The 144179-nt window shown below is 42.8% G+C and overlaps 4 protein-coding genes across 5 annotated transcripts in view; all 4 read right to left on the reverse strand.

Moving 5' to 3' along the window:
- LOC138783217 (meprin A subunit beta-like) overlaps positions 1-23831 on the reverse strand; it is a 32771-nt gene extending 8940 nt beyond the window's left edge. Inside the window, exons 1-12 of the mRNA XM_069957658.1 lie at positions 23742-23831; positions 19164-19182; positions 18995-19045; positions 18865-18905; positions 17114-17192; positions 15535-15652; positions 10439-10617; positions 9351-9569; positions 7487-7639; positions 6030-6245; positions 3270-3725; positions 2077-2253 (exon numbers count right to left, since the gene is read on the reverse strand). Of these exons, the coding sequence (XP_069813759.1) occupies positions 2077-2253; positions 3270-3725; positions 6030-6245; positions 7487-7639; positions 9351-9569; positions 10439-10617; positions 15535-15652; positions 17114-17192; positions 18865-18905; positions 18995-19045; positions 19164-19182; positions 23742-23798 (1765 nt within the window). The 5' untranslated portion in view covers positions 23799-23831. The remainder of the gene's footprint in view (positions 1-2076; positions 2254-3269; positions 3726-6029; positions 6246-7486; positions 7640-9350; positions 9570-10438; positions 10618-15534; positions 15653-17113; positions 17193-18864; positions 18906-18994; positions 19046-19163; positions 19183-23741) is intronic.
- Positions 23832-41169: 17338 nt separating this feature from the next.
- LOC138784480 (meprin A subunit beta-like) lies at positions 41170-93214 on the reverse strand. 2 transcript variants are annotated; one of them, XM_069960065.1, is made up of 14 exons: positions 93081-93213; positions 85042-85060; positions 79033-79083; positions 77553-77596; positions 71378-71456; positions 69747-69864; positions 68580-68758; positions 61703-61921; positions 60804-60956; positions 57917-58132; positions 53940-54392; positions 52666-52842; positions 41758-41893; positions 41170-41361 (listed from the first exon to the last, which is right to left on the reverse strand). In XM_069960065.1, exons 1-14 carry the CDS (start codon positions 93132-93134, stop codon positions 41220-41222), a joined length of 2040 nt encoding a protein of 679 aa, XP_069816166.1. In that variant the 5' UTR covers positions 93135-93213; the 3' UTR covers positions 41170-41219. The 2 variants fall into 2 exon arrangements, with proteins under 2 accessions (XP_069816166.1, XP_069816167.1); XM_069960066.1 differs by lacking the exon at positions 41758-41893 and having other exon boundaries at positions 41273-41361; positions 93081-93214.
- A 3858-nt stretch (positions 93215-97072) lies between these two features.
- RNF138 (ring finger protein 138) lies at positions 97073-109938 on the reverse strand. The gene is made up of 6 exons (XM_069959648.1): positions 109736-109938; positions 107681-107846; positions 105889-106001; positions 104874-104979; positions 103709-103816; positions 97073-97141 (listed from the first exon to the last, which is right to left on the reverse strand). The coding sequence occupies exons 1-6, from the start codon at positions 109936-109938 to the stop codon at positions 97073-97075; spliced, it is 765 nt and encodes a 254-aa protein (XP_069815749.1).
- A 10081-nt stretch (positions 109939-120019) lies between these two features.
- RNF125 (ring finger protein 125) lies at positions 120020-136551 on the reverse strand. Its single transcript, XM_069957659.1, has 6 exons — positions 136233-136551; positions 126886-127039; positions 126379-126473; positions 125732-125831; positions 125149-125253; positions 120020-123849 (listed from the first exon to the last, which is right to left on the reverse strand). Exons 1-6 carry the CDS (start codon positions 136358-136360, stop codon positions 123763-123765), a joined length of 669 nt encoding a protein of 222 aa, XP_069813760.1. The 5' UTR covers positions 136361-136551; the 3' UTR covers positions 120020-123762.
- Positions 136552-144179: the final 7628 nt, after the last annotated feature.

Raw genomic sequence — 144179 nt, forward strand, 5'->3', positions numbered from 1 at the left:
ATTACAATTCAAAATAACAAAAAACCCAACCCAGCTAAGGAACCCCACTCTCTTGAACAAATAGACAAACCCCTTTAGTGAGCATATGGTTGAATAGTTGAAAAGGATAAAGAATGTAAATATGTAATGCTTCGTGATTTTAGAGCAAGGGACAACACATATCCTGCTTAACAAAAAGGAAGATAATAAGAATAGTAAAGGTCAGTTAAGTTACTCATATTATGACTCCTCAATCAGTTTACTATTGTTCACTACTGTATAAGACAAAACACCCTGAAAATATTTAATTAAAAAAATCCAACATTTACACAAAGTTTATCAAAACTGGTGTAAAGAAGAATTGCCTTAGTTGCCCCTAGCAACCAATCAGATTCCACTTTTCATTCCTTACAGGCTCTTTGAAAGATGAAAAGTGGAATCTGATTGGTTGCTAGGGGCGACTAAGACAATTCTACTTTACGCCAGTTTGATAAATCTCCCCCCTAGTTTTAAAAGTATGTGCCATCCACAATTCCAAGGGGAAATGGACATTTGTCAATACTTTACTTTCATTGTAGTAGTTGTTACTCTCTAGTGTCAATATTCATTTAAAATCCAAAAAATTGAACAAAGATCAATTAAAAAACAAAAAGTAAAGTACAAACAAATACTGCTGCCTATTGAGTGTTTCTATTGTCAGCATAATCCTATCAAGTCCAATCCTTTATTGAGTAGATACAACCTGGCATAACCACCATAAGTTCCCACAATGTTTTTTTATGGCCATTTTGCAGAATTTGTTGTGCCGCATTTTGATGCCAAAATGAGCAGGTGTATAATTCTGTGCCTGCTGTATGGCCTGTTTCAGTGGGGCAATTCGGGGGAGGAGATTAATAAATGTCCCCCAAACTGACCAATTGCAACTAACATACCCATAATGCACACATTGCACAAAATCAGAAAGCAAATGTGGAAGCATACTTCATGGTTCTGTATATACATATCAATGTTAAAATCAATGTGCAATCCATTAGGCATGCATGTTGCACGTTTTAAAATCCAGAAGGCTTCTTTTACAAATCAAAAACATTACCAGTCGTCATCTAAAAAAAAAATCTCAATATTATAGAAGCAAAATCGATAACATCTCTATTAAAGAAGAAGTCCAGCGAAAAGTATTGTATTGCCCCCCAAAAGTTATATAAATCACCAATATACACTTATTATGGGAAATGGTTATAAAGTGCTTTTTTCCCTGGACTTAATATTGCATCATGGCTTCACTTCCTGGATAACATGGTGATGTCACTTCCTGGATAACATGGTGATGTCACAACCTGACTCAGAGCTGGACAGGCTGTGGCTGCTGGAGAGGATGATGGCAGAGGGACACTGAGGGACACAGGGCACTGGAGGGACACTGAGCATCCCTCTGCCATCATTCTCTCCAGCAGCCCGTACAGCTCTGGGAGTTGGGTCGTGACATCACCATGTTATCCAGGAAGTGAAGCCCTGATGTAGTAGTAGTGCAGGAAAAAAAACACTGTATAAGCATTTCCCATAATAAATGTATATTGGTGATTTGTATAGCTTTTGGGGGGCAATATAATACTTTAATAAAAATTTTGACTAGACTTCTCCTTTAAGGGGTGCTCACACAGTCTGGCTTTTTTGTATGATACATTGATCCTTCTTTTTAAATTGCAATTTATCTGTGATGCCTGTTGCAATTTTATGAAGGATTGAAGGATGAAGGACACTAAAGAACTGTTCTGGTCAGAAGAGTGGATGAGCTGTTCCTTTATGACTCTATGATTCATTAAAGGGTGTTACTAGTTGTGGATTGGATAGTGCCTGCTCTGGGTGCCTGGAAAAGCTGGATCCAGTTCTCGAAAACTTCTCCCAGGACTGTATCTAGCTTTTTAAGGCACCTGTAGCGTAGTGAATAATAATAATAATAATAATCAAAAGGAGCAGCCTGAATGTGATGTGTAAGAAAGCACATCACTTTGTTTCTGCTGTAGATTCGCTCTTCTGTAGTTGTGTGTGCATATATGGTAGGCAATACATTTAAATGTGCTGTCATGTCATACTCACCCTCCACTGATAACAACATAAAAGCATCTCCACCTTTAAGATAATCTCTGCTTAGAACTCTGTCATGTGTGATATATGCTGTGGTTCCAAGTCCTGGTCCACGGAAATACTGCGTTCCATTAGGAAAGGTAGCAGGAGAGCCCACAAGCTCAGGTTTATCCCAGAAATATTTATTACCTGCGATAAAAAAAGAAATACAATGTGAGTTCTTTGTTCCAGTGTTCCAATTAAATCATTATTTGAAATATATGTTTATTTGTTTTACTTTTTTTTTTAATTACTTTCTTAGGAAACTTGGCTTGTACAATATACTTTAACACTAATGTATTGCAGTGCAGTTTACTGTTCTCCTAGTAGAACCTTGGAGGTCTTCAGTATAACTTATCTGCCATGACAACCATGTGGCACCCTGCAGTCTTTGGAAAGTGAGGTAAACTTGATTGGAACATGGCTTCTAACCACCTAGATACTGTGGTCGCCTTTAACTGTGGCAATCTAGATGGCTGGGACTGGTTGGGACTGGCCACTGACAGCCGCTGGGGCTGCACAGAAAATAATAAACTGCCTATTCTTACCTACCATGGTCCCCTGGGTCCTTCTGTCATGTCTTCAGTCCCCCACTGCACGCTCTTGCCGCTACTTGCTTAACTAACTCGTCTTGACAGTGACAGCCCAGTCAGCTAATCACTGGCAGCGGTGCTGTCCCGCCCCAGATAGTAAGCAGGTTATCGCAAGTCTGTCTCAGAATTAGCGGTCACAGCGTTTAGTAGGACACTGGAAGATGTGGCAGGAGGACCCCCGAAGTAGAATGGTAGGTGAAAATAGACTGTTTTATTATGTTATGTACAGCCCTAGCAATATATTCAAAAATATGAATGGCTGGAGGACCCATTATGACTGTTGTTTGCAGTAATTCAAATGGAACCATTATTGCTTACTTCCTGGGGATCTTTGTTTGTTATATGGTTTACAATTTTAAGTAATATTTTATATAACATTTATCCTTAGATATAATAGTACATCAGTATTAGTCCAACATTATATGAGTATGAAATTACATTGATTCGCTTACGCTCTTGTTATAAAATAAAACAAAAACTGAGAATCCTAATCTCTGTAGTTATCATGTTCACATACATGTATACATTCGGATTCAGTTGTAAACCTGGAATATTTCTTGTAGTACAACTCACCTGTCATGCGATCGGGATCTGTTGTAATGCTCCTCAGGTTTGACATGCGCTTTCGGATATCTGGGTGTTGATCCATGAGAGTCATGGCTGCCTGTCTGAGAGAACATGGCCATTGTAGGCCGTCGTCATTCTCTCCAGAGATTAGATGGAAATAGATCCCTAGGTCATAAAGCTTTTCTCCTGAACTGTTGGCTTTAAGTTGTACTTGAAAAGCATAACCATCATTAGAATAGAAGCGGGGGCTGAAAAGACTTGTGTTTTCACTGTTCAGCTGGTTAGTGAAGTTTCTGATGTGCCAGATATGATGTGGGCACTTTGCCTCTGATACATTGATGTCATCAACTGAAATTCCTCCATTAGAGCTTCCATTGCCTTTGACTCCTTCGAAGACTATGCGGAACTTGTTATTCATGGATAAAGAGACGTGATACAGCTGCCAGTAATCTGCTGGCTGACCTGACCAAAAAAAAAAAAACAATCACTAAATAATTTTATTAATAGTTATTATCCTGTAGCCATTCTGGATCCAACTTGTATGTAAGTCATAATATACAGATGGAGGCTATACTGTACAAACAATTCCATTTTCGTATGGCGACATATGGAAGTTTTTACGCAAATGCAAAATCAGCAAGAAAAAAAACATTGGTAAGTATTTTCCTTACCACCACTTCTACTACTTAAAGTAAGTTATCACAAAATTACCATTTCAAATCAACATATTTTAACATTTTTTGAAAGTGGCCTTAAAGGGGTATTCTGGTTTTATAAAAAAAAAACACACTACTGCCTCCAAGGGCTTTAAAAAAAAATGTCAAAATCTTCACCTGCTCTAAGCTATGTAGGTTTTTTTTCCCCAGTGTTTTATTTCCATCAGTACACCATCAATATTAGATACCTGGGGAACATTTATTAAGACTGGCATATGGAGAAATAAAGCCCCACTCCATTTACTAATAGGCAGACGGCACTCTACCTTCTCTGGAGTAGGTGTAGATTCCTGCTGTGGTGTATACCTGTTTCATGCATAAACCATGACAAATTAGGTCCAGGCCACCGGGCCACACACCCTGCCTACTAATTAGGTGTATGGGACTTATGCCTGGCGTATGCCACAGAAAAGGAAAAGAATCTGTGCCTTTTCCATGATAAATACTAGGGACAAACATTGATAAATGTGCCCCTTGACCTTTATAAAAAGAATGTGGCTTTAGATGTGCCACCAGGCACCATAAAAATGCACCAAAAGACTTCCACAAAATGCTAGTGCGGTTAAAGGCATGTAATAGCTGGTCTAAACTAGGACTAGTCAGTCTATTGGTGTTCAAACTTGACAATTGCACTCTCTACAAACAGATCATTTGGTGGAGAGAATGTTGAATTTTTACCACCCAAGACATAAGCCGCCACCAGAGAAAACATGAACGTTTGGCCATGTTGGATGTTTATGTGTATGAGGAGGTTGGGAGAAATAACTGTCAGATGGACCATTTACAGCGGCAAAATGGAAAAATGCCTCATAGGAAATGTGGAGCAAGTCAGATATACGGTGTATATATATACTGTATATATATATATATATAGTTGACCTCCTCGTTTTTTAGTGTAGCATGCTATTAAAAATATTACTAAAAAAGTTCTTTCTTCTTTGCTGAAATACTTTGGCCAGATGTTTGTTGGAAATCAACAGCGAGCAAGGTAAAAACTTCCAGAACCAGTGTGAAGGAAGCCTACTGAATACAACAGCATTATATAAGAATATAACCTTTGTCATTTGCTCATAAAAATCACAGAGCACAGCTGGGTTACATATGTGTTCATGGAAGTCATATGTATCTGTAATAAACTGGTAAACAGTGATAACGTTTTGTGTCATTCAAGGACATGTGGGATTAAAGGACATTGTATATGGGATTATATATTATAGGAATTGGTTCTCTTGGGTATAGGCATGTTTTAATAGGTGTATTTTTTACATGGCTGTTGATGGCCTACATCCAATGTCTGATAAGAAGGGGAGCACAGTTAAGGCCCTATTCCACGGAACGATTATCGGCCGTATTCGGCCGATATCGGCCGCTATGGACGATAATCTTCCCGTGGAATAGAGTAAAATGATCAGCCGACATCGTTCATGTCGGCTGATCGTTGCAGTCGCTTGTTTTTCAACATGTTGAAAAACAAGCGACTGATATAGCAGCGATCTGCTGCCGTCGCTCCGTTGAATAGTAGCGTCGGCATAAGACGCTGCTATATCCTATGGGCTGCCCGGACGATCAGAGATCACCCGGGCAGCCAATCACACACCCCCCCCCCCCCCCCGCAGCTCCCCGCCGGCCCTCCCGCACTCACCCGCTCGCTGCTGCTGCGTTGAATAGCAGCGGCAGCGAGCGGGGAACGAGGAGCAAACGAGAGCTGACAGCGCTCGTTTGCTCCTCTATGATGACCCGTGGAATAGGGCCATTAGCACCCTTGCCCTGCAGCTGTTTAGCAGAGCAGTGAAGTCTCCATATGAATGGACCATTCACTGTATATTGATGGTAGCTATTCTGCAGTAACCTAGTGCCACCACTACACAATGGGCAGAGCCAAGGCTTTCACTTTGTTCATTGAATATATGCTAGAATCATGGCTCTGCTAAACAGCTGATCAGCAGGGGTGCCGGTCGTTGGTAACATGCTGATCAGACATTGATGGCCAACCTTATATTAGGAATATCACAACTGTTCTTGCTTGTTAACACTAAAAAAAATCACTTACCATGGACAGTGGTTATAAAGTTCAATGTGCCATTTGGAAAATCCTCTGTGTATTCTCTGACCCAGATGTTGAGTTGGTCGCTTTCATGTCCATTGTGGTAATAAAAGAATTCCAAGCACTGAAATCCTCGCTTTGGGTAATAAAGTCGGCTTTCGAGCAGTGCCATATCTCCAGCATTTAGTGTTTGTGTGTTAAAATGCATAAAATGACCGCTATCTGTAGGAAACGGATTGAAAACATTTATTTGTTGGAATTTTACATATCATAGCTTTTGGAAAAAGGGGGGGATTTATCAACCAAATACACTTTTTATGGTATTATGTGCAGTAAAGGTTCATCTTTGTAATACAGAACTTCACATCCCCTGCAGATGTGGACATAAAGGGGAACTTTCAGCAGGTTAGACAAATCTAAGCTGCTGATAGCCCCCTATTGTGCAGGAGGCACCGAGGATTATGGTATATCTCTTACATTCATCCTCGGCACCATTCCTGGGCAGTTAGTCTTTTACTTCTCGGTCCAGTAAGACTCTTTGGAGCAGTGGGGCACCATTGCGAGCACTGCCCAGCCCCTATAGCTCCAATCCTCCTTGGACGACCCTCCCTTCCCATGATTATCAATGGAGCAAGCCAGATCAGTGCTATTGGGGTGGGGCAGTGCTCCTAACAGTGCCCCAGTGCTCCAAGCAGTCTTACTGGACTAAGGAGTAAATGACTAACAGCATGGGAACAGCGCTGAGGATGAAGGTAAGACACATACCTTCATCCTTGGCGCCTCCTGCGCAATAGGGGGCTATCAATGATTTAGATTCATGATAGTTTCCCTTTAAGGTTATGTTCACACACAGTAAAATGATAGAAGGGCACATTCTATACAGAAAAAACTGTCAAATAATAAACATGCTTATTATTTACATCCTGGTTTTGTAAAAAATTTTTTAAAAAGCCAGTTTTTTTTCACCTATTCACATACCTGTTCACATGTTTTATTTTTACTCAATATTACAGCTGCATTTTAGTATTATTTTACTAAAAGCCTAAAATTTTTCCGACTGCCTACAGCATCCCTTACAGAGTTCTGAAAGCTTACTACATATTGTATGTACTGAACTATTGATGGAAAAATCCAAATGCAAATAGCTTTGGTTTTCTGCTCAACTTGGCTTTCGGCAACATGGAAATATATAACTAGTAATTGTATACATATAAGCAGTTCATCAATAGATTCATCAGCTTTTTTCTTACATGGTGTGGGATTTAATCTGGTGTATTTTGTGCTGAATGTAAAATGCTTTGGCAGCCCTTAAACCATTGACTTGACTGATCTTATGAGACCTGTGTGTGTATTTGTCTATATAGAGCACTGCTATATAACAAGAGTCTTGAGTTCATATTAAGTCAGTCATAAAGTCAAATACAGCCGCAATAACTCACATTATAAGATAAGAAGGTGCTTACCTTTACAATCTCCCATGTTACTGTGATCATTACTGGGACCATTAGGTGCTTGAAGAACATGGTGCCAATCGTCACTATCTCCTGTACCTTGTATCATTCCACAGATGTTGTTGTACTCAAAATCACATGTGTCCAAGAAAGTGATGGATGTAGCTATAGAGTAAAGGTGCAATAAAGTTAGTGCTGTGTCATATCACCCATAAAATGCGAGCACATGTTTGCCCCATAGTCATTACACTGTATAGTATACAGCTGTCATTTATAAAATGTAATCGCTTAAAGCGAATGTACCAGTTCAAGTAGTCAATTTTTTTTTCATCATCTGGTTGGCACAGAAGCGAAGATCCCAGTGGTGCAGTACACTTTTCAAAATGAAGAAACCAGTGACGATTTGGGGAAACTGGCAGTGTTTTGAAAAATGGACTGCCCCACTGAGATCTCCGTGCCAACACTGACCAGGTAGGGGGGAAAAATTCACTACCACTGGTACATTCACTATAAATTGAAAGATCTGGGCTCTTAAAACTAGAAGCCCATCCTCTTGATAGACATCAATATTAGATTGATAGGGGGGGGTTCTGTCGGAGCTGTTTGAAGAGAGTGTAATGCTTTAGTGAGCACTGCGGTCTCTTAATTTCATAGTAGCTGTGTGCTTTCGCTTTTAACCTGAAAACAAGGCCAAACCCTTCTATTTGGGATTTGGACGGAATTCCAGAGTCTTGTTGTGCTCACAAATGGCATTTTTGTTGTACTTTTTGCACTGATTTTTCCCATTGGAATTAATTTAGCATTTTCTGAAAAATAGAGACATTTTTGCAATGATTTTGGTGAAATCATGGTAAAATGTACCTATTTGCTCAATTTGTGGCAAACTCACTGTGAAACGCAAAAAAAATGCAACAAAAACTTGAGGTGTAAACATTATCTAAGCCTAAAGACCTGCTTAGATAATGAGGCAGGGTTGTAGGCTCAATTGCATCAGTCCTAAAAGCAGGGGGCCAATATTACGTCGGATATCAAAGTTGGGTCCCTGAGAATGCTTCTGGGTTGTGCAGTTCTCTGTAAATTACAGAATATTTGAATCTGTGCAAGTCTTTCCTGAATCACTTTGTTTTATGTTCTTGTCCTTGTTCCTCATTCCCTGTTTGGGTTATTCTGTTGATTGCTATTAGGTTGTTGCCATTTTGCTTGTTTTCCTTTATTGCAAGTTTTAATGTTATTGCTTTTGCTTAGTTTTGTTTCTCTAAGGAGCCTGTTTGTTGTTTCTGTAGACATACTTTATAGCCTAGGGCTATTGCAGAAATATTGCATTGGTAGTAGGTTTATTGATGTTTGGTGTTAGCATAGAGTGCAGGGAAAGATCTAGGGAAAGATTAGGAAGCATTATCTAGGGCAAATCCTGCTATTTTTCCCTGTTTGTCATCTTGTGATTCATTCCTGGCTGCCATCATTATCATTCTGTTACATGTTGTTTTGTTTTTTTTGAAAGATATTTTTGCCATTAACCTAGAGAATAGTGTATGCAAAGATCTCTCTCTACTCCTGTCTAGTTTGTATTGAGCTATAAACATTATGTTAATATAGTGTGGTTTATAGCTGCCCAAATATATCACTAATCAGAAACACCATCGAAAGACACTTATGCCAACTTTAATTATTCACATACTACCGGTATGTAGACATGATATGATAGGAGCTATGCCTGCTGTATGGTTGTTACAGAGAATGTGAAAAAAATAACAATAAAATGGACAGCGCAATGAACCTTCAAATGAGATGTTGTATTCCATATATTGTATAATTGTATATTTTATAATGGTTGAGAAGTTTTAGACCCATACTTATCCTATGGCTACAAACTTACCGCAGTTGTACAACCGATTGAGCTTTGATAGATCGTAGTCACTGAAATCTATTCTTTGTCCAATGACGTCACTGAAGGCTTCTATGCGGGTTACAATAGTTGGTTCGGTGCCAATCTGGAAGGCAGTCTTACTGTAGTGCATAACTGAAGTGTAGTCATATGGGACATTTAAGGAATTGGACCGTGTGTCATTGTATTTATTGAAATTTCCTTCTCTTCCTGTTAAAATAAAATAATATAATGGTCATTTAATAAACATATTACCATTGAGTTACCATCACCAGGTTACAAAGAGGTTTATGAATCTCCACTTGTACTGCTGAAGGATTTTGCCAGCACTCTGCAGTGGCTTTACGTTGGCGCTTACCACTGCGCAGTGCCAGATCAGTTCTTATGAGGAGGTGAGGCAGCCTGCCTCTTAAGGCCCTATTACAGGAAGCGATTATCGGTTTAATTCAGCCGATATCGGGCATTACAGCTGAGAATTGCCTTGTGTAATAAGGAGACAATGATCAGCTGACATTTGATTGTTGTCTTTCAACATGTTGCAAAATAAACTAGATAGCAGCCATCTGCCGCCATTGCTCCATGTAATAGGAGCAGTGGTAGCAGACCGCCGCTATCTTCTATGGACTTCTTGCCCATTCAGCTCCCCACCCCCACCCCCCGGCTCTTACCCGCTTGCTGGCGAAGCATGTAATAGCGCCGCCAGCAAGCGTGAAATAAGGGGTAAGCGAGCGCTGACCTCACAGGTCGGCACTCACTTGCTACCTCTCTTCGCCCCGTGTAATAGGGGATTTACAGGTGTACTTGTCATTCTAGTGGATGACAATGGAGATGTACGCATAGGGGCTTAGGGAGCCTTGCATCCTGCCGAAGAGGAAGACGTTTAGTGTGTGGGATTGCATACCCCAATTTACATATGTTTCAACCAAATATCTGAAAGTATGTCTCAGAAAAGTTGGAGGTTAGTCATAAACGTGTGCATGTAGTTATCTGCATTTGGAGGGCATAGGTGGAGAATTGTTTTATCACTGTATTACAAATGAGGAACCATAAATGGTGGAATGAGCAAGATGCATCCTTACCACTCAGAATCCTGTCCCACTCTATAATGACATAATCGTCCCTGTCACTACGTGATTGCTCATGCCAGAATCCCAGGGAATGGAGGAACTCATGCTGAATTGTAGCTAGTCTGTCACAGTTTGCTCCAAGAGAAAGTTGCTGCTTTCCTCTTCGTAAGTTTCCGATATATGACCAACATCTACACGGTGAGAAAACAATGTCTTTCAATGTCTGAGATGTTCAATTCGGCCAATACTGCAGTATTAGCTAGGTGAAAATCACTTCAGCTTAATTGGAATCCGGGCACATAAAGCAGCCAATGTTGAGACATAAAATTAAGAGTATAATAAAATTGCTTATCATTTTTATACTGACCACTGGAAGACAGTTTAGTTTTATTTAAATGTTTTGTTGTCGTCCTAATAGGACAGATGTTACAGGGGGGATTATTACTATATGGGGGCAGCACAGGGGAGATTATTTATATGGGGATAGAGCACAGGGGGGATTATTAATATGGGGTCATCATAGGGGGATTATTGATATGGGGTCAGCATAGGGGGGATTATTGCTATGGGGACAGCATAGGGGGATTATTGATATGGGGACAGCATGGGGGGATTTTTAATATGGGGCAGAGCACAGAGGGGATCATTACAATGTGGGTAGCACAGTGGTACAGCTGGAGGCATTATAACTATATGGGGGCACAGCAGTGCCCCCATATAGTAATAGGGGCAACCCACATAGCTACTGACTTTAATGCACATGACACAAAAAAAGTGGAAGTTGTAAAAGTACGGAGCCTAAGATGTTTGTCTGGCAGGTTCAGAAGAGATGAATTGTAGCTGCAAGAAATCATCATGGTGGTCTTGGCGAGATGGAGAGAGAAAGGAAAGTGACGCCTCAGAAGACAACGTCACCTGTGAGTCACTGAATGACTTTTTTTTACCCCAGCTGAAAAGGGTTGAATAACACTTCTACATGCCATAATACCCACACTGCTTCTCCCTAGTAACCCCCCCCCCCAACATCACTTGATGGGGGGGGCGCTTTTAGCAAGGTTCACCCTGTAGTTCAAATTAGCTAGAAACGGCCCTGATCCTGGCTGTGGTGTTACAGTATGTATACACTAAGGCCGTGGTACCATAAAGGTTAATGCGATCTGCCACTGTGATTAAAGAATGGCCGTTGTTGGAAACCTGCAACAATGGCCGTTATGTTTAATAAGAAAAATACATTGTGTGAACCTGGCCTAACTGTGTTTAGAATCATTGAATTAATGACTAGATTTTCTTTAAAGAAGCTTATGATTACAATTCCATCAATACAATAGTTTTTTTTTAAAACTTCAATCTTTATTTATAATTTTTTAAATAGAAAGGAAGATTCATGTTTAAAATCATATAGGATCGAGAACAGTACTTTTGAGTTATTTCAAACAGAGGGGTGTATCCAGGAAGACTACATCTATACCAAACTTCAAGAGGGGGTATCCCCGAGAATGCTTCTAGGTCATCTAATACTTCTTACACTGAGCCCGCTAAAATTTAGCCCCTTGCAAAAGATACTGCTTCTCTCTTGTCCATGATTATTTTTTGCGTCTTATGCATCCAAAACCTACCACTACAAAACGAATTTGTTCTCAACAATCTTTGATATTACCTACTAACACTCCTCAAGAGGAATGATTCAGGCCATTTATCTATTGTACTAGCTGGAGCAGTGCACCCAGCGGCCCCCAACACCTTACAATCCCTAACCACATTCATCCAACAAATTAAGCGGTCATGGTCTTATTTTTGTGGGTGCCCCTTTCACCCATCCACTGAAGTCCGACTTGGTACAGCGAATGTCCCTATATTAGGGACCTTATCCACTCCACCTGCCGAGTCTTCAAACTACCGGGGATTCCAACTTCCATACCCTCATGTGCCACCAGGGCTGAGAGTCAGATGCCCCGATTCTTGCACCCTTCTGCGGCAGCTGAGGACCCCTGCCAAGAGTCCCCACCACCAACCAGATTATACCACTCATTCTGTGGGGCGCCCACCTCTATTTTCATTTTATTTCAATTGACCTGCTTAGCCACAATTACTTTTACCCATTCACCCTAAGAGGCCACTGACCAACCAGCACCCTGCTGTCCATTATCTATTACTATATCTCCACCTAACTTTTACTACTTAATCTTCATTTCGCCATAAAATTCTCTTTACCGTAGTTAATATTCATTACTTCAATGAATGGACAGGGATTGGCAGTCTCTCAGCCCCAATTTTACAATCTTGGGCACCCTCAAGCAATCCCGGAGTATACCCCCCCCCCCATACACATCTCAATTTATGTACAATTTTACCACTCTTCATCCCCCATATCCTCCTTTTCTACCATCCCTGATCCTATCCTAATAACCAATCCTAACCTTATTACCCACCCATCCCCCCCCCCAGTTGCCCCTGGCGAGAAGAGAGAACTGACACACACAAAAAAAAAAAAAAAAAAAAGGCGCACTTACACAAGCAAAAATACACCTAGGTGCCTATGTTGCTCCAATATTGTACCCACCTATGATTATACTCCTTCAGGCTAGGTTCACACTACGTATATGTCCGGCCGCATATTTTTTGCGGCCGGACATATACGTATGAAACTCCGGCCGGGACTTTACGCAAGTTGCGGCCGGATACGTACGGACCGCGAACTTACGCCCGTAGCGTACTTACACTTCCCGAACGCTCTTCGTAGCGATCTAACAGCGGTCTTTTACTTGGAAATCTTCGCCTAGCCCCGGACACCCCACAGAACCTTTTGGATTGGAACAAAAAGCTGGCAAAATGAAGAAATCACCACTACGTACGGGACTGCATGCTACGCTATGGGCGTAAGTTACGGCATTTCCGTCCGGAAATAATGGTTTGGTTCATTTTTTACGGCGCCACATACGATCCGGGCGTAAGTTCGTACGTAGTGTGAACTGTGCGCCCGTAGATCGTATACTTTCCATTGTACGCAAACTACGTAAGTTTCCGGCCGCTTATTCACGGAACGCGCTACGGCCGGAAACTTACGTAGTGTGAACGTACCCACCATCTGGCGTAGTCTTTTTTATTCTTGTTTTTCCTGTCCTCACATCTCATTATATTTCTGACCACTTCTTTCCACTCTGCTATAGACGGAGCTTTTGGGGATATCCAATTCCTAATAACCACCAATCGTGCAGCAAAAAATATTTTATATATCACCCCCCTTTGCAATCTTGTTAACTGCAACCCTTCTATTTCCCCTAATAGTGCACACGTGTACTTATTTACTACTATTACTCCATATATTATATCCATGATGGCAAAAACCCTAATCCAAAACTCCTGAAGTACCTTACAGTCCCACCAATAATGCTCCAAATCTGCTCCTTGTGCTAAACACCTACCACATTTCCCTTTCTCTTTATTGCCCCATTTCAAAAAGTCTTTTGGACAATAATATACCTGTGAAAAATAAAAAAACTGTACCATTTTATGCTTTTTATCTGTGAGACACTCATTACTAAATTTGCATAACTCCTCCCAATATATGTGGTCCTTTGCTCCTATCACCTGTCCCCACTTAACTTGTGACCTAATTACTAGATTTTCCTGTTTCATCTGTCCTAAAATTCTATAAAGTTTCCCTATTTTACCTTTTGTGTGTCCTTTAATCTCCAAAAACTGCGTGATCCAACAAGAATTTTCAACCACTTTTATCCTACCTTCCCTACAAAACTGGGACACTTTCACCAACCGCCTTGAAGTCCAGTACCCCAAATCCTGAACTTTTCCTACTTCTCGGAAATCACTATTCCGCAGCAGTGGAGTGTGTTCCAGTGCCCCTGTAATCTTTGCTAAGTTTCTCACCTCCTTCCACACTCTCACTACTAACCCTCTCAAGCTGTTTTTTGAGTATACAGTCTTTAATTCCCCCTCTAATACCTCAAAAATATCCTCTGTCACTCCCCTCTTTTCTGTGACCCAGTTTTGCAGGGAATCCACCATCTTCCACTTTTTTAACCACGCCAAGTATGAAGCTAAGTAGTACCAAAACAAATAAGGTACATCCAGCCCACCACCCTTCTCAGGAAGGGTCAGTATATCCAACTTTAACCTTACTCTTTTCCGATTCCAGATAAGCTCATTTAATACTTGTTCCACTTTTTTAAATATGTTTTTGTTAATCCAAACATAAAGAAGCCAATGTTGAGACATAAAATTAAGAGTATAATAAAATTGCTTATCATTTTTATACTGACCACTGGAAGACAGTTTAGTTTTATTTAAATGTTTTGTTGTCATCCTAATAGGACAGATGTTACTTGTTGTATTTACCATACTATATATCCACCATCTTATGTAATGTTGATTCGTTCCTCACTATTGAATCCATAGTTGGATGCTTTTTGTATCATCCTTACGATGTTCACAACAAAAGAATTTTTTGTTATGTTTTGAAAAATATAAAAAAGTTTCAATAAAAACTTATTGAACAAGGAATCCGGGCACATTCTGGTGTGCCCACACTCCAATTAGCCATAGCACACAATGTAAAGTACAGCTGGGAGCCATACTTTAAATTGCGCGCATAGTCTATTTCGTGTGGCCGCTGTTCACTGAATAGCGTCAGCACAAAATAGACATGGCAATTTTCTGTGCAGCCGCATGGAATCCTGGCTGTGGTGTTACAGTATGTATACACTAAGGCCGTGGTACCATAGAAGTTAATGCGATCTGCCACTGTGATTAAAGAATGGCCGTTGTTGGAAACCTGCAACAATGGCCGTTATGTTTAATAAGAAAAATACATTGTGTGAACCTGGCCTAACTGTGTTTAGAATCATTGAATTAATGACTAGATTTTCCTTAAAGAAGCTTATGATTACAATTCCACCAATACAATTGTACATTATAATACGGTTCTCAGCTCTGTACAGGGATCACATAGAATTCTGACGCAAGAACCTATGACTAGAGGGGACACTCGGAAAATGGACAAACAGCCCAATGGACCATTATATTACCATATATTGTCTCAATGTCTAAATGTGATAATTCATATATTATAAAATAATCAAATATTTCCATACCCGCTTTCCTTGAACACAGAGATATAATTTGGTTCTCCCTCCCAAGGTTTGAAGTCAATACATGATTTTAATCGGTAACGCTCAAAGGCTTCCAGGACAAGTGCTTTAGCGTTTATTTCTGAAAAATAATTTTTAGATGTTTAAATGTGCTTTGTAATGACGGCAAATCAATGGTGCCCAGCAATCAGCTAATCCATGGGTTTCTGGTTGCAAGAATTCCTAAGGGTGAGCTGATATCTTTGTGTAAATCCTTGGGCAGCAACAAATAAGAGAAACCACAACCATTCACCCTTCACTATCCTGAACCATTTAATATTAACCTACTTCTGAAGGCTGAAAACATATGTCAATCCAGAACACCCAGTCCATTGAGTTCAGCATATTATCTTAAAGTGATGATACAGAGAAGGCAGAAACCCCCATGTGGTGGTGGTCAGCTCCAACCAGCGTCCTGCTACGCACCACTGCAGGCTCAAAGTCAATGTTTGGCTTAAAGAGGTTATCCACAGTTACTTTCTTGCAAAAACAGCACCACCACTGTCTCAACTCTATTCACTTCAATAGAACTGAGCTGCAGAGACCACACTAAAACTGGAGACAAGAAAGTCTATTTCTGGTTGAAAGTGGCCATGTTTTTGTAAGCCTTCATAACCTGTTTAATCCCTCCAGCTAGCACCAAGCTGCTTCCTTTCCTGTAGTTTTTGGTCTGATGCATAGGGTGTAGACAAACTCCCTTGCATTTTAAATTGTCAGCACACACTCCTAATCTGTCCTCCACCTATCCCTGTCTGGCACTACCTCTTTAAATATGCTCTACCTCTTTACCTATTCCTGAGCAATATGCTAGTTTAGGCCCTAGGAAAAGCGTTCTGTGACTTTTGATCTGAAATCCTGTTTTTTGACCTTTGACTGACCTCTTGACTCCTTCTCTGCCCCATTATCTTGTCCCTTTTTTACTCTCCTGTGCGTGATCCAAACTCTTCACTATTAAACCCATGCCTCCTGACGCAACCTTTTTGCCTGTTCCAGACTACATTATATTTCCTCATGTACATGACCTAGGCTTGGAGCCTGACCTACCCTTGCCCGACTCCTTGGTTTCTCACACCAGTGTCTTGCAGTGCCTGCCACCACTCACACCAGGACCACTCTTTGGAAGCAACCTAATACCTTCTAGCAGCTAAATTAAGCTTTCACATCCAGGAGTGGGATAAAAGGTTTTTAGCTTTATTTAAATTGTTTAAATTGTCAAAAATGATATTAGAGATGAGCAAACCGGGTTCGGATTCGAGTCGATCCAAACCCGAACATTCGGTATTTGATTAGCGGTGGCTGCTGAAGTTGGATAAAGCTCTAAGGTTGTCTGGAAAACATGGATACAGCCAATGACTATATCCATGTTTTCCACATAGCCTTAGGGCTTTATCCAACTTCAGCAGCCCCTGCTAATCAAATGCCGAACGTTCTGGTTCGGATCGACTCGAGCATGCTCCAGGTTCGCTCATCTCTAAATATTATTAATAGTTTATTATACTGTAAATATAAGTAGCTATCAGACAAAGCCAAGGTGTAAACCTACCTAAACTGTCCTCTAAGTAGTATGGAACTGGTATTGGCCAGCGGTACTGGTCCCCGATAATGGAGTTCCTTTCATTTGGCTGTACGAAAAAATTAAGGCAAATACACATTGTTTTAACAAAGCTGATTTAAATAAAGTTCTATGAATAGAGTACTATGTTATATAAGACCACTCTTTGCACCAAAACAGTGATTGGAATTTGTTTGGTTTATTTTGTTCACTGCATTCCATGCAGCTGCACTCAAAACTGCCATGTCCATTTATTCAATGACAAGCAGCCGCACAAAGTTGACAGTGCAGACAATATAAAGTACAGCTCTGGCCGCACTTTACATTGTCTTCAATGGTTAATTGGAATGCAGGCACACCCTAAGTTGCGGCTGTACCAGCTGGGGCAAACTTCACTGACAGCGGCAGTTCTATGACAGGGCCGTGTCACAGAACAGTCGCTGTCTTACAGCGTATAAACCCGGCCTAAGGGTGAATTAAAAAAAAAAAAAAACAATTTGGCTTTCCATGAGGTTAATGTTTTATTCCATGTACTACAGTTTGTTAGAGTTATTTGTATACTGTGTTTTAGTTTCTCAAGAAGGATATTGCAGTAAAACCTTCTTTTATTTAAAAATTAATGTTGAATTGCACAAATGGGTTACATTTTAGTTGACAATGAATTCTTGAAGTTATGGAGTCATGTTTCAATGTTTGTAGTATGTTATCAGATATAGAATATAACATTGCTGTAAAATAATTATGGGTCAGCTATAAACATAATTATTGGAGAATTAACCATAGTAAATGGTTTTAGGAATACTATGTGAGATCAAGGTATGTATTACTAAGGGGTTAGATGCTATATGTGCTAGATTCATTACATATAAAAATCCTTAAAGGAGACCTTCACACATAAAAGAACAAATGCTGATTGATTACAGTATTTTACCTTTTAAGGCTCAGGGTCTACAGCAGCTTCACTTACTGTATATTTTATATACCATTCTTCTGCTCTTTAGCTTCTTGTTAATGACCTGGCTATTTTGCCAGTTCTCTGTTGTGCTGGTTTGACTGTATAGTTTCTTATTCTATGCTAGCAATGTACATATTGTTTTGCTTTATTAAATATGTGCTTAACTAACAGGGAAACCACTTTGTACCACTTTTGATTATTTGAGTTTTTCCAAACACATAAAATATCTTTTAGTTACATATGTGGGCAGCCAAACTGCCTAAACTTTTTGAACAGAAATTAGAGATATGCTTTACAGCAATCCCTATAGACACTGGAAACAGTAGTTTGGAGAGTACCCTATTAACTTCTATTAAAGCATGCTGAGGTCATTGTATAGAGAGGGGGAGATGCTGAGCTTTGACCATACCATATTGTAAATGGCCTGATCCCATCTTATCTGTAAATTGATGTCACCTTTCAACGCAGTCTTTACTGTGATGTCAGAGAAGAGAGAGCTGAAAATTTTTTTGTACATAACAGAAAATGTCAGCTTATTATTAGGCTTAGTGGCCGGAATCAAAACTGCAAGATTTCATAATTATTTTAAAATATAAACAATTAAATCTTTTTATTTAACACATTCCCTTTAAATGCAACAACACTATTTTTACTACAGTGTTTTTTATGGAAGTTGCCATGTATTGCATAAGCCAGTAATCAGCTGGGTTCACCTGGGGGGGAGGGGAGCTGCACTCAGCCATTTATTTCCCCAGCATGGAAGGCAGTATATCATGTCAGGACTCACCTGAAGCTTAATGTCTCCCTCAAAAAGATCCAGATTTAATTCTTAAAGAACAAAAAAAAAGGCATAACTTAATTACTAAAGAAATTAATTAATGTATTTTACAGTGGAAAATAATGATAAAATGTTAAACCTTGGTTGATGTTAAATAAGTCGTTGTCTTTTCCACCATCCACATCGACTTCTGAAAGCAGAGGAATGCAGATTGCCAGATGTAAATTTTATTGCCGTTATTAACTATCTGTGTTACCTAACAGACATTCCTAGCTCATATACATGGAGAGGGGGCACATGGCACTTACCTATGGCTTCTTGAAGAAGCTGAAAAATAAGACACATTGAATCAGAAGTGCAACTCAAGAAAATCATATATTGAGTATAAACATAAGTTTAATTTATTACTAAGTCTTCAGTGTAACAATGTATGGAGATGCCTTACATGGGTAAGTTACTATACCAACATCTGGGATCACCCTCTCCCTGTTGTAGTTTCTTAAGATTCTGTGCTGGGACCCCAACTCTTCTCTCTAAATACTTATGACCTGGGACAGCTCATAGATTTCCATGGCTGCCAGTACCACTTTTACACTGATGACACTGGAATTCTGCATCACAGACAGGTAACATCTAGACCAGCACTGTAAAGCAACTATATTCTTCTTCTTCTCTCCCCACTTTCTAAAAGTCAATATAGGAAAAACTACTGATTTCATCATCATTCTCCCATCTGACTCAACTAAGTAACCAACTATACCTATCCATTACCTTTAATGGTTCCATATGTTCCCTAAGTCCATTGCTTTGGGCAGAGCTGTATTCATACCTCGTGCTGTTCTAGGTTCTCGGAGTTAATAAAACCTTTTAAAGTGATTTCACAAGCATCAGATCTGTCACAATAACCTCAATTTCCCAAATCCACATGGCCTCATGAAAGGTCTAGGACCACAGCCACCTTGTGAACCCACAACGGGGTGAGTAAGAAATAGAATCCACAAAGAGCAATGACAGGTTTTTTGGGCACTGATTGTCCTAAAAATGCAAGGACCAATGACTATATAAACATATATAAACTAGACTATCGCACAACATGTTTCAAGTCCAGACTGACCCCTTCCTCAGGTGCCTCTGCCATCTCATATAAGGTAGTGCAAATAGCACAAGGTTTTGCAGAAAGTGGACATGTTTAGTTGTGGCAGAATCACTGACAATCACAGAGTAGTTGTAGGAAGTGTACAGGTTTAGAGATGAGCTAACCTGCCGGATTTCTGGTTTGTACGAACCAGAAATCTCGGCATCTGACTCCCGCTGTCTGTCGGCTCCGTGCAGCGGGTGGATACAGCCTGAGGAACGCCTGGAAAACTGGGTCACAAGTGTGTTTAATGACCTCTGTAGTAAAGCGCATCACCAGTCATTACAGGGTTAATGCGGACAAAAATAGAAAGGAGCTACTGCACATGACCCCTATGGCTGACACTAATGCCTCTCGGCTGCATTTAAAAACCAACGCCAGGATGTTGGTATATAATTTGATCAAACCATATTGCCTCATGTACCACGTGCAGGTCTCCTGGTCCCCTTGTGGGGTTTGCGGTCGCTGACCGACACAGTGTTGAGTTAGTGAAGGGACTCGGCATGTGGTACATGGGGCAATATGGTTTGATCAAATTATATACCAACATCCTGGCGTTGGTTTTTAAATGTAGCCGAGAGGCATAAGTGTCAGCCATAGGTGTAAGGTGCAGCAGCTCCTTTCTCTTTTTGTCCGCATTAAAGGGTTAATGCTTCAGATCACTGTGGGCACCTGTAGTAACCATAGCAACTATTAACTATGAGGACAATCGCTTATATCATAAAAAGGTTCCATAAAATAAAGGCTCACTGCCTGGATCAGTGCCATACTGGATGCACCAGAGGACATTGAGCCTTACTACTTTACTCCCCCTGTCCTTGATGTAATTTGGAGGTTCTAGCAGAGGAAAAAGGATTTTTTTGCTTTAGACAACCCTTTTAACCGAGCCTCCATCTTCCTGAAAGGTGGACCTGGATCTGTAAGGGAGAAAAGATATTTCCACCCAGCCATTAATAAGGTGATAGATATGGCAGCCAGATCTCTCTCACATCCAGTGTATTTGTATTCTGTTTTTGTTATTGTCTGTAAATCAGATAAAATATACAAATCCTTAAATCGTGCTATATTGGTATTACCCTCTAAGCCCAAGGGAAGGGTAACTCTTGGTCATGGTTTCCTTGGAAGTTTCCTCCACAGGGGTTTTTTCCTTGCTGGATGGTGACTCTTTGTGGGTCTGAGGTCTACCCTTTTTCAGTGTCATGTGATTTTAAATAAAATTGTGATAATTTGACTCCTGATTACAATGTGTTGTGTCTTTACTTTGTGTTATTTGGTTTGGTTTGTGTATGTATGTGGGCATACATACACAAGCAGATACCATATTATTGCAACTGTTAATTTACACTTACACATTGTGGCATCCAGTGCAGGCCTATAAAAAGTGGAACCCTGCTTTTCCAGGTGCCTGAATGTAAATATTGTGTATTTAAGAAGGGGGATTTCGCTGATGGTCTAGGCAAAAGGGGCATACATGATGGATTCAAAGTCTTGTGGAGCTATACATATGCTCTCTATATATGTAGTGTTAGCCAGTGTGTGATTTACCTAGCTTTCCTTGGTTTCTGAAAGGTTAATCTGCTTGGAGAAAGGGGGATTATCTAGGTAGATTTAATGCTCAGCCTTCTTTATTACACCTCAATGTGGTTGTTACCCAGCTTTCTAGAGTCCCTGAAAGATAAATCTGCCTAACTAGGTAGATTTACAACTAGGTAGATGTGTTATTTACGGCTTTCCAGGGATTATTAACCAGCTTTTACTGGATCCGGGATTACGAATCTGGCTAGTTAGTCTATATTTTGTAATTAAAGCCCTAGGCAGATATGATGGACTGGGAAAGCTGGGTTACAACCTATGTGGGGCTGTGATAAAGTATAAATTATCATTTAAAACAGCTAAGATGGATCATAGCTACTGTATATTGTGTGTATCTATAATGCAATATCAGGTGTGTGGTCACCATTGTGGCTCCACAGTGTCGCCACCCAGCTTTCCCAGCATCCTGGACAACAAGTGTTGTTGTATATGGCAAACTTGGAATTCAGCAGTATGGTAATGGAGGGGGGGGGGTCTGGGGTGTGGCAGATTTGTTGCAGAAATTTCTGGGACTCAGGCACTTGCCTTAATCAGAAACAGACCAATTCAGATGCATGGAATAGATTGTCAGTTTCAGACATATTAGCAACAGATCTGTCATGTATGAACATTCCGTCATTACACTAATCAATAAAATATGCTCTGAACCTGTGTCGGACTGGGGTATCTGGGGCCCACCAGAGGAAATGATCCTGGGGCCCACCAATGAAGAACCAGTGAGAAACATGTCAGTCAGTGTTTTTGCAGGTTCTAAAGCTGGGGGCCCACTGGAGGATCCTCCTGTCCTCTGGTGGGCCAGTCCGACATTGCTCTGAACCAATACAAAATTAGAAAAACAATTGGGTAGTGATTTGACAGCAGTCTCTGAGATAACCACCCACATTTGCAGTAAAAAAAACATAATGGAAGGTTGGTCTGCAAAAAAGTGGGAATATTCACTGGATGGAAAGGAATTTTGTCTGATCTAAATGATTAAGTGTAGATTGGGGCAGTCTTTACAAATAGATGGTCTTTTGGAGAATATACAGGCCCCAAATCCTGGTATCAGATAGCTTCCTGTTTATTACTGCACTGGGAAATTGATTGTTGACAACTTTCTAATTTCCTTATAATTATCATGATTACTAGAATGCTTTAATAGTTATGTTATACCAACAAATTCACTCATAGGTTAATTGGACTCAATTCGTCAAATTGTCAGTAGCACTGTATATGTATGAGAGACTACAATTAGAAAAGATAGGAGATAATAATATTGTTAAAATAATAATAATAATAATGATAATAATAATAATAATAAGAAGAAGAACTGTGCAAAAAAGAATGAGCCCTGTTTCAGATATATAAATCCTTCTATTCGACTATAGAAACAAAGCTGAAGTGAAACTTTTGTTTGTAGTCACACTATACCGAGACTTAAAATAAGTTGCTTTCTTCCTCAATCAGTGCCACACCTGTCCTCAGGTTGTCTGTAATATTACACATCCTCTCCATTAACTTCAATGGAGCTATGCCACAAGACCACACTCGTTTGTGCTGTTTGTGAATAAAAGTGGCTACAATTATGAGAAAAGTACACCCTCTTTTAACTTCTAAGGTACTAAACACGTAAAAAAAAAGAATCCTGAAGATGAGCGTAACTCACCCCATCCGACAGAAGATGGGCTGCACTATAAAGCTATGTTCAAACACCATGAAATTAAAGAAAAGTATAGCTGTAACTTTAAAGTCAAAATATAAGGTTGTATTTTCAGTATAATAATGTGCTCCATTTAAGTCAATAGGAAATTGGATGAGAGTGTGCACAGCATATAGAATAACGGCCGTAACTGATTAATGGACAATTGGACAATCGCCAGTAACTGATTAATGGACAATTGACTGTCAGTGCACACACCATAATTGATTAAGACCATCCAAATAATGAACTGCTTGTTATTTACACTGCTTTTGGGAAAAATTTCATTTTTTCACCTGTTTACTCTTTGTTTTATTTTCACTTAAAATTACAGCTGTATTTTGCTTTTATAAATCTATTACACTGAATGCCTGAATAAGCTATATCATTGAACAGACTAGTGAAGAATTTATAAAACAATACTTTCCTATGTTTTTTCATTTCCAACCCTACACAAGGAGTAATACCTAATGAACTCACCTGTCCAAAGACTGTCGGGAATAGAAGGAAAACGAGAGAGAAAGCAGCTAGGTCCATTGTGGAGCTCTTATCACCTTACAAGAACTACAGTAGTGGTCAGGCTTTTCCTTTTTATTAACCATTTTTTTTACATTTTTGTACTTTGTCCTGGTATGTGACTTATCAGTTACAGTTTATCAAATGTGGAGGACCCTTGGACCTCAGCGTGCAATATACTTGTAGTACCTGTAATCTGTTTTGACCAGTGTTATCAAACCTCATTTTAAGGTATGATAAGTGAAAAGACTTGTTTTGCGGCAAGGACAGGTTGCACAGCAGTGGCGGTTATTCTGACATTTACTCAAGAATCTGTAATGCCCTTGCACTTATTACATCACAGCAAAGGTAATGAACACTAGAATAGCACCAATGCCCATGAGTATGGGCTTCTACTTTCGCTGTCAATGTAATAATATTAATAATTGAGGACAGTTGCGAAGGAGGAGACCCCCAACACGATATCTGGCTCCCATCGCGAAGAGTGATCAATGACCCTTCCCTACCCCCGACGCATATAGGAATGCTTCAGGTGTGGAAGAGCTTGGCGGACAAGCTCATCCTACTCCCCTCTAGAGTGATGCCTGTTCCCTGACTCCCTAGGGTGGTTCATGACCCTGTATTTGCCTACTTGGCAAGCTCTGCATGCTACCCCCTTTGCTGAATTGTTAGATGACAATTCGAAGGTGGACATGGAGAAGCTGAAAGAAAGGCTGAGTTTGTGCTCTCTGACCTTCTTGCACCAGTTGCACATGAATTAATGCGTCAAACAACTGTTAAGGGCTGGATCACTCCCCAGGGAGCCTACAGAATTTGAAAAACTCTGTAGCAAACCTTCTCGAAAGGCTTGATCAGTGTCCAGGCTGTACCGATTGCTTATCTCTTCCCAAGACTCCACTAAGCTGGGCTTTCTTCTTTCCTGGGAGAAGGAGCTTAACATCACACTCTCCGATGCAGAGGTGCAAGTGGTTTTGGCAAATTTGCATGGTCACTCCAGGTGCGTCCTTTTGCAAGAAAACCGATTTAAATTAATCTCCAGATGGTATAAAACACTGGAATGGCTCTATGCATATAAAGTATCTCTATCTGGCTCCTTGTCCCACATTTGGTAGAGCTGGCCAGGGTTGACCCATTTGTGGAACAAGGTGGAGGGCATAAACTTGGTTATGGGTCTATATCTGAAGTTAACACTACTGATGATCGCTCTTGGACTCCGCTCCAAGGACTACATCCCTTCTAAGCAGAATATGGTTGTGTACATGTTAGAATCAACAAAATGACTTTGTCCACCCCAGCAGACTGGGTAAATAAAGTAAACCAAATTAGTAGTTTCGAGGAATTGACAAGCTGGATTCATAGATCTCTCAACCAATTTTTAAAAGTCTGGCAGCCCTGGCTGAGCTCCAAATATTCTGCCTCTGTTAGCCTGCTAGTGTAGATGCCACCGTGCAGTCCTTCTGATAGCCCTCTGCAGCAGTAGTCTGAGAGACCCCCCCCCCCCCCCATTCTTATATACTTCTTCTTCCCTTTCCTCTTTATGGAACATCTTTAATCTTGCATAATGACTGTTTTGTTGTTTGCTTATTCTGACAATGCAAAACAAAAAAGATATTTGATGAAAAAAAAAATTTGAGGACCAAAACTACTTTATACTATATAGGGTCTCCATTGGGGTCATTTTTTAGACTAGACTTCTCCTGAGGAAGATAGTGTTTCTGCTATAGCTACACGTGGAGCAGGGCAGTGTGGTTGTCTGCATATTATGTCTTTAAAGGGGTTATCCAGCATTAGATAAACATGGCAACTTTCTTCCAGAGACAACACCACTCGCCAGTTCAGGTGTGGTTTGCAATTAAGTCAGGCGAAATTTTTTATTAAAGTATTGTATTGCCCCCCAAAAGTTATGTGAATCACCAATATACACTTATTACGGGAAATGCTTATAAAGTGCTTTTTTTTTCCCTGCACTTACTACTGCATCAAGGCTTCACTTCCTGGATAACATGGTGATGTCACGACCCGACTCCCAGAGCTATGCGGGCTGTGGCTGCTGGAGAGGATGATGGCAGAGGGATGCTCAGTGTCCCTCCAGTGCCCTGTATCCCTCAGTGTCCCCCTGCCATCATCCTCTCCAGCAGCCACAGCCCGCACAGCTCTGGGAGTCGGGTCATGACATCACCATTTTATCCTGGAAGTGAAGCCTTGATGCAGTAGTAAGTGCGAGTATGTATTGCAGCCGCCACCTTAACCCCTTCATCGGCTCCCGCGCTGTCTGTACATACATTACCTGTATCCTTGCTGCACAGGGTCCCGGCTTCCTGCTCTGCCACCCAGCCAATCAGTGAGTTGCCCAGCCTCAGCCACTGATTGGCTGGGCGGGAGAGCGGGAAGTCAGGACCCCGTGAAGCAAGGAAACAGGTAATATATACAGACAGCCGAGCAGGAGCCGATGAAGGGGTTAAGGGGGCAGCTGAATTACAGACCACAGCGAGTATGTAGTCACAGGGGCCTGCCAGGACCTTAGCTCGTAGTGGATCTCGCTCCAAAACTCGGTATGTGAAAAGCCACTCATACACTATGATGAAGCTGCAGTAAGGTTTCCTGTTTGTAGGCAGCCCCTAAAGTATTAAAGCCTCTGACTTCCTATCACTATGATACCCACAGGGGGCCCCTGCGGGGAGGGGGGCAAATTGCCCTGTTTCCTCCCCCCCCCTAACGCCGGCCCTGGAGACAGTACAATAAGTTTCCCTTAGCGTTCTTAGTAGTCCATAGCAACCAATCAGAGCTCCCCTTTCACTTTACTACGGCAAATAATATGTTGAAAGCTGAGCTTTGATTGGTTGCTATGGGTCTCTTACTATGGCAGCACAATACATTTCCTTTAGTAGCCCATAGCAACCAATCAAAGCTCCCCTTTACAAGACATCATTTTACAAGAGCAAATAATATGTGAAAGCTAAGCTGTGATTGGTTACTATCAGAAAACAAGGACACTGTGTGATAAATCTACCCAGACCCCATAGGGTGTTTTTGTCTGGGTAGCAAATAGTCCTACAGCCAATGGGAGAGAGAAAGAGAAAGAGCTGGAGAAAGAGAGTGACCAGCAGGGGGAGCTCCTGTGTGCCGTCCACCTTGGTTGTAGTTCCCCTTTCCTCCTCACCTCACACAATAAGGCTTTGTTCACACCTTGTAAGAGACCGGCCAGATGATCCGCGTGCCCCCGCATCAGAACTCCCCACTGCACACAATGGAGTGTGCGGCCTGAGCCGCATGCTCCTTTGTGTGAACTGAGTGTGAACTGACAGGAATTTCTGCGGCCGCAGAAAACTGACATGTCAGTTTCCTGCAGCGCCGCTAGGGATCCCGGCCGGAGTGTATACTATGTGTATACACTCCGTCCGGGATTCCCTCAGCCTTCAACACAACGTAAGTTACAACAACGGCCATGATTACTGCGGAACTTGCGCTGTGTGAAGATGGCCTAAAGGTGAGTACTGCAGAGCGGCCATCTTTGGGGGAGCAGAGCTGTCAGGTACAGTGTAAGAGAGGTGGTGTAAGGTGTTTATAGTGTCCCACATTATTATATTTACACACTTACACCCTTGGACACCTTACTCCAATGTATAGTGACATATAAAAATCTGGGGTGAGATTTATCAAACATGGTGTAAAGTGAAACTTTCTCAGTTGCCCCTAGCAACCAATCAGCTTCCACCTTTCATACCTCACAAACTCTTTTGAAAATGAAAGGTGGAATCTGATTGGTTGATAAACCATGTTTAACCATGTTTGATAAATCTCCTCCCTGGTCTTTAATAAATTCCCCCTATGTCTATTTTCTTATAACAAGAAGAACACATTTTTGGCAAAAAGAAAAACATTTAAGTTTTGCAATCATTTGCTGTTGGTGGTAGAGATGACCCTCGGAGCATGGGGTGGTGGTGTTGGCAGGGAAGCCACTGAGCACTTCCTTGGAGATGATGGTGATGCATTTCCTCAGCTCCTCGGTACTGGTGAAGCATCACAGGATCAGTCTGATGCTCTGTAGGAAGCCAATCTGCATCCTGCTGGTGGTGTTAGTCCAGGACAATGTCTCACTCGCAGTAATCAGCCATGAGAACCCGTTGCAGCGACTGGTCACCCAAGTGAGTAGCTGGAGGGTTGTGGCAATCCACACCAACTTCTCACTGATGCTGCTCAGTATGGCTTGCAGATCACTGATAGCGATGGTGGAAATCAATGTTATCAGCTCACCGGTGGTAGTGTTGGTGATCCAGGTGGCTGTGGTCATCCAGATCTGCAGGAAGCTGTTGCGGGTGAGGGTCCAGATGATCAGATCTCTTGTGCTGCAGATCCAGGTGATGAAATCACGAGTGGTGGTGATAACACTCAGCCGCTCTTCAGCAGCTGTGATCCAGGCTAGCTGGGCGCTATTAGTGAAAGTCCAGCTCTGCAGGCGGCTGGTGGTGGATATCCAGCTGACAATATCACTAATAGCAGTCAGTCAACTAAGCAGGCCAGGGAAGACAGTTACTGTGCTCTGGAGCTGGTCATGGAAATGAGGTCACAGGTGGTCATATTCCAGTTGGGCAGGTCTCCAATGGTGTTGTTTAGACTCTGCATTTTGATGGTGGTGTTATTGGGCCTCTGCAGGTTGGTGGTAGTCTTCCAGCTGGGCTGCTCTCTGATGGTACTGTTCAGCCACTGCAGGTCCCTGGTGATGTTGTCCCAGATGAGTGGGTCACTGATGGAATTGCCCCAGCTCAGCGGGTTGATGAAGGGTTCAATCTAGGTGAGCGGTTGTTTGGTTGACAGACAGACCACCAGGATTGGAACCAAATAGCACAGGAAGTTGCCAAAAATGGCAAGATCCCTGTCAATCCTCTCCTCTCCATGGAGTGACACTCCACTCCATGGAGTGACAAAAGTCTGAAACACTAGGAAAAACCTGCAGTATACGCAGGCAGAACGCAAAGGTTGTACAGTAAGTGTGATCGCTAGTGAGTCCGTAAGAACAGAGAGTCTGGGGTCTGCACCTTCTTTTATAGGGCCCTGGGATGACATCACCAACTATGTCACCTACGTGATGTCACTGCTTGTTTTAGTGATGTCATGAGCATGTCCTGACGTTGTCAGGTTGTCATGATGGAATTTGTTGTTTCAGGTTGGAGCAAATTGCACTCCAGTCCTATTTGCCATGTCACCCATTATACAATATCAGATGTGAAATAGGTTTTTATGGCCTCTCAAAATGATGTAGGTTGAGTTCAGACATGGAGGATATGTTGCAGATTTTTACAGCCCAATACATTTGACTAGCGGTTATACAACCAGGTCCAGTGGCATAGCTAAAGGCTGATGGGCCCTGGTGGAAAAATTTTAGCTTGGGCCCCTCCTATCCCATCCGATAAGGTGCAGTCAGAGGCCAAAAAAATATTATTTTTAATTGCTCTAAGGTGACGCCCCCTAATGTGCCACCATGTCATAATAAACCTTCACTGTATCCACCAATGTATTGCACCACTGTCCCCTATAATGAATTGACTGTACTGTATCATTCTATAATCATTTTTTTCCTATGTTTGGCTCTCCAGCTGAAAAACTACAATTCCCATCATGGCTGCCAGCGGGGCATAATGGGGATAGTACTTCTGCAACATGGATAGACACAGACTGCAAAACTACAACTCCCATCTGGAACTTTCAGTAGAGCATTATGGGGGTTGTAGTTCTGCAACCTTGAGAGCCCCAGGCTGCAAAACTACAACCCTTATCATGAACTGTTACCATGGCATGATGGGGGTTGTAGTTCTAGGGATAAATATCTCACCTGTCCAGGTTCCAGCTCTTCCCTGGGGCTCTGGCCTTCTCTAGTCAGGTCTGGCTGCTTTGTATGATGGTGGAGCTAATTACTCAGCCTGTATTACACAGAGCAGGAGTCCCAGAGTCAGGAGAGGGAGCATGAGGCTCCTGCCAACAATCTAATCAGTTGTATCAGCAATTGCATAGGGAGAAAAAGCAGCCTCCCAAACCAGATGCCATTATCACAGATGATTGGGACTGCAGATTGACAGGACGAGACCGGTTGCCATGGCAATCGCTGTGACCCCCTATAGCTACGCCACTGCTTGCAACATGCAACATAACGCAACTATGGCAACCACCCAAAGTCCAAATCTAATGAATTTTTGGTTATAGGTGTAATGCATCTTTGCCAGGATAGAGCTCAGTGCAGGTCATATGCAATATAATAGCCAAATTTCAGCTATAACAAAGTCACACAACAGCGGGTCATATGAACCCAGTGTCAGGAATGTTCCTTTGCGCTCCTCCGTTAGGGGCGTGCAGCGCAGAAGGCACTGAACCTTGTGTGAACAGGACTCTGTTTTTCAGCCCCATCCGCTTTGCCTCTCAGTCTCTGGCAATGATAGAGTTACTCTGCTAGCTTGATTCCTGCAGCTGAGCAGTGTGGTGTTTCCCTTGACAGGCAGGTGTCCTTACCAGTTAGGGTCTTTGTAAATACTGTATGAGCACTGGTCCAATGGTCCTCATAAGTAGAAAGCATGGCCAGCAGCTAGTTGCTGGCTATTAGAGCAATCTAGGCTAAGCGTACTCTCTCTGGTATCTGCTGTGTGTTTCTGACCCTTGCCTGTTCCCTCTTTATCCTGTCTACCGCCTGCCCTGACTTATAGCCTGTTCTCGTTTACCCAACTTGTCTGCCTATTTTGTACTTTTGCTGCCCACCGTTACCGATCGAGATTATTGACCTTGGATTTATTGTGTTTGTCTGTTGCTGTTCTGTGTTTCACCATATTGAGTATAGGGACTGTCATCGTGGTTGTCCGCAGTCGCCTAGGACTGTCTTGTGGCAAGTAGGCAGGGACAGTGGGCAGGGTCAGTTAGGGCTCACTGTCTGTGTCTTGTCAGACTGCCTTTTGCCATACCAGACGCTGACACCAGGCTTTAGCATTTATTTAGTAGCAAACAGGTTGGAGACTTATATACCTCATTTAATCCTGTGACACCCATGATAGTACAGTTAGGGATGATCCGAATCTTCCGAGGTTCGGATTCGTATAAACCCGAACGCTCAGCATCAGATTCCCGCTGTCTGCCCACTCCATGCAGCGGGTGGATACAGCAGGAGGACCGCTGGCTATGGCTGTATCCCAGTTTTCCAGGCGGTCCTCCCGCTGTATCCACCCTCTCCAAGGAGCGGACAGACAGTGGGAATCATTGCAGAGAGTTCGGGTTCGTACAAACCTGAACCGAAACAGGTGCGGACCATCCTTAAGTACAGTGCTTGTCTGTGGTGTGTAGCTAACTGCAGCCAGGACCGGTTTTAGATAAAGATGTGTGTATAGTATATATAAAAAAGTATACTATACCATATCCTAACTAAATATTATCTTAAAGGGGTTGTCCAGTGAAAATCTTTTTCTTTCAAATCAACTGGTGTCAGAAAGTTATATAGATTTGTAATTTACTTCTATTAAAAAATCTCAAGTCTTCCCATACTTATCAGCTGCTGTTTGTCCTGCAGGAAATGTTGTTTTATTTTCAGTCTGACACTGCTCTCTGCTGACATGTTTGGCCGAGACCGGAACTGTCCAGAGCAGGAGAGGTTTTCCATGGGGATTCATAGAAAACCGAGACAGAGTTCCTGTCTCGGCCAGAGATGTCAGCAGAGAGCACTGTGTCAGACTGAAAATAAAACAACATTTCCTCTAGGACATACAGCAGCTAATAAGTATGGGAAGACTTGAGATTTTTTTAATAGAAGTAAATTACAAATCTATAAAACTTTCTGACACCAGTTAATTTGAAAGAAAAAAGATTTTCGCTGGACAACCCCTTTAAGATTAAAGGGTTTTCTAGGTACACAGAACATCCTCGGAAGCGCACCTTGGACCAGAAGGCCTTGCAGTAAGGTAGATAAATACGGTCTCTCTCTGTAAATTTTCTGCAAATTTTCCCTTTGCTCAGTAAACCCCTTTCCATACTTCCATGCTGTTACCTTACGTTACCTAAAAGCCTAAATAATACTGCCACATGATGACCTCTACTAAAGATGAGCGAATATACAGTAAGGATGAAGCGAAGCGCTTCGTCCCTATCTGTATTCCACTCATCGGGCTGCGATGCTTTGAAGTGTGCTCCGCTATGTGCTGCTCCTACCCAGGTGCTGGGAAAAGATGGATTGCATCCTGGGAATCTTATTCCAGTTTCTCAGGACGGGATCCATCTTTTTTCCAGCACCTGGGAAAGAGCGGCACGGAGCACAGCAGCCCGATGAGCGGAATACAGATAGGGACGACAGGTATGTTCGCTCATCTCTAACCTCTACCATCACATAGTAAATGAATAATATTACCATACTTAATATGATATTAATAATGTGATATTAATAATGAATAATATTACCATACTTAATAAAAACCACAACCTGAAAGACCAATAAAACTCCTATACAGTGACAACTACACAATAATAATACGCACACCTGAGACAGGCAGCAGAAACCACACACGAAGAGCTAGGAATCGGAAAATACACATATTATTTTGGTCTCTTTCTTTTTGAGCCATATAATGTCAAGATCAGAGACAAATACATATTTTCTGATGTATCACTCATCCTTTAAGGGAAACTGACAGCACGGATCTGCATATATTGGGTTCTGGGATATGTATATATCTGTGCTGCCAGTTTCCTGTTGCGGATTGTACCAGATGTACTTACAAACCTTCAGCGCTGTAGTGTGATCTGGCGTATTCCTAAAAAACATTCTTTATACCAGGCTAACAGTGGCACAGAAGCGGGTCTAGGACCCCATCAGCTCCTGTCCTGCTCTCTGGCCACTGCTGTATCTTCAAGCCGCCCACCTCCGACAGAGCTACTGACACCCGGAGGAGGCCACTGGTGGCCTGAAGACACATCAGAAGCACTGACTGTATGTATGCACTGCTGGAGTGATCAGCAACTGGCAGCATGAATGAATGCATATTTAAGCTGCCAGATCTCTTTAAAGCGACTCTGTACAGTCAATCTGTGCCCCCCAGATTGATTTGAAGAAACACAGTAAAATACCACATACAGTAAATTAAAGGGGTAATCTTGAGGGGTCTTTCCAGTCTGACACAGTGCTCTCTGCTGCCATCTGTCTGTAACAGCAGTAGCAAATCCCCTTACAAAATCTCTTCTGCTCTGGACAGTTCCTGACACAGACAGAGGTGGTAGCAGAAAGCATTTTATAAGACTGGAAGAATACATGACTTTGTGTAGGACATACAGCAGCTGTTAAGTACTTGACGTCTAGCAAAGTTGCAGAGCAATAACTCATTGAATTTTTAGGAAGATGCATCAGAAAGAATAGTAAAATGTGAAAAAAGGTAAATGTGTATCATGGAGTAACAGATCCCTCAAAGAGATTTTAGAATCCCAATATTGTATATCTGGTGTGATTGCTGACGTAGAAATAGAAAGATGGCTCCAGCACCACAGTAGCTTCCAATTCAAGTCACCTTTATTGCACAAAAATACAATCCATGGGGGAGATTTATCAAACATGGTGTAAAGTGAAATGTTCTTAGTTGCCCCTAGCAACCAATCAGATTCCACCTTTCTTTTTTCCAAAGCGTCTGAGTAATGAAATCTGATTGGTTGCTAGGGGCAACTGAGCCAGTATCACTTTACACCATGTTTAACCCCTTAAGGACAGAGCCTGAAATGGCCTTAAGGACAGAGACAAATTTTATGAATATGACCAGTGTCATATTCATAAAATTCGGGATGCTTTTACCTATCCGGCTGATTCTGAGATTATTTTCTCGTGACATATTGTACTTTACATTTCTGGTAAAATGGAGTCGATACTCAGAACAAATCTTTATGACAAACACCAAAATAACGTGAAAAATTGTCAAAAAATGCATTTTTCCAACATTGAAACCTTTCTGCTTATACAGAAAATGGTTATGCCACATAAATTATATATTAAATAGCATTAGCAACATGTCTACTTTATGTTGGTGGAATTTATTAAACTATATTTCATTTTTTATAGACAATAGGAAGCTTAAAACATTAGCAGCAATTTTTCAAATTTTCTGTAAAATTTCAAAATCAGATATTTTTAGGGACCTATTCAGGTTCAAAGTGTATTTGAGGGGCCTGTATGTTAGAAAGCCCCACAAAGCACCCCATTTCAGAAACTGCACCCCCCAAACTCTGCAAAAGCACATCCAGAAAGTTTTTTAACCCTTTACGGGAGTCACAGAAATAAAAGCGAGGTGTGTAAGAAATTTGAAAAATTTTATTTTCTGTGCAGAGATTTTATTGTAATCCAATATCTTTCATAATGATAAAACTATTAGCAGAGAAATGCACCCCAATATTTATTGCCTCGTTTCTGCAGTTTATAGAAATACCCCATATGTGGCCCTATTGCGCTATTTGAAGCAACGACAAGCCTCAGATGTAAGGGAGCGCCTAGTGAATTTCAACGCCTCCATTATATTTGGTCATTTTTGACCGTACCACTTCAGGTTGGCAGAGGCTCTGGGGTGCCAAAACCTAAAAAAACACCCCTAAAAGGACACCATTTAGAAAACTGCACCCCTCAAGGAATGTAACAAGGGGTGCGGTGAGCATTTGGACCCCACAGGTGCTTCGCAGATTTTCAGAACAATGTTGTGTAAAAAATTCTATTTTTTACACTAAAATGTTGTTCTAGCCTTCATTTTTCATTTTTACAAGGGGATAAAAGAAAAAAAAAAACACCAAACATGTAGCGCAGTTTCTCCCGAGTACGGAAATACCCCACATGTGGACATAAAGTGCCAAGCGGGCGCAGGACGAGCCTCCAAAGGGAAGGAGCGCCAATTGGCTTTTGGAAGCTGGATTTTACTGGAATGGATTTCAAGGGTCATGTCGCATTTACAGAGCCCTTGTGCTGCCAAAACACTGGAAACCCCCCACAAGTGACCCCATTCTGGAAACTACACCCCACAAGGAATCTAACAAGGGGTTCAGTAAGCATATGGACCCCACTGGTGATGGCCACAAATGTGGAACAATGTGACGTGAAAGGGAAAAATTTCATTTTTTCACTTTCACGGCACAAATGTGGCCGTCATCAAGGGGTCCATATCCTCACTGCACCCCTTGTTAGATTCCTTGAGGGGTGTAGTTTCCAGAATGGGGTCACTTGTGGGGGTTCCAGTGTTTTGGCAGCACAGGGGCTCTGTAAATGCGACATGGCGTTCATCATCCATTCTGGCCACATCCAGCCTGCAAAATCCAAATGGCGCTCTTTTCCTCCGGAGGCTTGCCCTGCACCCACATGGCGCTTTATGTCCACATGTGGGGTATTTACGGACTCAGGGGGAATTGCTCTACACATTTTGTGTGTTTTTTTCTCTTTTAACCCCTTGTAAAAATGAAAAATGTAAGGCTAAACCAACATTATAGTGTAAAAAATGTAATATTTCATTTTCACGCCATATTGTTCCACATTTGTGGCCGTCACCAGTGGGGTCCATATGCTCACTACACCCCTTGTTACATTCCCTGAGGGGTGTAGTTTCCATAATGGGGTCACTTGTGGGGAAGTTCAACTGTCTTGGCAACACAGGGGCATTTTAAATGCAACATGGCCCCTCGAAATCCATTCCAGCCAAATCCAGCCTGAAAAAGCCAAATGGTGCTCCTTCCTTTTGGAGGCTTACCCTGCACCGGCCTGGCACTTTATGTCCACGTGTGGGGTATTTCGGTACTCAGGGGAAATTGCTCTACACATTTAGTGTTTTCTTTATCTTTTAACCCCTTGTGAAAATGAAAAAAATCAAGACAAGATCAATGATTTAGTGTAAAAATTAAACATTTTTTTACACTAAATGTTGGTCTAGCCTTGATTTTTTCCTTTTCCACAAGGGGTTAAAAAAGAAAGTGACCACAAAACGTGTAGGGTAATTTCCCCTGAGTACAAAAATACCCCACATGTGGAAATAATGTGCCATATGCCCAGAGGGCAAGCCACCAAAGGGACAGAGCGCCATTTAGAGGCTGGAATGGAGGATGGAGGCCATGTCGCAATTAAAAAGCTCCTGTGCTGCCAGGACAGTAGAAACCCCCCACAAGTGACCCCATTATGGAAACTACATCCCATAGGGAATCCAACAAGGGGTACAGTGAGCATATGGACCCCACTGGTGACGGGCACATAAGTGGAACATGTGCCATGAAAATAAAAAATACAATTTTTTTATTTTCACAGCCCAAATGTGGCCGTCACCAGGGGGCCATATTCCCACTGCCCCCTTGTTAGATTCCTTATGGGGTGTAGTTTCCAGAATGGGGTCACTTGTGGGGGGTTTCTACTGTCCTGGCCGCACAGAGGCTTTGTAATTGCATCATGGTATCCTCTAATGGGAATGGCAGCCATACCTATTTAGCTGGGGAAAAGGGACAATTATTAATTTATTTGGGGTATTAGGCCAATTATTAGTTTATAAGGTTGAAAATGACAGGTGTCCATCAAATTCAACCTGTGTTGATCCAGAGGAAGGCAAAAAACCCTTGTGAGGCAGACGACAGTAGCCTCATCACAGGGGAAAAATTCCTTCCTGACTCCATAATGGCAATTAGAATAGTCCCTGGATCAACGTGACCCCTGAAATAGGAGTAAGGGACAGAATTTAGATAATGTAGAACCCCAATGACGTGCGGTGCGCCTTGAAGCAATCCAGTATGCAGAGGCCGGAGCGATCAGGACAGGTGTCACACTGGAAAATGGTGTCCTTCCTGATCCCTCTGTTACGCCACACTCTGCACTTCTTCTGGGGTCTCCCTTTCTCCAGTGTGGGGGACGTCACCTGGAAAATGTTGCCCTGGTGCGATACGGGGTCCTTTATATCCAGAAGCGCTGGGTCCGCTCCATGGCTGCTAAATATTAGGGCTTTATTATGGCTTCTGATATTTTCAGATCGTGCCGCAAGCTACAGTAGCTAGGGCAGCGAGCGACCGGAAGAGGGGGGGCTGGTATAAAAGTTATCCCCGTACAGGTGGTAACCTTTATCCAGCAGTGGGAAGATCAGTTCCCGAATGATCTCCCCACTAACTCGGAGGATGGGGGGGGGGGGCATCTGGGGGCTGGATTCGGGTGTCCCTTCCTTCATACACTCTAAGGGTACGTGCACACTGCGGAATGGCGAAGGATAATCCTTTGTGCATTCCGCAGCTGGCACCCGCCGGCGGACTGATGGAGGCGCGCGTCTCCGCTCGTGTCACACTCCATTATATGCACGGGCGGATTCTGCCCTCTGTCCAAAGAATGAACGTGTTCATTCTTTGGACGGACGACGGAATCTTGCCGTGCATAGAATGGAGTCTATGACACGGGTGGAGACGCGCGCCTGCATCAGTCCGCCGGCGGGTTCCAGCTGCGGAATGCACAAAGGGTTATCCTTCGCCATTCCGCAGTGTGCACGTACCCTAAATCTGTAAATGTACTCTGAGGTACACTCACAGTTTGTAGAATTTCACACTATACCGTGATCGCTTATTGGGATGGTACTGGCGGAAAAGACGTGTCTGGGGGGCAGCGTACGCTACGCTACCCCCCAGACACGTCACTGGATGATGAGGATGAATGGAGGAAAGAAGGATCCCCCCCATTCATCCTCAGTTTTGTTGTTTCGGTGTCGGAGGTAATAATAGCGTATGCGTCCGACGCTGAAAACACCCTGGGGGCCATCTTTATACGGGGATTGGTATATGGGGTATGTAAATGTGTAGTGGTCTAATGTAAAACTTTATTCCATGTAGTGTGGTGTAGTGTAGTGTTTTTTACGTGTTTTTTTGACAGTAAGAAAAAATATCCCTACGCCAAGAAAGGAGCTGCTGATAAATGCCGCACTTATGTGCGGCATCTATCAGCAGACAGTGGCGGTAGGATATAGGGGGGAAAAAACGCCCCTACGACAAAAAGGAGGAGTTGCTGATCAGCGGCGCACTTACGTGCGATGCTGATCAGCACTCAGCGGCGTTAGGGCGCAAAAAAAAGAAAAAAAAATTTGGGAAAAAAAATAATAATAATCTTTTTAACCCAAAGCAACTGATCAGTGAATGATATTCACTGATCAGCCGATAGTAGGCAGTAGAGCGACGCTGCCGGAGATTGCCGAGACCCGCCGAACCCGAGCGTTTCCGAAGATTTCCGATGCTGGACGACCGAACCCGGAAGTGAAGAAGAAGAGGACGGTGCGGACCGCAGATCTTCGCTCCAGACGCCCAGATCAGGTGAGTATGGTACACCTGCACCACACACACCTGTTCTGCACCCCTCAGCTACCTAGCTGAGGGGTGCAGAATCCGACAAAACTGTTTTTTTACAGTTTGATCGCCATGATGGGCTGGCCGGTACTGGCCGGCCTATCACGGCGATCGTGGGGGTGGCATCGGCGCCATCTTTCCCCAGGACACTTATGGCGATTGGTGCTATCTTGGACAGCACCAATCGCCATTGCTTTCCGGGTCACCGATGACCCGGAAAGCTGTTTTCAGCTGCTATATGCTGATCTGTATTGATCAGCATATAGCAGCGATCGTCGGCACGGGAGGGGTTAATCACCCCCCGCGCCGACAAGCAGAGATGGCCTGCTATACATTATAGCAGGCCATCTTCCCCGACCGCTGTGTGTGAACACACAGCGATCGGGGAAACATCGGGCGTAAGTATACGCCCGTTTGCGTTAAAGCCCACCCTGCGGGGGCGTCTACTTACGCCCGATGTCGTTAAGGGGTTAATAAATCTCCCCCCATGTGTACAAACATCAACATGTTTCGGGTAGACTAAACTTTAGTCATGGCATATATCAATAACTCTAGTGCATGCTAAAATGCCACTGGTGGAGGACATATAACTCGAAAACCACACCCAGGGGAAACACATAAAACATGGAAGACATGCATAATTTAGAACAGTATTAAAACCTGAGACATAAGGTAAGGAAATATCAAAAGAAAAAAAAAAGGCAAGCACAAATATGCAGCACACCCATTAAGGAATAAAGTAAATCATACAAATCTTTATTAAAGGGGTAGTGTGGCGCTAAGAAATTATTCACAAAATAACACACATTACAAAGTTATACAACTTTGTAATGTATGTTATGTATGTGAATGGCCCCCTTCCCCACCCCCGCACGTAGACCCAGAAGTGTAGTGTACCATACATACCTGATGAGTGTCGACCCCCGTCCCCGATCTTCTGTCAACGACGTAATCTTCGGGAGGCCGGCCGAATCGCTGCAGCTGTCCCTGATACCGCCCCCCCTCTGCTGCGTCATCGGCTGATCAGCCGCGATTGGCTGAGCATAACTGTGCTCAGCCAATCGCGGCTCAGCGATTCCATTGATTCTAGTGTTAGCCGGTATAAAATGGCCAACACTAAACCCCCATTATTAGCTCAGCACCCACCGCACCAGGGGTACTGGGAGGAGCTGGGTACCAGTAGTCCTGGAGCATCAAAATTGCTGCTCCTGGACTAGGCGGTAGCAGGCTAGTATTATTAGGCTAGGGAGGGCCAACTAAACTGGCCCTTCCCACCCTGGTACTACCAGGCTGCTGCTGTTTGCGGACTGGTTACGAAAATGGGATGAACCCTATCCATTTTTTAAAATAAATAAATCATTTAGAAAAAAAAATGCACATTTTCATATATAGCAAGGGTAAAAAAAACAAACAGCAGCAGCCAGTCCAGGAGCGCCAATTTTTCACGATCTGAGACTACTGATACCCGGCTCTTCCCAGTACCCCAGGTGTGGTAGGTACTTGGGTAATAATAAGGGGGTTAGTGTAAGTCACACTAGCCACACTACTTTTTTCCGTTTTTTGCATTTGTGTGCATCTGTTTTGATCCATTTTCCATTGACTTCTATTATAAAAAAGGGGCCAAAACGGATGTTTTTTTTTAACATACAGGAAAATGTAGTCAACCTTTTTTTTGTGTCGGTTAAAAAAAATGGATCTGTTTAGATCCATTTTTTTTTTTAAATAATAGAAGTCATAGGAAAAACAGATCAAAACAGATGCACACAAATGGATCTTTTTTTCATCCGTTTTTCATCCATTTTTTGCTAAAAACGGATTTAAAAAAAAAACTAATTGCAAAAATGTAGTGTGAACCCAGCCTAAAACTGAAAAAAAGCTAAAAAACTATAATGGAAAGACTTGCTTCTCTATCTGTGTTGTGGATCCACTGGTCAAAATACAGACCAATTAGTGACCAAAACAAGCTTAAAAGGGAAATGCATATAAGGTCTTTATTCCAATATCTGCGTTACAGATAGAGAATACAGCGTGCTGTGTGGTATTACAGGTAGAGAATACAATAAAATGATAAAGTACTGCAAAAAAAATTTGTAACACAATGAAACTGCAATGTGTGAACACAGCCTAGAAGATTCTGCAACAGATTTGGGCAGGAATGGGCAGGGTGGAGGACTGTGATGAACAGCTGAGGGAACGTATTGCATTCTGCAACCTGTAGTATTGTGTACAACTGCGTAACCAGGAAATACAGAAACAGAATACAGAACAAACACCCCACCCCCCACCCCCAAAAAATATATATATATATATATATTTTTTTTGTAGTTTCAAAGTTGGGATAAACAGGAAAGTAATGCTATTGGCTTCTGCAGCAGGTTCTTTTTTTTTTTTTTACCTCTACCTGGAGTTTCCCTTTTACCCCTTAGTGCTGCAGCTAGTTTGGTCCTTAACCCCTTCCCATCAGCAATCTGTAGATATACATTCCTGACTTCATGGGGTTACTGATGTGTGCAGGACCGCTGCAGTGAGGTAATGAGAGGCAACTGCGATCCCGCAGCTGCGTCTCATTAACCCCTTAAACGCCGATATCTATAGTGATTGCGGCGTTTAAGGTACTTACTGACAGATCAAGCATCTGTCACTGAGTGATTGGGGGCCTGATTGCATGTGCCGACAGGCTGGGGTAAGCCTCCTACCTCTATTCCCTCAGTTCGGCAATCTGTGTATAGAGTCTACTCTCAAGACAGGCTCTATGCACAGATCGCTGATATTACTGGCGCCCCTGCTCTATTTTCTGCCATCACCATAAAAAGCAGATGGCAGCAGAATGAAGCCCATTAGTGACCGCGTTGAAAGCCATATCGGCGGTCACTAAGAGGTTAAGATAAGGACCACATGCTGAACAAAATATTATGTTGGGTTTACCAGTTACAAAAACACAGATTAACTACAACCAAAACAAGGGACAATTTCAGGAGGTTTTTTCCAAGTACAATCTCAGAAACTATCGCAATGGCGGCTTTATAAATGCCTGCAATAAATACCAAGAATGACAATGTAATCCTCGTATGCTTTATTACAGTTGCATATACACTTCATATAATGCCCTTATGGGGAATTCACTAGTGTGATTGAAAAAAAGGAAAGAAGTAGCACATATAACATAGATATTTTCCATGCGTTGCCATTGCTGGAGATTCTTTTCTCACATCTCTCACCCACGTACCACCACTCTCCAGACGTTACACACCTGGGGAGTACAGACAGATCATTCGTTTTTTGGTATATTATATATTATACCTTTGTGGGTAGAGTTTATGTTTCAGAAGTAAATATTCTTATGTGAGTGTAAATATAAAAGACAAGCTTCAATATTATTACATGATGACATGAGATCGATGTAAAATCATGTTCTGTGTTGGCCAGATAGCATTTTGCTTTTGCAGATCATAATTAACACAAAATAATACCTTGCATCTGTATAGTTTAATGTACTATATATATCTATTTATGATGTAAATATATGCAGAATAAATATACACTGTGTGGGATATAGACAGATAGATAGTAGAAAGAGAGAGAGACACACAGACAGACAGACAGACAGACAGACAATGAATTAAAATGTAATTCTGATGATACTAACCTGCATACAGATTTAAAGCCTTCCACAACACAGATACCATTATTTTGGCAAATATTCACTTGACAAAGTGTTGGGACTGGAGGGGGTTTACTAGTGGGTGGTGGAATTGGTTGTGGCTGATTTAGGTTGGAAACATCTACAGAAATAGAAAAAGTTAAAGTGACACTGTCACCCCCTTTGTTCATTTTGACATCTCTACACAGGTGTAAAGGGTAAATTTAGTGTTTTTCATACCTTATTTCATATCATATGTCATGGTGCTTGTTCAAGTAAAAAGTGTCCTTTTATCATCAGCAGATTGTATTAAGTGGGCGTGGCCTCGCGGCACTAGCGCCACATAACCCCGCCCACAACGGCACAATTGGCCCCGCCCCCTCGCCGGCCATTGGAACAGGTTGGCCGAAAGGTCTAGACTCCACCCCCTTTACGTTGGGCAACCAATGGGCGTCAAGGGGGCGGGGCCAACCGCGCCGTTGTGGGCGGGGTTATGTGGCGCTAGTGCCGCGATGCCACGCCCACTTAATACAATCTGCAGTTGATAAAAGGACACTTTTTACTTGAACAAGCACCATGACGTATGATATGAAATAAGATATGAAAAACACTAAATTTACCCTTTACACCTGTGTAGAGATGTCAGAATGCACTAAGGGGGTGACGGTGTCACTTTAAGTACATTTTCATGTTTAGAATAAAAAGTAAATAATAATCAACTGCACTATAATCTACACAGTAATACCATCACTCTATGTATTTTCCACTAATGCTTTTTATTTTTTTAGTTCCAAAAAACATTTTACAAGAGCAATAGATGGCACCTAATTCCTGTGTAGATGTTAATGGTGTAATGGCTCTTTCAGCATCTGTTTATGTCCTGTTATTTGGTTATTTTTCACGATGACACGTTGCCTAAAACTTAGCTACACTTAAAGGGGGTTTTCCAATGTCCCCTTATGGAGATCAACACACTCACTTCCTGGTTTAGCATGGGGAAAAAGAAGAAAAAGAGGGCCCGGCGCCTCATGTAAAACCCTAGAGAATAGGGATAATGTGTGGTGCAGTAGATCTGCTCACCTTAGTGCCCCTTGGGCTTTGTGCGTATCACCCCTCAATCAAGTTGGGGGTACTAGTGTTGGTCTTCTGAGCAGGAAACTTGAGGTATATAGGGCTATGGACAACTAAGGACTTCTAAAGCTTGTCGTGTACATAAACAGAATACTCCCTTAAAGGGGCCCGTACAAGACAGTGAAAATAAAAAGGAAAAAACATTTACTAATCACCAGCACTATCCAGATGAATGTCCACATAAGCCAAGTTGTAGTGAAGCTGGATATTTATTATAGATCACAAATAATAAGCATTTCAGGAGGTATGTTCTCTTCATCAGATAGCAGTGCATGTCATAAAGGAGTAATGTACAGGTTTATAAGGCACCAACAAATAAGCTCCTCCCCCAAGGGGGAGGATAAACACATTGCTGTAAACACATTCGGTATTCTGGATTACACAGCTGGGCACACTCAATCCTAATGGACTTAATGAGGTGTGCAGCTTTAAAGCTTTTTTGTAAATAACTTTGTAGGCTACAAAATATGCAAAATTGTAGCTAATATTATATTTATTTATTGCTATTTTCTTCCTGACTTAACGATCATGCGTCTTATTCTATTTTGTATATAATGACTATATGGATCTATTTGGCCCATTAAGGGTTCAGTTGCTGGACATTTAAGGCTTTCCTCCCCCTCGGGCTCTCATGCATGAGGAAGGAGGAGTCCCATCCTCTGAAACGTCGCGGCTGGAGGACAAAGTGGTCGGAGTGTGGTTTGATTACATATCAGCCTGTGAGCAGAATGTTATGAGGTGCCATGATGTAAATAAAGTACAGCAATATGAAAGTCATATAAGTTTTTCTCTATATAGAGTTATACGCCTCCAAACTGCAAAACTGCAAAGATAAAAGGTACGACTCCTATGATAGAATTACTATTGCCTGTAACCATACTTCCTTTCTGATATATATAGGTATAAAATAGTGGCACAAAGCAGTATAACTAAATAGAATACATGATCAAGAACTGTAAAACGTAATGAGTTTAAGACCTGAGAAAATGATGTTAATGTTTATGTAGTGCCACCTGGGCAATGTATGCATCAGATGAGCTGATAAGGAGTTATCTCATAGTAGGAGCAGCGATCTGGGATCTCGATGTTTAATCAGGAAAATCCCGGCTCAGTTTAGGTCTGATCAGTAGCGGATTACAAGAGGTCCGTTTCAGGTGGTAGCCCGGGGCCCTGAGCTCCTGGGGGCCCATGGCCACCCAGAAAGACTTATACTTTCAGTGTTGTATTGTCTCCTTGCTACAGTTTTGCCATGATTTAAAAAAAAAAAATCCTTTTTTTTAATCGCAATTTTGCACAAATCAGTACATCATGACTTTATCTATCCTGTACTATGAGCACCACGCTAGTGCTACCATAGTTACAGTGGGGGGGGGGGGCCCAGGCTTGGTGAACAGCCCGGGGAGTATGGTTACGTTAATACGTTAATCCACCCCTGGGTCTGATCACAGGGGAGGGTGCTACAATACTGTAGCAGAGTTTACAGTGGGCAGGACATAGTGCCGGACTATGGGGCCGTTGACATACATGACGGTCCCAGTGTAGTTGCAGCGCAAATCGCTGAGAGCACAGTGAATGAATCAAAGTGTAGCCCTACAAGACCGTAGCGGTGTTTAAAGTAGGCGGGGACAGTGTCAGACTGGAATTCGCTGCAGGATAGAGGAGAGAGTAAGGAGCCGTCGGCTGGATGTGCAGAGAAGTGATGTTAAGCTTGCTGATGTCTAGTGTAGCAAACTATGAGCAGAGATAGAGTGATATGTAACAACATAGACGAGTACAAAGAGTAACAAATTATATAATAACCGGCCAGGAAAGAAAACATTTACTCAGATGAAGTAAATGGACATAAGTGAATGAACCAATTCCTGGTATGGAAAAAGACATCTATTCTAACGTGATGTATGGGTATGAATGAGGAAGGACCGCTACTGTATAAATAGTAGATATGAATAAATAGTTAGTATAATAATAATAACCATTTGATAGTAGACAAGTAAAAAAATTATGGACATGATTCAAATACCTTGTTATAAATCATGAATGTATAATTAGATACAATATATAGATTCTATAGATTAAAATGGAATAGAAACCGTATGTAAAAAACGCACACAATCCGAATAGTGACACAATATAACATGAAATGGCATAGTAAAAAAAAAACATAATCATGACCATAAAATCTCATAATAAAACCATGATCACAATGATGAGATGTTATGTTTAGGAACATAATGAATCAATATAGAAAAAGTATTGGTGGGCACAGCCTCAATAAATAAATTAGCCTAAATCGGGGTGCCGGCAGCTGGTCAAAAACAACATTAATGAACCAAAGAAGAAAGCAGCGACACAGCTATGTAAAGTCGCACACCCAGAAATAGAGATAGCAATAGAAAAATACTTTATTTGTACAAAATTCACACAACAAAGAAACAGTTAAAACCAATTAAAAGAATGGCAGCAAAATACAAGCGCCACACAGAAACCGTATGTGCCCTCACAATATTCTGGGCTACAAAAGTACTACCAGGTCACACAATATTGGAAGGACTAATGAACCTAATAACCCAAACATAACCAAGGAAAACCATATAATGTTATTCAAAATTAAGCCATAGTATAAAGCAAGAAAAATTATATGTATATAATGAAATGAAAAAAAATATAAATACAATATATGTTAACCCAAATATTAAACAGTCAACAATCAATATGTATAATTAGTCCACCCTGGTATACAAACACCTATACCCATATCTGTATGGCGCTTGTATTTTGCGGACATTCTTTTAATTGGTTTTAACTGTTTCTTTGTTGTGTGAATTTTGTACAAATGCGACTTTACATAGCTGTGTCGCTGCTTTCTTCTTTGGTTCATTTAGGAACATAATGAAAGCATGATCCCAATAATAAAATTTGGGACATAATAAAAGCATGACTGCAATGATGAAATATTATAATCAGTACATGATCATGATATGAAATAATCATGATGTAAAAATTGTGTACAAGTAAAAATTTTATAATAGGAGTATATATAGAAAAATGGGGGGGGGCACACAAATATGATAATGATCATGATGAATGTATGGTGGTGATGGTAGGAAACAAAAAAGGGAGAACAAAAGAAAACAATAGAGCTCCATTTTTAATTACAGACATTTTCTATATATGTGTGCGATATTGTTACAAAATTTGCATCTGATAGCCCCACATGATTTTGGATAAGGTGAGAGCCGACATCAGTTTGGTTAGGATTGGTTTCAACCTACTGGGTGCTATAATGTTTTTTAGGGAGCGTGTTTTCATAAAGGTAACCCCTGTTTTTTGGGGGATGTGTTCTTTAACCCCTTAACGACGCATAACGAGAATGACCTCTCTGCAGCGTGCGGCACCTGGCTGTTTTGTACAGCCAGGGACTGCATGCATTAGCCGCCGCGGCCGGCTAGTTAGATAATTAGATGCAGATGTCAAAGCTGCATCTAAATAGCATTACAGCCCCATCTCTGGTGTCTAGTGGGGGAGATCTCCCCATAGAAGGGCAATCCCTTCTGCTTACTGAGCCGGGCCTCAGCGTCTGTATGACACTAATACCGGCTTGGTAATAGATTGCTTAGGGCTGCAGCAAGAAGCAATCTATCACTGATGTCATTGATCTGTGTATTGTAAGTACACTGCAGTGATCTCTATGAAAGATCACTGCAGTAATAATAAAAGTCCCCGAGGGGGACTAAAAGTTAAAGTTAAAAAAATGTAAAAAAAAAAAAGTTTTTTTCATCAATAAAAAAACTCCCCTAATAAAAGTATGAATCGCCCTTCTTTTCCTATTTTACAAATAAAAATAAATAAACAAAAAAATACATATTTAGTATCGCCCCATGCGTAATTGCCCAAACGATTAAATTATCACAATCCTGATCTTGCACGGTAAATGGCGTAAGTGCAAAAACCCGCCAAAGTGCACAATAGTTGATTTTTAGTCACATAGATTTTAGTCACTGCACAAACAATTTTTTTCCTGTTGTGCAGCATGGAAAAATGAAGTCGGTCAATGCAAAGTACAATTAGTGTCACAAATAATAAGGGCCTATGTGGGTTTGTAGGTGACATAATGCAAGCGCTCTTTGCCAGAATTTTACTTTGTGTCTTGTAATCCCCATTTCTAGTGCAATTTCCCCGGATTTGTCAGAACTGCCCGAATTGAATATTCATTAAAGGGGTTATCCAGCGCTACAAAAACATGGCCACTTTTTACCAGAGACAACATCACTCTTGTCTCCAGCTTGGACAGGTTTTGCTGCTCAGTTCCATTGAAATGAATGGATCTTAATTGCAAACCACACCTGAACTGGAGACAAGAGTCGTGCTGTCTCTGAAAGAAAGTGGCCATCTTTTTGTAGCACTGGATAACCCCTTTAACCATTCCTTATAATGGGAGCTTTTGAAATGGAAGTAACTGTTACCGTCAACCTTTTTGAAAAAGGTTTTGGTAAAAATTATTTAAATTATTATTTAGATAATGTATAAGGATATCCAATTCATCCTTTGTACCCTGCTTCCGAGCTTTTTTGTTGGCGCCTTTTTACCCTTTATAAACCTGTACATTACTCCTGTATGACATGCACGGTTATCTGATGAAGGGAGTATACCTCTTAAAACGTGTAATGTTTGTGCTCTATAATAAATATCCAGCTTCACTACAACTTGGCTTTGGTGGACATTCATCTGGACAGCGCTGGTGATTAGTATATGTTTTTTTTCCTTGTTATATTCAATGGTTTGGCATGGGGGGAGTGCGAATGGGGCGCAGAATCAGCTCTGCTGTGTCTCCTACTAAGCTTACACACACATCTCCGGGGCTTTAGGATTGTCTTTGGAGACGCGTGTAACAGGAATAAAAACATACTTACCAGCCTCTGAGGATCTCGGCCACCTCGAGACATCACAGCCCTCTCAGAGCAGAGAGCCGTGGTCGGAAACACTACAGGAAGAGAAAGGGCCAAACCAGAGCCGGCCTTTGGGGTGTGCGACCTGTGCCTCACCCCCCACCCCCCGTCCTCCTCCTGCAGCGCTCAGCTCCTCTTCTTCCCTGCGCGGCGCAAGAGCATGACGTCACCTGGACCATACGTCCAGCCAATCAGTACTCTTGGCGGGGGGTCTGGGGGTGATAGTTGTGTGTGTGTGGGGGGCTGGGGGTGAGAGTTACAGTTACAGCTACTGCTGCGGCCGGTACGTGAAGAGCAGTTCAGGGAACCATATCCGCCCGATTGGGCTGATTGTTTCCCTTTAAAGTGACTCTGTACCCACAATTTGTCCCCCCCAAACCACTTGTACCTTCCAATAGCTGTCCTGATCTGTCCTGGGGTCCGTTCGGCAGGTGATGCAGTTAGTGTCCTAAAAAAAAAACTTTTAAACTTGCAGCCCGTGCCCAACGGGAGTATCTGTGCCCTAACTTTGCACCACCCCTCCGTCCCTCCTCCCCACCCTCTTCATCATTAGCAATGCCACTGGAACATTTTCTCCATGCTGAACACTGCATAGTTGGTTAACGATGCAGTCCATGTTCAGTGTTCACACAGCTGACGATTAGGAGACAATCTGCCTGGAGCACTCCTAATGAAGAAGAGGGAGGGGAGGAGGGACGGAGGGACAGAGGGGTGGTGCAAAGTTAGGGCACAGATACTCCCATTTGGCACGGACTGCAAGTTTAAAAGTTGTTTTTTAGGACAATGACTGCATCACCTGCCGAACGGACCCCAGGACAGATCTTGGATTAAAAGCAGCTATCCGAAGGTACAAGCGGTTTTGATGGTCAGATTGTGGGTACAGAGTCACTTTAGCGGGAAGGGGGTCGACAAAAAAAGGTTTCGCACAGGGCGCCATTTACCCTAAGGCCGGCCCTGGGCCAAACTAGGAAGGAAAGCAATTTTGCTCATTCAAAGCATTAGCGAAATTGTGTATTCTTTTGTATTCTCTATCACCTGTCACCTAAAAATAGGTCAGATAATAGCAATACCCCTTTTATACAATCTTTAGCGAGTTGAGTTTTTTTTCCCAATTAAACAAACTTTTGATTTTACCAGCATTTTGTGCAGTATAAAACCATATTTTCACCTCTAAATGACGACCATCCAAAAGATACGTCCGGAAACAAACCTTGTGTGAATGTAGAACGAAGTGTAGCATTCTGTACCATTTTTTAAACATAATGGCTCAGATCTACCAAGCTGCCTAGTGATGCTGTTACACTAGGCGTTTTTGCAAAGAAATTCTAATAAAAATGCTAAAATTAGTGCATGCCATTTTGTGGTTCAACTGCGGCTATGCATATTTTCCCCAAAAATTCTCCAATAAAAATCCTGGAATCATAATGAAATAATCACATGACGAATGAATAAATTGTTCCCTCTGGATCTCTGATACTGCTTATGTATACAGGGAAGTTGTGCTTGTTAACTTATTGCTGAATTTTACTTCATATCATAGACAGACTGGGTAAGAGATAAGAAGAAATCACAGTGTAATAAGGAAATATATCATAGAGCCATAGTAAATAAAACTTAGCTTTTAAGAAATCACATAAAAGAATTAAACATAAGAACGGTCCAAAAAAAAAAAAAAAAATCAATGCAAGAATTAGTGTCAGGCTGTAAATACAAAAAACACAATGGACCTGTCACTGGTCCCAAATCCATCCTTCTCAGGGTGGGTTCTCCATGGCTAGCTCAGGTTACCCAAGGTCTTTATAGGAATATTCTTAGGGTATTCTAGTATAGACCCCCTTTTTTAATGGAGGATAGGTAGGGGTCCTGGGGTTTTATCCAATGGGAGCAAACAGCCTCTAGGGAAATATGAACATTTTAGGATAGGGCTTAATAGCAACTCCCTCTACTCTTTTTTAATTCCATCCTTTTTGCAACATGACACTTTTAGCTGACCCTTAACCCTTAGGGGACACAGCTACTTTTGGTGTTTATGACAAGGCGAAATTTTTCAAATATGACATGTGTCACTTTATGTATTAATAACTCTGGAATGCTTTTACCAATCCTTGTGGTTCCAAGATTGTTTTTTCGTGACATGTTCCACTTTAGGTTAGTGGTACATTTGGGCCGATAAACCTTTTAACTTTTTTTGAGAAAAACTCCAAAATGATGTGAAAAATTGAAAAAAATTGCATTTCTCTACATTTGAAAGTCTCTGCCAATAAGGAAGATAGTTCTACCACATAAATTATTGATTAATTCATATCTATAACATGTCTACTTTATGTTGGTAGCATTTGGTGAACATGCTTTAACTTTTTTAGGATTTTAGAGGCCGTGATTTTTTAGTAGCAATTTTCTAAATTTTTGTGAAAATTTAAACTGGGAATTCTTTAGGGACCAGTTCAGTTTTGAAGCATATTCTAGAGGCCTGGATCCTAGAAACCCCCATAATTCACCCCACTTTGAACTCTTCACCCTTTGAAGTATTCAAATTGACATTTAAAACAGTTTTTAACTCTTTAGGCATTTGAGAGGAATAACTGCAAAGTAAGTGTGAAAAGTAAAAATTATTATTTTCTTGGCAGACATTCCAATTCAATCCTATTTCTTTCATACCGCACAGCTATAAAAAGTAAAATGCAATAAAACATTTATTCCTCTGAATCTGCAGTTTTTACAAATACACCATTTGTGGGTGTAAACCGTTGTGCAGGCGCACAACACGGCTCAGAAGAGAAGGAGCACCCTTTAAATTTTGGAGTGGGGATAGTGCTGGAATAAATGTAGGAGACCATGTTACAGTTACAGAGCCCCACTAGTGCTGAGACAGTGGGAACCCCCCCCCATAAGTGACCCCATTTTGAAAACTACACCCCTTAAAGAATGTAACAAAGGGTACAGTGGGCATGTGGACCCTACAGGTTTTTCACAGTTTTTTGCAAAAGTGGGCGCTGATACATGCTGCTGCTGCAGCGCTGGCTCCCCGTTCCCAGAACTCACTCTAAGCTTGGGGATCCGGGGAGCCAGTGCTGCCAGGAGGAGGTGGAAGGAGACACCTGCTGTGACCCCCTCCGGTGGCAGCGGCAGCGGCTGCTGTAGCGGCGATCCGGGGGGGGGGAATCATGCTGCAGCAGGAGGGGGACCCTCCAGCACAGCGGCAGCGGCGGGAGGCAGGGGTATGGCCCGGGGGGCTGACACGGCGGGGAGGCGGGACGGATCGGCAGCAGCTTCCCCCGGATCCCGGAACTTGACAGAGACCGGGACCCGAGGGTTTACCTTTCGCTTTACCGGTATCAGTGGATCGTTACCGATCCACTGATGCCGGAGATTGGCTGTGCTGGACACCTTCAAAGGGTCCAGCAGCAGCTACACTAAACTGTCAGCTATCAGCTGACAGTTTAGTTTCGGCTCCCGGTCACTGATTGTGTAAACAGTGAGCACCGGGAGCCGGTCAGTTATAGTACGTCCTGGTGCGGAAAGTAACCTCCTGCCAGGACGTACTATAACTGCCTGGTGCGGCTAGGGGTTAATTTACCCTTAATAGGTAACAACAATTTTTCTCTACCAATTAATATAATATGTACACACATGAAAATGTTGTTTTAATCCGTTTTGTTTACCCACACAGTATTTTTGCTCAGTATATTGCAACCAAAACCAGGAGTGGATTGAAAACACAGAAAGGCTATGTTCACACACTGTTGAAATTGAGAGGATGGCCGCTATTGAATGGCAAATAACAGGCTTTATTTCAAAACAACAGTCTTTGTTTTAAAACAACGGACGTTATTTGCCACTAAATGACAGCCATCCACTCAATTTCAACAGTGTGTGACCATAGACTTTCTGTGTTTTGGTTGCAAAATACTGACCAAAATACTGCATGGGAACCTAGCCTTAGACTAAATTAGTCTTACCTCTCCCTCTTCTTCTTAGGCTAGGTTCAAACCACGTTTTTGCTGTCCGTTTAACATTTTTTTTTTTTTGCAGTTGTATGCATATTCCAATTACTTATATTTTTTTTTAAAAAAGGGATGTTTTTATTTTATTTTTTAGTGTACACAAAAACATGGTTGACCACATTTTTTGTATGGTAAAATTAAATATTTAAAAACGGATCAGTTACATGGACAGCAAAACCGCAGTGTGAGCCTAGCCTTAGATTTTGGATTTGGGTCCATTGTGTTCTGTTTACAGCCTGACAATACTCCTTGGATTTAGTTTTTTGGACCTTCCTTGTGTTTATTTTATGTTATTTTTTTTTAAAAGCGAAGTTTTATGGGTTAGTGATATATGGTTTTGACTTCCTCAATGAAGTCAGTAAGTTCTGCAATTGATCCCTAGCATTTTTAAAACTAACCTAAAATCCTTTTTTTGGACAGATTTCTTGCATATTTCTTTTAAAAATTAATCTGTCAGATGCAATTAAGGTTCTAAACTGCTGACACTGTTAGATAGCGTGCAAAGCCTCAAAGAGGTGTTCCCAAGCCCCTAAAGTGCTAAGGGCTGTAATACCTTCTCACTTCTCCTCCCATTCCCTGATTGGGGCTGAGCTTCCAGCTATCTGTCAACTAGGAAGGAAAATAGCATTTTATATTGTAGATCAGGAGCTTGGGAAAGCCCCTTTGATACTTTGTATGGAAAAATAAAAGCATACATAAAAGATACCATGTGTCTTCTTGCCATAATGGCTATCTAACAGTGTCAGCAGTTTGGTACATAAATTGCATATGACAGATTCACTTTAAGCTACCGCATTATCTGCATTGAGGAACCAAGCCCTTTAATATAATACCTCTCAAAGATATAGCAATGAAAGCATCTCCTCCTTTCAGGAAGTCTCTTCTATTAAGCCATTCCTCAACCGTAAATAGATATCTTCCATATCCTCCTGTCATTCTGTACATGGTTCCATTGGGGAACATAGAGTTATAGCCAACCACTGCAGGATTATCCCATAACAGCTGATTATCTGTAACATAACATAAATGTCAATTTCAGGCATTTTAACTATTATGTAGGAGATACTAATAATAACAGTAATTGCAAAGAATTGCCATAAACTGTTTCCTAAGTTCTTCAGGCATCATTACTAGGCAAGGGGAAAAATAGGTTTTGCATGAAGGTGACCGAAGATAAATTGTATAGGGCTGCTAATCGATAGGTGGTTAAGGGGGTCGACATATAGTCCTTGTAAGTAAAAAGCCAACGGCACTACCACATCGGGATATAAAAATGAGGGTTTCAGGGGGAATATAAAGCATAAAGATAACGAATCACTGGTTGGTGCTCACTGGCACAATGCAAAGTCCAATCATGTAGAAATAGAAAGGGCATTCACCACATAATGTGATCTTCTTTTATTCAACTGTGAATAAAAATTTCACAGCACATGCTAGGCAGCTTGGCAGATGCCAGACACCTGAGAAAAGGAGTTACAGCCGTTTCACGCGCATGCGCGCTTCACCAGACCTGATGAAGCGCATTTGCGCGTAAAACAGCTGTACCTTCTATTCTCAGGTGTCTGGCATTTGCCGTGCTGCCTAGCATGTCCTGTGGTTATATGGTAAGTGGCCTTTCTATTTCTATATGATTGCATAAAGGGGATTGACAACATTATGCCTAGCTAAAAAGGTCTTCACTTGTGGACAAAACCACATAAAACAGCAGGGTTTAGAGAAGACAACCATCTTATATCCTAGGACACAAGTGTAACACAAGCAGTGTTCTTGTGCCATTATACTGTAGTTTCCACTGGGTTTACTCTATTTCCATTTCCAGCTGTGCTCCTTCTGGCCTGCCATGTTGCTGCTTTAACGTCTACAGTGCCATCACTTGGGCATTCCAATCAAAATCATGTTATCCCCTATCCACAGGATAAGTATCAATTCAGGGGATTTCAAGTGAGCCCAGTAGTTAGACCCATCTCAACCTCACATATATCACCATACTTGTGGATAGAGGATAAGACCATTTTAATCTGAATACCCTGAATGCTCGGACTATGGCTGTACGTGAACACATTTTGGCTCTATCTATTAAAACCGTGGATTATTTCTGATACATAACCTGGGGTCTGTTGATTAGGATCAGTTGTAATACTCTTCATATTTGACGTTCGCTTTTGGGCATTTGGGTTTTGGTCAAGGAACTCTACTGTAACTTGTCTCCATGGACATGGCCATTGCAGGGTATGGTCATTAGCCCCAGATATCAGATGCAGGTAAGCTCCAATGACGAATGGTGATTCCAGTGTGGAAAATTCAGACAATTGAATCTGATATGCATAGCCATCTTTAGAGTAATAAGGAGGACTAAATATATTGTTTTTAAGCTTGTCATGTGAAAAATTAGAAATATGCCACACATTCTCAGGGCATAGTGTTTCAGATAAATTAATGTCATCAATTGAAAAGCCTCCATCAGATTTTCCAAATCCTTTTATGCCCTGAAATACAATTCTGAATTTATTTTTTGCATTTAATGAAGAATAATGGAGCTTCCAGGAATCCGCTGGTTTACCTGCCAGGGAGGAAAACAACATAATACATATTATTAATAATAAATAATATTCATAAGCATTAGGTTAAAATTGGTTGTAACATTATAACCTCCTGCTCTTTTTCAGACCAGGTGGAGGCTGATGATGAGTGGGGCTGGATGGTCTGCTGTACAATGAACACAGACAGATCTCAAGAGACCCTACAGACTTTAATGAGATTTCCGCTGTGGTCTCTGTTCATCTGATATGATCTCAATGGACAAAATAAGGCCGGGTTCACACTATGGTAGACACTGACCGTTCTGTGACCCGGCCGTGCCACAGGACAGCCGGTGTCTATGAAGATCACCCTGGCTGGTACTGCAATACCAACTTGGTGAACTTCAATTCTATTGAATTGGAATGCGGTTGCATCCATGTGCGCCCACATCCTAATTCACCATAGCACACAATGAAAAGTGCAGCCAGAGCCGCACTCTCCTTTGTGTGAAGAGTCAGCGGTGTGCGGCCGCTATTCAATAAATAGCGGCCATACAAAACTGACGTGTCTGTTTTTACTGCGGCCACTAGGGATCCCAACCAGAGTGTATACTATGTGTATACACTCTGGCCTGGATTCCCTCTGACTGTAATGCAACGTTAAATTTCTATTAATCATGGCCGTACAGGTATGGAATGGGCGCCTGTGACCAGACGACCAGTATGCCATTATTAGCTATGGCGCTATAAAGCTGTGGCCCATCATTAACACCTTAAATGCTGCGATCATGGCACAATCACTACGTTTAAAGGACAAGTGCCATGAAAAACTTTTTCCCAGTAATTGAAGCACATTACAAAGTTATATAACTGTGTAATATACTTCAATCACCTATCTGCCTCCCTTCCCTGTCTTTTCCCCCCTCCACCCCCCACCAGGAAGTGTCCTGACTCACACAGACCTGATTACTGTCGTCACCGTCACCAAGCTCTTCTCTCAGCTCCTTCTCCTGTTACACCAGCCTCCCCCCTCCCCTGCCTTGTCAGGTGACAGCTTGCTCAGCTCCCATTGGCTGAACAACTGCAAGCCATCACTTGTCACATGTCATGCTTATCTTCCCTCCGACTGACTCCGGCACATAGGCAGCTCCCCCCTCCCCTCATACCCTCTCTCCTGCTGCCGTGGACTCAGTGAAGGAGTCATGTCACTAGAGAAGATAAGCTGAGCAAGCAGAGTCACCTGACAAGGAGGGGGGGGAGGCTGGTGTAACAGGAGCTAGAGCAGCCCTCCTGCTGATGACTCATCCTCACAAGAAGGAGCTGCCTGGTGACGGTGACGACAGTAATCAGGTCTGTGTGAGTCAGGACACTTCCTGGTGGGGGGTGGAGGGGGGAAAAGACAGGGAAGGGAGGCAGATAGGTGATTGAAGCATATTATAGAGTTATATAACTTTGTAATGTGCTTCAATTACTGGGGAAAAGTTTTTCATGGCACTTGTCCTTTAAGTGTAAGTGACAGGAGATGCTCCTCACTCACCATTAATGACAGGCAGCAGCGATTGAACTGCAGCTCGTCATTAACCCCTTAAATGCCACAATCGTGTTGTTTAAGTATAAGTGTGATTGCGGGGGGCCAATAATTTTTTCTTGACTGCCGAAGGAATAATAAATAATTCAGTGCGGTCCGATCTGCCTCAGGCAGGCAGTCTATAAGAAGAGCGCTGACAATACTGATTAATGTTATGCAGCAACATAGCATTGAACAGTATATGCAATCCAATCATTGCATTTAATAGTCCCCCAGGGGCTTAAATAGTGCAAAAAATAAAAATGTTATAAAAAAATAAATAAATATATATATATATATATATATATATATATATGTGTGTGTGTGTGTGTGTGTGTGTGTCAAAGCCCCTCCCTTTTCCCATTTTACAAATAAAACATGTAAAAATAATTAAACAAACAGATATATTGTAGTGTGCGTAATTGTCCGATCTATTAAAATATAACAATATTGATTCATTGATCAAAACGTCTGATCTACACAAACATGATACTAATAAAAACTAGAAATGAAGGAGTGCAAAATGACCCATACAGCCCCATAGGTGAAAAAATAAAACCGTTGAGAGGTACAATTGTTCCTGGAAAAAAACCAAGCCCTTATAAGGCCCTGTAGATGGAGAAATAAAAGCACTGCAGCTGTTACTATGTTACTATGTTAGAAGGTGAGGAGGAAAAGACGGAAATACAGACATGAAAATTGGCCTGGTCATTTATGCCATTTCGAGCTTGGTCATAAAGGGGTTAAAGTGACTGTACCACCAGGCCCAGGCTGAGGCACTGGAGGCGGCCGACCCACCCTTAGTCAGAAGAAACCCCAGCCCCTCCATGACGTGACTCGATTAGAATCAATGGAACCCTATCATAGAAGGGCTGGGGTTTCCTCCCACTAAGGGTGGGTCGGCCCGCCTCCAGTGCTTCAGCCTGGGCCTGGTGGTGCAGTCACTTTAAGATTATGGTAATGCAGACAAGTACCTCCTGTACAGCAGTAATCTTCACTTATGTGAATGAAAAAAAAACACGGGGCCCTTTTACACAGGCCAATTATCGACAATAAGCATTGCTAGAAATGCTCATTCGGCCTGATGATCAGCCAGCGTTATAAATACTTGTTTGTCAGCTGCACATTGGATGGTGGATGTGCGGCCGATAGCAATGTATTTAAATGGCCTCACAAACATTACAGGAGTCTCATGCATCCTGGACGCTTGATTGGTTGGGCTGTGTAAAGGCACTGCTAGGGAGCCCTGATCTCGCTAATAGTGCTCATTTGTGACCGCACTATTAAGTTACAAAGCTCAAAGGGGTTATCCAGCACTACAAAAACATGGCCACTTTCTTCCAGAGACAGCACCACACTTGTCTTCAGCTTGGGTGGGGTTTTGCTGCTCAGTTCCATTGAAGTGAATGGAGCTTAATTGCAAACCGCACCTGAACTGGAGACAAGAGTCATGTTGTCTCTGAAAGAAAGTGGCCATGTTGTTGTAGCGCTGGATAACCACTTTAAAAACATTTTCTTTACTCCAGTTAACAGAGGTAATGTAGAAAACAATAGGGCTCTGTTCACAGTAGAGTTTTTAGGGTTCTAGGAGGGCACTGGTATTTTTAATGGCAGTCTTCAGTGACAATTAGAGAAGAGCGACTCTACAGTAGGAACAAAGCAAATCACTTCATTCCTATCTGCGTTCTGCTTATCAGGCTGCAGGTTTTGAAGCCTGATGAAAGAAGAAAGTTTCTTAAGGTGGTTATACACAGTCGATAACTGACGGCTGAACAATAGTCTCTCTGCCTTGCCGAATGTTCCTGTGTAAGAAAAAGACAGGGAAGGGACGGGAGCGATAACTGATGGTCGGATTATCGATCGGCCATCAGTTGTTGACAGTGTATAACCACCTTAAGAAACTTTCTTCTTCTTGATCTACCATCTTCTGACCTTACTGCAAATTGGTACTGCAGGTTGGGCTCTGATTACTAATGAGTAGTATCCTCTTTTGCTTACCAGTTATTGTGTCCTTCAAATGCCAGAAACCATTGGGATGGGAATTTGTGTATTCCTTTATCCAGATGTTAAGTGTGTCATTCTCATTACCACTATGATAGTAAAAAAATTCCAGGCACTGATATGATCTCACTGGGTAGAAGAGTCTACTTTCAAGCATAGCATCATCTCCAGGCTTGCCTGTGCTCGTGTTGAAGTGCATAAAATATCCAATATCTATAGAGAAAATATACACAAATCCTCTGTACAGATTAGCCATAAAATGCTATGTTTAAGTAATAACACTGTATGCAGTATACAATAAGGGACATATCCAATCACAATGCTGAATAATTAAAGGGGTAGTGCGGCGGTAAAAAATTATTCACAGACTAACACACATTACAAAGTTATACAACTTTGTAATGTATGTTATGTCTGTGAATGGCCCCCTTCCCTGTGTCCCCCCACCCCCGCACGTGTACCTGGAAGTGTGGTGCGCTTTTCCCCCATGTCACGTGCCGACACCCGTCTTCGATCTTCAACGAGTGACGTCTTCATCGGGCGGACGTCGAACAGCTACGACTGTCCCGAATGCCGGCCGGCCGCCCTCTGCAGCGTCATCAGCCGCGATTGGCTGAGCATAACTGTGCTCAGCCAATCGCGGCTGAGCACAGTTGTGAAGCAGCGGAGGGGGGACGGGCGGCAGCGACTCGGCCGTCCGTCCGAAGATGACGTTTGGCACAAGATGGTGGACGGCCCTCGACACGGATCAGGTAATGTATAATGCACCACACTTCCGGGTACACGGGTGGGGTGGTGGGACATGGGGAATGGGGCGATTCACAGACATAACATACATTACAAAGTTGTATAACTTTGTAATGTGTGTTATTCTGTGAATAATTTCTGAGCGCCGCACTACCCCTTTAATAAGATTAGTTTTGTGAGGTTGACTTGGCACATATGCCATCTCCATAGTCAAGGGGAAACTACTCACCTGCTTATCCCAACTTAATTCATAGAAACATAGTAGATTGTCGACAGAAAAAGACCACTTGGTCCATCTAGTCTGCCCCTTAAAGAGGACCTGTCACCCCCCGTGCCGGGGTGACAGGCTCCTGTCCCCCAGCTAGATCCCCTTATACTGACCTCATCTTGCCGAGTCCCACGACGGAGATATCCTGGTCAGAAGCCGGAACGCGTGCTGTGGAGAGAGGTCCAGCGTCCATAGAGAATGAATGGAGCCGGACTCATCTCCACCGCCTTCTGAGCAGGATATCTCCGTTCCGGGACCGGCTCCAGGAGCGGGACTGAGCAAGATGAGGTCAATATAAGTGGATCTAGCCGGGAGTCGGGAGCCTGTCACCCCGGCACGGGGGGTGACAGGTCTCCTTTAAGTATTTGCCTTCTTATTATCTTAGGATAGATATATGTTAATCCCAGGCAGGTTTACATTCTGTTATTACAGAAACAGATCACTGATCTCAGGGAGACCAGCCAAACGATAACACAGCCAACTGCTAGTGAAAGCGCTTAATGCAGTGAAATCCTAGGTGCATTACCCCCTGGGAAACAAGAATATGCAAAAGAGGAGCCAGTGGAGCCTCTTTAAAAAGAGTCTCGAAACACATGACTAGCCAGATATCCCTCCGGGAAGGACCCAGCCAAGCCATTGTAAGGACAAGGGAAAAACCAAGGCCAGGTTTCCATCCACATACAGCTGTTTCGGGGTGTTGCCCCTCAGTGTGGAGCATGATTCTGGCTACATTTTGTTATCCTAGATTTACCAACCACATCTGCTGGAAGTTTGTTCCAAGCATCTACTACTAATTTACTGGGCAAAACATACACATGAGCTATCTACCGAAAAACTCATCTCAGTGTGGTGCCTACACATTGAGTGGGGCCAGAAGCATTTATCTACCATTCACTGTGTAGCGGTCATACCTGGTTACGGCAGTGCAGATCCTGAGATTCAATTACAGGTCGCCACCACTACCCAGTGAATGAAGCCAACTGCTCCTGGCCTAGTTCACTGTAGCTAAACACCTCATCAATCAATGACTGATGATCGATCCTGTGGATAGCTTATCAGTATATTTTCCCTGGAAAATCCATTTTAAGGGGAAGATCTTTATAATGTTTTTGTCTTATAAGAGAACATATGTCTCTTTATGGACAGAAGAATGCATAAACTTTAAGCATTTAAGCATCAAAGCCATTAGGAAATTGTCCCACTGTATGACAAACCTGGAGCGTGATAGCGAGAAAGAGTTAGGGCCGTATTGCACGGCTGATTAGTAGGGGTAACCGAACTATACCAGCACTCACTTACAGAGCCTATTACACGACTCATTATTGGTACAGCAAGGGATGTCCGTGCAGCCCTTGCTCTGTCCCTGTTTCCTGCTGACCACAGCCACAGTTGACACTTCTGAACCCATCTCTGCAGCAACAGGCTTGATCATCCCATCACTGGTCGAGAAGGGACGATGCTGCAGGCAGTGATTGGCTCAGCAGCCTGTCACTGTAGAGACGGATTCAGAAGTGTCAGCAGTGGCTGCGGTCAGCAGGGGACAGGCAGGAGGACACGAGGGGAGCATGGAGAGGTAAGCATCACCTTTATTCCTTTCTTTACCCTCTCATCAGCCTTGTATCACTATTACATGAAGCAATGAAATAAATATCATGGGCATGGCAAATTTGTGCTACCATGAAAAAGACACTGTACCACAAGGAGACAAGAGACTGACCAATGCACTGGGTCATGAAGTACCAATGAAGGCTATTCTAAGGGAACCCTAAGACTTTGGTATTGTACCACACTGTCTCCTAATGTCTAAGAGCTACCAAGAAATGGACACTATGACACTGGGTTAAGTGTTAAGGTATAGAGAAATGTTACCTCTTTCAATTCCTAGGTGTGTATGGTCAGAACTTGGGCCCTTTGGGATTTGAGTTACTCGCTGCCAGTCAGTGGTGTCATTAGAACTCTGTACCATAGCACAGATCTCATCCATGTCAAAGCTGCACGAGTCCAGAAATATGGAAGAAGAAGCTGTGCAATAAAGAACCATGTTAAGAAAATAAGACAGTGGGAAAATAGACCCAATATCTGTGAGATGCAGAAAAATAAATAAAAAACACTTTTTTTTACTGACAAAAACATGACGACTACAATTGATAAGCTCCGTTAGAATCAAAGGAGCCGCTTCATAGAGGGGAGGGAATTCTCACCCACTGGGGGTGGGCCGGCCGACCTCCAGTACTTGAGCACCGGCCTGTAACCATGGAAAGAACGACGCGGTACGGGGGAACCGGGCCGCGGTTTGAAAAACGGACCGTGGCACCGGCTTCCCAGTCACGGCGCCGTTCTATCCCTGTGTCAGGTTAAAAAGAAAGTACCTGGTGGTACATCCTCTTTAAGGTTAATTTCGTAGCAACAAAGATGTAAAAAGGCAGTCAAGTCTATACATTTAGTGGCTAAGGCGTTGCACACACATAGCTTTTTCATGCAAAGCTCAACACAGGACTGCAAAGAACCTACTTCCCATTGCTTTCAACCATAAGTTCACACTTTGTTCGTGGTCTGGATTTCTTTCTGATGCAGATTTGAGTTGAATGCGGCTAATTCATATCCAGGCTACCCACATAGAGTCCCCGTCAAGTAGCCTGGACAAGGATTAGTCAAGCTGAACAGATTTAAAAGTTTAGTTTTATCAATATAAATAAGAAGTTGCAGTTTGCATTATTAAATTTTTTTTCAAATATTTGAATTAAAAAATGTTGCCCTAACAAACTTACTGCAGTTGTAGAGGCGATTTAGCTTTAAGACATCACTATCACTAAAATCCATTTGATGGCCAATTAGATTAAGGAATTGAAGGTTCTTAGGTACCATTGTTGGTTCTTTGCCAATCTGAAAATCTGTACTCCTGTAGTGCATAACAGATGTATAATCATACGGTACATTTAAAGAGCTTGCAACGATATCACTGTAGGAATTGAAATTGTTTTCTTTTCCTAAAAAAAGCCAAATATGATTACTTTACTACAAGTATATAATATATTACATTTATAGAAATAAATTTATTGGAGACAGCATATCTATAAGATTACAAGAAGATTTATGGGCCTGGTCACTACTGCACCCCCTGCAGCCCCTATAGCTATGCCACTGGAAGTAGCCATTTTTACTTGAATATTCCAGCAATTTAAAGTCAATGTTCTTTTTTCTAATATGGTTCTAATTTTTGGCTGTAATTTTTTCAATTAACTTTTGTACCTTATTATGGAGACAGCCATATTGCCTGAGCTTTCTGCACTTGCTTTAGGCTGTTTTCACACAGCCTTAAAGGGGTTATCCGGCATTAGGAAAACATGGCCACTTTGTTTCTGTAACGCCTGGAGTCGTGGATCCACTGAACAGTCACTAGCGATGGCACTAACCTCACCACGGAGCGGAGTCTAAGGGGCCGCTGGTTTTCACCAGAGCCCGCCGCAAGGCGGGATGGACATGCTGCGGCAGGCGACCCCCAGGTCGCTACCCCTGGCTTGGTTGCTAGTGACGGCAGGCGAGGCGTGGCAGGAGCAGAAGGCAGGAGATAATCGCAGGTGGCGGACAGGACTCAGGAACAATGGGAAGGCAGCGGGCAGGGACTAGGGACAAGGACTGTGGACAGGAACAAGGACTAAGGTCAGGAACAACAGGGAGCTGGCCAAACGCTATGGAAAGCATGCAGAGGCTCCAACACCTGTAGTGGGGCAGGGCTGGAATTGATAGGGAGTGATTAGTGCAACTTCCAATTAGGGGCGGACTGGCCCTTTAAATCTGAGACAGCCGGCGCGCGCGCGCCCTAGGAGGCGGGGACGCGCGCGCAGGCCGGCACAGACGGAGACAGGAGCGGGGCGAGGTAAGGCACCCCCCGGGGCCGAACAGGTAGCATCGCCGGGTCCCTGCACAAGGACCCCGGCGGCTGCATGGGGCAGAGAGAGGTCGCAGCGGCGGCCCGGAGCACGGGACGCCGCCGCGGCCGTGACAGTACCCCCCCCCACTTTGGCCTCCCCCTCTTTCTTGCCTGCAGGAACCTCTTCATGAGATCTTGGTCCAGGATATTAGCCTTGGGTTCCCAGGACCTCTCCTCAGGACCAAATCCTCTCCAGTCCACTAGGAAGAACAGTCTTCCTCTGACAGTTTTCATGGCCAGAATGTCTTTAACAATGTAGACGTCATCAGAGACTGCTTGTGGAGCAGTGAACGAAGACTTATTGGAGAACCGGTTGAGGACCACTGGCTTTAAGAGGGAAACATGGAAGGCGTTCGGAATCCACATAGTAGGAGGTAGGCGGAGTTTGTAGGTGACAGGGTTGATGCGTTTTAGCACTGAGAAAGGACCGAGGACTCAACTTGTAGCTGGGAATCTTGAGTCGGACATATTTGGCCGAGAGCCAGACTTTGTCACCTGGGAGAAAATTCAAGGCAGGTCTTCTCTTATCCGCCTGGTCCTTCATGCGGTCAGATGCCTTGAGCAAAGATTGTCGAGTCTGTTCCCAGATCGACTGCAGGTCAGATAATTCCTCCACGGCTGGGACCTCAGAGGATGGAGAGAGAGGCAGAGGAGGACGAGGGTGATGCCCATAGACCACATAGAAGGGTGACTTGCCTGTGGAACTCGAGTCCAGATGGTTGTAGGAGAACTCCGCCCATGGAAGCAGACTGGACCAGTTGTCCTGGCGAATGGAGACGAAGTGTCGAAGATAATTGCCAAGGACCTGATTGACCCTTTCCACATGCCCATTGGTCTGGGCATGATAGGCCGATGAGAAGTCCAGCTTCACTTGGAGTTGAGAGCACGCCAGAATCTGGAGACGAATTGTGAGCCTCTCTCAGACACTATATGAAGAGGAAGACCATGTAGGCGGAAGATATGCTGAAAGAACAGCTGGGCCAGGCGAGGAGCTGATGGTAGTCCAGGAAGAGCCACGAAGTGGGACATCTTGGAGAAGCGGTCAGTAACAACCCAAATGACAGTGTTACCCGCAGATGGAGGCAAATCTGTGACAAAGTCCATGCCTATATGGCACCAGGGGCGGTCTGGAACTGGCAAGGGCTGAAGTAGGCCGGCAGGTTTTTGACGGGAGGACTTGTTTCTGGCACAGATGGTACAGGAAGCCACAAAGTCCTTGACATCTTGGAGTAGGCTAGGCCACCAGTAGTGGCGGGAGATCAGTTGCCCGGTCTTTAGAACTCCCGGATGCCCGGCCACCATAGAGGAATGACCCCATTTCAAGATCCGTCGTCGAAGAGCAGGGCACACATAGGTCTTACCGGGAGGCAATCTTTGAAGAGTGGATGTGGCGACTGGCACTAGGCGATCGGGAGGTATAATGTGGCGAGGAGAGTCCTCTTGTCCCATGACGTCAGATGCTCGGGAGAGAGCATCGGCTTTCATGTTCTTCTCAGCTGGACGGAAATGGATAACGAAGTTGAAATGTGAAAAGAAAAGTGACCACCTGGCCTGCCGGGGATTGAGACGTTGGGCCGATTGGAGGTAGAGAAGATTCTTGTGGTCCATGTAGATATTTACCGGATGCCTAGCCCCCTCTAGGTGATGACGCCACTCCTCCAGTGCCAACTTAATCGCCAAGAGTTCTCGGTCGCCAATAGTATAGTTCCTCTCGGCAGGGAAGAAAGTCTTTGAGAAGAACCCACAGGTTCGGGTTTTGCCTGATGCATCCCTTTGCAAGAGGATGGCTCCAGCACCTACTGAAGATGCGTCGACCTCAAGTGAAAACGGCTTGGTGGCATCCGGGCAAACTAGCGCAGGAGCAGAAGCAAAGGCTGAATTTAGGCTAGTGAAGGCTTCCTTGGCCTCAGGTGGCCAATGCCTGGGATCCGCCTTCTTCTTAGTGAGAGCCACGATGGGTGCGACCAGGGTAGAGAAGTGTGGGATGAACTGCCGATAATAGTTGGCAAATCCTAGGAGGCGTTGGATAGCTCTGAGTCCCACAGGACGTGGCCACTGGAGAACAGCTGAGAGCTTGGCTGGATCCATTTGTAGACCCTGGTCGGAGACGATATACCCAAGAAACGGAAGACTGCGCTGATGGAAAACGCACTTCTCTAGCTTGGCGAACAAATGATTGGCCCGTAGTCTTTGTAGGACCTGACGTACTTGTGTCACGTGAGTTTGCTGGTCAGGGGAGAAGACCAAAATATCGTCAAGATAGACAATGACGCAGGCATAGAGGAGGTCACGGAAGCTGCAGGAGGTCACCAAGGTAGCTGCAATGAAACTGCCCGCAGACCCGGAGTCGATGAAGGCAGTAGTCTGGTGAATTTTTCCTGAGGGTGTCTGGATGGAAACCGGCATAGACCATCTTGGAGAGGTGGCATTCACACCTAGGGAGGCCTCTCCTACCGTGCGAGCGTTTCCCGGACACTGAGGACGTTGGTGACATCTCTGCCGGAAGTGATCAGAGCCACCGCAATAGAGACAGAGATTCAGCTCTAGTCGGCGAGCCCTCTCATGAGGAGTCAAGCGAACTCGTTCTACTTGCATGGGAACCTCAGGAGTCCACTGGGGTACAGGAGCAACAGGATTCTGGAAAACCGGTGCCAGGCGGTGATGGCGACGGGGCAGGCTTAGTCGCCATTCTTGCCGGACCTCCTCCTCTCTCTCGGAAAATCGGTTGTAGACTCTGGTAGCCAGTAGGATTAGATCGTTCAGAGATGTAGGGAGGTCGCGGGCGGAGAGCACGTCTCTCACCCGACTGGATAGACCCTTCTTAAAGGTGGCTATTAGAGCGGCCTCATTCCAGTCTAATTCAGCTGCCAGGGTGCGGAACTGGATGGCGTAGTCACCAACAGAGGAGCTCCCTTGAGAGAGGTTGAGGAGAGCAGTCTCAGCTGAAGAAGCACGGGCAGGTTCCTCAAAGACGGAGCGAAACTCGGCCAGGAAGGTTCAGAGATTGGCAGCAACAGGATCATCTCGGTCCCACAGCGGCGTGGCCCAGGCCAGAGCTCTACCTTCCAATAGGCTGATGATGAAAGCCACTTTAGAGCGCTCGGTGGGAAACTGACCACTTAAGAGTTCAATATGCATGGTGCATTGAGTCAGGAATCCCCTGCACAACTTGGGATCGCCTCCATATTTACTCGGGAGAGCCAGTCGAAGTCTCGAAGAGGCTGCGGGAGGTGGTGAGCGCTGAGCTGTAGTATGCTGCTGTAAGGCGGCAGTCAGTTGCTGGATCTGCTGCGACTGTTGCTGGATTTGTTGAGCGACCACTCTGGCTACGTCACGGAGATCAGGCACCTCGCCGGGATCCATGGTTGGAGCCTACTGTAACGCCTGGAGTCGTGGATCCACTGAACAGTCACTAGCGATGGCACTAACCTCACCAGGGAGCGGAGTCTAAGGGGCCGCTGGTTTTCACCAGAGCCCGCCGCAAGGTCGCTACCCCTGGCTTGGTTGCTAGTGACGGCAGGCGTGGCGTGGCAGAAGCAGTGCAGGCAGAGGTCTGTAGGTGTAATCGCAGGTGGCAGACAGGACTCAGGAACAATGGGAAGGCAGCGGACAGGGACTAGGGACAAGGACTGTGGACAGGAACAAGGAACAAGGACTAAGGTCAGGAACAACAGAGAGCTGGGCCAAACGCTATGGGAAGCATGCAGAGGCTACAACATCGGTAGTGGGGCAGGGCTGGAATTTATAGGGAGTGATTAGTGCAACTTCCAATTATGGGCGGACTGGCCCTTTAAATCAGAGACAGCCAGCGCGCGCGCCCTAGGAGGCGGGGACGTGCGCGCTGGACGGCACAGACTGAGACAGGAGCAGGGCGAGGTAAGGCGCCCCCCGGGGTCGAACAGGTAGCAGCGCCAGGTCCCTGCACAAGGACCCCAGCGGCTGCATGGGGCAGAGAGAGGTCGCGGCGGTGGCCTGGAGCACGGGACGCCGCCGCGGCCGTGACAGTTTCAGAGACAGTCCGACTTATGTCTCCAGTTCAGGTGTGGTTTGCAATTAAGCTCCATTCACTTCAATAGTTAGAAAATCCCACCCAAACTGGAGAAAAGAGTGGTGTTGTCTCTAAAAGAAAGTAGCCATGTTTTTCTAATGCAGAATAACCCCCTTTAAATTTTCACAAAAACGCAAAGAAATGCCATGGCATTTATTTGAGCAAAAAGGCCCCCAGCCAGATGTTAGCTGTAGGTCAATGGTATTTTATCACATGCCATACATACTTTTGCGTTTTTTTCTGTGGCGGTTTTCTCTCTTCTCTGGTGTTTTTCATCTCTGTGACAGTTTATCCAAAATGCAGTATGCTAAGGGTGTGGCATTTTTTTTCTGAAAACTGTGACATTTCTCTACCATAGATTTCAAAGGAATTTCTTCTGTTCATCTCAAAACATTAATCGCACAGTCAAAGCCAACCACACCTAAATTCAAAAACGCCAGAAAAAAACGCCCAAACAATCTTTGTCAGTTTTTCTGGTGTTTTGGGGTTTTTTTTGGAGGCCAGAAAAAGTCACATAAAAGCTGTGTATGAAACTACCCAAAGGCTAGGTTCACACTACGTATGATTCCGGCCGTAGTGCGAACTGCGAATATACGCCCGTAGTTTTGAGGTTGATGCGTTCGCTTGAAAGTATACGATATACGGCCGCACAATGCACACTATGTATGAGCTTATGGCCGGATCGTATACGGCACCGTGAAAAATGAACAAGACCATTGTTTGAGGACGTAACTGTTCCAACTCACGGCCGTGGATTTCAGTGCGGTCCCGTATGAAGTACTTATTTCAGCCAAATTGAACTTGATTCTTCGATCCAAAAGGTTCTGTGTGTTTCATTGGGCTGGGCGAAGATTTCCAAGTAAATTACCTGCTTCAGATCGCTTCGAAACAAGCTACGGAAGCATAACTGTACTACGGGCGTATGTTCGTGGTTCGCACGCATCCGGCCGCATGTCTATTTTTCCGACGGCCGTAGTTTCAGCCGCACATGTACGGCGGCGTACGAACTACGGACGGAATCGTACGTAGTGTAAACATAGCCTTACAGTGGATTGGAGCGGACTTCTTTCTAGGCATGCTCTGTGACCTATGCAGACATCATTGTGTAGGAAGGGGGAGTTCTGACCACCACCTATTGTGAATGGTGTGATCCCTTCTTACCTTTATATGGATGCCACCTTTCAATGTAATACTGTCTGTCATGATAAGGGGAAGACTTCTCTTCAGAACAGTCAGCTTATTATTAGGCTTAGTGGCCAGAAGGAAACTGCATGTTTTTAGGATTGTTTTATAATATAGAAAAAAAGTTTAAAAAATAAAAATAAAGAAACTTGAATTTAACAGGCCATTTTCAGATGGCACTTTCCTTTTAACGTTTTCATTTATCTAATGAAAACCAAAGACATTAGACATGACAGATTCCGACAGTTGTGTTGTGGATAGCTAGATGTATGAGATCTGGGTCATCTTCAAAAATCTTTTTCTCCAGCATAGTGTAAAATAGTAAAACTGATAAAATCATAGTAAATGTTTGCAGCTGTTCTATGCTATAATGCAAATTTTGATGCAGTTATAAAGTGCAAATTCTAGCCATAATATTATAACAGGAAACACACCTGTGCATAATTATACAATGAAAGCACATGGTATATAGTAAATACTTTACCAGGCTGAATATTTTCCCTTATAATAGTCACATAGTCATCCCGGTCAGATCGTGACTGCTCATGATAAAATCCCAGTGCATGGAGGAATTCATGTTGAATTATTTCTATTTTATCACAGCCGACACCAATAGAAAGCTGCTGATTTCCACGACGTTGATTTCCAACTTTTGAATAACATCTAAAAATTTCATAATAAAGTTATTTAATGTATTTAGTGTCTATTCATCTACATTCCAGGGGTGAAAACTAGAAAATCTGAAGAATTGTAACAAGTTCATAAAATCACTGACTCGTTTCGACCCAACTGGTTCTTAATCATGGTATCTATACAACATATACATCAATACAAAAATAATTAAAAACAGACACAAAATAACAACTAAATGACTCAATGCTTATCACATGTGCTACTAATATGATTTATTTCCTCTGATATTTGATAGCTATGCTACCACCATTAGTCCTACATACACAAAGGACATTATTGTTTCATTTTGTGCCAGTTTTTATTATTTTTTTATTGATGTTTTTATACTAACACTTTGTCTATGTTTATATGTTGTATAGATACCATGATTAAGAACCAGTTGGTTTGAAACGCGTCTGTATTTTATGAATTTGTTACAATAAAATACATGAATTTTAAAAGAGCTGAAGGACTTTGGTCTTTTCTCTTGTAAACACAACAAGGCCATGTTCACATAGCGTCTAACACCGGCCAATCTGTGACCCACCTAGATCAAAGAACAGCTGGTGTTACTTAAGATCATCACGGCCGATACTGCAGTACCGGCCAGATGATCTTCATTTCTGCTGAATTCAGATGCGGGCACATCCGTGTGAGCCTGCATCCTAATTCACCACTGCACACAATATGGAGCGTGCGACCGTAGCCGCACGCTCCATTGTGTGAACTGACAGGTTCTCTGCGGCTGCTATTCAATGAATAGAGGCCGCAGAAACTGAAATGTCAGTTTTTCTTGCGGCTGGATAGAATACTGGACTGGGATTCCATTCATTACAATAGAACGTGTGTTTTGTATAAATCACAGCTGTTGTTGCAAATTGCAACAACGGCCGTGATTTATACTAAACATACGTTGTGTGAACATTGCCTAAGCCTGTATAATGTAGTAGCCCATTTGTTGCTAGTAATAGATACCTACCCATTGCCTTTGAACACTGAAATATAGTTTGCTTCTCCATTCCACGGCACAAAGTCGATACATGTTTTCAGCCTGTAGCGTTCAAATGCTTGCAGGATAACAGCTTTGGCATTTATCTCTTGATAGAAATGATAATTATTTATAGTTATAAACAATGCAAACAAATCATAACTGATTGATGGGGTTAGAAACCTGGCTACGACCTCTTAAATAAGCAGACTTAATATTTAATATCATCAATACTTCAGCTGTCTCTTAGTAATGATTACAATGATGGCCTAGAGCTGTGGCTTATAAATGCTTAAAAAGGCATATAAATAACGCTCTATTTTCCTGTAAGAACATGTCTAACACAAACATATACCAATCAGCCATTACATGAAAATCACCAGTGTAATTTTTTATAGGCTCCACTTGTACTGCCGAAAAAGGATCTAACCCATCAATGCATTGACTACAAGACCTCTGATGGTGGGACCTCCATGGATCAAAGCTGTCTATCCAGCTTCTTCCACAAATGTTGAAATGAATAAAGGGATGTTGAGTTTGGACGTCAATGCCTCAAACCCTGAATAATGTTATTCTCATTACCTGGTTGGTTATAGTATTATGACTGATCAGCGTATATATTGCAGCCTATTTCATGTGTTTAGTAAATGCTGCTTTGTGAATCATTTCCACATATATATATATATATATATATATATATATATATATATATATATATATATATATATATATATATATATAAACCTGTTATATATAATAAATAAAGATTATACTTTCACTGTAAGGCTACAAACCCACTTGGCGGGTCTGCAGCAAGTCCCCTCGCTGCGTATTTGCAGCGAGACTCGCTGCAGATCCCGGCCCTATACTTTTAATGGCAGACAAACACGCAGCAGGGATGTACATCTTGTCTGCAGCCCACCCCATTAACCCCCCGGAGCTGATACTTCCCCTGATCCTGGCTCCGGCGGTTCCCGATGCCTTCAGCAAGCCGGAACGGGGACCAGGTAAAGTATATGCTCCAGCAGCCCCGGCCGCCCGATCACCCCCCCCCCCCGCAGCACCGATCGCACCCCCCCCCCGCAGCACCGATCGCACGCCCCCCAATCGCCCCCCCCGCAGCCCCGGCCGCTCGATCGCCCCCCTGCAGGGGGGGGCAATCGGGGCTGCAGGGGGGCGTGCGAGCGATCGGTGCTGCGGGGGGGGGCGATTGGGGGGGCGTGCGATCAGTGCTGCGGGGGGGGGTGATCGGTCGGTCGGGGCTGCAGGCGGCTGGCTAGAGCATATACTTCCCCTGGTGCCTGCTCCGGCTTGCTGAAGACATCGGGAACCGCCGGAGCCGGGATCAGGTGAAGTATCATGGGGGTTAATGGGGTGGGCTGCAGACAAACTCGCAGCAGGGATGTACATCCCTGCTGCGTGTTTGTCTGCCATTAAAAGTATAGGGCCGGGATCTGCAGCGAGTCTCGCTGCAAATACGCAGCAAGGGGACTCGCTGCAGACCGGCCGAGTGGCTTTGTAGCCTAACTTTACTTTACTTATACATCCCTATTGAACAATTTAGAACATAGAACATTACGAACTGGCAGCTGGTTTGTATTATAAATAAATGTATTACATACCAAGACTATTTTCTAAGTAATATGGGACTTTCAGAGGCCATCTGTACTGACTGCCAATGATGGTGTTTCTTGCCTTGCCCTATAAAATTAACAACATAGTTAAAGTGGTTGTCCAACTTTTTACAGTATTGCGCTGCAATATATGCCTAACCCTTATGGGACACAGCGATTTTTCATTTTTGTTCCTTATTACTTGCATTCTAAACTTCATAACTTTTAATTTTTCCACCAAAAAAGTCATATGAGGGCATTTTTTTTTGTGAAACAAAATTTACTTTGTAACAGCACCTTTTACTTTACCATAAAATGCATGGCAAGATGGGGAAAAAAATCTTTGTGAGGTAAAATAATAATAAAAAAAGAAGGTAATTTAGTGTGCTTTCATTTTTACGCAATACGATTTACGGTTAAACGGACACATTTTCATTCACTGGGTTGTTACGGTTACAAGGATAGCAAATTTATATAGGTTTTATATAATTTTCCAACCTAAAAAAATTAAAAACACTTTCTAAAAATAAATACATCTAAGAGTGCCCTATTCAGACCCTTTCTCCACCTTTTCTTTTTTACCTGTAGAGCTAGCCACGCGGCCGTGTCATTACAGTGCCATGAAGATTCAAACACCTTCCCTGCTCCCGGCATCATATTGATATATTATGCCAGGCAGGGAAAGAGTCCACTCCTACAACTTACTCCCAAAAACAGGATAGCGATAAAAAGTTACATATGCCCCAAACTGGTAACAATGGAAATGTCAACATGTTCCACAAAAAAATGCTAATATGCCTTCGAAAAAACAACATCAAATAGATTAAAAAGTCATATATAACTAAAAATTTTATCAATAAAAACTATACCTATTTCCACACAAAACCATTAAAGAAAGCTCTAGATCTTGGAATGTGAATTTTTTTTGGGGGGGGGAAATAGTTTTTATTGTGCCAAAGTTATAATACTTAAAAACCATACAGATTTAATATCACTATCGTAGTGACCCAGAGAATGTATTTATTAAGCAATTTTATGTGCAAAAAATAAAAAATAAATAAACTTTTTCTATTATCCCCAAAAAGGGGGTTAAAAAATAAGTTATTTAACTTTATATTTGCTTTGTAATATATATTCATTTTTTTAATTTAGCAGCCTCTGTTTTTCAGGCTCTACATTTTAAAACATTTAGTATATTTGGACTTGTCGGTACCCATTGTGCTTTTACTTATCTATGTTATTTTATGATTGTACTTGTACTGTTCGTACTATTGTAATAATGTTACCCTGTTTAAAAAAAAAAAAAAAAAAAATCAGCATGAAAATTACCCCACCCTATGAACCAGACCTCTTTGTAGGAAGCATACAAAAATTAATGCACAATTCATAACAAAAAATCTAGGGATGAGCGAACTTTTGAAAAGTTCGGTTCGATCCCCCAAACTTTCCTGAAGTTCGAATTTTTACGAACCGAACCGAAAACGAACCTTGCAATAACGGCTGAATAATTGCAGCTACAATAGTGGGAGTGTGATAGGGTATAGTTTCGTGTACTTGCAGTTGCTATTACGATGAAAAAAGTGGAAAAAATCAAAGTGCAAAAATAGTGAAAAAAAATAGCCGGCAAATTGGCAATAATGCCGAGCCGAATCCCCGAATGGTTAATATATTTAATTAATAAAACACATTTTCGTTGTAATAAAGTCACTTTCGTTGTTCAATAATTTAATTAAAATGAATCCATCATTGTGCAATTAAATATACTGTTAAAATAAATATATATATATATAAATGTATATATATATATATATATATATATATATATATATATATATATACATATATATACATATATATATATATATATATATACATATATATATATATATATATATATATATATATATATATATATATATATATATATATATATATATATATTTATTTTTTTACAGTATATTTAATTGCACAAGTATGGATTCGTTTAAATTAAATTATTGAACGAAACTAATTTTATTACAACGAAAATGTGTTTTAGTAATTAAAAATTAATTATTACAGGAAACTCTATTAAAGCGGTTAATTCATATTCCCGGTAATAGAGCAAACTGTAATAATTAATACTTTACTTTAATTAAAACATCAAATGTTTCATCTAATTATGCTATCACAATAGCATTAGAAGAAACATTTTGAATCATATGTGCGCTCAGCTGATCGCACATATAATGAGCCGGTCCGCAGCACAGTGACTTCATTGTGCCGCGGACCGGCGAAGAGGACACATGGGGACATCGGATGGTGAGTATAAAGCTCTCCCCACCCCCTCCCCAGCACTGTACCCATCCCAGTAAGGAAGGGGGGTCACTTAACCCCTTCCTTGCTGGTATGGGTGCAGTCTGACATCAGTCTGGCCCCCAAGGGGTTAAGGGGGATGCAATGCATCCTCCCTTAACCCCTTGGGGGCCAGACTGTAAGCAGTGATCTGTTAAGATGCTGCATACTGTAAGGAGCACAACACCGCTCACAATGATGGGTGTTGTGCTCCTGTTTGTGTGTTTTTTGTGTGTTTCTCCCTTTTTGTTTTTCAGATATCGGTATCCTGTGGATTACGTCGGATTCGATGGACTACGTCGATGACCAGCGGTTGTTTGGATTTTTTTTTAATAAAATGGTCAATGAGGGGTGTGGGGGTGTTTTTATTTGAATAAAAAAAATGTTTTCACTTGTGTCTTGTCTTTATTTCTTTAGACCCATGTGATCCAAATTAGCAGGAAGCACCTGTGTACATAAGGGGAGGATCTCCTAGTATTCTCCCATTCTACCTGCAGAGGAATGGAGAGAGGTAAGAGCTTGTTCACACTTGTGCTGCTTGGCGTCCACTTTTTCCGCCTGTAGCGCCTGCGGGGTCCGGGGGGGGCCTTTAGGGTCTGGTCCTGTGACAATGGGGTTGCAGGGCCATTCTGTGGCCCCTTTCTCCGCTTGCGCACGTTTTGCGGGGATTGTGATTGCTGACCGGCACAGTGATGTTTTTTGGTTAGGGACTCATGTGTATCAGAAGACCTGCACGTGGTACATGAGGCAATATGGTTTGGCCAAATTATATACTAACTTCTGATGTTGGTTTTAAATGTAGCTGAATAAGCTTTCGTGTCAGCCATGGTTGCGATGTGCAGCCATTTCTGTCTTTTTGGCTTGTGCATTCTTTATTTCTTTACTTTATAGACATAGTAGGGGAAGCAGTCTAATAGACGGAATCCATTACTAAGTCGGGGCCTAGTGTTAGCCGGTATAAAATGGCTAACACTAACCCCCCATTATTACCCCAGTACCCAATGCCACCAGGGGTACTGGGAAGAGCCGGGTGCCAGTGGTCCCGGAGCATCAAAATTGGCGCTCCTGGACTGGGGCGGCAGCAGGCTGGTAAGATTTAGGCTGGGGAGGGCCTAAACCAATGGCTCTTCCCACCCTGGTGTTACCATGCTGCTGTTGCTTGGTTTTTAACCCGGCTGGTTATGAAAATACAGGGGACCCTATGCGTTTTTTTAAAAAATAAATAAATAATTTAAAAAAAAAACGCATAGGGTCCCCTGTATTTTGTTTCTTCTAATAATGCTATTGTGACAGCATATTAGATGAAACATTTGATGTTTTAATTAGAGTAAAGTATTAATTAGGACAGAAAGCTCTATTACTGGGTATATGAATTAACGGCTTTACTAGAGCTTCCTGTAATAATTAATATTTAAAACACATTTTCGTTGTAATAAAATTAGTTTCGTTGTTCAATAATTTCATTTAAACAAATCCATACTTGTGCAATTAAATATACTGTAAAAAAAAAATATATATATACAGTGAGTCCAAGAAGTATTTGATCCCTTGCTGATTTTCTTTGTTTGCCCACTAATAAAGACACTATCCTTCAGCACTTTTAATGGTAGATATATTCTAACATGGAGAGACAGAATATCAAGAAAAAAATCCAGAATATAATTTTAAAGAATATATTTTAATTAATTTGTATTTCAATGAGGAAAATAAGTATTTGATCCCTCTTGCCAAACACACTCAATACTTAGTGGCAAAGCCTTTGTTTGCAAGCACAGCGGTGAGACGTTTGTTGTAGTTAACCACAAGTTTAGCACACACACCAGGGGGAATTTTGGCCCACTCTTTGCAGATTCTCTCTAAATCATAAAGGTTGGTGGGCTGTCGCTTGGCAACTCTGACCTTCAGCTCCCTCCATAGATTTTCGATCGGATTGAGGTCTGTCGACTGGCTGGGCCACTCCATGACCTTAATGTGATTTTTCTTGAGCCAATCCTTTGTTGCCTTTGCTGTATGTTTAGGGTCGTTATCATGTTGGAAGACCCAACCACGGCCCATTTTCAGAACCCTGGCAGAGGGGAGTAGGTTGTCCCTCAGGATTGTGCGGTACATGGCTCCATCCATCTTCCCAGTGATGCGGTGAAGTAGCCCTGTACCCTTGGCAGAGAAACACCCCCAAAACATTATGCTTCTACCTCAATGCTTGACGGTGGGCACAGTGTTCTTAAGGTCATAGGCAGCATTTTTCTTCCTCCACACATGGCGGGTGGAGTTGAGGCCAAAAAGTTCAATTTTGGCCTCATCTGACCACAAAACCTTCTCCCAATAACTTGGTTCATCTTTCAAATGATCATTGGCATACTTGAGGCGCGCCTCCACATGTGCTCTCTTCAGCAGGGGTACCTTTCGGGCACTGCAGGATGTGAATCCATTGTTGCGCAAAGTGTTGCCAATTGTTTCCTTGCAAACTGTGGTCCCAGCTGCCTTCAGGTCATTTGCTAACTCCTGCCGAGTGGTTGCAGGACGATTTCTGACTGTTCTCAGCATCATTGCCACCCCACGAGGCGAAATCTTCTTTGGAGCACCGGGCCGAGGTCTGTTGATTGTCATGTTATACTCTTTAAACTTTCTGATAATTGCACCAATAGTTCTTACTTTCACATCCAACACCTTACTAATCTTTTTGTAGCCCATTCCAGCTTTGTGAAGGTCAACAATTCTGACTCTGAGGTCCTGTGACAGCTCTTTGGTTTTACCCATGTTGGAGACTTGAAATCTGTGTGATCTGTCTGATTCTGTGGACAGTTGTTTTTCACACAAGTGATTAGTGAGAACAGGTGGCTTCAGGTCAGGTAACAAATTGATTGGGAGTGTCTAACTGGTCTGTAAAAGCCAGAACTGCTAATGAATACTAAGGGATCAAATACTTATTTCACTCCATGAAATACAAATCAATTAATATATATTCCTTAGATTTATTTTCTGGATTTTCTTTTTAATATTCTGTCTCTCCATGTAAGAATACATCTACCATTAAAAGTATACAATGATCATGTCTTTATTAGTGGGCAAACAAAGAAAATCAGCAAGGGATCAAATACTTCTTGCACTCACTGTATATATATATATATATATATATAATATTTACACATATACACACAAAATAAATATATATATAAATAAATGTGTGTGTGTATATATATATATATATATTTTTTTTTACAGTGTATTTAATTGCACAATGATGGATTCGTTTTAATTAAATTATTGAACAACGAAAGTGCGTTATTACAACAAAAATGTGTTTTATTAATTAAATATATTAACCATTAGAGGCATCAGCATTACTGCAAAGGATCGCTAACCCCGTAATGCCGATTCCTCTAGTACAGTTTCCCTGCTTTCCCAGATGCATTCCAGAGGTGTTAGACATCCAAGACATCTTTAGAAAGTGATGCATTCATTTTATTTGTTATTGTTATTTTAATCAGATTCGTTACGAACTTTTTGCAAAGTTCGTAACGAATATGGTTAGTTACGGTTCGGTTCGCTCATCCCTAAAAAAATCCTATATTTGCTACATGATTAAAAGCAACAACCATTGCAGTGTGTTCTTAACCCAACATCCAATATAAATCACCAACCTACTGCAACGAGTTGTTGTTTTTATTTTGATGATCTGGAGATCTTCTGTTTTTAAATATCCAGTGTTGCCAACTATTTGTCCATCCCTGTCATCTCCATTTATTTCAATGCTTCTGAGATGCAAAACCCACGGAGGACAAGAGTGGTGCTTTCTAATCCTGGATAACACCTTTAACGTTCTTCATAAAATGAATTAACAGTCACTTACCTCTTCTATTTCAATGTCTCCTTCAAACAAATCCAGGCCTGCAGCTGTAAGGTGTATAATAAAAGAAATTTAGAGGAATGTTTTTGAAAACTTTGGATGCAAGATTTTATGTACTTTATGCATCTATTTGGGAAGTTCACCATAGAATCCACTATGAATTATTAAGCTTACTAGAGAGCCCTTGAAGATAATTTGAAATGATTTCTCAGCTCAAAGGAAACTAAACAATCATCATATCAGTAAGCCTATTGGCTGAAAATGGCCCTACTATACTAGAAACAAAATTCCCACATTATGCCACAACATCTTTTTAAAATGAAAAAATGGCCGTATTTTTTATAATGATGGCCATTAATTAATTAATTTTATTTTATAAACAATTGTTTTAACAATGTCCGGCATTTCACCTAAAAAGATATTGTGGGTACATCGCCTAAGGCTATGTTCACACTACAACAGCCATGATTAATACAAAACTTATGTGCACTGCAGTTTACCATGAGGTGCTGCAGAACTGCTATAATCCGTTTAATAAATTATTACTGCATTATTAGTTTTATGGTTTTGTTTAGTTACACCATCATTATCTTGACATGTTGTCTGAATGATGATCACAGATTAATATATCTACATAAATTATAGAATAAAAAACTTCACACAGCCTTACTTTTTAATATTGCTTTACCAATTTTGTATATATTATCATTAGAGATGAGCGAATCTATAGTTTTCATGTACCAAAACACTTCCCTAAACTTGTCCGTCAGCTTGTCAGCCTTTGGACTCCGCTCCAGGTGCCTGGAAAAGCTGGATGCAGTCCTGGGAAACTTCTTAGGGTTCAAATGCAGCTGGCCGACAAGCTGCCGGCAGAGCTTTTCCCATCTCTAGTTATCATGTGCAGATATAAATTTTATACAGATGTGACATCTGAACACAAAATAAGGGGAATTTACCATTCCTCATGGGCTACATGTTTGTCCTCCTAACCACCAACGTTTAAGGCATGGTGGGTACACACGGTTTACTAATAATGTACCCTATTAGGCCAAGTTCACACAACGTATTTTTTAGTAAAACAACGGCTGTTGTTGCAGCTTGCAACATATTATTAACTAATAATTCTCGACTGCTTTGAAGTATATAGAACACCGGCTGTGATGTATACACACTGTTCTGAGGCCGCACAAAACTGACAGGTCTATTTTGTGCGACCACTATTCACTGAACAGCGGCCATACAGACCAGTCTGTCCTCACAATGTAAAGTACGGCTCCTGGTTGTAATTTACATTGTGCTCTATAACTAATTGGAGTGCCAACACGCCCGAATGTGCCCGCATTCCAATTCACAAATAAAGTGATGTTCACCCAGCTGATACATCTGAGACATTGGCTGAACATGGCCTTAGGGTGACACTTTTTCTACCTTATACAATATCTTTATGCAGTAGAATACAGTACGTTTTTAGATATACACACACCTTCATTTATGTGAATAATGTCACTATAGCGTGGAAGATATTTGGCAGGTCCTGTAGGGAAAAAAAAACATGCAGTTAATGTGTAGTTACATGTAAAGTGCTAGAATTTCATGTGCTATTACTGTATGAGTTATACACAGTGAAGAGTAATAAAGATAGTAGCTAATATATGTTTAACTGCTTAGAAAATCAATAAGCAGCGATTGTTAAAGAGGTGGTACCACCATTAATAGCCATGCCTTATCCACAAGGTTCTCTCTGTGTAGGCAGTGTGTGTGTACAGTGTTTGTGTGTGTGTAACATAGGTGGTTAAAGCACTCATTGACCTTTGCAGGTGCTCTGTGCTGAACCAAGCTGAAATTATACTTTTTTAGTGCTCTCTAGCGCCCGTTGAAATCAAATAGTTTTGCTAGTGAGAACACACCCTTAACCCCTTCGGGACCAAAAAATTTTCGTTTTTGCCTTTTCATTTTTTTTCCTCCTTGTGCTTAAAAGGCCATAGCACTTGCATTTTTACACCTACAGACCCACATGAGCCCTTATTTTTTGCTTCACTAATTGTATTTTGCAATTACAGGCTGAATTTTTGCATAAAGTATACTACGAAACCAGAAAAAAAATTCAAAGTGTAGTGAAATTGAAAAAGAAAAACGCATTTCTTTTATTTGGGGGGGAATGTGTTTTTACGCCATTCACCCTGGGGTAAAACTGACTTGTTATGCATGTTCCACAAGTCGTTACGTTTAAAACGATATATAACATGTATAACTTATATTGTATCTGATGGCCTGTAAAAAAATTCAAACCATTGTTAACAAATATACGTTCCTTAAAACCGCTCCATTCCCAGGCTTATAACGCTTTTATTCTTTGGTCTCTGGGGCTGTATGAGGTGTCATTTTTTGCGCCATGATGTTTACTTTCTATGGGTACCTTGATTGCGCATATACGACTTTTTGATCGCTTTTTATTAAATTTTTTCTGGATTTGATGCGACCAAAAATGCGCAATTTTGCCCTTTTGGGATTTTTTGGGGCTGACGCCATTTACTGTGCGAGATCAGGAATGTGATTAATTAATAGTTCGGGCGATTACGCACACGGTGATAGCAAACATGTTTATTTATTTATTTACTTTTATTCAAAACCTGGGAAAAGGGGGGTGATTCAGACTTTTATTAGGGGAGGGGGCTTTTTAGTAATGACAACACTTTTTTTTTTTTTTTTTTTTTATACACATATACTAGAAGCCCCCCTGGGGGACTTCTGGTATATACACTTTGATCTCTCATTGAGATCTTTGCTGTATAGATATACAGCAAAGATCAATGAGATCGGCACTCGTTTGCTTTCGGCTGCTGCAGCCGAAAACAAACGAGTGCCGAGCCGGGGACGGCCCCATCTTGGAGCGGTCCGCGGCCGGCTTCAGTAACGGAGATCGCTCCTCCGAGACAACGTCCCGGAGGAGCGATCTCCGCCACTAGACACCAGGGAAATGCTGTATCCGGTAATTGGATGTAGCTGTAATGTTGTGACAGCTGCATCTGATTACTGTATTAGCGGGCACGGCGATCGGACCGTGCCCACTAATACCGGTGGTCCCGGGCTACAAGCGGCACCCGGGACCGCCCGGTACAGTTACGTCCTCGTGCGGGAAAGGGTTACGCAATATCTATTGCGTAGGAATTTTAATGAAAATCTACTGTATATGTTTTATATACAACTTAAAAAATATATATATTTCTGTCAAGAGTAAGTAGGCAGGGCCGGGACAAGGAGTTTTGGTGCCCTAGGCAGAGAAGGCAAATGGCGCCCCCCCCCCCCCCCCACATTAGAATTGGTTCTCCTCGCACAGTATAATGCCCTGAATGTACCCCCACACTGTATTAAGAGCCCCAATACATACAGTAGTTACCTTATAACACTATTTCCACCATACAGTGATTACATATTACATGAAAACTGCACTGAACAGAACAGAAAGATATCCGCAATGATACCATTCCGTAATACCGCCACACCGTGACCCCTATCACTACAACCCTATAACTGTGCAGTTACATCCAGTGACTCACATGGGCCGTCTTCTCCGATCTGTCACATTTTCTTTTTCCCTCCATCCAGCCTGGGCCACCTAGAAGTCGTCTTCTGGCTGTGAATCTTCTCTCCAGAATCTGTCAGAGAAACATTTTAGGCTCCAACACATACAGTAGTTAGCCCCCTCTGTACCCCTATATAGTAGTTACACTCCTCTGTGCCCCCATAGTTTTAAGGTGTCCCTGTGCCCCAGTATTGTAGTAAAGCCCCGCTGTGCAGCCCCAATATAGTATAGACTGCTGTGTGCTGCCCCCAGAATGCTCCCCCATAAATATATAGATCTCCTGTGTGCTCCCCCAGAAGTATATAGACCCCCTGTGTGCTCCCCAGAAGTATATAGAACCCCTGTGTGCTCTCCCAGAAGTATATAGACCCTGTGTGCTCCCCCAGTTATATATATATAAATCCCCTGTGTGCTGCCCCCAGTTATACATAGACCCCCTGTGTGCTGCCCCCAGTTATACATAGACCCCCTGTGTGCTCCTCCAGTTATATATAGACCCCTGTGTGCTCTTCCAGTTATATATAGACCCCTGTGTGCTCCCTAACCCTTCCCATATAACAGTAATTCTCCAATACAGACAAAAAAAAACCCACTTATACTCACCTGGGCCATGCGTCTTCTCTTCACTGCACTCTTGTGGCAGAGTTACCTGCGGTCACAAGAGGCCGCTCTCCCCATCGCATAACAGTGCACCAACACACCCCTGACCCTGCAGAGCATCACATAACAGTCCACCCACACACCCCTGACCCTGCAGAACATCTCATATCTATGCACCCACACACCCCTGACCTGCAGAACATCTCATATATATGCACCTACACACCCCTGACCTGCAGAACATCTCATATCTATGCACCTACACACCCCTGACCTGCAGAACATCTTATATCTATGCACCCACACACCCCTGACCTGCAGAACATCTCACATCTATGCACCCACACACCCCTGACCTGCAGAACATCTCACATCTATGCACCCACACACCCCTGACCTGCAGAACATCTCACATCTATGCACCCACACACCCCTGACCTGCAGAACATCTCACATCTATGCACCCACACACCCCTGACCTGCAGAACATCTCATATCTATGCACCCACACACCCCTAACCCTGCAGAACATCTCATATCTATGCACCCACACACCCCTACAGAACATCTCATATCTATGCACCCCCCCCCTGCAGAACATCTCATATTTATGCACCCACACACCCCTGCAGAACATCTCATATCTATGCACACACACACCCCTGCAGAACATCTCATATTTATGCACCCACACACCCCTGCAGAACATCTCATATCTATGCACACACACACCCCTGCAGAACATCTCATATCTATGCACACACACACTCCTGCAGAACATCTCATATCTATGCACACACACACACCCCCTACCCCTCCCCCTGCTGACCAGTGCCCTCAGTGTGGCTTACCTCCTGCTGATCTTATACACTGCCCTCACTGCCTCATAAACAGCCTAGGAAACTAGCTGCCTCATAGAGCCTAGCAAAGGAAGATAGCTCCTCCCACACTGGTCACATGGGCATGATGTCATCAAAAGTCCTTTACACCTCCTGGACACTCTATTCCTGCTGTATGTAACAGTTACAGTGCAGGGCGGGCCGGCAGACAGGCAGGGGGGCGAGCGGGGGGTAGGATGGATGGGTAAATAAATTACTTACCCATCCAGATGGCGCCCCCTGACGTTTGGCGCCCTAGGCCATCGCCTACCCCTGCCTACTCTTTGTCCCGGCCCTGTAAGTAGGTATGCAGTAGAGATGAGCGAACCGGAATCGGGTTCGAGTCGATCTGAACCCGAACGTTCGGCATTTGATTAGCGGTGGCTGCTGAACTTGGATAAAGCTCTAAGGTTGTCTGGCAAACATGGATACAGCCAATGACGATATCCATGTTTTCCACAGAGCCTTAGGGCTTTATCCAACTTCAGCAGCCACCGCTAATCAAATGCCGAAAGTTCGGGTTCGGATGGACTCGAGCATGCTCGAGGTTCGCTCAACTCTAGTATGCAGCCATGGATTAAGGGCCCTATTCCACTGGACGATTATCGATCGCATAATCGTTAACGATCGCAAATGACCGCTATTGCGAAAGACCTGAAAACGTTCACTCATTTCCATGCAACGATAATCGTTACCTATGATCGTATTTGCAATAGTTTTTTCTTCGCTATTTCTTCGCTATTGCGTTCGTATCTACTGCGAACGACGTCCTATTGAATGCGAACGATTTGCGAAGGAGCAATGATAAAAAAATAAGTCCAGGTCTTATAAAGCGATCAACGATTTCTCATTCAGTCGTTAATCGTTAACTGCATTTCAACAGAATGATTATCGTTTAGATTCGAATGATTTAACGATAATCTGAACGATAATTGTCCAATGGAATAGGGCCCTTAGGATTCTGTCAAACTCAGAGGCTCAGATTCCATGTCTACATCCTGACAGAATCTGCTGACACTCCCCTGGTAATGCATGTTATACCCTATTAAGGACCTAATGCTGCTGAAGCCCACTATGTTCAATGTAGGGCAAATCCCTATACAGATCCACTAGCCAATCCACAAAGGAGCAGCCAGAAATGCACTAAAATGTTAAGAGATATTATACTGTATAGCCAGCATTTGGTGCTACAGCAGTTTTTTGAAGCAGACATGCTACCCGCTTGGTCTTGGCTGCCCATTATGCTGTTGTTGGTAAACCTTGTTTGTATCACTCTTAGTACACAGCGGTTACTACTTACTAAGAACACCCTATGAGACCTGATGCGTTGGGGATGCTATGGCCCAATTTCTAGCATGTATTTTGGCCCTTGTTACTGTCGTTCAACTGTTCCCCTGCTGCCCCTTTTATGTTCCACTCCTTGACATATAACATTATAAACAGATAGTCAATGTTATCCACTTCTGCAGTCAGTGTATTCTGCAGTCAGTGTATTCTGCAAAGGCAACTACTGTACATATTCTTCCCTCATTTAGTTCAACCACCAAAAGACCGTTGATCTCCCTATGATTTATGAGAAAGTTAATGTGTAACTTTGCACAGTTGCTGTGTAGACCTTAGAATCTTCACAGTTTCAATTCTATCATTTTGATTAGTATCATATAATATCTTGCTGGGTCAGAGCTCCGTATTCCCTGCTTCCCTTCATACCTCCATAGAGTTACATTATAACATTCTGCCATCAACAATATGTATAACAAACCAATATAACCAATGTATAACAAACCCAATGAACGTGTAGCATTTACACTTTATCATACAGACTTATCTTCACTTTTCCCACACACATCACATGTTAGGAAAGGGTTTCCGCCATAAAGTTGTCATTCCACCCCCTCAGGCTCTCATTTGTATAGGTACACATTGTATACATTGCCTCATCTTATTGCCAGTATAATGTCTAAAAGGGAATTTTTTATTATGTAACAGGCTGAGTTCTGCTTATGCTGAATTATTTATCTAATCAATATCCTTTAATATGGCATCCGATGAGTCAGAAATTCTGATGATATGTTATCAGTTACAAAGTAATATGTTCTCATACTATAGTGGCCCATACATTTACTTCTGATAGATGTCAGCTATCTCTCCTTATTCTCACATCCACGGGCAAGTGCGCATGTATTCTGAATGGTGAGAGGGGAGAAAGTTGCTGACAGACACCAATAGCGGCAGCTTATCTCTTCAAGAACAAAAGGATTGGACAAACTGAAATCAATGTGCCTGATCTTTCTCCCCCATTACATCTGCAATCAGGAGATCCCCATAATAAAAATGCAGCCCTATTATATTCATCTGAAACTGGCTTCATTTTCTAATTGTAAAGTGCTATGGAATCTGTTGCTGCTGTATACATATATAGGAGACTTACCTGTTTCACTCTGTACAGGCTGAAAAAGAGAAAACATGATGATTATCCCAGAAATACTCATTCACATCAGCATCAAGCATTCTGTTATTCATCTCTCTCATAGGAGCAGAACATAAAAATGATGGCAGTGCTGGATTAATCCAATGGCATGTGGCACCCGATAGACCTCATTGACCATTATGGGGTCTGTCCAGTCTCTGGCATATTGTCTGGCATTTTACTGGACATATTAGGGTTCCATGCTTCGCTATTCTGCTCAGGGTTTGCTGGAATCTGTGGTGGAGTCGTAGATTTTTCTACATGTTATGAATTGGTGTCAAAAGCAGTCAAATAAATACTTACAGAACCCTTCATACTTAGGAAACATTACATCCTTAGTTTATCTAGTCTTTAAAATTGATAGCTTATCATTAGGCCCCTTTCACACATCCGTTAAAGGCGTTGTCCAGCGAAAATCTTTTTCTTTCAAATCAACTGGTGTCAGAAATTATAGTTATAATACTGGTTATGTAGATTTGTAATTTACTTCTATTAAAAAATCTCAAGTCTTCCCATATTTATTAGCTCCTATAGGTCATGCAGGAAATGCTGTTTTATCTTAAAGGGAACCTGTCACCCCCCGTGACTGAGATATGAGCGCCCAAAGCCCGGCGCGCGCTCCTCAGATGAGTCCAACGCTCATAGAGAATGACAGGCTAGTCAGATGCTCCATCATTCTCAGGCGCTCATATCTCAGTCACCTGACCACCTCCAGAAGCGGGACCTGGCGGGATCAGGTGAGTATAGGGTGCTCCAGCGGGGGGTCGGGAGCCTGTCACCCCGGCACGGGGGGTGACAGGTCCTCTTTAAGTCTGACACAGTGCTCTCTGCTGACATCTCTGGCGGAGACAGGAACTGTCCAGATCAGGAGAGGTTTTCTATGGGGATTCATAGAAAACACAGACAGCGTTCCTGTTTATTTTATTTTATTTGTATCCATAGTCCTGTCCATTGCTGCTGGTCCAGTCCGTAGCTGTGGGTTCGAGAGGGCTACGGATGTGTTAATTGGGATAGGGCACCAATATTAGATCAGGGCAGAGCTCCGACACCACGCTCTCCTGACCATCAGCTTTAATGTTGTCCTTGCACTTGCCATACTATTACTTGGGGTAATATTGTCCCTTGTAGTGGATAGGATTAAGAATTAGGCATTAGGGAATAAGGGCCATATTCCACCAGACGATTATCGTTCATATTATCGTTAAATCGTTCAAATCTAAACAATAATCATTCGGTTGAAATGCAGTTAACGATTAATGACCGAACGAGAAATCGTTGATCGCTTTAAGACCTGGACCTATTTTTATTGTTGCTCGTTCGCAAAACGTTCGTGAATCGTTCGCATTGAATAAGACATCGTTCGGTCGTACGCAATAGCGAAGAAAAAACGGTCGCAAATATGATCATAAGTAATGATTATCGTTCCATGGAAATGAGTGAACATTTTCAGGTCTTTCGCAATAGCGGTCGTTTGAGATCGTTAATGATTATGCAAACGATAATCGCCCGGTGGAATAGGCCCCTAAGTGAGGATAGGCCATTAACTTTAAAGGATTGGATAAAGTCAAAAGTATAGAGCAGAACAGCCTCCATGTATGCTGTACAAGTCCCTCATTTATGCCTTTTCTATTGTGTGTGTCTATCTGTGTCTATATCTGTTTCTTTTGTTATAGTACACAAACTTTATTTACAATGTCTGAAGCGGGCAATTAATCTTGTTACACTGTATGTGTAATTTTATTATTTTTGGCCACATAAGTCTAAGCATTTTTTTTTTGGTCCGCTAAACGTATCTGTTTTATTGGGGGGGGGGGGGGGTACTGAATCAAAAACAGATAGTAAAAAACAAATGCAGTTGCATGCATTTTCTATTGACTTTCACAATAAAAAAAAAATGGCAACGGGTTCTTTTTTTACATTTTTAGTGTACACAATGTGAACATAAAAAAAACTCACATTTTTTCCGTATGTTAAAATTAAACATTCAAATGCAAATACAATAATAGTGATGCACAAATGCAGTGTGAACATATTGTTCACAACACTGTGTTTACTATACAAACCAGGAGTGCCCCAAAATACATAGGCATAGTTTTTCCTACTATTTAGAGAATCCCAAACACAGTGTAATAAGAAGAGACTACATACCGCAGATAATATTGAGGCTGATGTTTGGGATACCATTGCTTCAGCTCATGATTATGCTCATAGTATGCAATGGTTTTATGCATCTTTATATAACCAACTAATACTAAGCTCCTTTTAGAGCTTAGAAATATGGACTATATAATTTCTTTATAGGTTTGCTAAATCTGTTGGAATCCACTGATGAAGTTTTCAGCATTGTATATAATAGTAATCTACAGTGAAACCTCTCCAGAAGACCACCTCTGAGAGAAGACCAACCCTTTATCCATATCAGATATTGTGTGATGAATTTTCAGTCATTATTCAATACACATATTGGCCATTTCCTTTAAGAAAGCCACCCCCCTAAAGAACACTAAGGGTGCCTTCACACATACCGACTCGCAGCAGAAAACTCCCTGCGAGTTTCTGCTACAAGCCGAGGTCCTGGAAGGCCCCTATCACTGCATACAAGCAGTGGTCTGAAAGACCGCTGCGTGTATGTAATGCAGCCGCCCACTTAACCCCTTCGGCTCCCACACCGCTGTCTCCATACATTACCTGGCTCTGGCTGCACGGGTTCCCGGGGTCCTGCTCTGCCACCCAGCCAATCAGTGTGTTGCCCAGTCGCAGCCACTGATTGGCTAGGCGGCAGAGCAGGACCCCGGGACCCCGTGCAGCCAGAGCCAGGTAATGTATGGAGACAGCGGTGCGGGACCGGTGTGGGAGCCGAAGGGGTAAAGGGGGTGGCTGCATTACATACACGCAGCGGTCTTTCAGACCACTGCTTGTATGTAGTGATAGGGGCCTTCCAGGACCTCGGCTCGTAGCAGAAACTCGCAGCGAGTTTTTTGCTGCGAGTCGGTATGTGTGAAGGCATCCTTAATGCAATTTTGGTGACCTTCTTGAAGAGATTTAGCTGTAATTATCACTCTGCTTTAAATAGCCCTTTTCGGGAGCAGTTTTAGACAGTGTTTCATTATTTAGCACATAACTGTACTTATTATTTGTACGGACCTTACATTTATCCACATTAAACTTCATTTTCTATTTCTCTGCCCAAGCCTCCAGGTTCTCCAAATCCCTCTGTAGTATTATATTACCCTCCTCTGTGGTGATTACTTTACCCAGTTTAGTGTCATTTGAAAATATGTAGACTGTACTCTGTAGCCCCTCTACTGGGTCATTAATATAATAAATAGAAGTGGACCCAATACTGACCCCTTTGGTACCCCATTAGTAACTGTGGTCCCATCTGAGTATTTTCTATCAACCAAGTAGATAATAAACCCAAACTCTTATTTCTGTAATTTGTACAATTATTCCCTTGTGTTTTTCTTGTTCTATTACAAGGATTTTAATGTCTTTCTGGCATTCTGATCTGGCATCTATAAGCTTTTGACTATTTGATCTAAATAATAAGAGGTGTTCTACATAACAAATAATAAGAGGTGTTCTACATAACAAATAATAAGAAGTGTCCTACATGGATAATTACCACACACAAAAACCACAATTTTCTTTTTAATCATGAATTGTCATGGTTTTTGTATCGCACTTTTTTTTGTGTAATTTTTAAATGTTAAGCACATTTAGGGTATGGAGCAAATATGGATAATTCAGCACTCAGAAGTCGTCATGTGTTAAAACATAACTTTTAATGCCATACAAGTTAAAAAAACATAGTTGCATGTCAGACACGCAGCTATGGCTTTTACCTCGTTCGATATTAAAAGTTAGGCTTTAACACAGGATAGCACCTTGGAGAGCTGGATTATCCATTATTTGCTCTATACTTCTCATCTACCAGGCGCTACCAGGCGCTAAGACCTCGCCTGTGCATCCTCCTAAGAAGTTTTGTTTGCTATCAACAATTTTGAAGGTGAGTTGATCCACACCACTTTTCTTCAAAAGGAGAAGTCCAGCCATTTTTAACCCCTTCACGTCAGTAACATGTATATATACGTTCCTGCTCTGACGGGGTTTTATGATGAGAACGGGATCGCTGCAGAGATAGCGATCCCGCTCTCATCTGACTGCAGCACCGAAGGTAATAAGAATCAGCTGCGATCCCGCAGCTGACCCCCATTAACCCCTTAAAGACCGCCTATGCGGCGATCAGCGGTATATACTATATACCACTGATCGCTTGTGCCATGAGCTCCCCAGCACTTTTTATCCTCTGTCACCATGAATGATTGGTGACAGGGGATAAAAAAGTGATATGTCCGTCCCCCCAAGTCGCCCCCCACCCCCCCAGTCACCCCCGTCCCCTAGTCACCCCCCCCCCCTAGCCCATATACTCACCTGATCCTGGGAGCTCCTTCCTCCTTGATGTCCTGGCTGGTTATGAAGTGCGCATGCGCTCCACAACCAGCCAACTCTGAAAATTTTAAGTGACAGAGACCAATTTGGTCTCTGTCACTGAACTATGATTACTGTGATAAAAAATATCACAGTAATCATAATACAGTGAAAATCAATGTATAAAGTACAAAAAGTGGCAAACATACAAAAAAAAATAAAAACACACACTTATTATAGTAATAATTGCAGTTTACTCCCAAATTACCCCTAACCCCCCCCCCCCCCCCAGATTACCCGTAACCACCCAGGTTGTCCGTAATCACGCCAGATTGCACGCAACCACCGCACGTTGCCCGTGACCCCCTCCAGATTGCCTGTAACCACCCCAAATTACATGTACCCACCCCAGATTACATATAAGCACTTCAGTTTATCCGTAACCACCCCAGATTGTCCGTAACCACCCCAGATTGTCTGTAACCACAGCAGGTTGTCCGTATCCACCCCACGTTGCCTCTAACCACCCCAGGTTGCCTGTAACTAACCCAAGTTTCTTGTAACCCCCCCCAGGTTGCCTCTAACCACCCCAGGTTGCCTGTAACTACCCCAGGTTGCCTGTAACTAAAGCAGGTTGCCCGTGACCACCCCATGTTGACAGTTACCACCCCAGACTGTCCGTAACCACCTCCAGATTACCCGTAACCACCCCAGACTGTCCGTTACCACTCCATATTACCTGTAATCTTTTTTTAATTTTATTTTAGTAACTGCACTATTCTAATAACTATTACTAGCTGCGGTTTTGCTCCAGCAAATTGGCACTCCTTCTCTTCTGAGCCCCGCTGTGTTCCCATACAGTGGTTTATGCCCACATATGGGGTACCGTTCTACTCATGAGAACCTGAGTTACAGATTTTGTAGTACATTTTTTCTCCTGTTCCTTGTGAAATTTTGAAATTTCAAACTAAACCAACATATTATTGGGGGGGGGAAAAAAAAATTGAATTTTTCATTATCACTGGCCAATTTTGAATACTTTCCTCTAATACCTGTGGGACCAAAATGCTCATCCTACCCCAAGATGAATTCTTTGAGGGGTGCACTTTCCAAAATGGGGTGACTTTTGGGGGGTTCTATTCTGTAGACACTACAGGGGCACTGCAAACGGACCCGGTGCTCAGAAACTTCAGAGAAAACTGCATGGAAAATGCTAATTGGAGCTCCTTCCCTTCTGGGCCCGGCTGTGTGCCCATACAGTGGTTTATGCCCACATTTGGGGTACCGTTCTACGCTGGAAACCTGCATTACATATATTGGGGTGAGTTTTCTCCCCTGTTCGTGAAATTGAGAAATTTCAAACTAAAGGAACATTATTGGAAAAATTTGAGTTTTTCATTTTTACTGTCTACTTTTCAATACTTTCCTCTAATACCTGTGGGGTCAAAATGCTCACCACACCCCAAAATGAATTCCTTGAGGGGTGCACTTTCCAAAATGGGGTGACTTATGGCGAGATTTTACTCCGCTGGCACTACAGGGGCACTGCAAACGCACCTGGCGCTCAGAAACTTCTTCAGCAAAATCTGCATTGAAAAAGCTAATTGGCGCTCCTTTCCTTCTGAGCCCCACTGTGTGTTCATGCAGTGGTTTATGCCCACATAAGGTACCTTTTTACTCAGGAGAACCTGCGTTACAAATTTTGGGGTACTTTCTCTTGTTCCTCGTGAAATTGAGAAATTTCAAACTAAACGAACATATTATGGGAAAAATTCGAGTTTTTCATTTTTACTGTCTAATTTTGAATACTTTCCTCTAACACCTGTGGGGTCAAAATGCTCATCCTACCCCAAGATGAATTCTTTGAGGGGTGCACTTTTCAAAATGGGGTGACTTATGGTGGTTTTTCTCTCCTCACACTACAGGGGCTCTGCAAACGCACCTGGCGCTCGGAAACTTCTTCAGCAAAATCTGCAATGGAAAAGCTAATTGGCGCTCCCTTCCTTCTGAGCCCTGCTGTGTGCCCATACAGTGGTTTACGCCCACATATGGGGTACCGTAGTACTCAGGAGAACCTGCATTACAAATTTTGGGGTGCTCTCATGTTCCTTTTAAAAATGAGAAACTTTATTCTAAACATATATATTAGAAAATTTTAATTTTTTATTTTTTTTACGGCCTAATGGTGAATACTTTCCTCCAGCCCCTGTAGGGTTAAAATGTTCATTATACCTCTAGATTAATTCTTTAAGGTGTGTAGTTTCCAAAATGGGGTCACTTATGGGGGTTACTAGTATACAAACCTCCTAAATCAACTTAAAAAAAAGAACTGGTCCCTAAAAAAAAAAAATCAGTTTTGGAAACTTTCACGAAAATGTGGTTATTTGCTGATAAATTTCTAAGCCCCGTAACACCCTAAAAAAGTAAAATATGTTTATGAAATGAAGCCAGAATAAAGATGACATATCGGTAATGTGACTTAGTAACTAATTTATGTGATATGACTTTCTTTTTTTAGAAGCAGAGAATTTCAAAGTTCAAAAAAATGCAAATTTTTTAATTTTTCATGATATTTTGATGTTTTTCACAAAAAAACACAAAGTAGTGACCAAATTTTGCCACTTTTTTTAAAGTGCCGTATGTTACGAAAAAGCAATCTCAGAATCGCTAGCATACGTTAAAGCATCACTGAGCTATAAGCGCATTAAGTGAGACAGGTCAGATTTTAAAAAATGAGCCTGGTCTTTTAGGTGCAAATAGGCTTGGTCTTGAAGGGGTTAAAATGCGGTAACCGTCAGGGGGTAATCTGATCAGGAGTAGAATGTGGCGAGCGGCAGGACCATCCTCCTACACGGACACTTCACAACCCGGCTGATGGACTGGCCGCTTAGCCATGCAGTCACTGGGGCAGAATGTCGCTCCGGTAACTGATTAGCTGAGCGGCCAGTCTATCAGCTGGGACAGATATTTTCCCTTCAACTCAAAACTTGCGGGGGGGGGCTTTTTTTCTAAGGCTCACCACAGGAACAGGGAGAGGTAAGTTCCTACTCCTGATAGAGATCCCCCCTGCTGGCTGCTGCCTTTTAAAAATGGCAGGACTTCTCCTTTAATATGTATGCATTCAGATTATGTTTAAATATACTTCATCTGCTGCAATATAAAAAGGAAGTTGGAATCTGCACCATCAAATCCACAACAAATTTAGTACATATGAACATACCCTTAGGGTGCGTTCACACCTACAGGATCTGCAGCAGATCTGCAGCAGATTTGATGCTGTGTTCAGTTATTTAAATTAAATCTGCTGCAGAAAATCAGCTGCAGATCCTGTAGGTGTGAACGCACCATTAAAGTGTTTCACCTAAAAAAACTATGTAGCTAATAATCACATAGCAAAACTGTAGCATTTAAGGTAAAGTGCATGTGGCTTGTAAGGTAACTGGTCACATGGTACCTTAGCGTCATGTGTAAACCCTACCCTCAGGTTACGTAAAAAACAGACCAGGGTTTAGCAACTGTACAGATACAGATATTGAGAACATTTCATGGGTTTCATAAAGAACACTTACCAAAGAATTAACATTGGAGAAGAAAAGAAGCAGCAGAAGCAGAGAGAAAGCCATTGTGCAGGTATAGAAGAGATTCTGAGACTGTAATCTTCCTTTATATGGACTTCTTTTAGACTTTGCCCTTTAGGTATGTCATTGTGTACATATAAAAAAAAACCTATAAATAAAAACATTTAGTAACTAGATAACAAGGTGATTCATGGCAGTTATTATATAGACGCTCCCTACTGTAAATTATTTGTGAAATAATGGACACATACATAATACAAAGATGTGTCATACAGCTACTTTTTTGCTCAACTGCTATAAACAATGTAGGGTTCAGTGGCAGAAGGTAGTATATCATAGGAGACACAGAAGGATTCCATGCCTCCTAGACCAACCCATATAGAATCATACCTGATATTGTGGATGACGGAGTCAATTGGAAGAGACTGAGCTTTACAAATTGTACTCCAAGCACGCTAAAAAGTGACACAGCGACAAGGCCATTAACCCCAGGACCTTTGTACCCCATAAAAAAAAAAATCATATGCATATACTTACCATACAATGATAATGTGTAATGTAAAGCTAGGTTCACACTGGATTGCAAAAACGCAGTGTGAAACTAGCTTAATGTGTAAAAAAAAAAAAAAAAAAAAAAAGTTTCCACCATACTGTATAGTGATCTTGTTTGGGTCACTCAACAAAGTTGTATATGACCATTCAGGAGAAAGGACAAAGAAATGTTACCTAGCTTTGTTCTTTATTGTTAGTTTTTACTAGAGAGGAGCGGATTTACCGAAGCCATAGGCTGTATCCCAGTTTTCTAGGCGTTCCTTAGGCTGTATCCAGGGCCGTCTTACCCATTGGGCATGGTAGGCGGCTGCCCGGGGGCCCTTGCGTCCTAGGGGGCAAGGGTCCCCGGGCAGCCGCCTCCCATGCCCAATGGGTAAGACGGCCCTGCGCACCCCCTGGCCCCGGCTGATACATCGCTCCCTGGGGGATTCTCCGGGAGCGCACGCATCAGGAACCTCAGTGCGCGTCGCTGGGGCTTCCTGTACCGGAAGTCCTTGCCTGGGCGCACACTGATCTTCCGGATGTGTGCGCTCCCGGAGAATCCCCCGGGGAGCGACGCATCAGCCGCGGGCAGAAGAGGAGAGGAAGCAGCGACGGGGGAGCGCTGGTAGGTGAGTTGGGTGTTTGTTTTTTTAATCTGCTGTGCAGGGGGGAGCCATCTATAAGGGGGGAATACGGGGGAGCCATCTATAGGGGGGGATACAGGGGGGAGCCATCTATAGGGGGGGGATACAGGGGGAGCCATCTATAGGGGGGGATACAGGGGGGAGCCATCTATAAGGGGGTAATACAGGGGGAGCCATCTATACGGGGGTAATACAGGGGGAGCCATCTATACGGGGGGGGATACAGGGGGAGCCATCTATAAGGGGCCAATACAGATGTGCAGTGTGTAGAGAGATGAGGATGGTGACAGAGTGTGGAGCCTAATATGTCTGTCTGGCAGATTCTGTGGCTCAGAGAAGTTCTCATAACGGCACAGGGCAAATGGAAAAGAAGATGAAAAAGGAAGAACTCCGATCAGAGAAGACATCCCCTGTGAGTCACTTGATGTATCTGCACTGTAATGTTTTGTATATGGTGTACAGAACCTGTGTAGAGCTGGGTACCTCTATATGACTGGATGAGGTGATAGTGATCTGTGTACAGTGGATTAGTCAGTAGCAGCGGTGGTGTTAGTCAGTATGCAGTGGTAATATTTGTTGCTTGTTATCTGGCATATATATATATAGAGAAGGGCAAAACAACATGTCTCATATAGACAGAGGGGCAACAACATGACTTTTATATTATATATGAACCATGTTGTTTCCCTGTATTCTGTATACAGGGAAACAACATGGTTCATATATGATATAATAGTCATGTTGTTGCCCCTCTGTATATATGAGACATGTTGTTTTGCCCTTCTCTATATATAAGCCATGTTGTTTCCCTGTATATTGTATTATACAGTATACATACAGGGAGACAACATGGTTCTCATATATAATAGTCATGTTGTTGCCCCTCTGTATAGATGAGACATGTTGCACTGGTGTGACAAACCCTGCAGATTGCTGTTGGAAGTGCTGTCTCCATTGCGTTTTTTGGATACTTTGAAGCCAACCTGGTCTGGTTTGGTGAGGCACGCACGCACGGTTATTTTTTGTTTTTGCGCTGCTGAAAGACTGTGAATTAAAGTTTTGCGCTGCTGTGTTGTGAATTAAAGTTTAAGTTAACAATAATTTGTATTTTTTATTGTACGTAATTGTACTGGCTAGGGGTGGGGTTGCAAAGATGGGGGGGGTTTTGATGGCGGCAGCCGCGGGTGGTGGGGCCCAATTCGCACCTCTGCCCAGGGGCCCATAATGCTGTTAAGACGGCCCTGGCTGTATCCACCCGCTGCACGGAGACGGCAGACAGCGGGAGTCAGATGCCGATAGTTCAGGTTCATACGAACCCAAACTTCGGGAAATCCGCTCATCTCTAGTTTTTACAGACTATTTTTGCTATTTATGGGCCACAATTTGGTTTGGAGGGCCGTTGCATATGAGGTTTATTTGGCTCAATTTCAGATAAGATGGTAGCAATTTTGGCTCTGCTTCTTCAGATATGATCCATGCTTCTTGAACTCCTGATGACAAACTTGTGCCACCTGTAAGGGGTAGTTCAGGAAAAAAAAAATCCTTTCAAAATCAACTGGTGCCAGAAAGTGCTAGATATTTGTAATTTACTTATTAACAGGAAAAAAAAAACCTCATCTTTCAGGAAGTGGTATTCTTTCCAGTCTGGAGAAAGATTGTTTTTCCCTCGAGGGAAATTTTGAGAATAGTGTTAGAAATACAAGCAGATCAAGATAAACTGTTCATAAAAAAGTTACTTATTGAGGCTACACTCTCCAAAGTTTTGTCCATAATCGCAGTTCTGCTATTATGGACAGATTTAGAGCCCATTATCAATTGTGCTGTTCACATTGTCCGTTTTAGTGCTGCCATAAAAAAAGACTGACAAGCTCTAGTAAGGACTATAACTGTGGCACAGATTGTCCAATTAAGGTCTATGGGAAGGTCCATAATTTTTGTGGATCCATGATTTTTATGGATGAAATGTCGGTAATGTCCAAAAAAACGCAGATGAGTAATCACTGATTCGCAAAAAATATGGAATACTGATCCATTGTTTTGCGGCTTGTGGGCATTGTCAGGCTTGTCCTGAAAATATACTGAACATGCAAATGTAGCCTCAAGAATCAGTGCTGGGACTTTCAAGTGTCGTAGGAGAAGCCAATGAAACGGGACGCATGGCATGAGCTTTAAAAAAAAAAAAAAAAAAAATTATATTATAGCTACGAGATTAATAGTCTCAATAAATAAGTCATTGTCACAAATGGATTTAGCTTCCTGACTTAAAATATTGCTTTATGGTGCGTTCACACCTACAGGATCTGCAGCTGATTTTCTGCAGCAGATTTCATTTAAATAACTGAACACAGCATCAAAGCTGCTGCAGATCCTGTAGGTGTGAACGCACCCTTAAAGAATAATATAAAGAGACACATACAAAAAAATGACACATTCCCTTAAAAAAAAAAAAAAAAAATTGGCTCCCAGAAGGCAAGATAGCTGCCACATTTGGCAAACATTTTTTGATGAGTGATATAATGTAGTAAAATCCATCTAACCTTTACTTTCTTCAGTTCTATGGTTTCCCCTGTTTATTAGGACAAATACAGACAGTGATAAGTGAACATTTTCTAAGGTTTACTCGAATTACATTAAACACAAATATTGCAGACTATTAATTTCACAATTTTATGTACAAACTTTGTGGGAAATCATCATTATATGTGGATACAATTAAAAGACCTTACATTGTTTATTACACAGCAAAGACAACACACAAATCTGAAGTTTTTCCCATTTGATAGCATCTTTAATTTCTTTATGCAGTCAGTAGAAAAATTGATAAGATTTCTCAATTGCAGCTTGGAACTGAGCTTCTTCATCAAGGTAGACATTCTGTTAGATATGAACACAGAAAATAAATGAATAAAAAAGGGTCAACTTTCCACCAAAGCCACATTTCACCTAGTGAAACTCTGGCCAAGCATTCAAAAATAATAAAATGGAGCTACTTAAAGGGGAAGTCTGGTGTAGGCCTGCCTCGGCCACTGACTGGCTGAGCGGGGCTCACTCCCTTCTAGGTTTAGTGTTCATCTAGCACCAAAGTAAATAACAAGACGGCTGGACGTTTACTGGTAGCTACAGGAGAAATTGCAAAATTAGACAACTGATGCGTTTACACAGATTTATCTGAGAGATTTTTGAAGCCAAAGCCAGGAACAGACTATAAACAGACAACAGGTTATACAGGAAAGACTGAGATTTCTCCTCTTTTTGTTTGGCAACCAGTACAAAGATGTGGGACAAAAGGGTCGGTGTAACTTCAGGTCGAGAAACATGGAGGTTTAGAAACGCTGGATCTAGCGAGATACGGATGCGCAGTCTGGAGAACAGAAAGTCTTTTAGTTGCCCCCAGAAATGTCGGGAGAGCGGACATGAGACTAGGCCATGTAATAAATCTGTCCCTTTAGTGTTACAATTTGGGCATGCCTCGATCCTGTCTGGTCTGGCAGGGGTTTTGGGGAGGGTGAACCCATAGGTAGCATGGTGCATAAGCCTGAACGGAGTCTCCCTCCAACCTTCACTGATCACTGCTTTCCTAACTGCCATCCAACCGTCCAGAATGGGTTTTGTCAAGTCGTCTTTCCCTAGCTTCTCCTCCCAGTATGTAAAGATCCCTTGGGCGTACCCCTGAGTAGACTGGCTGCACAACGCCCAATATAGATAGACAGTGAGTGGAGAGGCATTTCTATTTGTACTAGATCATGTATCAGATTAGATTGGAAAAAGGATTTGATGTCTCTCAGGCGGGATTTTACAAAAGACATAACTTGGTGGAAAAGGAGAAAGTGGCCCACCTCCAACCCATGTGCCGCCCGAAGCTCCTCAAAGGAGCAGTATCTCTGTTCCGAGGGATGAAGGAGATGTTGCACCTGCAGGATGCCCCTGTCCCTCCAGCCTCGGAAGGAGCAATCCAGCCCCACCGCTCCCAGTTCAGGATGGGTCCACAGCGGCATATATTTCCCTATATACATTGGGAGGTCCATATCTTTAAGGCCAGTCTTCCAGGCCGCAATGGAATCGCGAAGCAGAAGACTTCGTTTGACCTGTGAGGGGAGTGCTGAGTATTTGGTGTGTAGAAGTGCTTGCAGGGAGAATGGACCCGCCAATGCAGATTCTAATCTAAATAGAAAAAAGGAAAAATTAGGAGGGCACTCACCGTTAAAATATAACTTTTATTTCATTTCTTTAAAATCGTCCATTCGGTTAGGTACGAGGACGCCAGCTCCGGCGTGATTGTGAAGGGCGTCCTCACAATCACGCCGGAGCTGGCGTCCTCGTACCTAACCGAATGGACGATTTTAAAGAAATGAAATAAAAGTTATATTTTAACGGTGAGTGCCCTCCTAATTTTTCCTTTTTTCTATTTTGTGTGGAACTATACCTACCTATTTTTCAAACAGGGGCGAGCACCACCGCAAAACAATTTAAACACATTCCTGCGCCTGCACCGTTTATTTTTTCCATATCCCAATGTGAATTACATGGTAGTGCCAGCCACAGTATCTTACCTGTTGTTGCAGATTCTAATCTGTAATTGGAATAAGGGCCCCCCCCCTCTCATCCAGTCGAACCCATGTCGGAACACGCAGGCGATGTTATATCTACGGACATCTGGGAAGTTGAGACCACCTTGGTCTCTGGTCAGTTGCAGCTTCCTCTCCCGATTTGACAGCCACTCCTCCCACCGATATTCCGCCTATCTGTTTAGTAAGAACCCTAGACAGGGGTTCCAAGGCGATATTGAATAAGAAAGGCGATAGTGGGCACCCCTGTCTAGTACCCCTTTGTAGCTGAAAGGAGGAAGAGAGAAACCCAGGAGTCCCCACCCTTGCCCTAGGATCAGCATATAAGGAATGAAGGTAGGACATAAAGGATCCCTGGAATCCCATTTTGGTCATCACTGCCCACACCCACTCCCACCGCACATTATCAAATGCTTTTTCGGCATCCAGTGATAAAATGGCGGGGGAGGGGTGTAGGTCAGGACGGAGCTGGATTTCATCTAGGACTGCTAGGACTTTCCGGAGATTGGTCACTGTTGACCGACCCTTCACAAATCCCGCTTGAGCAGTGGAAATGAGGGAAGGGAGAAAGATGGATAGGCGGTCAGCCATAATTTTTGATACAATTTTAATGTCTAAATTTATTAAAGAAATGGGGCGGTACCCCCCGGGAAGCGTAAGGTCTTTATCCGGTTTCGGAAGCACTTTATAACTGCCGTGTTCAGTGCAGGGGAAATCTCCTGGCCCTGAAGATATGCGTTATAGAGAGACTGAAGAGAGGGGCCAATCTCCGGAGAGAGCAGCTTATAGAAGTCACCTGTGTAACCGTCGGGTCCTGGTGCCTTGTTGGGCTTGAGCTTTTTTATAGTTTTGCTAATCTCCTCAAGGGAGATAGGGGCATTTAAGGGTCTCTAAGTCCTCAGCCGACAAGGTGGGAAGGGCTGCCTCCCCCAGCCAGTCCCTAGTGGGAGAGGCCTTCGGAGGGGTATCCGAATAGAGCTGTTCATAGAAGGAGCGTAGTATACTATTGACTTCTGCCGGATGTGTATGTGAGACCCCAAGGCGATCCTTTAAGGACTGGATATGGTGGAATTTATAAGGCCCTTTGGCCAACTTCGCCAGCAGTCTACCTGGCTTGTTCCCATGCCTAAACAAAGTAGCCTCAAAGTGGGACCTGTTCAGGGATTCTTTACGCTCAAGCCAGCTTTCAAAAACTGATTTGGCAGACTGCCAGCGATCTTTGGCCTGGGGCGTAGGGAACGATACAAAGGTGGTATAAGCTGCCCGCAATGCTTCGCTGTACGATTTCAGTTAAATGGTTATTTTTTTCCTTAGGCCAGATGTATAAGCCATTATACGCCCCCCTCAGTACAGCCTTTGCAGTTTCCCAATACAATTGGGAACTAGTGGCATGAGCCGCGTTATCAGCCGCGAATTCACGCCACCACATGGTGAGAAATGATTGAAAATTCTCATCTCTGGAGAGTCCCGCTGGGAACTTCCATATAAAATCTGTACCCCTAGGTATGGCATCCTGCAGTGTCAGGAGAATGGGAGAGTGGTCAGATATTACTAGGTCTTCTATCTTAGCCTGCGCAAGTCTTGGTAATAGGGCATCAGACACGAAGAGATAATCAATCCTCAACCACGAGTTATGAGGGTGGGAAAAGTGAGAGTATTCCCGGACATCAGGATTGAGCCACCTCCACGTGTCTGTTAAATTCCCTGCCTGAGCCCACGCAGCTAAAGCTAGGTCTCTACTCCTCGAAGGGACTGGAACTGGCCTACCCGACTTTCTGTCCTCCAGATGCAACATCACAGAATTGAAATTGCCCCCCACTACCTTGAGAGGCACCGGATCAGGAAGAAGCACTGAAGTAAGAGAGTTGAAGAAAACAGTGTTAGCATCATTAGGGGTGTACACATTCACATATACAAGCTCTTCAGCTGCCGTCTTTACTTGTACCTTACAGACCCTCCCCTCCGTATCTGACCATGTTTGTACTACTTCATGGCTGTATGACTTATGGAATAAGATCAAAACTCCTGCTTTGCGATCAACTGCCGCAGACCCGTAGACCTCCCCCACCCAACTTTTACGTAACCGAAAAAAAGTCTTCCGCACCTAGGTGTGTCTCCTGCAGGAAGACCACATCAGGAGATAGACGTTTAAGTGTCGTAAGATCATGTTCCTTTTTATGTGGAGAACGTAGACCTTTAGTATTCCATGACATTACACGTACAATGGCACCCAAGGAAAGAACATTCACCAAAGATCTATATTAAACCCAAAATAACTGTTAGACTGCGGACACTCCCTCCCCCCACCCAAAAACAACCCTGAACAACAACAAAGAACTCTGAAAAAACACCCTAATCAGGAAGGGCCCACTAATGTCTAAGCGACACCAGATCTTAAGCCTAAGGACTTCACTTCTTCCCATGGTGTACATGTGAAACAACTATCTACTCTTCTTGGCTCACATAGCTCTATTTTGCAGCCAGTGATGCGAGTACGCACCGTAACAAGGCTCCTTGGTAGCTTATCTGGCACAATATGCTTACCGGAGAGGAAAGGGAAAAGTAGGGGGAACCGGGAAAGGAGTAGAGGGGGGAGAGGGAGGGAAGGGAGCTGGGAGTAGATGGGCCAGAAGGACCAGGAGGGGAAAGGTAGGCAAAGGTTGGAACGGAAGGAGGCTGAGGGAATAGGTAGGGATTAGGGAGAAAGGAAGAAATGGGTAGAGGATAGGGGACAATGTGGACCAAAAAGCAAGAAAAAGAACACCTTGTAAATATACATCATTATCACAGTAGTAAGAGGAACTCAAAGCCTTGGTAATGTGGCCCAGGCCATCAAGGCAAGAGGCGGGCAGACTAGTGAACAGATGGTGCATCTACCGCAGGCCAAGCATACATCTCTGCCATCGGTGGCCAGTCACTGGAACAGCTAGCCGCTGCTTGCGTCACTCAGTCCTGTTTGGCCGATGACCGTGCCAACCGTTGTTCTCTAGGTAGCTCAGTCCAGGGATCTATCGCAGTCGGGCACATACGGTCAGTGGATGATAATTCCTCCCGACGAAGACTTTGTCTCTTTTCCATCTGCTGGTCAGTGGTTACCGGGCCCGCATTCGGCCCCAACGGTAAGTTGGTCAGGTAATCCCGGAGGCAATCGGCCGCATCAGCCGTGGAAAACGATTGGATGGATCCGTCGGGATGAAAAACCCGCAGCACTGCCGGGTATAGGAGAGTGAATCGCACCTGTTGTTTGAATAAGGCCGTGCAGATAGGTGAGAACTGCTTACGCTTGCGGGAAACCTCGGCTGAAAAGTCCCCGAAAATCAGCAGTCTATGACCCTCCATGAGCTAACCTTCTGGTTTGTTACGGAAGGCCCTTTGGATCGCGACTTTGTCCGTAAAGTCTAGATACTTAACGATGACTTGCCGGGGCCTCTCTCTTTGCGTCAGACCTGGAGGTATACCCCAGTCGGGCAAGGAGGGTCGTGGCTCAAGTCCCAGTCTGTGCGCGCGCTCTACTTTGCAATGCTGCGCCAAGCCCAATAATGATGGAATTGTTACCTCACACAGATGGATCAAGTCTTTTTGCCGCACCGTTTCTGGGACACCCACAACCCGAAGGTTGTTCTGCCGGGACCTATTCTCAAGATCCTCTACCTTATCCCAGAGGCGCTTGTTCTTTCTTGGCTGCTTCCAACTCGGGAGGCCCAGGAATCTGCTACATCCTCCACAGCCTGAATGCGCTCCTCAGCCGCGGTAAGGCGCGCTCCATGTGCTTTCACTTTTGCCTGCACCTGTCGCAGAGCTTTGGTAACTGCTGCTGTGACGGACTCCTGCAGTTCTGGTGTGATCCGCTTCACTACCTCACTGGCCAGCATAGCATAGTCTATAGAAATAGTATCCCCATCATCCTCTCCCTCCGATGACCCCCTCTCGGAACGATCGGGTGTGGGAGCTCTGGATGCCGCGGAAGACGCCGCCATGTTGGCGTCCCCGCTATTCAGTCTGCGGGTCGAGGAGCTTATGCTTCGGCTGTTTGCCCTTTTTTTGTACATACCGGTCCATCGGGACCTCTAGAAGCTGCGAGGGTCAAAACCACCTTCGCTGGGTAGCTGTGCGGGTGTTCGGGCAATAGTTTCTGTAGCTGCAGAGCAGAGCCGAGGTACTGCGTGGCTTACACCATGGCGCCGGAACCGGAAGTAATTTCTCCTCTTTTCAAATCAATTCCTGGCTTTGGCTTCAAAAATCTGTCAGATAAATCTCTGAGTAAACACACCATATCTTCTTTGAATTCCTGCATCTGTGGCACACAGACCCCCTGCGTTGCCCACCTCCTGCACATAGTACTGGAAATGCATAGGGTACGCTGTGCTCTGATACATTATTTCAGCTATTTTCTGGTCTAAATGCAAAAGGAACATCGCTAAAATGGAGTTCTTAGTATTCACATTTCCATGTGCAGAGTCTACAGTACACAGGGTGTGGACAAAGCAGCAGGATTGTATGGTGCAGTTTTACCAAATAGCACATACAAGAGATGAGTGAATTTACAGTACAAACAAAGCAAAGCGCTTTGTTTGCTCGGCAATTGGCTTATCAGCCTGCTGACTATGAAGTCTGTGCCGTTCTGCTCCGGGTGCCTAGAAAAGCTGGATCCGGTCCTGGGAGAAGTAGAGCGCAAACATTCTCGAAAAGTTCGACAAATCCAGTTTTATTGGGTTATAGATTTCTTATAAAACTATATTAAATAGCAGAATACTCCTTCAAGATCAGAAGATTAACTCTGTAGGTAACTGAATTCCAGCAAATAGCCATAATTAGGTGTCTGTTCTAATCAATCACTTCCAGGCATTATTTTTTAAATCACATAGTGGATTCTTACCATGTACTCTTCATAATTAAACTGGTGCCTCGCATTTAGGTGTCCAACAATATTACCAGTTGCATGACAGGCGTCCCCACCAGGCAAAGCAGAGCATATAGGGCACACCTGTGAAGGTAAAACATGGAAACATGGCTATGCTTTTAACAACTATTACACTACCTCACATCTTTTCATTTTTATTGTTGTTTTTTATTAGTCAGAAAGTAACAGATACACGTAATGGATACACAGAACAAGTCTAAAGTTTTAAAAATGGTTTTCAAAGGAAAACCCAGAGATTGCCTACCAACAGGCTAGGCCACAAATAAGTTGGCAGGGTGCCCACACCCAGCATTACCACTGATCAACATATGCCAATAGAAACTAATAGGAGCTGTGCTGCAGTAACAGGCATGTTCTCCTATACATAAATGATAAAATAGCGCTAAGGTGACAGATAAGCAGAGCTGACCACCAACATGGCAATGATCAGCCAACTATCTAATGTCTATAAGGAGAGCTTGACTGTTGGTAATGACAAAGAATGGAAAAGGTTAGACGTCTACTCTTCAACTTTAAACAAATATGTTAAAAGGAATAAAAAAAAAAAGAAAAAAAAAGGAAGGCTGATTGGTGACTGAGTGTTTATGTCCATACATTTCCCAACCTCCAAGCTGGTGGTCCTACCTGCTGCAACATTCGAGGGTACGCTGTCCTGATCATGCTTTTTGCGATACATCAAAAACTAGAGATGAGCGAATCTACAGCTTTGCTATATTCGGCCGTCGGCTTGGCAGTCAGCTGCCTTTAAACTCCACTCCAGGTCCCTGAAAAAGCTGGATGCAGTCCCGGGAGAAATTTCCCAGGACTACATCCATCTTTTCCAGGCACCCAGAGCAGAGCGAAGTTCAAAGGCAGTTAGCTGCCAAGCCGACGGCCAATAATAATACCGTAGATTTTCTCACCTGTAGTCAAAACGTCGCATCAGGAAGGACGTAGTCTTGGACGTTTGGAAACTAACACAGTCCAGCTATACATTACTTTTCGAGCCTACTTGGAAATGTGGATTAAAGAAAGATATGAATGATACCAAGGAAAAGGTTCACCCAGTTATACATTATAGATATATTAAACACAAACATCTTAGAGCTCAATTACATACAAGTGTAAAATAAAGACTTACCGCTTCTGCAACTTCAAAATAATGCATGAAGTTACAATGGTCCAGTAAGGCTTTTCTGTTCAGGTTTCCTTGATGGCACAGTGGGCACTTATAAGATGTCTCTAGCCTAAAAGAAATGACAAATATTGTACACATTATGCCAAGTGTATTACTGTTCTATTGTACATAGAATCAAGGGCAGAATATCTACATACTAAGGCCTCATTGAGATTGTACTGCTTGGTATGTGATTACTGACAATCCACAGATGTGTCGTTTGCAATCATGGACCGGGAACTTATGAAGGGGTTATCCAGCGTTAGGGCCAGTTCACACTGAGTAAACACAACGTAATTCTGCGGCAGACTTCGCCATGCTCAGTGTGCTGCTGTAAGAGAATGAGAGGGCGCATGCTCGTCTGCTGCCTCCGCTCACAGTAGTAACATGTTAGGGTAATTCCACGGCGGACCTCTTCGCCGGGGAATCCCGCCGTGCTCAGTGTGCTGCTGTAAGTGAATGAGAGGGCGCGCTCGTCCTCTCCCTCTCCTCTCAAAGTAGTAACATGTTACTTCTTTGAGCGGAGAGGAGAGGGAGCGGACGAGCACACGCCCTCTCATTCACTTACAGCAGCACACTGAGCACGGCGGGATTCAGCGGCGGACCGTGTTTGCTCAGAGTGAACTGGCTCTTAAAAAAACATGGCTACTTTCCTCCAGAGACAGCACCACTCCAGTTTGGGTGCAGGTGTTGTAACGCCATTCCATTGAAGTGATTTGAGCTTAATTGCAAACCACACCTGAACTGGAGACAAGAGCAGTGCTGTCTCTGGAAGAAAGTGACCATGTTTTTATAGTACTGGATAACCCCTTAAAGGCCTATGGGGACCAGACTGCAAAATGTATGTGTGGATGACCCCATAGAAATCTTTTTTCTGGATTCTGATTTACAGACAGAAAAAGTGATGTGTGGATGAGGCCTTGGCCTGTACAGTTGTACATTGAAACTGTAGTGCTGCATACTTTTGTTTTTATCTTACGGTTTGGTAGTATACGGGTTACTCTGCACTTTTGAGTCCTTGGGTGCAATGCCGAATTCCTCCTGGTAACTCCTGCAGGTCTTGTAGTGAAGTCGCATAGAGGACAATTTGACCTATACAAAGAATTCTGTTTAATAATTTTTAGATTATATGAATGTTTTAATACAAGTACATGAGGTGAATAAACAATCTTATGCCACCGCGGAGATCAGATCTCCTAGTCACATTAGATTTCAAACTTCAGATTAAAAGCATTGAATATGAAAAGACACTAGTTATAATACTGGTACTAGCTTACAGTATTTTGAACATGAACATACAAAAAAAAAAAAGTTATGGGTCTGGAATCACACACTCAGTTTCCATGGTAGTTTTTCAAGCCTTCTGGGCCACAGCCAGGAATGGATTAAAAAACAAAACAAGGAAAAGGTAAAAAAGGAAAGACTGATAGTTCTACCTTTTCTATGCATGATTCTTGTTGGCTTAAAAAACTTTTAGAACAGAGAACCGGGCTGGCACCACAGGAAATAATATGGGGAGTGCTAGATTTCACAGCCTGAGCAACATATGAAACTACTAACAACAAATGGCTGGAAAAAGCAAATTGCACATCCCAGTAGTAGAAAAATGTACACAATCTTTATTTAATACACATCAATGCAAAGGGACAAACCTTTAAAAACACAGGTACAATACTGTTCACTGGTTCCGATACAACACAGTGAAAACTGACCTATCATAAACATATATAGGGAGCAGCAGCAAAAATAAAGCAATAACCAAGGAAAAAATGATAACCTCAATTAATAAATCCCAACACCCCAAAAGCAAAGAGAATGAAGTATTAAGTAAAAATAATCAAACAAAGAATACAGGCATAGTAAACCAAAGTGCTCTGGTCTGACTATCTGGGGCAGCAGTGTTCATTACATTTTGGTTTACTATGACAGTATTTTTTGTTTGATTACTTTTACTTAATACTTCATTCTCTTTGCTTTTGGGGTATTGGGATTTATTAATTGAGGTTATCATTTTTTCCTTGGTTATTGCTTTATTTTTGCTGCTGCTTCCTATATATGTTTATGATAGGTCAGTTTTCACTGTGTTGTATCGGAACCAGTGAATAGTATTGTACATGTGTTTTTAAGTGTTTTTAAATGTTTAACCCTTTGCATTGATGTGTATTAAATAAAGATTGTGTACATTTTTCTACTACTGGGATGTGCAGTTTGCTTTTTTCAGCCATTTGTTGTAAGTGGCTTAAAAGACTGCCACATAATCAGCTATGAAAACTGAATGCTATAATTGCCTACAGGTATGTTCACACTAGTACAAAATGCACCAGTGTTAAAAGGAGACTTCTGGGCATGGGGATTTTTTGCCAAAGTAACGGGGAGGGAGAGGATGAATGAAATAACATGCACTTACATCCCCGGCTCCAGTGCTGGTGCCCGTATACCATAGCTCTGGTCCCTGGCTGCTTCCTGGTTACAGAGACAACCTGGGACGTGACATTCCAGGCCTGCTTGGCCAGTCAGCGGCCGTAGCAGGTCCCACCTCAGCCGCTGAATGGCTGAGCGGGCCTGATGTGTCACGTCCCAGATTGTCTCTCTAACCAGGAAGCGGCCGGGGACTAGAGCTGCGGTGTATGGACACCAGCGCTGGAGTCGGGGAGGTAAATGCACATTATTTCTTTCACCCTCCCGTCACTTTGGAAAAAAAGCCCCCTGCTCTAAGCACTTCAGTGCTGCTCTAACTGAGCCACTGGCAATATTAGGAAGGCATACCTTACCGGTTTCCCACAGTACGTGCAACCCAGTGAGAGGATCCTCATTTTCATTTCTATATCAGAAGCTCTTGTTGGGGCTGATCTTTCCCATCTATGTAATGCCCCACGGCAGAGAGGACAATGGGCTCCACTTGCTTTAATAGCCATTAACAAGCATTTTCTGCAAAAGCTAAAAGTTACAAGAGATTATTGTTTACATGAATTCTACCCCAAAATGTTCTACTTGTGTAAAACATCACACTTGGCACACTCTCATGACGCTAGTTACAGTACCTGTACATAGACTGGATTTACACACAGTATTTTGGGCCTCAAATTGATCAGTAGTTTTACCAAAACCAAGGGTGGAGCGGACACAGAGAAAAACTATAGTAATAAGGCTGGTTTCACAGACACACACATACACACACACACACACACACACACAACATCTTTGTCAGTATATCTGGCCAAAACTAGGAGAGAATCCAACACTGAGCTTTATGTTTTGAAGCCGTTCTTGGCATCAGTAAAAGTACTGATCAACATATCCATTATAGGGCTCAAAATACTATGTATGCAGGTTACTTTGTTTTTAACCTCTAGACGACCCTGGACTTAAATGTATGTCATGGATGTCTGTCACTAGATGTCTGTCACCAGTGTGACTGCGGGGGTCCCAATCATTTTAATGGACCGCCGGAGGTCTCTTACCTGCCTCCAGGCGGTCTGATCCGCGATCTGCTCATTAGGTCTACCACAGGCAGGCTCAATTAGCAGAGTGCCTATTACACAGATCAATGCTATGCCTATGGCAGTGTATGCAATCTGATGATTGCATGTAAAAGTCCCCCAGGGTCCCCCAAAGTGTGTAAAAAAAAAAATAATTCCCCAATAAAAGTTAAAATCATCCCCCATCCCATTATATAAATAAAACATATAAAAACAATTAATTCTATACCATAGCGTGCGTAATTGTCAGATCTATTAAAATATAACAATCGTCATCATGAACAGCATAAATGAAAAGAGGGAAAAAAGTGCCAGGATTGTCCAATCTACACAAATATGGCATTACTAAAATCTATAGATCATAGCGCAAAAAATGACATCCCATATATCCCCGTAGGTGAAAAACTAAAACAGTTATAAAAGGCACAATAGGCCCATTCTATTAATAATTGCGATAAAAATAAATAAATAAAAATGAAAATATAACACATTAGAGAATCTGTGTAAACCTACATATGATTGTGTTCGGACTGACCTATAGAATAATGGTATCACATTGCTTTCACTGTTTAGCGCATTTCATAGACACAGGAACCCCCCCCAAACATTACAATATTGCATTCTTTTTTCCCAATTTCCCCAATTTATATTTTCATAAATAATATTTTTGGGGTTCCATCATACATGTTATGGTAGAATGAAAGGTGCCATTACAAACAACACCTATTCCTGGAAAAAAAACAAGCCCTTACATGGCCCTGTAGATAGAAAAATGAGAGTGCTAGAGCTCTTAGAAGGGGAGGAGGGAAAAACGAAACCGAAAAAATAAAAATTGTCGCAGTCCACTGGGTCATTTTTGGCTTGGTCCTCAAAGGGTTAATTACAGTTTAGGAAAAATCACTGCAAAAAAAGTGCAGCGGTACTAGACATACAAATACAGCTGATGCATCGCAGGCTAATAAACCATCTTTATGAATCTAGATAAGGCCTTATTCACACTGAATTTTTGCTACATTATGGCTATGTTCACACTTTGTAAACACAACATTATTTGCCATTGTTGTGCAAATAACGGCAGCTGTTTTAAAATATGGGCGTTGTTTTTACATAGTGTGAACCTAGCCTAATCAAAAAGCACAGTATGCTATGCTTTTGAATCCTGCAAAATAAAAAAGAGGAAAGACAGCTGTGTAATGTATGAGAACATACTTTAGCATATGTTACTCGGTGATAGCTACCTTTCCATATATCATTCGGTACTCTGTTCAATTTTGAAAAGTATACGTTTAACACCACACAAAAACGCAGTGTGAATGGGACCTGAGATGAACAAGACCATTTACTTACACATGCTGACAGTTATGAGTTCTGACTGGCGTCTGAAATATATCCTGGCAGATCGAACAGCTGAAATCCTCTGGTTCATAAGTCTCTGAGAATACAGCGGTTATGGCGCTTGCTTCTGCCATATCACAGTCTATACTAGGAACAATACATGAAGAGAGTCTAGCTAGATTCTCATCAGCTTGAACTTGAGTGGAGGAAGGCATCTCCCTGCACAAGAGCAGATTTATATCACCTGTACACCACATTGCTGCCAATTGGGCCTGAAACCTTATGAATTGGTGTGAGTTTATTCCCAGTGAACCGAAGTGGCAGAGAGCAACTATGTAAATATTAGGCTACTAATATTACAGTGACTATGGCCAGGACATTGCTTGCAAGGCCAAAGATTGCAGGGTTTTTGTTGAAGCTAATAGAAATAATTGCATTGTCATGCAGGGTGGGTTTCTGTTAGTGGCAATGTGGGTCAGATCGCACTGTGACTCCATCCACTTTCCTTATCTGCAAAGGTGCAGCATGTTGAACTTTGGCATTGCAAGTTGTGTCATGGTCACAGTCACTGTGTAGCCTTAGCCTAACTACATTCACACATCCAATAGTTTTTCAGGACCGTATATGGTGTCTGCAATCATCCACAATCTGCAAAAAGTTCATCCATAATGCATCCATATTGCATCCATAATCATTATTTTTTGTAGATTAGCAAAAAAGGGGAAAGTGATATGGAGTAACTGCAAATCTGTAATCACAGACAAAACTACAGAACATGTGTGAAGAAAAAAAACACCACTAACACCAAAATTGGCACATAGCATTTTTTTGCATCAAAAACAAACGCTGCAGCCAGAAGTTAGCTAGAAGTCAATGGGGAAAAAATCAAATGCAATACCCACAGGATGTTTTTTGCTATGGCTTTTTTAGGGTTGTTTGGCATTTTTCTATGCGTTCGCAGTTTTTAAAAAAAACGCTGATGGGTCTGCATTCCTTTTCCACATTGACTTCTATATAATAGATAATGAGGAAGGAGCACTCTAATAGCGCATTCAATTTTAAAAATGCTGGTGAGTATAGACCCTGAGCCCTAATAGTATACTCTTAACAAGCCAGGTAGTGCCAAGCAGGCACAATGCTCCACCCACGTCACGGCTGGCACAGGGGATTCAGTAGTGGAGAATAGCACTTGATATAGGATTCCAAAGGAGCGCTGATCTGCTGAAAAACTGAATGTAGCCTCAGATTTCATGCATTGTAATGGATAAAATGAGTACCAAAACAACTCAGAATTTGCGGCAGATTGGAAAACTTGCAGGATGCCTAGAATATACTGGGGAATATTTTATACTGTAAATGATGCCCTTACGTTGTACTGGGACTTGCTGAGAGATTTCAGAAATATTGAATACATACTGGCAGTCTGAGTGCATTGAGCCTGACAGCTGACAGCTCGAGCAACATTAGCCTGATGATTGGCAGCCTGAGCACCATTAGTCTGAGCCTTACCAGACCGAGAACCGTAGACCTGAATGCTGGTGGCAAATGCTTATCTAGGTATAAGCCACATAAGAAGTCATTCCCCACAGGACTGTATGCACTGCTTGGAGAATGAGGGCACCCAACACATATAACTAGAGATGAGCAAATCTTTAAAAAAAAATCTTCTAAAAAATTGAAAATTTTTAATGCATAATTTGCAAACCAAACCTTAACAAATCTATACTTACCTTTCAGCGCTCCCCTGGTATCCTCTTCTGTGTCTTCAGCCACCTCCAGGCAATTACTGACTAAGGGACAGCGCCACAGCCAGTGATTGGTTGAGTGGGCTGTCACTCTTGTGTCCTGACAGTGACAGCCCGCTTAGCCAATCTCCGGCATCAAAAAAGACAATTTTTGCTGGATTTGTATTGCTCATCTCTACATATATCTAATATAGTGTTATTACTAGAGCTCGGGCATGCTTGGGTTCTTTTGAACCTAAACACTCTGCATTTGATTACTGGTGGCTGAAGAAGTTGGGTGCAGCCCTAAGGCTGCCTGAAAAACAGCCATAGAGTGTAGGGTGACATCAGTTAAGCTGCATCACTACCTTCTAACATTACCCTGGGAAGAGTAAACACCAACGAGGCTCACTGACAACACTGTGCACGGCACTGTCAGTGAGACCTGTGTACAAAGTAAGAAGCATAAAAAACAGGTGATAGTAGTGGTAGAATGACAGCAAAATACGGATGTCTGAGGAGTGCATGCATGATAGCTGCGAGTATAGGATGAAGAAACCTATGGGTAGGAGACAACTATATGTGACACCTCATGTCATGCTTATGCATCTGGACACAGTATGGGTCTTATAACTGGCATAGGGGGGTATACATAATGGCACAAACACTGGGCTGAGTCAATAAAGGGATGATTCCAGTGGTGGTGTGCTGGGTATCAGACATGGCCATATAAGCATCTATGGATATAAAGGAGACCCCGAATTAAATGGGAGAATGAATGAGCACAAACTTTTAGTCTCCCTGGACTTATATGCCAGCACTCTGACCAAGTATTACAGATCCCAACAGATTTCGAGGGGACTAAGAAAATCTGCAGTTGGAGATCAGTAAATCAATACGACTACAACTCTCAGCTTCTTTAAATACCACAGATACAACCTAAGCCTTGATCGAGAAATTTAAGGCTTGGACAAATGTTCCAAGTGACATCAAGACATGGATGATTATACAAAGGGACATGTTTTGTACTGGCAGTTTCCTCAGACACATCAAGACTTGCAACAAAGGAGGGGACAGCAACACTATGCACATGGAAATAAGAACAAACCCAAGAAACCACAACAGTTTGGGCTTACCACAGCTGAGTGGGAATCATCGGGACGACTCTGCACAAAAAAATTTACCACTGAGCCTACCTCCACTTCTTTTTTGGGCACCAGAAACCAGAAAGAAAAAAACAAGGAGCAGGAAACATGGACATGGGCGTAAGCAACACACAGGGGGGAGAGTCACCCGAAAAAGCAAGAAGACACAAGGTCAACTGAACTAGTGGTAAATATCTCTTCTATGCCACTTACTACTAAAAAAATGATTTCACACTTGGGAATAACATCTTATAACCATCTTCTACACCCATATATTCTGTCTCCCTTCATGATGTTTCTTGATGTATATCTGTATGGCATTGCAACGCAGTTCTTGTCTGGAGTAGCATGTTTTATATACTTGTATACAGGCACAGTTGTCTTCCCTCAGTCCCTAAATTTATTTTATTTTGCCTGTAGTCTTGGTAGAGGTTCTTTACCTGGGTCACAGTTGGCTGTCAGGTACCGCAGAGAGATCCATGATGCTACTACATCATGGACCTGCTTTATGTTGATGTTGCAAAAATGGGACATGCACCCCTTAGGTGACTTGGCAGGTGTACTGTGAGGTGCACTCTTGCGACTCACCTTAGGGTTTCTCAGGGTCGCAAGTGTGTGAGATATTCCAACCCTTTCTATTGTTGGGCCACCCCTAGCTGATGGTCGTATCCCATCTATCAATTTAATTTGGGGTATCCCTCAAATATGTAGATACTTATCCGGCCTTTGTCTGGTACACAGCACACCACCCCTGGAATTATCAGTTTATTGATTCAGCCCAGATCTGGTATAGGTGGACGACTGTTACCAGCAGGTATTTGTGCCAATACTTATACCATCATGCCAGATATTCTGTGCCCAGATGCATCACCATGGCCTGCAGTGTCACATGACGTTGTTTGCTGCCCATAGGTGTCTTCATCCTATACTCGTTGCTATCATGCATGCACTCCTTAGACATCTGTATTTTACAGCCATTCTACCCAATAGCGGATTATAATAGGTCGTTTTGGGCGGCAGCCCGGGGCCCTGAGATCCTTGGGGGCCCATGGCCACCCAAAAAGACATATACTTTCAGTGGTGTGTTGTCTCCTGGCTACAGTTCTGCCATGATTTGCAAAAAAAAAATCTCAGTTTTTTTACCGCAATTTTGCACAAATCAGGACATCATGACATTATGACATTATCTATCCGGTACTATGAACACCACACTAGTGCTGCCATAGTTACAGTGGGGTGGGGGGGCCCAGGCTTGGTGAACAGCCCGGGGCCTATGGTAAAGGTAATCCGCCCCTGATTCTACCCCTACTATCACCTAGTCAGGGTTCACTATGCTTCTTATCTAAATGACATCACCACACGCACCAGGGTCCCATAACACAGCTGCAGTGATGAAACCTCGGCCATTTTGGAAACCCCGGTAAACACTAGGAGGACTCCAGGCTCGGGTGATTTTTGGCAGAGTGCCGGGGAGCGGGAGGATGAAAGAAGTAACATGCTCTGATTGGGGATGGGTCCTGGGACATGACATGTCAGAGGTCCCCCCTTGGCTGCTGACTGGCTGAGCGGGTCTGACGTGTTAGGTCCCCACTCAGACATGGAAGCAAATGGGACAAGAGGATTGGAGCTGCGGGATACTGGCACCATCGCTGGAGCGGGGGAGGTGAGAGCATGGTATTTCCCCCCTCCCTAGCACTCTGCCAAAAATCACCAAAGCCCAGAGTTCTCCTTTAAACATATTTTAAAATTACAAGCATTTCTTTTAATGCCTTGTCTGAGACATATATACTACTAATCCCCCATGTGTCTACCTTGTTTTGATATTCTGCTCCCTTGGTTAGGACCCATTAAGGTGGCCCAGGCATGCTCAATTCAACTGCAATCTACAAAATGAGTTTGTAACACAGCATGCTATATTCTCTACCTGTAACACCACACAGCACACTGTATTCTCTACCTGTAACACCACACAGCATGCTGTATTTTCTACCTGTAACACCACACAGCACACTGTATTCTCTACCTGTAACACCACACAGCACACTGTATTCTCTACCTGTAACACCACACAGCACACTGTATTCTCTACCTGTAACACCACACAGCACACTGTATTCTCTACCTGTAATACCACACAGCACGCTGTATTCTCTACCTGTAACACCACACAGCACTGTATTCTCTACCTGTAACACCACACAGCACGCTGTATTCTCTAACTGTAACACCACACAGCACACTGTATTCTCTACCTGTAACACCACACAGCACGCTGTATTCTCTACCTGTAACACCACACAGCACGCTGTATTCTCTACCTGTAACACCACACAGCACACTGTATTCTCTACTTATAACAGCACGCTGTATTCTCTACCTGTAACACCACACAGCACTGTATTCTCTACCTGTAACACCACACAGCACACTGTATTCTCTACCTGTAACACCAGACAGCACGCTGTATTCTCTACCTGTAACACCACACAGCACACTGTATTCTCTACATGTAACACCACACAGCACGCTCTATTCTCTACCTGTAACACCACACAGCACACTGTATTCTCTACCTGTAACACCACACAGCACACTGTATTCTCTACCTGTAACATCACACAGCACACTGTATTCTCTACCTGTAATACCACACAGCACGCTGTATTCTCTACCTGTAATATCACACAGCACGCTGTATTCTCTACCTGTAATATCACACAGCACGCTGTATTCTCTACCTGTAACACCACACAGCACGCTGTATTCTCTACCTGTAATATCACACAGCACGCTGTATTCTCTACCTGTAACACCACACAGCACACTGTATTCTCTACCTGTAACATCACACAGCATACTGCATTCTCTACCTGTAACACCACACAGCACTGTACTATTTACTTGTAACACCACACTGTATTCTCTACCTGTGAAACCACACAGCACGCTGTATTCTCTACCTGTAACACCACACAGCACACTGTATTCTCTACCTGAAACACCACACAGCATGCTGTAATCTCTACCTGTAACACCACGCAGCACTGTATTCTCTACCTGTAACACCACACAGCACACTGTATTCTCTACCTGTAACACCACACAGCACGCTGTATTCTCTACCTGTAACACCACACAGCACGCTGTATTCTCTACCTGTAACACCACACAGCACGCTGTATTCTCTACCTGTAACACCACACAGCACACTGTATTCTCTACCTGTAACGCCACACAGCACTGTATTCTCTACCTGTAACACCACACAGCATACTGCATTCTCTACCTGTAACACCACACAGCACTGTACTATTTACCTGTAACACCACACTGTATTCTCTACCTGTGAAACCACACAGCAGGCTGTATTCTCTACCTGTAACACCACACAGCACACTGTATCCTCTACCTGTAACACCACACAGCACGCTGTATTCTCTACCTGTTACACCACACAGCATGCTGTATTCTCTACATGTAACACCACACAGCACACTGTATTCTCTACATGTAACACCACACAGCACGCTGTATCCTCTACCTGTAACACCACACAGCACGCTGTATTCTCTACCTGTTACACCACACAGCACGCTGTATTCTCTACCTGTAACGCTGATATTGGAATAAAGTAAAGAACTTTTTGTTTTGTTTTTTTCTTTTCATTTCCACGCACATATTATGATCAAGCATCTGTTATCTTTGAAGTTGAGCCCCAAAAAATCACCCAAGCCCAGAGTTCTTCTTTAAACATATTTTAAAATTACAAGCATTTCTTTTAATACCCTGCTTGATACATATATACGACTAATCCCCCATGTGTCTACCTTGTTTTGATATTCTGCTCCCCACAATAAGGCTTTGATCCTCTCTGCCATTTAGCATCATTTACTTGTGTTACTGCATCATTTTTGTGAATACGCTGCAGAACTGCAATGACACTCCAACATGTGTGAACACAGCCATAGCTTCAATGCACACTTCTGCACAATTAGAGATATCAGTGCAACACTTGCTTCTGGCTGGTCAGAGATGGTGAATCAGTTAGGGGATTGGGGGATCCAGCCAAGCCTCCTGGGACATCACGCCCTGACCCCTGTCTGCATCTTCAGCCTGATCTCAGCAAACACACACAATGTGAGACAGAGGCATGGAAGATTTGTCTCCTAAGGGGGGATAGCAGAAGGAGCCGGAGACAATGTTGATTTGCACAGGGGGCATTTTTTACACTTCCTGGATTTCTATCAGCTACCAGTGTGGCAGAACCGTACAGATACGGTAATACATTGTATAGACACATATATTTAACTTTTAATGTACTTTTAATAGAAAACAAGTTTTTCTTATCCGGAGTTCCCCTTCAAACTTCTGCACACAACCCACTGTTTTAAGAGGGACAAAAGCTTCTGAATCACTGAAGAGCACGCCATGTCATTTTTGCAGCATGTATGTCTATGGCAGAGGTTTGTCAGGTTATAGTAACTGTTCCAAATGGGAGATCACTGCCACTTAGTGGGCAACTAAGGTACTGTAACTAAGCAATTGCTTGTTATTGGCAAAACCACTACAACCTGCACAATAATCACCAGCTTAAGAGCACTTTTACACAGCTGTATTCTGACAGTATTTTTGTGTCAGTATTTGTAAGCCAAACCAAAAGTGGACCCTACAGTAAAAAGACCTGTATTGAAAAGATTTCTATCACTTTTATTTTTTAAAGGGGTTGTCCAGAGAAAATCTTTTTCTTTCAAATCAACTGGTGTCAAAAAGTTATATAGATTTGTAATTTACTTCTATTAAAAAAATCTCCAGTCCTCCCATACTCATTAGCTACTGTATGTCCTGCAGGAAATGTTGGTTTATTTTTAGTCAGACACAGTGCACTCTGCTGACATCTCTGGCCGAGACAGGAACTGTCCAGAGCAGGAGAGGTTTTCTATGGGGATTTATATAAAACCTAGACAGCGTTTCTGTCTCGGCCAGAGATGTCAGCAGAGAGCAGACTGAAAATAAAACATTTCCTGCATGACATTTAGTAGCTGATAAGTATGAGCAGGCTTGAGATTTTTTAATAGAAGTAAATTACAAATCTATATAACTTTATGACATCAGTTGATTTGAAAGAAAAAGATTTTTGCTGGACAACCCCTTTAAATATGCTTTCAGTCACCAAGTTTTAACCAATACAACCCTTTTTATCTTTTCATCTGGAGGGTTTGTGATCTGTAGGTTTTATTGGTACAATTTTGTAATGGATAGGATTTTTGTTTTATTTAAATTTTAAAAGATCTGTAACTTTTTTTTTTTTTTTTTTTAGTATAACGTTTAAAATGCTGGGCCAATAACATTATATTTTATAGTATAGTTCTGGTTTTCTGCAGCTATACCAAATATATTTATTTTTCGTACTTTACATTTTTTTATCTGGACTTAAGCAAAGCTTTTGATACAGTTCCCCATAAAGAGCTGATCAATAATCCCTGGATAGTTCAGTGTATTTTTTTGTTGGCTGAAGGAGAGATATCAGAGGGTTGTTGGTAATGGTGTATATTCTAAGCAGAGACTGGTTACAAGTGGTGGCCACAAGGGTCTGATGGCAATATGGGTCTGTTGAAGTAATATGGAAAATGATTTAGCTTTGCTAGATAAATGGTCCAAACCATGAAACTGTAGTTCAATGTTCCCAAATGTAAAATAAGGAATCCTCTATCATATTGGCAGTTCTGTGATGGCAAAGACTGTAGAAGAGAAGGATTTAGGGTCCATTTACACAGAAAGATTATCTGACAGATAATTATCTGTCAAAGATTTGAAGCCAAAGCCAGGAATTTATTTAAAAAGAGGAAAATTTTCAGGCTTTCCTTTATGACCTGATCTCTGTTTATAGTGTTTCTGGCTTTGGCTTCAAATCTTTGACAGACAATCTGTCAGATGATCTTTCAGTGTAAATGGACCCTTAGTGGTAGTGATTTCTGACAGCCGTAAAATGAGTCACCAGTGCAAACAGGCCGTTACAGGAGGAGGATATGGTAGGAAAGATTATGACCACATCTATTGGACACTGCTGATGTCTTTAATAAGCATAATTCCTTCGATTGGTTCCCTTTAACTCTTAGGGTGCCTTTACAGAGATTAATGACAAATTTTTGAAGCCAAAGCCAGGAAAGGACTGTCAGATAAATCTCTGGGTAAAGGCATCCTAGGGCCCTATTACACCAACAGATTTCTGACCAATTTATCCGACAGATTTTGTTAAGCCAAAGCTTTAAGAAAAGAGGAGAAATCTCAGTCTTTCCTTTATAACCTGTTCTCTGTTTATAGTCTATTTCTGGTTTTGGCTTCAAAAATGTGTCATATCTGTTGGTGTAATACGGTCCTTAGTATTATTGGCCAAAAATGTCAGATTCTAGCAACAATCCTGGTGTACATCTTGAACAGGAGCATTTTCTAAATTGCAAAAATTGTTCTCTATTGGATCACGGTTATCAGCAGTATCGCAGCATATGCACTGTGACTGAATTGGACACAGCTTTAAGCCAGTGTCATGTATATAAGTCTTTATTTTGCTTGAGTATATGTAAAACCAGGAGCAGGTCCAAAATACGAAAGAGATACTGGTACTGGATAATGGTTTTGGCTGACAAATGATACTGCCGTGTGAAAGTGGCCTTAGGTAGGTTTCACACAGCTGTAACCCAGTAAGCTGAACTGTAAGGCTGGCTTTATACACAGCATCCAGGAGAATTGATACAAAGTACTATAATGAGAAATTTTGCACCTTTTTCTGTGTTTTGGACCCACTCTTGACTTTGGCAAAAAAAAAAAAAATTACAGACCAAAATGCTATGAGTAAATTCTGCCTTATTTGAGTCAGATGTCTAGAGCTTTTACTTTTCAGTGCAGACAACTACAATGTCTTAAATTAGAAAGGAGAGATAATTCAATAAAAAACTCAAGCAATACATAGCAACTTTACCCAAATTCATAGTGGTAATAACCCTTATATACGCATGTGGTTTACATGTTTGTGAAGAATTTTAATGTACATAAAAGTATTTAAGTCTACCTATATGGCAATACATATTCATGATGAGCGAATTTACAGTAGGAACAAAGCAAATCACTTTGTTCCTATCTGTATTCCGCTCATCGGAATACAGATTTTAAGTCTGCTCCGCTTCTTGCCGCTCCTCCCCACGTGCTGGGAAAAGATGGATCCAGTCCTGGGAAATTTCCCAGTTTCCCAGGACTGGATTCATCTTTTCCCAGCACCTGGGGAGGAGCGGCAGGAAGCAGAGCACACATAAAAGCCCTGCAGCCCGATGAGCAGAATACAGATAGGAACAAAGCGATTCGCTTCGTTCCTACTGTATATTCGCTCATCACTAATACATATAATAAAGAAGAAAAGCACAGAGAAGCAGACATTGTTCAAAACAGATTTATTATATGAAACCATCATCAGACTATGAAAAAACCAAGTATAATACAAAATACAAAACCAATAGTTATAGTGGAAATCAGAAGGTATATTAAAGGTATTATTAATCTGTTGTATCAAATAGTTTATAAATCCCCAGATGGATCATGTCAATGGGCCGATTCCTAATGTACATATTTACATTTTACTATATGGATCATAAATTAACTGTATAGGAGCGACAAGTCTTATGCTTATAACTGCAGTCAACCTGTAGCCTCTCCACTGGTGTCAATAGAAATCCCAGATGTGACTGTGCCAGTCCCAGGGTTTGCTGTTCCACCAGTGTGCTAGAGCCATGGGCTGCACACCTCTGTCATAGTAACATTTAAAAATCAGACATGCCCAACCTTTCTCTCCTGACATCTAGCGAGGGAGAGTCATAAGGTCCCCCATCCCATTAGATGGCCAGTCGGCCCTTAAAGTGTCACTGTCGTGAATTTTTTTTTTCAGAAATCAATAGTCCAGGCGATTTTAATAAACTTTGTAATTGGGTTTATTATCCGAAAAATGCATTTTTATCATGAAAAAGCAGTTTGAAGCTCTCCCCCCTGTCTTCATTGTTCTCCTATGGAGAGAGCTAAAGAAAAGACCAAGACAGGACAACAAAGAAGTAATCTACAAATCCCTCACGGGATATCTCCTGTGACAGTCACCAGTGACCTGTCTGAGCTCGGATTACAGCTGTCACCCAGCTCCGTGCCTGTAATCCTCTGTTATCTGCTTTCTGCTGCCGGCTAACTCCCTCCTTCCTCCTCCCCCCTCCCCTCTCCCTAGAGCAGACAGGGTACGACTCCTGCAACAAGTCACAATTTTCAGATTTTTCAGAGTGGATGAAAAAGAGGAAGGAGGGGGGGACCTGGGAAAAGGCTTTTTACATGCAGATAATGGCAGATTTGGCTAATAAACCCAATTACAAAGTTTCTTAAAATCGCCTGGACTATTGATTTCTGCAAAAAATAAAAAAAAAAAAAAAAAAAAACGACAGTGACTCTTTAAGTCTATCACTGCACTCATAGTGACACATAACAGCTTGTACCTGCTGAAGGCCTAACTTTTTATAACTTTGAATAAAACATCTAATTTTGTATTACCCTGTGAAGTACTGCATCATGTTATGTTAATAATAAAGGCACATGTGTTAAGGGATAAACCTGGGTCCACACGATTGGCCCATATATTTAATACCTGGTGTTATGTACTCATCATTATAGCTAAAGGACCGGTTATAAAAACTGCAGACATGAATAATCGATCTACCAAGCTTCTGATGCTCACTCAGGTATAAAATATAACACTTAAGAGTATAGTGTATATTACATATTCTATGGGGGAAATGTCCATTAGTCTACATTTGAGCATAAAGGAACCAAAACTCCAGAATCATGGGGGAAAACAACATCTTATGAATAAATTGCAGTAAAGTTATTCAGCCAGGACAGATCCAGGTTAGGTAAGGTAAGGGATATTCTACCTTGCAAATCTCATCCTAGCATGAAATGCCCTGACTAGTTACACTACATGCAGCAATAAGGATACCAGTGCCAACAGTGTATATACTATACAGTTCACAGTAACAAACCTGAATATTCACCTGTATTCAGAATATAGGACACGTTTTATTAAACGGAAGGAACAAGTATTTTTTTATTGCTGTGTCTATGCCATGCAGTGTTGTGCACCAGACCCCACGGGAGGCACTTTGGGCTTTTATGACATTGTGGTGATTTGAATACCAAGTTATATTTGATAAATGATTCACATGAATAGTAAATGAATAGTAACAGACACAATGCACCCTGGATGACAGTATACAATAATTACTATTACAGAGAATAGGACCCACACACCAGTGTACATACAATACTACCATTAGATTAACTTATTTATGCGGATACTGTAAAGAACAAAATACCTGCAATATAAGTATAGTGTATATGATATGGCTATACCAGTCATATATGAGTACAAATAGCTTGAGCTTACTGTTAGACACATATATAATAAAGCCTAAAAGCAGTATCAGAGCACAGTAAGAGTCCTGCCACTGACCAGCAGTAGCACGTGATAGAGTAATATGTTTGTCTATAGCTTAAAGAGGTTATCTGGTTTAGAAAAGTCATTTTTAAATAGCATATTAGGAAACTCTCAGTTAATAGAAGGGGTCCCTTTTAGGACCCTCATCTACTAGTCAAGAGAATAAAGCAGCTACGTAAAGCAGCCCTGGAGGACCTAGCTAGTCCCCGACTACACAGCCGGCCTATGGACCTCATTGATAACCATGTAATGTGTCACTCGCTGTGGTGAAGCTGCGAGTGCTCCTGAATGAGGACTGCTGGATTCCTCCTGAGGTTACAGCTGCACACTGGAGGTCCTAGCAGCGAGACACCCTGTGATTAGCTTATTTCAGGAAATGCCCAAAGCGGGCAACGTTTTTATGGGAGCGTACGTGATTGTAGAAATAAAAAAAAAACAAAAGGTCAGATCACTTAAGCAAAATGTATGTGCAAGCAGAAGCACAAAAAAGACGCGGCTAAATAAGAAAAAAAAAAACATCTACATGACTAAACTATTCCTTAAGAACGCAATACACACAAATACATCTTTACTACTACTACTTATATAGGTGACACACAGGCATGTATATGGACTCCTCCAAAATATGAGAAACAGTTAGTGGTCTTGGGGGCAGGGATTCTTCTGGTCGTCCTGTCAGTGATCCCTAACGAACAAAAAAACAGTCATTTCCTCCCCAGTCTGAAATAGCGACATTCTTGGGCACTTGAGGAAGAGGGTATGTCCTGTAAATCCACGTGTATTATGCTGTTGGAACAAAGCTATGTAAACTGACTACAGTCGGTAGAATGGACACATTTAGTATTTCTTACTACGCCTGTGACTAGACTGAACAGCATACATATACACAGCAGCAGGTATAACTCTCGTTTCCCCATAAAATGAAAACTGTTTGCCATCATAGTGATATAAGCATAATAGACACTACTAGTAGTATCCACGCTAGTCTATTCATTGTGAGACCTATCCAACAAGTTAGCCGGCCTTTGTATTGTATGTGGTATGAAGTAGTCAAAGGAAAGGCAGCTAAATCAACTGTTTTGCCCTTTTTCTCCGTCACCCATATTCACCATTATTTACATACAATATGCCATATTTAACCTTCAGACTGTGGCTATGCTCTTGGACACGTTCCTGTATTTTTAAACATCCAGTTGCATACACTTGCTCTACCAGTCACCCTGTATATCCACCTTGTTCCAGCTCTGTTTCTGTGTTCTCATATTACAAAATAGCCGGTGTCAGTTTCCTAGTTCACATATACTGATATGTGGACTGAAGGAGTAAAAAGGAAGCCTGTATAATGCACATACATAACATGTGATCAAAGGATTACATTAAGTGTGGCTCTTCAGGTGTTGTGCATATCAAACCAGCCTCTCAACACCTGGAGAGCCACAGTCACTTCAGCTACATAATAAATCCAGAACAAGTAGTAGTGGTCTGCGCAGCCTTGGGTCCCCAGAAATTCCTATAATAAATGATGTGTCTGTAGTCTCTTTTAACCACATTGTGTTTTGAATAAGAAAAGTAGTCTTCATCTGTAAAGCACAAGAAGTCCATCAGAACATCTTCTATACACCATAGCGATCATCTTGCCTGTCCTGGTGACTCTTAGGATCTGTTTGAGTGTCTCATGAAGTGTATCAAGGACAGATCTAGTACTCGTTCAATAAGTGCCTCTTCCACTATGTTTATATCCTAAGGGTAAAAACAGAAGTCATTGTAAAAAATACTATGCAACAATAATTATATAATAAACAAATGCATCTTATTCTCTGAATATGCAATTACTACATAATGTATACTTGTCTTGCAATAGTGTGCATCTGACTCTCTATATGTTTCCTCTGTATGGGGTATCTGGTGTGACTTTATATGATGGCTTTGAAACACTTTAAGAAATAAAACAACAAGGTTAAAAGAGTTATTCAGGCTTAGACAAACATGATCACTTTCTTCCATAAACAGCATTACTTGTCCTTGCTACATTAAAGTAAACGAAGCTGAACTGTAATACTGCACACAACCTGAGGACAGTGGTGGTGCTGTTCTTGCAAGTAGCTGCATTGTTGCTAATCCTGGATAAATCCCTTTAATGGGAACTTTTCCCACAAAAGAGCACAAACACTTTTACCCAGGGACATGTAAAGCAAAACGCTAAACTGCCACCTAGTGGTAAAAAAATAAAGTGCACGAACATGAGATCAGTGTATAATACCAATAGGCTGAATACATCTTCAGGCTATGCCAATTTAAGCACATTATAAAACCTCATCAGTAGTAAATAGAATTGTTCAGAGATAAATCAAGGGAAGGATCTCTGATCATTCTGTAGACTAAAGTTAAATATAATCTGAGACATATTAAAAAGGGGTTGTCTGCTCTGACCCTTTATTTGTCATATGATGCTCAGGGAGGTAAGGGATTTAAAAAAAAAAAGCAGAAAACCCCTAACACACCTAACCTACCTCCTTTGTTTATGCTGTCCACAGGATCTCGAAGCTGCAGACGATAAGTCAGAGGCCTGCTCAGCCAGTGGATGCAGGACACCACTGTGACCACAGATAGGCTGAGAGGGCCTGTGATGTATTGTCTACAGACCCAGAAGCACCATTCTGCAGAGACAAGAGCTCCAGGATCCTGTAGACAGCAGGTAAGGTGGAGCTAAACCTTACCCCCCATTTTATGAGAAATAATGAGAATTGTAAAAATTTCCTGAAAATTAAAAAGAAGTTAAGTTTACATGGTGGCTGTATAGTAAAATCCCCACACAATAGAAATCTGAAACAATACATAAAATTATTACAATGCTCCTGCAGGGTTAACACCAGAGGTAATTTTCTATTTTGACCTGAAGCTCCAATTTCGAAAATATTGGCAAGCTAGAAATCTCGATACAGACAAATATAGGAAGTAATAAAATGGAAACCAATGCAAACATGTGATCTAAAAGTAAAGCAATGAGCAGGCAAAATGAATGGGTTACTTGTTACTTACAATGTAGTTTTCATAGTAAATTGAGTGTCTGGCATGAAGATGCTTCAGGAAACTTGAGTCATAGCTGGGGTCTCCTCCCGGCATTAAGCGACAAATTGGACACATCTAAACAAAAAGACCATGATAGAATTAGCAGTGTTAGAGTTTGGATATGAAATAGGGAGCATGGACTCGCAGCATGGACACATTAATACGTTTTCCTTCTCTCTCACCCCTTCCCAATCTCAGAGGTGTCCGACAACCCCAAATCAGCCTCCCATCATACAACAAACATGCTCATTTACAAACTTTGTGTTCATTGTTAACTCTAAACTGGTAGTATAGTTCTCACATGTAAAAGGTTATTGTTTTCATTATGACAAGTTATACAACTTTCCAATATATCTATATCATTCTCGATTTCAAGAACTGTTTGCAGTCATTCAATATGGTGAAAACAGGTCAAAGCTTGGTAGGCCACCACTGATCCAGACTGTTATATGAATGCAGACTCTTCTGTGTTTTTGCATGTAACAAAAAAGGAATACAAACATACGATACAATCCTGTAGCAAAATATGCATTTTAAGTAATAGAATCCTTACCACCAATCGGCTCTCAGTAATGTGGTCGGAGAAGCAATGCTGGACAAGGTTGTCTTCATCCAGTTCCTCTGGACAGAAAGGACAAGCATATATTGGTTCTCTGAAAAAAAGAGCGTTGAGACTTATTTCAAGGATACTTATGTAGATGCAGATCTAAAGTGGTACCTCTATAATAAGTAATTATTGTATTAAGTAATTTAAAGGTGTTTAATTGATTCCAGCATAATAACATACTACTATACCCTCAAACTCCATCCTTCATAGTGCAGGCACATGGTGGCAGCAGGAGGAGCTAGCTTGTAGACAATACAGTATATAGGGAGGACTGAAGAAGGCTAAAGGCAGGTGGCATACAAGAGGCAACACACAGCCACAAAGTAACGCTGACAGCACCTGCACTGTCACTGGGTGTGATCTGTGGTGTTTTGCACCATGGCTTTACGCAAGACTGGGTGCCAAACAAGTAGCTCGATTTAAAAGGGTTGACCACTTTTTTACAATGTTATCCTAACATGGCTGCAATAGAGCATTAGTATTAGTATAGGCACATTACTCATCAGTATACCTTCCCCTACATTTTCCAACCCCTTAGATATATGTGTACTATAAAAAGTAGACATTATGTGACCAATACAAACTAAACATACCTGACTGGTGTCTTGCCCAACTCTTCTAGAGGTCCGTACTTATTAAGATATGGCTGACACATGTTTAAGTGAGCTCGCATTTCACTTACACATATCTATTAAAGAAAAAAAAAAGTTATTAGAACCATGTGAAACCAACCAACACAAAATTCTCTGTCCCTCAGATTTCTATAAGGTATCCACAGGATAGATGATAAATGTATGATCACTTGGATCACAACAAATCACTAAAATGCAGGTTCAGAGTCCTCTGTTTCAGAGGAGTAACAAAGGGCTTGACTATCCTGGTCAGTCCCATAGACTTTGACTAGAGCAGTAGTGTATGTGTGTGACCACTGCTTCATTCAAACTACAAGTCATCAAGCTGTATTTCTCCATGCATGCACTGCATTTACATCATAGTTTTAGATTAGTTGGAATACCTTTAAATGCAGGATTATTTGTGTACGCAAAACTCTTCTTGTAACCATCTTGTATGCTAGGAGGTTTAGCAGACTCTTGTCTTACCTTTTCTTCACATTCCTCACAATTCTGATATGAATTCTTCATCTTCTTCACAATGTCCCCAGCGAAAGATCCTTCTGATGACAGGTGAGATCGGCAATAAGGACAAACATAGCCGTTATTCCGCAGACTAGCTTTGATACAAGTCTGACAAAACCTATAAGGCACAAGAGGAAACATTTTTTATATCTATCCATCAAGAATATCAATATATCAAGAACAATACAGGCCAATGGACAGATGCATTAAAAAGTTATTACCTGAACACTGTGGACAGTAAAAGGAAATCAGTTTACAAGCCATAGAAAACATGTCAAATACATGCAACTAAACCTAAACCATGTGTTAACTGAAAGTATGTGGATCGTATTTACATACTAAATGATCCCTACTAATACAGAAAAATCATCCCCCCCCAATAACAGGTCATTAATAGTGTGTTTTATGATATTTTGCCTTCTCCAAGTTATCCTGCATTTCTACATAGATAACAACTAGGAGAACTACACCATCCCCTGCTTCCATTTGCCTTCGGCCCAGACTGTGCATCAGCCGGAGGATCGGAACTAACAGTACCACAGCTCCCACCCACACACCGGACTACACAACTGTGGGACAAATTAAAAAGAGAACTGAAATAGTAAGATATAAAACATGAAGACACAACTTCATTTCTGCCCTGATGTTGGGCAAGGCAAACATCCTGCTCTACAGAAGATACAGATCACTTCTATCCTATCAATAAGTCATCATGTGGCCTGTGTGTGTATAGAGGTGCAGCAGTTTAAATAGCCATAAGATTTCACACACCAGCATCCTAGTTTTGCGAATATTCTCAAATAAATCAGATTAAAGTTATTAAAAAGGACCATAATAGTTTAAAGGGACTTTGTCAGCCAGGTTTTAGCCCTGAAAACTGCAAACTGCTCTACATAGCGGTCATGGAGCGGAGTGTAATAACAACTAGGGTTTAGGTCAGGAATGGGGAACCTTTGGCCCTCCAGCTGTTGCAAAACGACAGTTCTCAGCTTTGCTTTGGCTGTCAGGGCATGATGGGAATTGTAGTTTTGCAACAGCTGGAGAGCCGCAGTTTGTAAACCCATGGTTTAGGTAATGCAAGAACACTGTGATGTCCTGGCAATGACTGCTGCCCTCTAATGGTCCTTTTACGCAGAACGTTTATCAGTAAAATCTGCGCAATCACATTTGTTCGATCATCTTCTCATGTAAATACAGCTAACGAACAAGCAACGAGTGAGAAATTGCTAATCGTGGTCTGTCAACATGTTCTCAAATAGTCTCTGGTTGATAATTTGCAGATCGTTTTGTCTAAACAGTCTATCGCATATTCACTCTGTTGTGTGGGTTTGGTCTTTACATACGAATGGGTCAGTACACTTGCGGATGGCCACAGATGCATATACTATACCAATGTGTGACCTGAGCTTAGGATATATTCACTTTGAACTTGTGAATATACCTGTAAACTAATTTAAACATGTTAGAAATGCTGCACATTTTATCTGTGTATTTCTACAGGTAAGATCTGCAGCGGGTCACAATACAAAACAAGTGGTTGAGATTTGACTAATTTTATCCACATGCTGCGGACACCTTCCACACTTCTGCAGCGTGCCCATTCTATAGCAAATCTGCTCTGGATTTTCGGTGGGTTTCACCCCTTTTAATATAGGACTGGATATAAGACATGTGGATTTGTAGTGGAAATCTCTGTGCACCCAGCCTTATGCAGTCCATTTTTTTTTTTTTTTTCTGCAGTCGTCCTGTGATGTAATTAGATACAAACCTGTCACAGAAACATTAACCTTTGGTAAACCCATGTGAATATAGATAAGGAAATTATGTAAAATTCATATCCAGTAAGGAAATTATTCCTCACTTTTTTAACACTGATGACAGAGCAGCTCAAAAAAAAAAAAAAAAAAAAAAAAAAAAAAAAATTATATATTATATATATATATATATATATATATATATATATATATATATATATATATATTGATCATAATTAAAAAAAAAAATGATATATAAAAGCCTGTAGAATCACCCTGGTTTCTTGTGTCCCCATCAGTCTAAGGAGGGCTGCATTGTGGTAACATTCTTTTCCTCCTGTGCCCTGTCTCGTGACCAGGCTGCTCCTGCATGCTGCATTTACAAAAACCTATATCAGGAAACTGCTATGAAATTCTCTAATATGGTAGCATAGTATTAATATATAAATGAAGGGATTACTACTGGAAGCCTCAGCGATTATATCCTTAACAAAATGCTGAATTTTTCCAAAATGTAAATAGGACCATGGATTGCATGGTCACGGCAAACCCTCTGTAATGAGATTTCTATATAACCTTAGTGAAACTGCAAGAGTTCGCTCATGCAAGTCTAATGTGTATGGCCCCCTTCAGGGTATGTTCACCTGTTGCAAATTTCACAAGGAATTTTAAGTGCAATTTAAGGATTTGCTAAGAATTGACTTGACAATCCTTTATGTAGAATTCAAATCTGCACAGGAGATTTTCACTTAAAAATGCAAATGGTGGAGAACTTCCTATTGAATTTAAAGAGGGGCAGAGTTCATACAGATTCTGAGGTGAAATCCATGTGGAATCTGACTGAAGTTTTGTAAATATACCCTGGGTGGATTTATTGTAATGGTCAATGTATTTGCTTTGGAACTGAAACCATTCTAACATTATAGGATGGACTACAAGGCGGGAGGGAGTCTGAGAAACTGAGGAAGATTTCTATAGCACTACCCTGTTAAATAGTTCTAGTCTACAACGTTCTCCTCTGCCAGTATAACGGACAGGAATGCACAAATCAAGGCTTTTACTATTAGACCTGTCGCCTCAAAAAGCCTTTGCATTGAGCAGGATATGCCCTCACGAGCACAGGAATGTTATTGTTCTTTCCTGCTTCCCCTCTAAATCTCGTGGACATACAGGATCAGGATGATGTCACATTGGCCACTTGCCAGGAAGGACAGGGAATAGAAAAACACGTAGAGCTCAGAGTCTAAATTTTCCAGTATATGGTAAGTATCAGTATTGTTTCCCAGGCTGGAAGTTCCCTTAATGTTTGTGTCCAATGCTTAAATCCTGGGTCATAAATAGTACAAGAAATAATAGCCGCTCTATGGTCACAATAAGAAAAAAGTCTTGTTGGGTGGGCTTAACCAGCTGATCACCAAGCTTTAGGGGCACTTTAATAGCCACAATATGTCCATTATTGCAGCAGACTCCATGCCGAAGTTTGCTCCATTAAAATACACTGGGGATAGTCTACAGGTGAATCCACTGCAGATTTCATGACCTGGATTATCCCAAAAAAATCTACACTGTGTGGACATGGTTTTAGCCACCTCATTGTATGAGGATAAGTACATGTTACAGAATACAGATCCAGGCACAGGAATGTCCAGCTACACCTATAGTCACTATGGTCACTAAGTCTGAACCGGACAAGCAAGTGTCCTAACAATAACCTGTCCAACAGGGCCGCTGCACTGAAATGAGATCTGTAGATACAAATAACAGCTGTGTTTGGTTAATATCCTAATGGACAATCTAATAAACTGAACCTTGGCTAAAGCATCAGTCACATTACTGAGCGCACAAATAACCAGAAAAACAAATCAAAGTTCGCCCAACTCTGAATAGGGAAGGTCACTGGGGGCGCAAGGATTTAGCTAAACTATTAAGGAAACCACCCAGATTAGAACCTTAACTAAGAGATAATAAAAATGGCACTAAACATGAGCGAAGCATTATAACTTATGTCAGCGCTTAGGGGATTACAACTTGTACACTAAGGGATTATATTATGGTATAAACCATCTATATTGTGTATTAAAAGCAAAAAGATAAGAAAAACATTTCTTCTGAAAAACTCATAACAGATATTTTTGGGTCTAACCTCTGAGACTAGTACAAATCTAAAATGGAGAAGAGGCCTCGGGTCGGGGGTGGGGGAACACATGACATTACTGCTTATTGCAGGCTGCCATAAAGGTGGCAATCGGTTGATTTAGACGTGGCTGCAAGTTCTGTAACATGTATTAGGACCTCAACAGGTTTTTACATTTTATAACCGAACCAAAAAAAGTTACTCTTATCCGATCAGAAATTTAGAAAGGAGCCCCTGCCATCAGTATACTGTATGCCAGTGCACTGGCTGGGTATTGGTTCTAGGCCACCCAGGAGCAACAAGTCCATCTCCTACCAGAAACATGAAAATTGCCGCAATCCACAACCACCTGTTCCCTATGGGCAAGTCCATCGATAGGTAACACGTCTAGATTGTGAAGAATGATCAATCTACTCTAGAATATGAATTTTCCCACATACTTTACCCGATATAAGTAACAAGATTTTACACTTACTGGATGGCAGATTTGTTACGGCTCACAGCATACTCCAGATTCCACTCATACTCCCACTGCTTTTAGATAGAACATGTAGTTCCCATACGGTTATATTGCTTAAAAGGGGATTCCATCATTCAGATTTGCCATCTGAACACACTCTGTAAGGGCTATGTATATATATTACAGCTATTGGTCTGCACGTCTAAACTCCTAGTGGCCAAAAAGAGCTCTGAAAGACTAAGGACTACTCACCATCAGACTAGAGAAATCGGTAATGGGAGTATGAAAAGGTTTTTCACAGTGCTTGGATATCTTTGGCAGTCCTACTATGAACCCAGCGATGGACCCCATGGACGGACTCCTCAATGATCAGCTAGGTATCACCTATTGTGCGGATAGGTAATAAGTTATGATCTTGCCAGAAAAACTTTAGGCTATGTAATTAACCCAATGCCAATTCATTTCATCAATAGAATTAGCTAAAACCCCAGTCATAAGAACTGAAGTGTGAACCCCCCGTCCCCCTTAAATACCTACCCCATTCCCGGTGGCCAAGTGTAACAGTAAACGATGGCTTCGCTGGGAAGAAACCACTGTAACTATTATCCTGTAAATGTTATATCTGGTAACAAGAGCAGCACAGCCTGGGTTCTTTTGTATGATGGGACCACATAGGAGGACAGTACACAATATATGGGGGGGCACCCTTTAATCTGAATTTGCATCATGGCCTGAAGCTTAAGGTCAGGCCTATGATCAGCTGAATGACACTTTTATGCCTGTCTGACTGTCTCACTAACACGTCTTGTACGAACTCGGGCCAAGACGTGAGACACTGAACAGACGAGACACAACGTTCTTTGTGTCTCCAGCAGTATTCACATTAGGTCTCTGGCCTCATCCTTAGTCATGCTGCTCTCCCACACTCATTGTAATCTGTCAGGAAGCGGCCTGTGTTTTTGCTCATACGATGATATCATTTCCTTGATTCAACAGCAAAGCTTCTGTCCGTTAGTGAAGTCAAGTAAAACTACAGACCATTTACAGACCATTTGCAACTTGAGCCGTATGGAACATGTCAACAGGACGGACATGGCAGCTGCTTTACATGGAAGTTCCTGCTTGCTTGTGTCACTTCAACACTTATTTGCCTAATACCCCTAAGTGTTGGTGAAAATGCAAGCAGGAAGACAGGAACGACAACACTGCTAAAGCTTGGAATCAGACCCTTTGAGGTTTTCACAGTACATTTTGCAGCATTTTTTTTGCTGTATACTATGTACAAAAGTTTTTTTTGTTGTTGGATGCTTCTATATGGAATAGCAAAGCAGATTGCACAATTCCATTCTATGGCCTATGGAATATTAATAGTCCAAAACGCCTAACCCAGTTCAGCAAATGCTGTCTCCTTCTGGTAAGCCATTATTTTGGTGTGTGTGTGTGTGTGTGTGTTGGGGGAAGGCAGACCCTCCAACTTCTTCAGCCACTGGTAATCCATTGCAGTGTTCAGACGAACTTAAAGGGAACCATTCACCCCGTGGCCCCCGTTAGAAACAGACAAACAGTTACATAAAGGTCAATATACTTACCATATCGCTCCCGGTCCCGTCCCGGATCTCGTTGTTGACACGGAGAAATCGCCGATTCTTCTTCTTGCGCCCATTATGGTAATGAGCGCCGCCGGCCCGAAGTCCAGCCTTCTCCCCGCCTCCGACACTTGATTGACGCCGGGTCTTCTTCCTCCTCTTCTTCTTTCTTCTCGCCGGATCCCGCGCAGGCGCCGTGACGGTCGTTTTCGGCGCATGCGCAGTTCACAATTGAAGCCGCTCCACAGCTTCAATGTTTACTGCGCGTGCGCCGATTGTCAGAGCTGAAGTGACGTGTTGGACTTCGCGCATGCGCGGTACACAGGAAAGTCACAAGCACGTATCCTGTTTACCGCGCAGGCGCAGAAGAGATGACGAGACCTTCGCAACGGCGCCTGCGTGGGAATTCGTGAGGAGACTGAAGACTGAAGACGTCAATCAAGTTCCAGGAGGCGTGGATGGGCGGCGACGAGAAGAGGACCTCATGAATAAGTTGGACTCGTCCGTCGTTTCCTATGGACGTTGGACTCATCTCAGCTCATTACCATAATGGGCGGGAGAAGAAGAATCGGCGATTTCTCCGTGTCAACAACGAGATCCGGGACGGGACCGGGAGCGATATGGTAAGTATATTGACCTTTATGTAACTGTTTGTCTGTTTCTAATGGGGGCCACGGGGTGAATGGTTCCTTTTAAGCATAAAAAAAGTCGATCAAGATCCCTTAAATGTCTATAGAAATAAATGAGTAACCTTTTCCTGCCATAGATAAAGTGTTCCCGAAGACCAAGATGATGACCCCCTTGGAGCTAGGCGCAGAACTCCGTGTAAGCCTTATTTACTTGGCCAGATGACAGAACAAAGAACAATGTGAGATATTCTCAGGGAATGTAGGTCAGTGCTGTGACTAGTGATCTGCCAGCACACCATACTGTACAACTGTACTACAGAAGAAAGAACAATGGCCACTGCTGTGCCCCATGCTGCGTCGCCAACAACTAAGTGCGATTGGCAATGCCACGAGACGTGATCATAAACAAAGAGCCGGCAGTCACTCACAGTAATCCGAAAACTAAGCTAATACAAGTCTAGCCTGCTTGTCTGTATGTCATGGGTCTGGTGGGGCAGTATAACCCCCCAGGGAGGTTGCTACAGAGGTAGTACTTGCACATAGGCCTTGGTATTATAATGCAAATGCCACACGACAGGAAGGTGCCCTATTAGGCTGTGTGTTTAAAATGTGCATTTTTTTTTACATGCAGTTTCTGTTTTGACTGGTGATCACCCATGGCTATGAGTTCTGCAACCAAAACAAACATGCTAAAAAAGCAACAAAAAACAGTATAAACACAACCCCCACCAGTTTTCCCATTGGGGCCTGGAGCTTACCATACTATATGGTAATATAGGCATACATTGGGCAGTGACCCCCAACCTGTGGCTCTTCAGCAGTTGAAAAACTATAACATCTATAATGCCCAGAGAACAAAAATCTGTCTGGACATGATGGGATTTGTAGTTAGCAACCACTGGAGAGCCCCAAGTTGACAGACGCAGCTTCAGACTAGAGCTACACAGCAATGGTGGCCAGGCCAGAAGCCATGCGGCCATAGATCACCATGTCACACTGTGAGCACTGAGCTGCATGCTTGCTAAGGTAAGTCAGTGACCTGACAGACACAGGATAGCCATCCATGATGAATTGCCTGCAGATGGCAGTTTGCAGTGACAGCCACTTGTGGACTGCAACAAGACATCACGGTGCACTACGATTCCCATGGTGCAACAAGGTGATCATTGGTGCATGGCCAAACTACAGTGTAGACCCAGTCTTAGGGTACAAACCCACACACCGTATACACAGCAGATACGCAGCAGATTTGGTGGTGCAGATTTGATGCTGTGTCCAGTTATTTAGATCTAATCTGCTGCGTATTTGTTGCGTGTTTGCTGCGTATTTGCTGCGTATCGCAGCAGTAAATAAGCTGCGTATACGGTGTGTGGGTTTGTACCCTCAGGGTGAGATGTAAGGATCAGTACACAAAAGTGGGAGACACAACCCCCCTGCTGTCCTGCAGTACACACAATGAGCAAAGTGGGGGGGACACAACCCCCCTGCTGTCCTGCAGTACACACTATGAGCATAGTGGGGCACACCACCCCCTGCTGTCCTGCAGTACACACAATGAGCATAGTGGGGGACACAACCCCCTGCTGTCCTGCAGTACACACAATGAGCATAGTGGGGCACACAACCCCCCTGCTGTCCTGCAGTACACACAATGAGCATAGTGGGGCACACAACCCCCCTGCTGTCCTGCAGTACACACAATGAGCATAGTGGGGCACACAACCCCCCTGCTGTCCTGCAGTACACACAATGAGCATAGTGGGGCACACAACCCCCCTGCTGTCCTGCAGTACACACAATGAGCATAGTGGGGCACACAACCCCCCTGCTGTCCTGCAGTACACACAATGAGCATAGTGGGGCACACAACCCCCCTGCTGTCCTGCAGTACACACAATGAGCATAGTGGGGCACACAACCCCCCTGCTGTCCTGCAGTACACACAATGAGCATAGTGGGGCACACAACCCCCCTGCTGTCCTGCAGTACACACAATGAGCATAGTGGGGCACACAACCCCCCTGCTGTCCTGCAGTACACACAATGAGCATAGTGGGGCACACAACCCCCCTGCTGTCCTGCAGTACACACAATGAGCATAGTGGGGCACACAACCCCCCTGCTGTCCTGCAGTACACACAATGAGCATAGTGGGGCACACAACCCCCCTGCTGTCCTGCAGTACACACAATGAGCATAGTGGGGCACACAACCCCCCTGCTGTCCTGCAGTACACACAATGAGCATAGTGGGGCACACAACCCCCCTGCTGTCCTGCAGTACACACAATGAGCATAGTGGGGCACACAACCCCCCTGCTGTCCTGCAGTACACACAATGAGCATAGTGGGGCACACAACCCCCCTGCTGTCCTGCAGTACACACAATGAGCATAGTGGGGCACACAACCCCCCTGCTGTCCTGCAGTACACACAATGAGCATAGTGGGGCACACAACCCCCCTGCTGTCCTGCAGTACACACAATGAGCCTAGTGGGGGACACAACCCCCTGCTGTCCTGCAGTACACACTATGAGCATAGTGGGGGACACAACCCCCTGCTGTCCTGCAGCTGTCAGGAGTTGTTACAGAGTTGCACTGGAGTTAGACAATAGGCTGCTATGTGTATGAAGGGGCCCCGGGGCTGCTCCCTATCCTAACACTACGCCCAGCATTGCGCAGATACTAGGAGTAGTCGTGTGCACGCGCTGCCCGTTCCCCTCCCCCCGGTACCGGGGCAGCACTCACACATGGCCGCAGCGCGTCCTGGTCGGCCGGTTCAGCACCTCCAGGCACACGGCGCAGTCATAGCTGGGGTTGGGCTCGTCGTCCGCGATGGCTTTGTGCTCTCTGTCGCTGCTCAGTATGGAGCCCATGTCTGCGGTGTGCGGCGTCGGTTAGCAGTGTGAACACAGGGCTGTCGTCTTTGTGCGGTGCTCGGGCGGCATGTGAGGCGGCCGCTCGGGTTACAGCTCAGCCCCGACCAATGGGCAGGCGCTGTATTGTTGGGAAGCAGCATGTGCTCGGTGGCAGCGCTCCAGCCTGTACACAGCGGTAACCTGAGCCCCGAGCGGAGCCCCGCCCCCCGGCACCCTGCCCGGACCACGTGGTCACCAGCCTGCCGGCAACAAAGGGGAAACATGGCGAGAGGTGGACAGCTCAGCACTGACCTCAGCCACTGAGATAGCCACAGCTGTCACTGACTGCCAGAGATAAGAGAGCACACAGCTGTCACTGACTGCCAGAGATAAGAGAGCACACAGCTGTCACTGACTGCCAGAGATAAGAGCGCACACAGCTGTCACTGACTGCCAGAGATAAGAGAGCACACAGCTGTCACTGCCTGCCAGAGATAAGAGAGCACACAGCTGTCACTGACTGCCAGAGATAAGAGAGCACACAGCTGTCACTGATAGCAGAGGATGGGGGTATACAGCTGTCATTGATAGCAGAGGGTGGAGGTATACAGCTGTCACTGATAGCAGAGGATGGGGGTACACAGCTGTCACTGACTGCCAGAGATAAGAGAGCACACAGCTGTCACTGATAGCAGAGGATGGGGGGTACACAGCTGTCATTGATAGCAGAGGATGGGGGGTACACAGCTGTCACTGATAGCAGAGGATGGGGGTACACAGCTGTCACTGATAGCAGAGGATGGGGGGTACACAGCTGTCATTGATAGCAGAGGGTGGAGGTATACAGCTGTCACTGATAGCAGAGGATGGGGGGTACACAGCTGTCATTGATAGCAGAGGATGGGGGGTACACAGCTGTCACTGATAGCAGAGGATGGGGGTACACAGCTGTCACTGATAGCAGAGGATGGGGGGTACACAGCTGTCATTGATAGCAGAGGGTGGAGGTATACAGCTGTCACTGATAGCAGAGGATGGGGGTACACAGCTGTCACTGATAGCAGAGGATGGGGGTATACAGCTGTCACTGATAGCAGAGGATGGGGTATACAGCTGTCACTGATAGCAGAGGATGGGGTATACAGCTGTCACTGATAGCAGGGGATGGGGGTATATAGCTGTCACTGATAGCAGAGGATGGGGGTATACAGCTGTCATTGATAGCAGAGGATGGAGGTATACAGCTGTCACTGATAGCAGAGGATGGGGTATACAGCTGTCACTGATAGCAGAGGATGGGGTATACAGCTGTCACTGATAGCAGGGGATGGGGGTATAAAGCTGTCACTGATAGCAGAGGATGGGGGTATACAGCTGTCATTGATAGCAGAGGATGGAGGTATACAGCTGTCACTGATAGCAGAGGATGGGGTATACAGCTGTCACTGATAGCAGAGGATGGGGTATACAGCTGTCACTGATAGCAGAGAATGGGGTATACAGCTGTCACTGATAGCAGAGGATGGGGTATACAGCTGTCACTGATAGCAGAGGATGGGGTATACAGCTGTCACTGATAGCAGAGGATGGGGTATACAGCTGTCACTGATAGCAGAGGATAGGGTATACAGCTGTCACTGATAGCAGGGGATGGGGGTATACAGAAGGAGGTATGCTGGGAGTTGTTGTGCATGTGGTATACTAACTGCTGGTTTGTGTGTGTGTGTGTGGCGATCAGTGATGGGATGTATGAGGAAATCCTGCAGGCCTGTCCTGATGGTTTCAGTAGGTGTGAAGAGGGCCTAATGCAATACTATACAGCAATACTATACAGCACGGCATAGATCCATACGGCAGACTAATAACTAAATAAAAAAGGTCCCTAGAGAGGAATTAAACAGGTGTAAAAAAAGTTTTTGTTTTTTTTTTTAAACAACTTCTAAATAATTCTAAAACTCCCTATTCTTTTATTTTTTTTTAAGTAAAAAAAGAAACATATTTGGCATCATTGCATGCATAATTGTGCACAAGGAGGTATGCTGGGAGTTGTAGTGCACAAGGAGGTATGCTGGGAGTTTATAGTGTACAAGGAGGTATGCTGCTAGTTGTAGTGCACAAGGAGGTATGCTGGGAGTTGTAGTGTACAAGGAGGTATGCTGGGAGTTGTAGTGTACAAGGAGGTATGCTGGGAGTTGTAGTACACAAGGAGGTATGCTGGGAGTTGTAGTGCACAAGGAGGTATGCTGGGAGTTGTAGTGTACAAGGAGGTATGCTGGGAGTTGTAGTGTACAAGGAGGTATGCTGGGAGTTGTAGTACACAAGGAGGTATGCTGGGAGTTGTAGTGCACAATGAGGTATGCTGGGAGTTGTAGTGTACAAGGAGGTATGCTGGGAGTTGTAGTGTACAAGGAGGTATGCTGGGAGTTGTAGTGTACAAGGAGGTATGCTGGGAGTGGTAGTGCACAAGGAGGTATGCTGGGAGTTGCAGTGGTGCAGCAGCCCCCCATATAGTAGCAGACCCTGAAGCATATGGAGAGGCTCGGGAGGGGTTCTATGCCGTCAGCTGTGACAGCAGCATGTACACAGGAAAGAAGCCAGCACAAGCAATTGCTAAGTGCCATAAGCTATAAGTGAAGGGTGGCGGGCTGAGGAGCTGATGCATGGGGGCAGGGGGCGGCACACAGAGAACATGGCCGGCGCTCAGCTAGTTGCGTTTTTTTTGCCCGGAGTATAGATATAAGTATCAATACTTTGCTGTATTATACTTTTTTAATAGGAGTCCATGGCAGACTTCTGCTGCTGCATGCCTTTGCAATGGCATATGTGAATTCTATTGGCCCTATACATAAGGGAATACTTCAAATGTAAAATCTGATGGAAGCAAAAAAATAAAACAAAATGTGAACAGTGCCTTTATTGTAGGCGACACTTATTTATGCATTTTACAGACTGAGGACCTGTATAGTGTAAGCATAGTGTAGACTCTTGGGACATTATCCTCCCAAGAAGTCAAATATTTTCCTGGTTACATCCACTTTTCCCAGAAATGGACATGGCCATTATTTGCCATCGAATGACAGCCATCCACTAAATTTCAACAGTGTGTGAACATAGCCTTTCTGTGTTTTCAATCCACCCCTGGTTTTGGTTGTAAAATACTGAGAAAAAATACCATGTGGGAACATAGTCTTAAAGCGACTCTGTACCCACAATCTGACCCCCCCCCCCCCCCCCCCCCAAACCGCTTGTACCTTCGGATAGCTGCTTTTAATCCAAGATCTGTCCTAGGATCAGTTTGGCAGATGATGCAGTTATTGTCCTAAAAAACAACTTTTAAACTTGCAGCCCCGTGCCCAATGGCCGTGGCCTAGAGTATCTGTGCCCTAACCTTGCACCTCCCCTCTGTCCCTCCTCCCCGCCCTCTTCATCATTAGGAATGCCACTGGAACATTTTCTTCTGACTGAACATTGCACAAGTCCTTAAAGGGGTTGGCCACTTTATAGTAAAATTGCTCAGTGTAGAGTATTAGTAACTGTACTCACTGTATATACTGACAGCAGCTCCCTGTATACCTCATAGAGCTAATATCAGACTCCCCTCCTCCAGGCTGGGCTGCCCTGCTCTGTGGTGTTTTGGTCCATAAGATTGCTGACATGGAGGAGCATGTGACCAGGCCCCGCCCCCCTGTGTCCACCACTGAGCTTGTATATGTCTATGGAGAAAGCAGTGGACAGGACCTGGTCACATGCTCCTCCATGTCAGCCATTTTGTGGACTGAAACAAAACAGAGCAGGGTATCCCAGCCTGGTGAAGGGGAGTCTGATATTAGCTCTATGAGGTACACAGGGAGCTGCTGTCTGTATATACATTGAGTACACTTACTAATACTGTACACTGACCTATTTTACTATAAAGTGGCCAACCCCTTTAACGAACCAGCCCATGTTCAGTATTCACACAGCTAAGGAATAGGAGGCAATCTGCCAGGAGCATTCCTAATGATGAGGAGGGTGGGGAGGAAGGACAGAGAGGTTGTGGCAGCCTAATGCATACACAATGTAGGCGGGATCCCACCTCCTTCACTGAGTGGCTGAGCGGACCTGAGACGTCACGTCTCGGGCCAGCGTCAGACACCCGGAAGCGTCCGGGAACCGGGCACTGGAGAGCCCCGATGTGGGACCCGTCGCTGGAACCGGGGAGATGAGTGGACGTCTTTCCCCTCGGCCACCTCGGCCCCGGTCCCAGCGCAAAAGTGCCCCCACGCTGGAGTACCCCTTTAATCCAGGGGAAGGCCAAACCCCTATGAGGCAGATGCCAATTCCTTCCCAACTCCAATGGTAATCAGAATAATCCCTGGATCAATGTATCACTAGAAATTAGAGATGAGAGGACCTGGAGCATGCTCAAGTCGATCCGAACCCGAACTTTCGGCATTTGATTAGTGGCGGCTGCTAAACTTGGATAAAGCCCTAAGGCTGTGTGGAAATCATGGATATAGTCATTGGCTGTATCCATGTTTTCCAGACAACCTTAGAGCTTTATCCGAGTTCAGCAGCACCAGCTAATCAAATGCCGAACGTTCGGGTTCGGATCGACTCGAACCCGGTTCGCTCATCTCTAGTAGAAATCTAATGCCTATAACTGGTAATATTATGTTTTTCAAGAAAAGCATCCAGGCCTCCCATGAACTTATTTAAAGGGGTAGTGCGGCGCTAAACAATTATTCACAAAATAACACACATTACAAAGTTATATAACTTTGTAATGTATGTTATGTTAGTGAATGGCCCCCTTCCCCGTGTTTCCCCCCACCCACACCAGACCCGGAAGTGTAGTGCTCTATACATACCTGCTTCTTGCCGACCCCCGTCCACCATCTTGTGCCAATGATGTTATCTTCGGACGGACGGCCGAACCGCTCCGACCGTCCCTAGTGTCGGCCCCCCTCTGCTGTGTCATCAGCTGCTCACCCGCGATTGAGCGCAGTTATGCTCAGCCAATCGTGCCTGAGTAGCTGATGACGCGGCAAAGGGCGGCCGGCACTAGGGACGGTCAGAGCGGTTCGGCCGTCCATCCGTCCAAAGATAACATCATTGGCACAAGATGGTGGACGGGGGTCGGCAAGAAGCAGGTATGTATAGAGCACTACACTTCCGGGTCTGGTGTGGGTGGGGGGAAACACGGGGAAGGGGGTCATTCACTGTATAACTGTATAACTTTGTAATGTGTGTTATTTAGTGAATAATTGTTTAGTGCCGCACTACCCCTTGAATCAGCCATGACAACATCATATGGCAGAGAGAAGTAAAGTAAAGAATCCGCGTCTGTGCTGATGGTGAAACCTTCTTTCCTCTAGACGTAGTCATGGTTACAGACCTAGGAGTAAAAAGATCACTACAAAGATCTCTGTATTGTCCATTCATATATTTGTACATTATGATCAGATCGCCCCTAAGACATCTTTTTTTCTAGACTAAATAAGTCCCACTATTGGTGGGGTCCTTACCGTGTACACCACACAACATGACATTTTTGACATACCCAAATGGACAGCTCATAAAAATATTAATCTGAAAACTGGTTTAGCAGAGTTTCCTTACTAGAAGAAATGCTCAGAAAACAGTGAAGGTCGGCGATCTGGATCCTCTAGCTTCCCGGTAAGCTTATCACCATGAGATAGTCTGCTACCCACTTGCTGACTGTACACAGCTGTAAATGGTAGGATCAGCCTTGCTGACAAGATGTCAGCAAAGTGGTGCCTATTTTGAGATACAGCTGGGGGCAGGAGCTATTTCATTAGGGTACTATTACACCAACAGATCTGACGACAGATTATCTGCCAAAGATTTGAAGCCAAACCCAGGAACAGACTATAAACAGAGATCAGGTCATAAAGGAAAGACTGGATTTCTCCTCTTTTCAAATCCACTCCTGGGTTTGGCTTCAAATCTTTGGCAGATAATCTGTCGTCAGATCTGTTGGTGTAATAGTACCCTTAGAGTCTCACTATTACTAGGACCGACTCTAGTAAAAAGTAGTCCTCAGCACTCTTGGCTAGTCCGAGCTGCTCATTGGATTTATATTACTGCACTGTTTTTTTTTCTTTAAGATCAACTGTTGTCAGAAAGTTATATAGATTTATTATTACTTCTATTTGAAAATCTCCGGTCTTCCAGTACTTATCAGCTGCTGTATGTCCTGTAGAAAGTAGTGTATTCTTTCCAACCTGACACAGTGCTCTCTGCTGCCACCTCTGTCTGTGACAGCAACTGTCCAGAGCAGTAGCAAATCCTCATAGAATACTTCTACTGCTCTGGACAGTTCCTGTCACAGACAGAGGTGGCAGCAGAGGGCACTGTGTCAGACTGGAAATAATACATAACTTCCTGCAGGACATACAGCAGCTGTTAAGTACTGGAAGACTTTTTATATATAATATATTTTTGCTGGAGCTTCCCTTTAAAGCCAAAATCCTATGAGCCCCCAGGTTTTTATTTTGTGTCCATATACTTTAGCTATATGTCAGCAGAACACTAGACAGCCTTTCCTCCCATCAAGTACTTGGCATGCATCATTTTAGTGGAAAGAACTGCTAGATTCTGGCAGTGGCTTATCTCCTGTCACAACAATGAGCAGACATGTTAAAGCCAACATGCAATATTTTACTTTCCCCTAACATCTGCCCTTGAGGAAGAGTCAGGACTCTCCCAATACATACAAAATTGGACCAAAATACTGAAATTTTTACCATGAGTCACATGAGAGGGTGTGCTGTCATACAGCCCCAATCCATCTTCTCTTCTTTTGTTACCTGCACAGAACTAAGCAGATTTACAGTATAGTAATAGGTATAACAATTATAAAGTAGATGTAGCACTGCATGGCTCTCCGAGACAGTATTATAGACAGGGATGATTGTCACATAGGTGGATTATTTCCCAGCACACTTAGAAAGCATGGCCTTTACATACACATGGCAGACAGTAAATACAGGGTATCTGAGCTTTGTATACATGTATACTGCTTGCACTAGGAATGTCAGTCACCTCCTTGCACTGTAAATGCCGCCCATTTGACATTATACTCCAACATAGCAGGAAACAATTTTATATAATTGGTTTAATATATAATATTATTCTTCTGCAAGCTCGTAAGTGCTGCATGCATCCTCTGATCAGAAGCCACATGGCCATTTCTAGTATATCCAGTTGTTCAAAATGCGGGGGAATAACATTTCCTCATAAGCTCAAAAATGTCCTCAAAATGTCAGTAATAAAAAGTGAAAGCTGATGTTTTCTCTCTATAACATTGAAGAATTGAAGTTTTGCCGCTCTATGAAAGAGAACATTCAGGAATCTGGGAAAGCAGAATAATGGGCAGAGAAGGGAGGTTGGTTACAAATTTCAACTTAAAAGAAAATGTTAGGGAGGGGGGAGGGGGGTCACGCCCCAATTGGAATGTCGCAGACACTTCTTAGTAGTAAAACAGGAAGAGTTTACTCTACTGTACAGTCTCTCTTCCAGGCCCACAAGGTTTGGCTTTTTTCACTGACAACTCTAAGGGTGGTATTACACAGAACGATTATCGTTCGAAAAATCGTTAAATCGTTCAGATTTTAACCATAATGGTTTTGTGTAATAGCAAACAACGATTAAACGACCAACGAGAAATCGTTGGTTGTTTAATAGAATTCTGACCTATTTTTATCGTTTTATCGTTCGCAAATCGTTCGATGTAAGAAAAAGTCATAGCTAAAACATACGCAATAGCGACAACAAAGCTTATGTAAGAACGATCATAAGTAACGATCATCGTTCCGTGTAATTTGGCAAGCAA

The sequence above is a fragment of the Dendropsophus ebraccatus genome, chromosome 2 (genome assembly GCF_027789765.1).
Source record: "Dendropsophus ebraccatus isolate aDenEbr1 chromosome 2, aDenEbr1.pat, whole genome shotgun sequence".
Lineage (NCBI taxonomy): Eukaryota > Metazoa > Chordata > Amphibia > Anura > Hylidae > Dendropsophus > Dendropsophus ebraccatus.

Bases quoted from the DNA above. Each gene is read 5' to 3' on its own strand.
- LOC138784480 (XM_069960065.1), bottom strand. From the start codon at position 93,134: ATGGCTTTCTCTCTGCTTCTGCTGCTTCTTTTCTTCTCCAATGTTAAT. The intron at 60,957-61,702 runs GTAAGTTTGTTA...TTTATTGCACAG, and splicing joins AAATCGCCTCTACAACTGCA to CTTCTTCTTCCATATTTCTG. The intron at 52,843-53,939 runs GTTATGTATCAG...GTTATGTTACAG, and splicing joins TCCTAATCAACAGACCCCAG to ATAATCAGCTGTTATGGGAT.
- RNF138 (XM_069959648.1), bottom strand. From the start codon at position 109,938: ATGCCTTCCTCCACTCAAGTTCAAGCTGATGAGAATCTAGCTAGACTC. The intron at 103,817-104,873 runs GTAAGTCTTTAT...TTACCTTCACAG, and splicing joins ATTTTGAAGTTGCAGAAGCG to GTGTGCCCTATATGCTCTGC. The intron at 97,142-103,708 runs GTAAGAATCCAC...CATATCTAACAG, and splicing joins TTAATTATGAAGAGTACATG to AATGTCTACCTTGATGAAGA.
- RNF125 (XM_069957659.1), bottom strand. From the start codon at position 136,360: ATGGGCTCCATACTGAGCAGCGACAGAGAGCACAAAGCCATCGCGGAC. The intron at 126,474-126,885 runs GTAAGACAAGAG...TTTCTTTAATAG, and splicing joins GTGAGGAATGTGAAGAAAAG to ATATGTGTAAGTGAAATGCG. The intron at 125,254-125,731 runs GTAAGGATTCTA...CTTTTTGTTTAG, and splicing joins TTACTGAGAGCCGATTGGTG to ATGTGTCCAATTTGTCGCTT.